The sequence below is a fragment of the Borostomias antarcticus genome, assembly GCF_949987555.1.
Source record: "Borostomias antarcticus genome assembly, chromosome: 22".
Lineage (NCBI taxonomy): Eukaryota > Metazoa > Chordata > Actinopteri > Stomiiformes > Stomiidae > Borostomias > Borostomias antarcticus.
In genome coordinates this window covers 2,167,948-2,301,640 of record NC_140255.1, presented here as the reverse complement: position 1 = coordinate 2,301,640, position 133,693 = coordinate 2,167,948, and the positions used below count along the sequence as shown (strand labels likewise).

Sequence of the window (133,693 nt, the reverse complement as noted above, 5' to 3'; positions counted from 1 at the left end):
CGCCATGGCGTTACATTACATTACAGTCATTTAGCAGACGCTTTTATCCAGTGACTAACATTAATTGCATTTAACGTAGGAAAAGCCAATATACTACTACTTCACAGAACTCACAAGTGCATCTTCTTTCTCAAACAAGTGACTAAGAGCATAATCTAGTGCTGAAGGCAAAGTGCAAGAATAGCAATCTAAAATACAATAAGTGCTTAGGAGGGAGGATTGTTGTAGTACTTGAAGAGATGAGTTTTGAGCGTGCGACGAAAGATGGGCAGCGACTCTGCTGTCCTGACATCAGTGGGCAGTTCGTTCTACCACTGCGGGGCCAGGACAGAGAAGAGCCGTGACCGTGTCGATTGACCGCAGGGGCCTCGGAGTGATGGGGCAACCAGTCGCCCCGAGGTAGCAGAGCGTAAGGGTCGGGAGGGGGTGTAGGGTTTGACCATGGCCTGGAGGTAGGAGGGGGCTGTTCTTGGAATGTAGGCTATCAAACAGCAGTGACTAATGAGGTCCAGCCGATGGGGATGACATTTCAGCAGTGCTGGCTGTCCACTCTGTTGGAGGACCCTGCAGGGTCCTTACGGAGCACTTTAGGCACAGGCACATCCTCGGGCAGCCCACCCACACTGCTGGCGCCTTTTCTTGCTCCACAGCTCGTGGCAGTACTGCCAGTGAGGAAGACTAGGGAGACTGAGACACCACAGCATTAAGAGGGGCAGAGGGAGAAGAGGCAGAGAATTAGGGAAGTGTGTGTGTGTATTCTCATCTAGAGGCTACGTGGACTGTATTCTGTACAAGCTTGTGGGAAGGGCGTTGGGGGGGCTCACTCACTTGGACAGGGCCATCTTGCTGGGCTCGACATCACTCAGTCGCTATTGAGGGCCTGCTCTGAGGTGCAGTGCTGCAAGGGTCAAGGGTCAGCATTCGGTCCAGCAGGTCCAGAACCTGAGCAGTTAGACCAGAGAGAGAGAGAGAGAGACGAGACAGAGAGAGAAGAAAAGAGAGACAGAGATACAGAGGGATAAAGAGAGAGGAGAGAGAAGAGTGTCATACACTCAAGTGTCAAGTCTAACAAGACTGTTCTTCGCTTTCCTCTTAGCTACCCAGCTGGCATTTCAATGTTGATTCACGGGTGATTCAACGTCATGTGACTATGTGAATCAACGTTGGATTAGGTTTTGATTTTGAAAGGTGAATTAACGTTGATATTGCGACGTTGTTCCACAATCTTACTCTTCAACATGGGTGAATTAAGGTCTTACAATCACTGTTGAATATGTGTTGAATTTGAAAGGTGAATCAACTTTGAAATCCCAACTTGTTTCAACGGCTTACTTTTCAACATGGGTAAATTAAGGTATTTGAGTCAACTTTGCATCACTGTTGAAACTGCAACTTTGTTTCAACTTCTTTTCAATCATGTAGCCACGTAGAACAAAGGCGTGAACTTTTTACAATTTTATTTTACATTAGAATCAAGATGCACATACCTACAACAGCAGTGTTGCAACACTGAACTCTGCAAATAGCAACATCAGTCCAACAATAATGTGAACAATAAGTGTTTGTGGCACTGGCATGCACACACAAACCCATTTTGTGACATACTTCTATACAGCAATGCTACAGAAAAAGGCATTCAGTCAATCTGCCGGCTGGTAAGAGCTTTTAGCTTTCTAAACATACAACCTCTTCAGCACAATACGACCCAGGATGTAGCCTATGTTAAAACGCAAAAGCAAAACCAACTTAGTTAGAAAGCTTAACAATATATTAACCTTAAAATCTACAAGTAGCGGCAAAAGTAACAACGAGGGAATGACTGGCACATTGCTCAGCTTGTATATAAGTAGATACTAGCTACGTCCAGCTAGTGCGAGACAAACATTAAACACGATCCCAACATTTCCAAAGAAACTACGGTGTCCATAATAGGACATCCTCGGATGTCCACGAAAGGAAATTCGAATCTCATTCTTTGTGCGCAAAATAAGGGTTTGTGACCAAGAACATTAATTTATTGCAACGATATATAAAGCAAAACCTTTGTTGGGCCACTTTTTACCCATATTGTGCATTAAAGGGCGATAAGGCAGGTTGAAGACATCATGTTGACGTTGTTGTACATCAACGTACAGATCTTCAACAGAATTTCAATGTTGATTTATAAGTATTTTATCAACCTTTTTCAACCACTGAGCATTCAATATTGTTTCAAGGTTGAAACGACGACTAACATTAATCCAACTATATTTCAAAGTTGAAGGTCGGTCGTGTGCCAGCTGGGTATAGACATCAAGATAATTTATTTACAAAAACAACATAAATCTCCTTCAAACATTACAATATATTACACACATCAACATACATGGATGAAAGACAAACAAAAGTGGCATCTGCAATTGAAAACGCTGTACAGAAAGTCACTGCATACTAAATCAGATGATATAGCCTACATGAATGCATCAAACACGTCAACTTAGATTATGTTTTGTTACATAATGTTATGTTACAATAACTCGGTCGCTGGCCTAGAATGTCGCTAGCAAAACAACTAACTTAGCTCATGTTAGCTAGCACTAGCAAAATAGGTCAAACTGTGTCAGGAAAATAGCTAAACGCCAATGAGGTAGACAGTTTATGGATACAACAAGTAATATTTACACCAAAGTGAAGATTTCCTACATTTGGGATGCGAAGAACAGGGAGTTAGAAGACAACCATCTGTTGCTCTGCGGTTGCTTGCGTTCCTGTTGGGATCTTTTGCGTCTTCGAAGTCCATTCAAAGCTTTACTCGCTGCATCCAAGTTCACATGTCTCTCTCTCCACACACATGTCTCTCTCATGGTCTCTCTCCCTATGTCTCTCTCCCTATGTCTCTCTCCCTATGTCTCTCTCCCCATGTCTCTCTCTCCATGTCTCTCTCCATGTCTCTCTCTCTCCAGACTCTATTACATGTCTCTCTCCCCATGTCTCTCCCCATGTCTCTCTCCATACTCTATTACGTTCAATCACTGCGCTCCGCATCTGCAGCAGTAACGTAGTTAGCGTAGCTTACGTGGCTGGTGTTGAGACTGAAGTTACACACGTCAATATTCTACTTGTGCAAAAATAAAACATTACCTTGTAGCCTATGGACTTCTCCGGTGCCTCCTTTTTCATATTTTCTGATGCTTATGCATTGTAAAATGCATTCAATAATAAATAATATTTTGTGCTTTAAAGCAGGCCTAAAGAGCATAGACGCAACATTGAAATCACTTGATAACCTCAGATACGGCAATGATCTACGATAGCCTACATGACTTATTTGGTGCATATTTTGTATATTTATAGTTGCAGATGTTAATGCATTCTAATATGAGGGCTGCTATATGCATAAACGCAACAGGAAATCTTCTGCTCTGATAATTATCTCGTATGCTAGTCTACAGGACGTCTGGTGCATATTTTTGGTATCTACAGATGTTAATTAATTGTAATGATCCTTTTATGATTGGTCTGTAATAGCCGTTAAATAGTTGGGCATGACTGTGATTTCCAAAGTGGCGGCTGGCCTGACAGTAACCACAGGGATGTGCTCTTGTGCTGCATTTTTCTCAGCGTTGACTAATCTGAACCCAGCATAAAATAAATCCAAGCTTTATTCAGAATATATCAAATAATCAACTTCGGTAGGCAAAATGGATAGAGTAGGCCCTTAATGCACGTTTATCTGAATTTGTCAGCATGATAGTTTAACATATCATTAAAGGATAGAAGGAGGGAAATAACAAAGTATATTTTGATACAAACTCAAACTGGTGTCACTCTCCTGTCTGTCGCAACTGTATAAATGGGCTGATTCATGCTGTATCGGGTGGGCTAGTTTGGACCAAAAACCCCTTTGATTGATTGATTGATTGATTTTATTTATTTTTAAGACAGGGACAAGGTACAGTAGACATTTACCCTATAGAATAGGGAGAGATGCACTGTACAAGGTTATAGCTAGACAACTAATTTCCACCCGCAGTCCCTGGGCAAATAAATATACAGTCTTAAAACAGTGGGGCAAATAGTACACAGTGGGAACGTTACATACATGCTGTAGAAGGAATACAAAAAAAGTTATACAAAAAAAAAAGTCCTTTAGATAGTGAACTCTCTTTACCACCCGGAAGGTGAGTCAGATCAGATGAAGGGAGAGCAGAGGCGAGGTCTGCTACAGAAACATGTTGCAGCAACTCCTCTCACTAGTATCCAGGACTCATTTCCAGGAAAGGATTACTTTCATTTACTTTTGAAATTTCACCTCGCGTTATGTTAGGCCGTTTATGTTCGACGTCGACCAAGCTTTGACCAGTCGGATGTGAAACTAACCCGTAGGGTTGATATATAACGTGACCGTTAACAGAGAGCCTTGCTGGAACTTGTCCGACTGACTGCCAACGAAGAGAAGCTGAACAATTTGTTCAAGTAACGTTACTAGCTACCAGCCATAGGGAAAACGTTCAGCAAACGGACTAAATTATGTTTTTAATCTTATTTTTTACACCTTTTCTAGCTACAGTTAGATGAATAACTACCTTTTCGCTTTATTATCCGATTGATTACTTGAACTTAGCTAGTTAACGTTAGCTATCAAACAAATTAACGTTAGAAACCCTGAAACAAATCTTAAGATGTACCCGAACAAACACTACGAGCTGCGTTAGCGAGCATCAATCACCCAGCAGTCAATCAGTTTGACATTCGCACAAGTTGTTTATTGTTACGGTGCTAGCTTACTGTAAGCTAACGGTACCTATACGTGCTTCATAGTGAGTTAGCCTGGCTTGATAGATAAACATGATGGGGGACTCAACTGTGAACTTCAGTGTCCTTAACAGGACCTGTAAGTTGGTTGTCCTTCTGTGTTTTCTCCATATTTCTGTTGCTTTATTTTTTTATTTGAAGTCGTTCGACATTCGATTCGCGTTTGTGCAAAATCAGCAATCACACCCATCCAACCACAACCTCACCTTAACCACACTCGAGAAATTAAAAGTTGTACCGCTGACAGGAGGAGACGTGATTGAACTCAAGCTTGCTCCTGGTGGGAATGACAGTATCATTAAAGACACCAAAGAAGTTGGAAAATGCCCTGAAACCTCACCGCTTCTGGGTAAGTCATGATCTATCCATCCATCCATGCTGCTGACAATCACATGACTAGTAATGGAGCAAGTCAAGCCAAGACCGTGAAGAATAGTGTAACGTTATATGGTTGTAAAGTCTACAACATGCAATTGGTCATTGAATAGTCTTCAGAATAGACTATTTTTTAGTTCTTTAGTTGTGCCCGTCATTTAGTGTAGGATTTTTGTTTTACAAGCAAACATGTATGTGGCACAGATACAACTTAAGGGAGGGGTGGGTACAGTACTGATCCATCCTGACACTCATTTTCCGGAGGGAAGCGTATACATATTCACATCCTACCTAGAGTTCCACTCCTATCTAGGCATGTTAAGTTTAATGTTTATTGTTAGTAGTGTCCTGAGCTAAGATTTCAAAAAAGGAGATGTTTATGCAGCTGTAGCTATGGCCCCTCAGCTAGTGGCAGCACTGAGGGGCGTAATGACCTGGAGATGTATGCAAAAGCATGCACTCTTTTGGCCGTTTGCCCCAGGTCACATTACAATACAGAAACAATACAATGAGTTCAGTAGGTTGTATATTGAATGACCCATATGACCTGTTTTTTTTGTCGTCCCCTCCCTAGATTATATATTTTTGTGATTTCACCTATTCTAACTCCTTGTTTAGGTTTTGTTATAGGAGCCACAGTAGTGCCTCAAATAACAAAACATTTGACAGGCTATTGTTAGTGAAAAAACTAAGAATTCAGGTGGACACGGATGATTGGCAGGTTTGGCATGACTCAAATCTGTTAATGTCCCACTTTATTCAGGCACGATTTCACATTGCTATCGCTCTCTTGTCTCTTTCTCTCTCTCGCACTCCTTCCCCTTTACCCCCCCCCCCCCCCTCCCCCCCGTGGTCTATATACAACCTCCAGTGGGTCCACTGCGGATTGAGTTCACCTCCCCAGTAGGCCTGGATGTAGTGAGGAATGAGAACCCCAACCTGCACACCGGCGGTCGCTTCAAGCCCAGCGATTGCATCGCCGTCCAGAAGGTTGCCATCATCATCCCCTTCCGCAACCGTGACGAGCATCTGAAATACTGGCTCTACTTCCTCCATCCCATCCTCCAGCGTCAGCAGCTGGACTACGGCGTCTACGTCATCAATCAGGCATGTGGTGTCATTGGTGTTATAGTCAGCAGTATGAGAGAATACACGCACATTCGAGATTTCTATGTCTTTGATGTTGCTGTGATGGTTTTAAAATTCATCACTTTATTCACTTTATTTTGCAATCTGTTGCTCACAAGGTCTTCCCATACACCAGACTAGCTATTCAGACTGCAGTTTGTGTCATAGACTGCAGAATAGATGAGGAGTAGTAAAGGGAAAATGCATGTTTAGCCCTGTTTTAAGGTTACTTATGATCATATACAATGGTTCAGATCAAAACGTTGACAAAACTAGCACTTTTGAGAAAGTTAGTTAAGATAATTGCTCTACAACCGTTTTGGTCATACAATGGATGTGGGTGGGCACCGTGAAAAATCATTAAAAAAACATGTTAAACTCTCAATTTCAAAGACAAGAAACTCACCGAGGTGTTAGTTGGCGTTCTGACATATAATTCGCCATAAAGTAAGATTCTAGTTCATCTGGAAAGGCTTTTTTAAATATTAAGCATAGAACTATTTAGTCGCAGCACATACTTGTGTAAATTTCCGCAAACTAACAATAACAATAGCTACCGTAAGTAGTTCCGCTTCCTGAATCCCCTCTGTGGATTGATCTACACATCTACAACGGTCGCTTCAATAGTCAATGGATTTCATAAAATGATCAATAAAACCCTACAGGATTCATACTTTAGGGCGAATTTGATGTCAGAACACCAACGGACACCAATTACCCCCTCGGTGAGCTTCTTGTCTTTGAAATCGAGAGTTTAACATGTTTTTGAAAGATTTTTCAAGGTGCCCAACCACATCCATTGTATGACCTAAACGGTGGTAGAGCAATTATCAGACTTTCTCAAAAGTGCTAGTTTTGTCAACGTTTTGATCTGAACCATTGTATATGATCATAAGTAACCTTAAAACGGGGCTAAACATGCATTTTTCCTTTACTACTCCTTTAATATTTTGTTTTGTTTGACTAACTGACTAACCAACTATAAACTATTTTTTGTCATATTGGACTCCTATGGTTATCATAATTTTTACCACCACTAATGAAGTCATCAACCTACTACTACAACAGTGAGTGATATCACCCAACCAGCGTTACTCATAAAGAATATAATTTAGACCTCAAAAACATGAGATGTCACACAGGGGCAACCAGTCTTTATTCTATTTAGAATAATATAAGGTGTGTGTGTGGGGGGGAGTCATTTGAATATGAAAATAAAATGTTAGGAAAACAATTTCTCTATTAAATGTTGTGTAGGCCTACGCACACTGAATATACCTCTTGATTACATTCAAAACGCATTATAATACTCTCATCTCTTTGATGTAGGATGCTTTCTTTTAGTCACAACTAAAGGCATGTCTTACTATTCCATACCACAACTCATAATGCCAATATGGGCGGTAAACTCCCATAGGTAAACAATGATTTAATTGTGTATGGCATTAAGTCACTGAAACTCTTGGTCTTTCAAATCTCCTGTTAGGACACGCCTGTTGTCTCCATCCCCCACAGATACAGTAGAGACTAGCATGGTGTCGTTGAGAATGCGCCATATGTGTAAATCAAATAAAGGATTGTTTTTGTATGCCAATTGATCACTTTTAGATCCATGTAGCGCTTAAAAATATCTGGTTTTGAAGTCCACTGTGAAGAGAAGCAATGACTGCTCTCTTTTGAGAACATAAGCATATGCTTGCTACTTTATTACACTTGGCTATTTGCCCATCAAGGCACTGTAAGACAATTCTTGGGTCTTTGTTCAAAATCTATTCAATCTCTGTTTCTCTCTTCTCTCCAATTTCTCCTTGCCATTCCTTTCTTCCTTCCTTGCTATTTGATTTCTCCTTACCCTATCCCTGGTCAAACCACCCCCCTTATGCATGTCAAGCCTGTCTAGCCAATGGCTATGGTCGCTGGAGGAGGTGAGATCGGCCCTCTTCTTGCCCTGGCCAATTGCGTGCCCCCTGTGAGCTGAGGGGTCCTACTGGTAATATGGGCTTCTTTTTCTCTCCATCTCTGGATTTCTCTCTTGTTGGCTGAGAAATCTCATCCTGTCAAGCAATCTACTTAACCGCTTCTTTTCATCTTTGCAAGTGATTTACATAATGTGCAAAATAAGCTGCAGGTATATTTGCTTTTCGGAAGCACTTAACCTGTTACAATTCAATACAGTAGTTTTTGGAGGCTTCACCCACCCTTTCTTAATTGAAAAATCCACGCTCGCAGGTAAGTTAAACTGCTTATTTGAATGCATAGTACAGCAGCAGACAATGAACACGCTCCAGCCCTCTGGTCTTCATCAGTGTTTACCTTTGGGAAAGCAAATATGCTGACGAAGGCTGGAGGGGTGGAATAAATTGTCTGCTGCTGTTCTGTGCATTAAAATATGTTGTTTATCTTATTCATGAGATATTGTGATTATGCATGTTTTAGAATCCGTGTTCGTTAGGAAGTCAAGACCCATGGGATGGCGTGCCATATATCTTTTGTAGTACCACTGGTGTTCTCATTGAAAGGCACACCATAAAGATCAATGCAGATACTGTTGCTCCAGTTTGCCTTTCTTTTTTTCTATGGCAAGAGCCACCATACAGTGACTAATTCTGGGACACTCACAGTAAGTCCAGTATAAAGGAATGACCACGTGATGACCTCTACAGTACATGTTGAGCAATCCCGTTGGGCCTCCTTCCTGGTTTCCTCTGGTGTTTCCATGGGCATAAAGCATTTGCAAGAACGTGTAAGCACAAAGAAAACAAGATGGTATGTATCTTTGTTGGAAACTTACTCAAAAAAACTAAAAATCTATTACTTCTCCAATGATTCTTCCTGTTAACTGGTGTAGGATGGAGATGAAGTCTTCAACCGTGCCAAGCTACTCAACGTTGGCTACATGGAGGCCCTGAAGGAGTACGACTACGGCTGTTTCATCTTCAGCGACGTGGACCTCATCCCTATGGATGACAGAAACATTTACAAGTGCTTCAGCCAGCCCAGACACCTGTCCGTGTCCATGGACAAGTTTGGCTTCAGGTAAGCAGACACTCCCTCAAGACAGCTGACTCACGCATATTTCTTGGCTGTCCATTGGAGTTGATGACAACATCAGCTCCACACACACACGTACAGATTCTAACCCCATATCTATTTGAATACAGTCAGGTATCTATTAAAAAGATAAGGACAGATATTGACGTATTGCCTGGCCAAACCTGCAAAGTATCAAAGAAAATAAGAGTCCACACACTGTAGCTCCCATTAAGATTATTTTTATTCAACCTGCAAAGTAGACATTTTGTTTTCTCCTCCTCAGACCATTTCAATCCAATAAGCATATTAATAATAATAATCCTCTTCCAGGGGCAGCCAGGAGCATTAAAAAAGTAAATCAGGAATAGTTGTTTCATCAGTTCATTATAATCACTTAAACATGTCCATTTAGTTAACCAGTTTACTCAATATGTTGGAACTCCTGAATGTGAACTACTCTAGCACCAATGGTCGGCTGTCAGCCTAGCTAATCACTTTAGCCTTAAGTGACAGCCAGGGCAATTACTCTGTTTACTGACAATGGAGGGGGAGGGTGGACTGTGTGTCGAGTGGACTTTGAGAAGAAACATAGTTACACGTGTAACATGAGTCAGACTGGGGAGGGGCTCTGTAGGTTTGTTTGATTTGTCTTTGTTTCATAGTCTGATTAAGGAACTTCTTTGCTGGAAATACCCACATTTGTTCTTTATTCTAGTGAAACGTGTGGCCTGTTTTAAATCTGATTCCAGACTGTATGGGTACAATTAATACAGGTCACTGTGCCTGTAAGAATGTTTTTATGGACATCCTTCCTGTCCATAAACTCTTCCCTGTCTGCACACAGCGTATGTGTGTCATGTCCTTCTCTGGGTCAAGCTCACATCTGGAGGCAATAGCCAGGATTTTGGCCCGGAAATCTGTTTTAAGGAGCATTGACAAAATCGTGTTGTTGGGCAATTTGTCCAGTAACGAAGTCCCACACTGGACCGACGTAAGATTTGTGTTTATTTTATTAACACGTCATGCTTGATTTTGTCCCGCTTTGACCTTTGCAATGCTAGCTGGGGGATTTTAGGACTGATGGTGTCCAAAACAAAATCGGAAAACGAAGCAACTCTTAACCAACTTTATTTATTTATTTTTCCCAAAAGAATAAATCGGCTGTGTCTTAATTCTTTATTACCTCCGCCCGAGTGACCACGCCAGACCCTGACCATGAGAGTTCTTTCGCTGATACACTATGTAAGCTATGCTAATTAGGTTACTGCATGCTGCAGATCTCTCTATGGGTTTGGGACACTTCATGAAAAAATCTGGCGCTCAAATCATGGCAATTCGTTGGTTTCTCCGGAATCCAAGCGACACCAATCAGTAACGACTTTAGTGATCAGGCGCTCCCACCCATAGATATGCCCCGCCCATCTAACCTGGGCTAGCATCTCTCATTTGCTGCTACAACCTGTCACTCTTTCAATTTTGACCCGTCGATACGCCCTCAGAACACCAGCTTGGGCGGTGAAGCAGCACAGACTCTATTATGTAGTATGAGAGCGCAGCGATTCAACGTAATATTGGAGTGTGGAGAGAGATTACCTCTGCCCCAGTGACGGCGCAGGGCGAGAGGTAATGTGTTTGGTGGCGTGCAGAAGCGTCATGCCTGTAGAACTTGAGGCACGTGCCCCCTCAGATCGTTTTTTTTTTTTTTTTTTTTTTTTTACATTTCTGTTATTGTTTGTTTACCATTACATTTTACAATGCGGAGCTATGATTATTTTCTCTACTGAGCTGAATGTATTATTTTAATTATGTCATAGACCACCTCGGAAAGCCACCATAACCTCAAAAAGCCAAACACCCTCTTTCCCGGTGGATTTGGTTTCTTCCAAATTAACACTGGACCTGGAAGCCCCCCCCCCTCCCTTCGCCTCGTCTCAGATAAACACGTTTTCATGGTCTGCTTGCATACATTTAGATTAAGATTAGCCTTAACTGATGAACAGGTCCTCCAAATATAAGGCTATTCAGTATATCAGATTCAATATAATTCATACTTCATACGTCTATCATTCGGACCAATGCCAAGTGAGTAAAAAAAAATAGATTTCGTTATTTGGAAAGTCCTTGAAAGAACGCTACCGGTAAGTTTAATTTCACACCGCTTGAGTGGCAACTGGTAGTGTGCTGTGTCCTGATTTTAAACTGCAAAAATGCACCAAAAAACAAAATTTCTTTCAAACTTAGAACCCATTAAATTTTGGAGTAGATACGAATCACGGGGTAGGTCCACGAGTCGCTCAAACATTATTATTTATTTATTTGAATAAAAGGGACAACGTACAGTTAAAACATATCCATTACGCATAGACTACTATGACAACATATAATGCACTGTACCAGATTCTAGCTTCAAGCTAATTTGCATCTGCAGTCCCCTTGGCAGGTCAGAGTACATTAAACACAACAAGCGATACAGAATAAAAACAACATGAGAACACAGAAAATACAACATGTGATGGACCAAGCAGTCAAAAAGATGAGGACATAAAGCCAATGTAAATATAAGGGTTTTATTCACCCCAAACAAAAAAGAGTTAAAGGACAATGCTCGTTTTTGACAACCTGGACCTTATTTACGACATATTATAAGACGTTTGACTCACCGAGATCACTTTGGTGTAGTTCGGAGGCATGTAGAATAAATTTAAAATCCAGCGCGAGCCAGTATATCCATGTAATGGCGGTGGTCGGGGCACTTAGAATGCAGTTTCTGCGAAACGGTTATTTTCATCAATCTGTCTTGATGAATCGCTAGTTGTGCTTACATAGAGCATAGGCCTGTTGTGGTTTTCACATGCCATGATCTTTAGAAACGTCTTTCGAAACGAAATAGCTTCCTCACTTGCTCCAGCACTAATGCGCACAGCGCGCAATCGTTGATCCAGCACGCTGTGCGCATGCGTGCTGGAGCAAGTGAGGAAGCTATTTCGTGTCTAAAGATGTTTCTTAAGATCATATTACAGAGGCATGTGAAAAACCACAACAGGCTAACTATGCTCTATGTAAGCACAACTAGCGATTCATTAAACAACCGTTTCGCGGCAGAAAATAGATTTTTAGAAACTGCATTCTAAGTGCCCCGACCACCGCCCTTACATGGATATACTGGCTCGCGCTGGATTTTAAATTTATTCTACATGCCTCCGAACTACACCAAAGTGATCTCGGTGAGTCAAACGTCTTATAATATGTCGTAAATAAGGTCCAGGTTGTCAAAAACGAGCATTGTCCTTAAACAAAACATCCTCCAAAAGAATGGGCCCAAACCATAGAATGCCAAACAAAACAGAACTGAACAGAAGAGAAGCCAACCAACAAATGAACAACTCAAGGTATATATAGGTCCTGGCCAGGTACATAAACTTAAGAAGGGTATTGGCTAAAAGTAATTTTACCCCAAATTATATCTTAATTCAAATTAATCAAATAAACAATAGACACACACACATTTTGGGGCATTATTATTACACGCTTTTAATCGAGAATTGATCGATGTCACCATGGGCCACATACAGTAGGCCTACACTGTTTAAAAAAAAAAAGAAAAAAAAAAAGGGCACTTGCCTTGTCCAGAGGGCAAAGGGCAGGTGCTCTAGCACCACCTCATGTCCATCTGTGCACGTCTGGCCCTGGTGAACGCGTACAGAGCCACGAAATGCATTCATGGCCAGAGGTCTGTGCTCTCTGAGCACCATTTTTAGTTAGATACTAGGACTGAGAAAGGGAGGTGTACAAAGTGGGATTGTATTTATTGGGCAAACGGATGCGTTTCGTCCTTAAAGGGATGGCCAGGAATGTTTAAACTAGGGCCTCATTTTCGACTTAACCATAATCCCGTTTGGGGATTGATGTTGATTGGTGGAGAACATTTTCAGCTGAATCCATGCTGTCTGCACACACAACTGTTGCCGTACAGTGCGATACAGGGACTCGCCGTTGACATAACCACAAAGGAAGAGAGCTTCTGAAAAGTCCCCCATCTGTTAGGCAGTCACTTCCTGTTTCCTGGCAACACGGCAGTTTTGCTCTGCGCCTTGAACCCTCTGTATAATCGGGTGACACATGAAACGTTTATAAACAAGTTCCCATTTCCCACGTCTGTTGTATCCTCTCCCTCGTTTTAGTTCTAGGTTTTAAGCGTCAAGGATTTTTAGCATGATATCATGGCCAAACTACACGATACAAGATGTCTGTCTTTTTTTCTCGTTTCTCTTGTTTTCTCTTGTTGTCCATTTCTCACTCATCTACTACTACTACAACAATCCTCCCGCCTAAGCACTTATTGTATTTTATTGTATTATATTATATTGCAGTGTACTTTAGATTGCTATTCTTGCACTTTGCCTTCAGCACTAGATTATGCTCTTAGTCACTTGTTTTAGAGAGAAGATGCACTTGTGAGTTCTGGCAAGTAGTAGTACATTGGCTCTTCCTATGTTAAATGCAATTATTGTTAGTCGCTTTGGATAAAAGCGTCTGCTAAATGACTAATGTAATCTAATGTAATCTATCTCTTTCAGGTTGCCATATAATCAGTACTTTGGGGGGGTGTCGTCCATGAGCAAGGAGCAGTTCCTCAGAATCAACGGCTTCCCCAATAACTACTGGGGGTGGGGAGGGGAGGACGACGACATTTACAACAGGTCAGGGTTTAGACAGCCTCTTATCAGCAGTCAGTGACCCTCCAGACATCCCTGAACACGCCTGTGGGTGCCACATCTCTCACACATTCAGGCCCCTCTCTCTCACCCCTCCCCCATCTGGCCCTCTCTCTCCCACCCTCTCTCTTCCCTCCCCTCTTTCTCTTATTTTCTCTCCCTTCCTCTGTCTCACTCTTTCTTCCCCTCCTCCTCTTATCCGTGTCTCCCTCCCCATATCACTCCCCGTCTCTTCCTCCCATCTGTCCTCTCTGTCTCTCTCCCCTTTTCTCTCCCTCCTGGCATCTCCAGTGTTTCTGCCTCTGAGGCTGTTTATATGTTCTGGGTGAATTCCAGCTGTCTGGCAGCTTGTCTCTGTCTCAGAGTGCTGCTTTAGTGTTTTAAAATGAAAATGTGGCTTTTAAGAAGAGAAACTTCTCAGACATGGTCTAATGTATTTATTTCTTCTTCATTCTTTTCTTTCTTCTTCTTTCTAACCTAATACATCCTTTCTTGTCCAGCCATGCAGGTTGATGTGCTAGCTAAACTTGACACTTCTCCATGACAGAAATGTTTTCTTCATAATGTATAGGCCTCCATTCCAATTTCAAGTAATTTGATAGTCGTGGACACACTCGATCTAGTTCTACTGTCTTCAGCCCCTGAATAATTGACAGACTCAACACATTCACCAGCTACTCTAGAGCACTAGGTGTTAAAATTATTTTGGCTCTTGTTGCATGCTGTAGCTGTTGGCTGGGTGTTTTGGAGATGCCACTGAGTGACACCTTATCTATTCTGATAGCGATTATATAAACAATGGCCGACAGGAAGAGAGAGAAGGCTAATGTTGGCTGATGGAAAGTCTTCTTTCTCAGCTGGATTTTTGAGCCACTTTTGGAAATAAGCTGAATGTGAACATAAGTATCACTAATGTTACTTCTTTTATCTCCCAGATAATTACCCCCAGCGGGATTAGAACAAACACAAATACGTTGAACATCACAGCATTAGCTAATTTAGCTAGCTAGAATAAGATAGCCAACACTTGTTAATGTTAGTTGTAGTTAAAGCTGCATTCATTGACTTTATTTTATGAAGATGGCATACACAAACAGTGTCTTTCTTGGTAGGTGGGGGGCAGTCTGACAAACAGGCTTTGTTTATTTCAGGCTCAACTTCAAGGGCATGTCCATATCACGGCCTGACGGAGTCATCGGGAAGTGCAGGATGATTCGCCATGAGCGGGACAAGCAAAACGAACCCAACCCTCAGAGGTGAACCTCCACCTTCTCTCTCCTCACCTCTAACCTGCTCAGGTCTCGAGCCTCTGCCTTCGTCTCAGTAGTCTACAGTAGGTACAGTACATAAAGGGAGCTCCTCTTTGGTATAATCACATCCATTATTGGGAAACACTGAAATAAATCTTGTTAATATTGCTTGCTAATGGATTATTACTGGTCTAAAGCCCAGTTCACATACAATATTCGCAATGAGACTGGTTGCAACTTGCAACCACCTGTAACAGTAACCCAAAGCTGTGCTTTGCAACATTCTAAAACTGAACTATTCACAACAGAGCATTTACCGTTTCCATAACAACGGGTCTTGTCACTCAACCTATTTCCGCATCCAGAAACCAGTTATTATTATATTTTGTCTGCATTTGTTTAGTCTATTCCGCGATTGTCTGCCTTTTCTGTTCTAAAATCAATGTAGAGTAGCCTCTCATTAACGTGAACTAGCCGTTACTGGTTCCTAACTAACCGGTAGCCTACTAGCCATCGCGTGAACCCAGAGAGCCTGACACATTGGTGTGTACACGCTCGTGCCAGCACACGGACACAAATTGTTCAGTCGCTGATTGGTTAGAAAATTGTAACAGTGGCCCTGACACTATGGTACGTTCTAAAACTTGTTGCTTGCAATTGGACAAGTCGGATCTCTTGAGACTCAATCAGCCGGCTTCAGCCGACCTGCGACGGGGTAATTCACACCACTGCAATTTTCCTCTGCAACATTCTAAAACGGTTTCGTCGCGTTGTGAATCTTGTATGTGAACTGGGCTTAAGACACAAGTTGCTTTCATAAGTTGCTTTCATTTGGAGATGAGAGTGAAGGCCAGCGTCCCAAAGCGTCAGAGCAATCAATAAAGTGGGCTAAGTAGCACTAGAAAGCTAGTGTGGAAATTCACCTCAGGAAGCTGCTTTAGACCACTGTCTTGAAGTCAAGTTGTATCCAGCTGAGACCTTCTCAGACTCTCGCCCTGTGTGCATTAGTCACACTAGGATTAAAATCTATTTCCCTTTATGTCATTTCACTGGCTACTAGGCTATATTCCCAGTTCCTCCATGCTTCCCTGGTCTCCATGTGGCAGTAAGTGCCAGAGCAAACACAGTTAAATATTATCCAGCATCTGTCACGTATAGGATTATAAACCGCCAAACCACCCTGCCACTCCCATCACTGTGTACATTTGCATAGTTTTCACAGCTAAATGTCGTCTTGTCTATTGACCGGTTTCTCCTTCTAGGTTTGACCGCATTGCACACACCAGGGAGACCATCCACACTGACGGCATCAATTCCCTGTCATACAAAGTGGTCAAAGTGGAGAAAGATCAGTTGTACACCAAAATCACAGTGGACGTGGGGACACCCTAACCTAACGGGCAGGAAACCAATGAAATCAATAAACAAAGTGACCTTGAAGAAAGGCCTATTGATGCAGCCACCAAATGTGCCTTGACACAATGAAACCACCTTTGGTCTCACTGGACAACAGAGACTGACTGATCAGACCAGCAAAGACTTTACTGGGAGTCCCTTTCTTTCGGCCTTTGCACAACCGACGGTGGAGGTGGATTGAGCTGAGATATGCAGTTGAAAAAATTAGAGAATTTAAATCATTTTCCAGGATCTTTAACCTCAGATATGACAGAATGGGAGTCATGGATTTTGACTAAAACACTGTCAGTGTCCGGATGCTCTATATTCAACTTCCTATCTAAAGATGGCGGCTGAGAATGAGTCCTGTGTGAGGCATTTTGTCTTAAGCGGGCGTTAAGTGAAATGTCAAATATATCGTCCCATGCATCGGGGTAGTCATGCAATCTGCTCCATGGTGTCGGTATAGGTTGTTGCAATAATGTTAATGTTGTCTTTTGGGTGATGTGGGGGTCATTGAATGATGTGATTTTTGGTGGAAGATTAGCGTTGGCTGGAGTCGTTCTAGTGCTGTGACCAATAAAGCAGGGTTTTAACTCAGATATACAAAACTGAAAGGCCAAAAATGGATAACAAACCAAATCACTTATCTCATAAGGCCCAGCTACCTGTCTTTCATAAAGAATATTAGTCTTTTCACTACCAGCCCAAAGGGTCTAGAATCACAAATACAAAGTTTTGTGTATATATATAAGAAAATGAATTGGCAATAAGATCATTCATTTCAAAATTCTCACTATTAAGTGTCCTTAAGTCTGAAAAAGCTTGAGCTTGAACGTGTGGTTCCCAGTCCTCTGATGCTCCCTGCCATGTGAAGAGCACAACCAGGCAGCCTGTGAGGATGCCTCTCCCTGGTGGAACATGGAGGCACCTGAATGTAATTGCCTGAGGTTGCGGGGGTGTGTGTGTGTGTGTGTGTGTGTGTGTGTGGCTGGCTCTTGATGTAATGCTGTTTCGCATGTTGTCTGTCATGAGTGACTTGGGTTGATATCCACTGTGCATTTGTAGATTGCGCTGGCCTGGAATGGAGGGTTCCATGCTGTAAAAGAATCCTCTAGTTATTGTTCAGAGGTTTTATCCTAAATATGCCTTAAATCTCTTTAACGTAGTGCTAGAAAGGATATTTCCAAAGATGGAGTGTATGGCTGAATATTATTTTAATCAAAAGAATGAATGTTTGGGCTTAATCAAGGTGAACCCACCAAACAAACTATGCCTCCATCTATACGGTATGGTCACTATAATTATTCATCCTTCTTTCCCCACTGTTTGTCTTGTGTTGTATTCAGCCTACTTCTTCATTTTAAATAAACATGACAGAATGAGTGTGGGTTAACTGTAGGAATGAGATGTGGCATTGCACAAATAACTATTGCTGAGGAAAAAAGCCATTGAGATTCATGATTTAGTTCCAGCTGAATAACTTTATCCATTGGCCTTTTTCTATCTTGCTACCCTCTTGGCTACCAGTACCACCATAGAGGGTCTATAACACCCTGGAATGTGATGGCCGTCTTAATACAGCTTAGCAGGCTTCTTCCCTGAGCTCTCCTCACTGAGTAGTGTCCAATATGCTGGAAGAGTTGGCTGCTTACTCTAGGTACATTGTGTACTGAATGTTCAAGCCATATATACATTATTCCACTGTAGCATAGAACGGACCACAGAGTTCCCCTTCCAGCTTTAAGCCCTATGGGCCCATTCAGGAAGCCAATTATCAGGGGTCTGTTCAATAGCATGGGATTATACTATGTGAATGTGCTGCGTGGCATAGAAGGCACATCACTTACATCACATGAGGATGGGTGGATTGTGTCGGCTTTACATCACTCTTATATCAAGAAAGGTTTCCCTCTGAATGAATCCCAGGAAAAAGCCTTATCTCCACCTACCTCTTCACTAATCCATGTCTGTTAGCGTCATTTTCCAAGAGCTGGGAGGAGTCTCTTTATGTGCGATGTTTACCATTGTTACAGTTTATATCTTCCCACATTAAATGTCAAGGTTCAAATGTATTATGGTGATGGCTTAAGTAATGTATTGAGGTGAGGACAATGGATTTTTTTTAAGAAAGCCAGCATATGTTGTGTGAAAGTTTGTTGAAAGAAAAAATAGGCTGGCTAATCAGTAAGGCTTTCTTTGTTCTATTTTGTCTACCTTTTCCCATGTTGTACTTGATCTATTGTGTGATAGTGTGTCTGCATGTAATTTGGTGGTAAATTTCCTAAAATACTTTCTTCATATTTGAATTCAGAGGCCTTTCTTTTAGGGGTAATGTTTTGGTCAAGATGAAACAAATCATGTTTAGTCAATTAAATTCCTTGATCTAAATTGTGATTTTGTGTGTCTCATAAACATTTGTCTCATGCCAACTCTTGCCTTACTATTTACTACATGATGATTGTAATTAACACTTCACAAATCTGTATTTGTTCACATTTGATTATTTCTGTCAATCATTTTTGTTAAAGAGGTCAACAAGCTGCCACTTACTACCCGTAGCTGTGGAAAATCCCCTGTAACCCACTGCCTCGAGTGGTCAATTGCTTTTCTACAACGGTTACTACATATATATATATTCACAAAACACTCAGTAGTAACATTCAATCATTTATTTACTGATCATTCTTATCATTTTAGTATTTACAAAATCTTCGGCGATAGGCTATAGTTCTGAATTAAATGGTTGCCAGGCAACATAGGCTATCTCGCCTATTTGGTTTGGCCTTGTTCGCATAAACCATAAGGCATAATTCGGGTGGTTCACGTTTATTTGAATATTTCCAGCCATGGTGCAGTTATTAAAACAGCTCTCCAGAGCACTCGTTTTTGCTGGTAGGGGTGTGGAAGTGTTGGAGTCGAACTGATGAGTGTGTTTTTGTAATAGGTTACGAAAAAGGCGAGGTTGCTGCGAGTGGTTGCTACGCAAAGCATAGCCTACCGCTTGATTTTATCAATGGCCTCGTCAATGAGATTGATGGCGCATTAATACTAATTGTTATGTGGTCGCAGCAGTGGGTTACAGAGTATTTTACCACTGCTGCTAGCCAATCAGAATCAAGTATCCAAACCCTCCGTTGTAGAATGTGGAATTAACCATTCCTTATAAGGGACAGATTAGGCAGTGAAATCAATATAAATTTAACGTATCACAAATAATTGCCTTCGCTAGAGGCGACAAAGTCGCTGGGTGGCATCACTTTGTGTTTGTTCGTTAGTTAGAAGGATTACACCAAAATTTGGTGGAGGGGTGTAGCATGGCCCAACTTAGAAGCCATTCAATTTTGGAGCAGATCTGAATCACTGGACAGATATACGAATTAAAACAAAACTTAGCTGCCCATTTCTCTTCACTTCATCTTTAGGTATCCTGCTAGGTCTATGATACTGCCTAGTGTCCAAGGGGTTAGGATGCCAGATTTATTAGTGGTGCTCCTGCAGGGTTCAAATCCTGGCCAAGATGGTTTTTTTTTTTTTTTTTTACATTTTTTAAGAACGTTTGCTCTTTAGAAAGTAATCAATACAACTTTAGAAGGATAGATATCAACTTTATTTATTTGCTGTTTTCATAAACACTATCTTTCTATGCATGTAAAACAAAATGATATATAGATCTAATTGAAGCACCACTACCAGTTGCCCCACCGAAAAGCTTACTCTTCGATGGTGCAAGTGGGCGATATTTATACTGAGAAGCGAGTTTAACAGTTCGGTTACACCAATAGAAATTAAAATGACAGCAATTTGGATGATAAAAGCCCTATTCAATCCAGAGTTTTCTGGGGCCCCCTACTAATCCAGTCTGCACGTTGAAAACACGCACTAAAGGACTGACAAAACGTGTTTGGGCTGACTTCCCACACTTCTGGTGTCTCCAGGAGTGAGACAACCTTGACTGTCTGCTCCAGGAGACCAGAGCCCAGCAGAGTTGGGAGACGTCCAAGGCCAGGACACCTGTACCAGACAAGCAGCTGCCAACAGAACAGCACACAGAGACACTGGTCAACCAAGCCTAACTAGCCAATAGGTCGGAAGCTCCAGTTTATAGAGAATGTACCTATCTGTAACGGACAGACAATTTGGACATGTTGGAGAATATTGAACATCTCCTTGAAGCTCACATAGGGGTGTGCGTTGGAAGCAAAGATGGGCTTTGACAGAGACACAGCCGGCGGGAGACACCACCTCTCACCCCTGTAGCCAAGGTGAAATACTAGCACTAGGAGGCAAGATGGTTGGTTGCTTTGTCTTTTTTGTCTTCAGCTTCAATGTTGCTGCTCTGGTATCAAAACACTCACTTTTTCTTTTTTGACCTGGCAGCCCTGGATTTGGGAGCCCAGAACACAGAGCAACAGCTAGCCTTATGAAAACTAATGAGAAGCAGCGGGACAGTCCAATTTGCTAAAACACATCTGTTTGTATTTTACTAGTGCTTGGAAACGGATGTGGAACACTGAAATTAAGGTGGAGGAGGGGGGTAAGGGAAAAGAAGGCTGCGCATGAGCTGGGGGAGGTGGAGGAGAAAGGGTGAGGAGGAGGAGGAACAAGAGGAAAGGGGGAAGCGGCGCAGAGGAGAACAGCGTGTCTGTTAACCATTTTCTGTCCGGGGAGAGGTTAGTCTTTGAGGTCACCAACTGTTCAAAAAATGTATTTTCTTCTCCAAGCCTTACTGAAGCAGTTTCCAAATAATTTCCCTGGGCATAGTCTGCAGAACTCACAATGCCAGCTTATTACAAGTGCTGAATCATTAACTGGCAGCAGTTTTAAGCTGCAGGGTATGCATTTCTCTCAGTATAGGCCTATAGGCTATATTTTGTTAATGCCAGGGACTCCCAACACACAGAACAAGAGTGAGCTGAGGAGCTAGCTTGTTTGAAAGGTATTAATAACCTCCCTCCCCTTTCTCTTTCCCTCAGTCTCTCTTCCCCTCTCTCACCCACATTAGCCTTCTTTTTGTGCGTGGCTGTAAGCCAGCACACCATAGATAACATTTGTCTGGTTGTCACTCCCTCCCTCCTTCTGTCCCGTTGTTGACCTGCAGTTCTATGTTGCCACCACAAGAGGCAGTGGTCCCAGCACACCAAAATAAATACATTATGACACCGCACCGTTTCCAGTTCCTCGGTAGTATAGTGAATAGAGGCCCAATCTCATTCCACTCACTCCTCCCTCGCCCTATGCACTCCGCCTCCGTTTGTGCGTTCGTGTGGAGGGTTCTCCAAGCTGAAGGGCATCTCAAACTGATTAGTGGAGAGGGAGAGTGGACCAATTAAGTCTCCCAACAGCGAGTGTGCATCGATGCCGACTCCAGCTACACCACTAACCCTAAACGGAAGCAGCTGTGCCGGGGAATGGAGGAAACATCATACAAATGTAAGTTCCGTCTTGCTAAATATGTGTTCTCACTTTGTTAAATTTTAGTTTTGGTCATGCACATTAACATAATTTGTATTTATCTCATAGCTTAGGCTACTGCAGAATGTGTGGTGAAGGTAAAACTAAATATCACTTTGTCCCTAAATGCACTTCGCTGACTGACTTGGCCTGACATGCACACCATGGAGCATCAATAACAAAACAGCCTTTATTTCATAGCATATGCTCACTGTTTTGTGGATGTTATACATATACAGGGACTGTTGAAAAGACAAAGGCCCTCATAAAGCTCGGAACCGAACATGAGGGTCTTTTTACAAAAAAAGAGAAATGCAGCCAAACAAGCTTTGGAGTGAGTAGTTCCCCTGGCCTGATTCATTCATTCATTCATGCAGTTTGTGGTTTTGGGGCCAAGGCAGCCTAGGCTCACTTAAAGGACAATGCTCGTTTTTGACAACCTGGACCTTATTTACGACATATTATAAGACGTTTGACTCACCGAGATCACTTTGGTGTAGTTCGGAGGCGTGTAGAAGAAATGTAAAATCCAGCGCGAGCCAGTATATCCATGTAATGGCGGTGGTGGGGGCACCGAGAATGCAGTTTCTAAAAATCTATTTTCTGCCGCGAAATGGTTGAAACCACAAGAGGCCTACGCTCTATGTAAGCACAACTAGCGATTCATAAAGACAGATTGATGAAAACAACCGTTTCGCGGCAGAAAATAGATTTTTATCTTTTTTTTTTTTTTTCTCGGTGCCCCCACCACCGCCATTACATGGATATACTGGCTCGCGCTGGATTTTACATTTCTTCTACACGCCTCGGAACTACACCAAAGTGATCTCGGTGAGTCAAACGTCTTATAATATGTTGTAAATAAGGTCCAGGTTGTCAAAAACGAGCATTGTCCTTTAAGGCAATCTACTTAGACCACACACCATAATCTTCCTTGTTTTATATTATAGGTCCTTGATCAAAGAGATGGAACTTGAGGGGGTGGTGAATCACAAGCAGGTCTCCAAAAAGTGGGAAAATTTCTAAAAGAAATATAAGGTAAATTATTTTGTCTGCTATTGAAAGGTTGGTATTTAATGCTGCTGAGAGCTAACTAACATGTATCATGTATCCACTAGGAATTGAAAAAGCCCCTAACTGGTTCAGGTACAGACCAGGGAGAAGAGACCTTTTACGCTTTTATCCAAACTAACAATATTTGCATTCAACGTAGGAAGAGCCAATGTACTACTACTTGCCAGAACTCACAAGTGCTTCTCCTTTCTAAAACAAGTGACTAAGAGCATAATCTAGTGCTGAAGGCAAAGTGCAAGAATAGCAATCTCAAATACAATAGGTGCTTAAGAGGGAGGATCATTGTAGTATTTCTTGAAGAGGTGAGTTTTGAGCCTGCGGTGAAAGATGGACAGTGACTGTCCTGACATCAGTGGGCAGTTCGTTCCACCACTGCGGGGCCAGGACAGAGAAGAGCTGTGACTGTGTCGATCGACCGCAGGGGCCTCGGAGTGACGGGGAAACCAGTCGCCCCGAGGTAGCAGAGCGTAGCGGTTGGGAGGGGGTGTAGGGTTTGACCATGAGTACAGTGAGGAACAACCACAGATCTACTACATAGGGACTCATATGAGTTCTACCGACATGCATGAGGCATTGGGGTCAAAACCATCTATAAGCCCCCCTGTCCTCATTGCCTCATACATGTCCAACCCCACCATTCTCCCACCCTCGCCCCCAGATTACCCCTGCCCCCTCATGCTCCACTAGCCCTGCCAGCCCCTCTGATTCCTCTTCATTCACCAGCCCCCCCAAGCCCAACTTGCCCATCCACAGCAAGTCCTTCTTCTTCTCCTGACACCCCCCAGCCAACAGCTGGCAAGAAAAGAAAATCTTCACCTGGGAGGGTGTTAGAAGTCCTAGAGATGGAGGCCAGAAAAGATGAGCCCCACAAAGACCCAGCAGACCGAGAGATTTCTAGATTTATTCGAGAAGATGGTTGAGAAGATGTAAGATTTAAGAGTCTTCAGTTCAGGTGAATGTTTTTGTTCCTAAACTGGCTTTTTACAATTGTATTTCCCTTGCATTTCTGTTTTGTCCTTATTTCCCTGGGAAATTAAATGTATTAAATGAATACATTAAGAGAAAATAAAATCTAACAGAAAAATAAAAGCTAATTTGTCATTATTTGTGAGATGTGTGTAGATAAAACTCCATACGGGACCTCAGTGGTCACTAGCTTACTTGTAGATGACCTTAGAGTTAAGACTGCTCATGTTTGACAAGTTCTACTAAAGTGAAATATCCCTTGAAAGTTACATACAAACATGACTATGGGTCACTGGACAGCAGGGTAAATAAATGGGTGTGAGGCCATTTGATACAATTCTGTTTTAATTGATCTTATGTTTTAATTGATCTCTTCATGATGCATTTAGCATAAGATCAGCTCTGCACTGGAATATCCAGGTGAATGCAAATAAAATGAAATGATACTTGACATTTCTTCAAGCTCCACAATAGGAGAACATTAAAATGAAAATGAATACCTTTACAATACTCAGAAAATACTAAGAAAATGGAAAAACAAATGTAATGTTTACAGGTGGTCATGCTCCTGCAGATGCTGGAACAAGATGAGAGCACAAGAAACGGTTGCCATGGTGTTGGCTGCTTCCGGTAGAAACTAGGCGAGGGCGTCCCAATGTATTTATACCTATACCCTCCCCCTTAATTTGGAGTTTCCCTCCACAGCTGTAAGGGTGACTTCATACGGAGTGACACTCCGTAGTGAAGTGCTAGGGATAGGTTTGGGAAAGGGCCAGGGTGTCTGCCTCCCATGCGGAAGGTCAGGGGTTCAAGCCCCGGTGATGAAGATTTATTGTGCGTGGCTGTAAGCATAGCATTTGTCGGGTTGTCACTCCCTCCAGTGGCAATTGCTCCAATAAGACAGGGTAAGCCTGGCTTACCCATACAAATCCAAATAAAACTTGATTTTTGCGTTTTCTTTCAGTGAAAGAAGGCACGAAAATCGACTTTCAGACTGTTTTTGACTTAAATGCGATTCTACCATATCGCTTCATTTTCATCCGTGTTTAGCGTTTTGGTAGTGCTCCGTCGCCCCCTACAGTCCTCATGAAAATACAGTCCACGTTACAGTCTGTTGAGACCGGTCTTACTAGCTCATCATTCACTTAACATTGTAGGCCAGGTAAAAGGATTCTGGCTTACAAGAAATCAAGGCCAAATGAAAAATCTATAATTTGGCGGAATGCTTAAAAGTGGGCGTAGGGTAAGCCAGTTCTCAAAGTGCTTACATTGGAATTCCCATTGACATTTTAACATTGGGACGGTTTATCCAATCAAAAATTGTCATGACTGTCCCGTCATTCACATCACCTGTCAATCACTTTACCCACTTTAGCTATCTAGCTACTGGCAGCATCAATTAACATGGAAAAGAGATCTTGAGTATTTGTTGAAAGTTGATTCCAAAATGAAGTGGATTAAACAAGTTTGAGTTACGATATAAGGTTGGTCTTTTGTGATTAATTACCAGTTGTTATGGCTGTGCGTTTTGCTTTGCCTAGATTTAATCAGCACTCGAGAGCGTGAACTTTGCTTCCTGGAGCCGTGGGCTAGTAGGCTAGTAGTAGCCTAAACGCTGATTAGTGAAGTAGGGGCGTAGGCTATTGAGTGCTGTGTCCTAAGGGGGTGTATTTTATCATCCTGTCATTCCTCTTCGTGGTGCTTGGCAATTGTCATATAATGGCTCTGTAGTTTATTTAGTGTGTCCCTAAAAGCTTGGTGGTTTCGGCCTAAATATTGCCCTTTGTTGATGTGTTAAAAAAAACATCAGTAGCCTAGGCTACTGTAGTTTTCCTGTATGTTTTTACATAAAAATGCCAATGCTCTGGTGCTGTGAAAACCTCCCATCAGGGCATGCTTTGAAAGCGCACCCCCAAAAAAATCTTGCGTGCTGCGCGTGCATACTTCGTTGGTCCTGACTTACCCGGTTCTACGACCCACCAGACGCCACTGACTCCCTCCCTCCCTCCTTCCCTCCCTCCCTCCCTCCCTCCCTCCTCCTTACCTCCTTCCCTCCATCCCGTCTGTAACCCCATTTCTATGTTGCCACCACAAGAGGCAGTGGTCCCAGCACACCAAAATAAATACACTATGACATTTTGCACCTTCAAGTTCCTCGGTGTCAGACTCCCATGTGGGGATGATTTTGGGAAACCATACCCACACCCTCTGCTAGCCTGTGGGTCTATTCCTACGTTTACTTCCGGCCTTTCCATCCCTCTCCCTCCCTCCTTTCCCTTTTTTTTGGAAGTACGGGAGAGATTCCATAGGAACAAAAACACTATGACATTGCATTCTTTCAAGTTCCTGGGTAGTGTAGTGGATTAAGCGTCCGACTCCCATGTGGGAGATCAAGGGTTCAAGACCCTGATGGGGGAGATTTTATCTTCAAGGAAATGTACAGTCTGTTTTGCAGATGAATTAACTGTATCAAACTGATTGCAGAAACTGGGTGACCAATTAAGTGACCAATTACAAGTCCCATTGATATACTAGACTTGTGCTTATTGTTATGTTTCTCTGTGTATGCAACTCTGTGTTTTGTTTTCTGCTCCTCCTGTTCTCGGTCCCACTCCCAGATTCCTGCATGGATCCAGTTATAATTAATATCATTCAAAGCATTTTAATAAATATGAGCATTGTGATTTGTCATTTGTGTTTTTCACTGGATGTTATAGAAGTTATGTAAAATGTTACGTAGTGGTGCTGTCAGTTATTGAATTTATGTGCAGTAATTGAACAAATACTCCTGTTTTGAAATTATACCTACAGTATAGGTGTCTCAGTAATTACCCATTATATATTAGTCTATATTTTGCATGTATTTACCAGGTAAATGTGTAGTCATTGGGGGACTATGAAAGGAAGGGTTACCAAAACAATGTTCAGAGTAAGTTAATTTAGCAATAGAAATCCATAAGCCTAGGGCCAATGGGTCTAGGATATAGACAATTAACTACCGGTGGAATGGTGGTGGAGCAATAGCGGGAGCATTTCGGATTACTAGCGGACCACTGTCCCTGACGCTAATGGGTTATTATATGAAAACGTGCCATTTTATGTCACTTGAACAAAACTGCTCTGTAAATCTTCTTTGAAATCGAGAGTTTAACATGTTTTTTGAATGATTTTTCAAGGTGCCCACCCACATCCATTGTATGACCAAAACGTTGGTAGAGCAATTATCAGACTTTCTCAAAAGTGCTAGTTTTATCAACGTTTTGATCTGAACCATTGTATATGATCATAAGTAACCTTAAAACAGGGCTAAACAATTTTTTCAACATTTTACACATATTAAAGGTGTAGTAAAGGGAACTTTACTACTCCTTTAATATGTGTAAAATGTTGAAAAAAACACAATTTAGTTGTGTCGCCATGTTGTCGTCAAGCCCTGCAGATCAGCTTGTGAGTCAAGGCCGTGATATCCCCGATGCCCCCACACTCTACCGAGCACTACTAACAACTGGCACCAATGTGAAGCTCTTTTATGTGGAAACTGAGAACATTGTGGATGCATACCGTAACATGCCAGCAAACATCCCATCGGTCCCAGGGGCAATGCGGATACACCAGCTGGTCACCAACAGAAAAGGCCACTTGATCTCCAGGGATGTCAGCTGTCTGTGTGCCACATTGAAGAACCTGTCCTGCGCATGTTTCACCACTTCCTCTTTCCTCAACTGTCAGAGGGCCCTCAAATGATCCAGGCTGAGGAACTTCAAGTAACCCAGACAGGCCTCAGGCACCCATAAGCATCATAGTCTGGCTTCCACCAACCCAGTCAGATGAGCACCTGACAGAACAACTTCAGGGACCCCAAGAGATCGACTGGAGTAATGATGAGATCATCAGAAAATGGTGTGTCTTGATATATAACCAGGAGCTCTATCCAGGAATCATTGTGGCAAAAGATGAAGGACATACCCATGTTAAGTGCATGCAACGTGTTGGCCTGAATAGATATTTCTGGCCACAACACGATGACAGTATCTGGTACATGTTCGATGACATTTTAGGACTGATTCCTGCTCCTGTTAGAGTGACAGCACGGCACGTAGAAATACGGAAAGACATCTGGTCAAAACTGTCTGGGTAGGCAGACAGGAACGTTTTTGTGCTTTATAAATCTCATACTGTATCCATCTCTAGGATTCTCTCTGTTTTTTTTCCAGTTACATAACACAGCGATTAGGGAGGGCTTTCCGAGTTTTTGGGTGGGAAAACTACTGTCAAACTATTTTTTTCCGCTCCACAATATTGGCTTTTCTTTATTCTGTTAAGGCAAAGCATGTTCAATAGATCTAATGTTTAATAGATTCTATTGTAATTTGAATATTCTTAATGTTTTTAATAAAACCATTGGTTCCATCTGTGGTATCATCATTCTTCATCACCGTCTATTAATAAATCTGTGTCCAGAATATTCTGATTAGTGGTTTTAAGTTAAAGGTTTATGAATGTACCATTAAGCTCCATTAGACCTATAATTGTAACTTAAACAAGCAGTAACCAGTTGACAACCAACTGGTGTCAACCCTGTTACTTGTATAATATTCTAATATAATTTAAACAATGAAAAGACTAATGTAAAATCAACTCATTTTATATGTAAAGTAAAATAGAGAGTAATACACACAAAGAAATCGGGTATTATTATGTTATTTCCATAACTTTTTCTTAAAATAGAAGATGCTGTTTAAGTGTCAATTGTAAATGAGCATATTAATCCATGGGAAAAGAGTAAACTCCTCATTATTCTCACTTTACAAACACACTTATTGTAACAAGGGGGACTTTATCTTTCATAGAATATCAGATTTTGTTCAAAATATGGGATTTAAAACATTTTCAAACAATTAATCTGTCGGTAACAGGGTTGACGAAACAGACTTACACATGTTGATTATAGGCTATGTAAAAAAATAAAAAATAAAGAAAAAGACTGAGATGGCACGGCATATTTTTCTAAGAGGTAAGGACCTACTTCATCCAAAAAGGGGCTTAAAGACTTTTAAAACAATACTTTGAAAATCAAACATAAACTAGGGCTGCAAGCAGCAGTGAGCGGGCCCTCGCACCCCACGCATGTCGGGGTGTGGTGCCGTTAAAGGATGTGCTATTTCGGTGTCCAGTACTGAGAGAAACTTCCTGTCATCAGTAGGTGGCGCTCTAAGCGTGATTCAATACCGACACATAGATGTGTTCAGGAAGGTACTTTGATGAAGCGTCAGAAATGTTGTGTAAATCGGACAATGTATGTAGGATTTATGAGGACTTCCTGTAAGCAGTAGGTGGTGCTATAAGTATGATTCACTGCTGATGCACAGATATGTTCAGGATGCGACCTTCATCAACCCTGAGACATTTGGAGTAAATCGGATAACGTATGTAGGAGTTATGAGTACTTCCTGTTTCATCAGTAGGTGGCGCTGTAAGTGTGACTCAATACCGACGCATAGATGTGTTCAGAATGCGACCTTCATGAAGCGTCAGCAATTTGGTGCAAATCGGATAATGTATGTAGGAGTTTTGAGGACTTCCTGTTTCACCAATAGGTGGCGCTGTACGTATGATGCAATACTGACACATAGATGTGTTCAGGACAGAGCCTTCATGAAGCGTGAGAAATATCGGACAAATTGGAAAATGTATGGAGGACTTATGAGGACTTCCTGTTTTATGGCAAAAGGTCAAAATTCGCCACGGCCGCCCCGATGGGTCTGCAAGCCGATCGGGAGGTATAAGATTGGATCTGTAAACCCGTCACATTACAAGATCATCTAGGCCGATCATCGGCCCCGACCAACGTTCCAGACCAGATTTCTCCTCTGATTGTCGGGAGGGGTGAATCGGGGATAAATCGGCCTAAAAATCCTGTAGTCTGAGCCTGGCATTAGGGTATGGCTCCAAGAGACTTTTTTGTGTGTGTGGATAAATTAACTGTCTATCAACTTCCGTTTGCCTACGAAAAACTGGAAGGTGGGGCTTGCCATTTTAAACATTCCAGGGGGCGCTCTGGAGCCGTTTTGCCACACCCATTTCCGGCACCCATGAAATATCTTCTTTTTTTTTTTTTTACCGGGACTGATGTATCTGCCAAGTTTCAAGCATTTTCATGGATGTTTAGGCCGCCAAAAAGGCATTTGTGGTTTCACCAGTAGGTGGCGCTATATGTTTGACTCAATACCGATGCATAGATGTGTTCAGCATGCGACCTTCATGAAGCGTGAGCAATTAGGTGCAAATCGGATAATGTATGTAGGAGTTATGAGGACTTCCTGTTTTATGGCGAAATGTCCAAATTTGGCGGGGCGCCACAGCAAGGGTGTTTGGTGAAAACTAATTTTTTGGGGGGGATAACTTTTGATCACAAAGGTCTTAAGATGAAGATGACCGAATATGAAGTTGATCGGATGAAATCTGTAGGAGGAGTTTGTTAAATTACGAGACATGGAAATGGTAAAAACAAGGACAAATGGCACATTAAGAGCAAAATGGCTGACTTCCTGTTTGCCTACATCAAACTGAAAGGTGGGGCTCGCCATTTTAAATTTTCCAGGGGGCGCTCTTGAGCCGTTTTGCCACGCCCATTTCTGTCACCCATGAAATATAAATTTTTTCACTGGGACTGACGTATCTGCAAAGTTTCATGCATTTTCATCGATGTTTAGGCTGCCAAAAAGGCATTTGTTTGGGCAGAAGAAGGTAGAAGGGAGAATTATCAATTTCAATAGGGCCTCAGTGCTCGGGCCCTAAAAATGACCCTAATAATCTAATGAGCAAATGGCCAGGAACCCGCCAGCGGATTCGGCTGGAGGTCCGCCAGCTCGTCCATCGGGGACCCGCTGTAGGTCCGATAGCCTTGTGTTATATTCTGCCAGAGGTCTGCCAACTTGTCCATCGGGGACCCGCTGTAGGTCCGCTAGCCTTGTGTTATCTGGGTTTATCCCTTACCTTTGTCCAGAAACAGAAGTTGAACCAATTGCAGAGTAGCTAACGTTACAGGAATCATCAGTGTAACTGCTTTAGCCACTGACCACTACCATTAATGTTATGGAAGCTGCTGCTAGTTGTTGTGAGCTCATGAGCTAACTGGCTATCTCGCTCTTATTGTGCTGGATGAGCAATGGAAGCATTGGAACTGATGTGTCCAGGGCAGGCGACAAGACCTATCTTAATTTATCAGACATTATTTCATGTCATTTCAATGACTAGCTTCCGTCCTGTTATGTCTGATATTCTATTAATCAAACGAGGCGTTATTACCAACTGTTGTCTCTTTATTCACAGGTGATGCGTGCGGACACATCCATGGAACACCAACCGGTTAACACCACCAGGTAACTGCGCATGTCTAACTCAGCGGGGCATGCTGGGAACTGTAGTTCTAATGTTAGCTTGGTAACTTGAAGTGTTCTCTCTTGATTGCCTTATTGAGGTCCTTTGGATCCAGGCACATTCTCAAAGCACCATTCTTCTTTTGCACTATTACCAGCGAACTGACCCATTCAGTAGGCTCATCGATTTTCTTGATGACCTCCATCTTCTCCATGCGTGCCAGTTCTTCTTTCAGCTTTTCTCTCAGCGCGAACAGAACCTTCCTGCAGGGATGAGGACATGCTTTCATCCACATGTATTGTGTGTTTTCCAGGCAGACATCCAAGTCCTTCGAAACAGTCCTTGTACTGGTGAGGTCACTACAAACACTCTCTTGACCAGATTGAGCTTTTCACATGCACTGAGTCCTAGGATTGGCTGTACACTCTTATCCACTATCAGTAGCTGTGTCTTGAACTGCAGTCCTTTGCTTTCGAAGGTTGCTATACAGCTCCCTTTGACTGGTATGTTTTTTCCAGTATATCCTGTGACTTTCATTTTTACAGGATGGATTTTGCTCTTCACTGTAAGTGTTTTGTACTGTAGTCCTCCATAGATAGCAGGTTTACCTGGGCTCCTGTATCAAGCTTGAATGGTATTATTGTCTCATTCACCTCTAATGGCACTATCCATTCAGCTTTGTCAGCGCTGCAAGTCTGCACGCTATCCACAAAGAATTCCTCCTCCTCTTCTTCAACTGTGTGGACTTTCTTCTTTGAAGCCGCTGTACAGCATTTTGAGAAGTGATTGTTCTTTCCACAGTTGCTACAGGACATGTGCTGGACATGATTTGGGTTTGTGTGCCACCACATTTACCACATTTGAACTCCGTAGTCTTCTCTTTTGGGTCCTTTTGTTTGGTAAATGGTTCCCTTTTATGATGTTCTTTCATCACAGCATGCACTGTTGCCTCACCTCTGTGTAGCTCTTTCGCCTGCGCACGGTGGTTTCTGCTGCTCTACACATGCTGACACACTTTTCCAGGGAAGGTCCAGTCTCACGTAGCTCAGTCTCTCTACTGTTCCACAGACTATCCTGTCTCTGACTAGTGAGTCCCTTAGATTTACAAACTCACACGTTTTGCTCAGTGTGTGTAGCTCTGCTAGGTACTGATCAAAAGGTACTTCTTGTTTCTGGTCATGGGTGAGAAACGTATACCTCTCAAACGTTATGTTCTGACTTGGCACAAAATACTCTTCAAACTTAGCCATTCGTGCCGTCAATGTTAGGGTATTCTCGTCAAGCTGAAAGCTATTATATATATATCCAGAGCATCTTCTCCAATAACATGTAGAAAGATGGACGCTTTCAGTTTTTCATTATCACCTGCTCCACTTGCCGCTAAGTATATATTGAATCTTTGCTTGAAGCGTTTCCAATTGTCGGCAAGATTACCAGTCAATTGCCTGCATGAGGGTGGAGTAAGCTTATCCATAGTCTGACTCAACAGATGTAAGTTTTGGCAATAAACCTTGTCGGTGTCACACTGCCCAATCAGTGGTGAGACTGGCGACGCAAATTAATCAGATTCGGGCCGAGAGATTCTCTCGGCACCAATCAGATTCGATCCAGACTGTTTTGCAGAGCACCGTCGCTGCGTCCGGGGCTGGCTCCGCCCAAGACGACTGTGATTGGTTTAAAGAAATACTGCCAGCCAGACCGGTCTCCGGCGCTGGCACAGCGTAAACGAAGTGTGGAGATAGGTCTGGCTATGCGAGACTAGCTTATCCATGGCAACGCGAGGTACAGGGATTTCCACAGGTTGATTTATTTGCTGGTTGTCTTCAGGAACTATATCAGCATTTGACTGTGCAAACTGTTCCTTTGTCTCTTCATTATCACTGGCGCTGGCAGCCATCGGTTGACCTAGCTAGCATTGTGCTTCACTGGTAGGCTACTCACGCGACCAACGTCCCTTTTCTCTCTCACGTGCAGCAAACTTTTACTTTTCTTTCACACTCTCTGTGTTTTGCAGAGTATTTTCTTCACTTTCCCCTGTCTTTACTTGCCTACGGCCACTTCTGACACCATGTTATGTCTGATATTCTATTAATCAAACGAGGCGTTATTATTAACCGTTTTCTCATGTCTAACTCAGCGGGGCATGCTGGGAACTGTAGTTCTAATGTTATTAACTCATAACATCACACGTCCTACAAGTCCTGAACAGAAACGCACATAAGCCAGGCTGGACCTGGCCTGGTTTTCTTCCAAATGGAAGATCGGGATGACTGGAAGAGCCGATGGAGCGCTCGTCCGAGGACGACCTAGAGAGGCAAAGGCTACGTTAGATTTCCTTGAAATGATCAGCTTACTAACGTCTGCACGCCACAGAGGCAGCTTCTTCCCCACGGCCATCAGCCTCTTCAACAAGGCTTGTGTCCCCCTCTAACTACCCCACCCCCCCAACCCCTGCCCACCCAGACCCCGTCAACAGACAACTTGCACATAAACTGAATGTAGCCTACTGTATAGGATGCACCACACTCACATCACGCCCCACACACACATACACACTTACACTCTGCACACTGTATACACTGACTGCACTACTTTTTCTATATTGTTCTTTTTCTTAGCTTATCCTTTTTTGCACTAACATTTGTACTCGCTCTTTGCTCTGTCCAGTCTTTGCACTGTCCTGTCTCGCCGCTGCACCCTGTCCAAATTTGTCTCTATGTTATTCACCATGATCGAAGGCAAATTCCTAGTACGTTATTAGTACATATTTCTACACACTAAGATTTCACTTCTTCCTGTCTCACTCTATGGATTCTCTGTCACATACTACAGTATGTGTCATTTTGTTTCTTAGAAGACTAGGACAATGTTCTTGTTTATTGTTGAAGCTGGTGAAGTTTTTGTTTTCATTTTTGAACTAATACCAAAGTCCTACCAAAGTCCATGTTTTCTTTGGCCCGGGGCACATGGCCAAGAGTGCAATGGGTTTTACTGCCCAGGACCCTGGTGACACAAACACAGATGAATGAGCTATACAGACTGGGAAGACGTCTGAACAGTGTTCCCGACCAGAGACAACACATAGTCCCTTCACTCTAGAAGTCTATGGATCAAGTTACTTCATGGCAGAATAGCTGGCATCTTTCTCATCTAGTCATATCTCCACAAGTAAAATTGGGTGTAGGTTGTAAGGGGAAGGACCCTAGGCGGCATATTCAGAAATCACATACACACACAGATGCTTATTTTCAGTATGGATGAACCCAAAGTCTTCTCCATTTTGTCAGTGCCCTCTAGTTTTTAGCTGCAGTGTATGTCTAATCCCAGCTTGCATTTATCTCAGTATATAGGCTAATGCCAGGGACTCCCAACACACAGACCAAGAGTGAGCTGAGGAGCTAGCTTGTTTGAAAGGTATTAATAACCTCCCTCCCCTTTCTCTTTCCCTCTCAGTCTCTCTTCCTCTTTGTCACCCACATTAGCCTTTTTTTCTTCTTCCTGAAGACATACACATATACACACACGCACAAACACCTACACACACTTCACATTCACACACAAATGAAAAACCTTGAAACACAGACACCCCCCCCTCTGTGGAAGCATGGTGTAATGATCGTTTCCGTTGTCGTCATCCTCATCATTTCCCATTGTTCTCCATGTCTGAGACTGCAGCACAGACACCTAACACCCACGATTGGGACGTAAAACAATTGAGAAGTGTTGCAGATACCAGCCTTTTAAATACCATAGTGTATTTTTCTTGGTAGTTCTAGATATGTCTCTTGGAGCCAACATCCAACAAGCCAATGCTGCTTGTTTATCTAATAGGCCTACAGCAACAATGCTCTGCTCTTAACCTATCCTGACGTCCTTACCCCAAGGGCAGCCGGGAACAGACAGTAGGCAGCGTGCATGGGATGCGCCCAGGGGCCAACCAAGTGCTCCTGTCCTTCTTCGCCAGGGACGGACAGCGTTAGTTCATGGACGTCGCTATTGGCGGGCCTTAGGTTGCCTGGCCCACCCCAAAAGTTCTAGTGCCCCTCCACTGGCGCCTACAGTTTAATTCATTAATTAATTATGATGATTAATTATACATGATTATATTTTTATCATAGTATTTTCCTGTTAAATTAAAAATGCTAACTTAAGATTTCCTTATGAATGAAGACATTAAGAAACAATGGTGTGTTTTTGTTTGACGGCCACCATACTGAAAGAGGAAGTTACACCAATGTAGAGGGTTACCGCAAGTGTGATTTTATTTGGGCAAGCTGAGCTGTGCCCTCCAGGCCATCCACAGCTTATAGGCCTACCTGGCCCGAACTTTGAGGACATTTACTGCAACCCTTAGAAATGTTTTCTTCGGCATGTTGCACACTGAAAAAATATTGTGCTTGACCTAAGTTACTTTTTCTAAATTAAGGCAACTTTTTGCATCAGATTATTATGTAGATCTAGCAAGACTAGTCTTTGTATATACTACTTAACTTTTTTATGTAAGAAATACATTTTGAAATCAACTTCACTGCAAGTAGAGGCAACTTAATTTTTCAAGTAAAGTCAACTTAACTTAAGCATTTCTCTAGTCATTGTTTTGTGTGTAGCTACATTCCTTTCATCTTGTTCTGTTTGCTAGCTCTTATGATTGAAATATGAATATTTTATACAGTATATGCACAGATCATCTTCAATTGCAGATGCCATGTTTGTTTGTCTTTCATCCAGGTATGTTGATGTATGTAAATTAATATATTGTAATGTTTGAAGAAGAATTTGTTTTGTTTATGTAAATATATTCTCCTGATGTCTCTAGCTTAGAGCAAAGGGAAGAGCAGTCATATTAGACAATACAGTCGATGACTGCACGAGGAGTTTGCCTTGTATGTGTACCAGGGAATGTTGGGAGTAGTGTCTTATTGACTGTGTGGTTGTAGTGTATGACACTCCTCTCTCTCTCTCTGGTCTAACTGCTCAGGTTCTGGACCTGCTGGACCGAATGCTGACCCTTGACCCTTGCAGCACTGCACCTCAGAGCAGGCCCTCAATAGCGACTGAGTGATGTCGAGCCCAGCAAGTTGGCCCTGTCCAAGTGAGTGAGCCCCCCCAACCCCCTTCCCACAAGCTTGTACAGAATACAGTCCACGTAGCCTCTAGATGAGAATACACACACACACTTTCCTAATTCTCTGCCTCTTCTCCCTCTGCCCCTCTTAATGCTGTGGTGTCTCAGTCTCCCTAGTCTTCCTCACTGGCAGTACTGCCACGAGCTGTGGAGCAAGAAAAGGCGCTAGCAGTGTGGGTGGGCTGCCCGAGGATGTGCCTGTGCCCAAAGTGGCCCGTTCTATTAATACATCCATGCCCGTAAGGAGCCCGCAGGGTCCTCCAGCGGAGAAAAAAGCCAGGCCCAAGCGAGCCCTGCTGGAGTGCTGCCCCCATCGGCTGGACCTCATCAGTCACTGCTGTTTGATAGCCTACATTCCAGGAGTTATGTTGTGATAGTGTTGCAATTTCATTTGAAAGATTTCTTCTGTAAAAACTTGTTCTACAACAACAATGTAACACTACCAAACAACCAAATTGACTCAAATTGACGCCCCTGCGGTAGATCAAAGCAGTCGCAGCTTTTCTCTATGCTGGCCCCATAGTGGTGGAATGAACTACCCATCGACGTCAGGACAGCAGAGTTGCTGCCCATATTTCACGGCAGGCTCAAAACTAATCTCTTCAAGAAGAAGCCTACTACCAGGATCCTTCCTCTTAAGCACACATTGGGTTTTTAGTTTGCTCCTCTTGCACTTTGCCCTCAGAAGTAGAAGTGCTCCTGGTCACTTGTATAGAAAGGAGATACACTTGTGAGTTCTGACGAGTAGTAATATACCTACTTACTATGTCAAATGCAATTAATTTAAGTCACTTTGGATAAAGGCGTCAGCTAAATGACTGGAATGTAATGTGTTTGTGTTTTTTTGGCATTTCTGCTTTATTACATATATGGCAGTATATAGATGGGCAGGAAAGGTGGGCGAGAGAGAGAGAGGATACAGCACATGGCCCGGGCCGTATGCAAACCAGGGCCGCTGTGTAAGGATTAGCCTTGTGGTATGCGCCTTAGCACAATGAGTCATCGGGTGCCCCTGTCCAGCTGTGTTCATGTTTTTGGTTGTTTTTCCTTTAAATGTTGACAACATGCACTTTGTGTTTTTAAATTTGTATTTATTGTTTATCTGCTTTAGTATTATTGTATGAGGGGTGGAAGTAACAAAAAATAATAAATAAATATGTGGTTGATTAAAATGCAATCGAATTAAATGTGTGAATGATAAAAAATGCAATCAAATTCAATTATTAATTAAATGAATAATTAAATTATTCATTAAATTAATCGTTAGACTGCACTTTTATCATTAGAGTGCGCTTTTATCATTAAGAGTGTGCTTTTATCATTAGAGTGTGCTTTTATCATTAGAGTGTGTGTTTATCATTACAGTGTGCTTTCACTTTTATCATTAGACTGTGCTTTTGCCCTTTCCCAACACACACCACTCTAACGATAAAGCCTTTATCATTAGACTGGCGTGTGTTGTATGTGTCAATCAACTGACCACGCCCACAGGTGTACATCCAGGCTATCCCTGTCGATTGGACATGTCTGGTCTTGCGACTGCGACCAGACAGGCGATTCTAGGGGGTGGCCCAGGTGCCACCCCTGTGATTTTGTCTGTATTTGTGTCATTTCTAATGAATGAGTCAGTGTCATAACTAAATTAAAATTGATTGAAAATATAGTCTGAGAGACTGATCTTTAATCCCCTAAATAGTTGAGCCTCCTACACACCCCTTAACAGAATGTACAAAATGGTTTAGTCCACCACAGAAGCTCGACCCTGCTTTCTGCAGGAGCAAGCAGTTAGCTAACTTTACTAGAAGGTATCTGAACTTGGCTGTCTCACATATTCTTTTACTCCCCCTCAGAAAGGTAACACGATTTAATGAAAGCTAGCTAGTGTCATCATCGTCTCTCCACTTGCTTGTAAATCTAAAGTCAGCTAGCTAGCGTTATGATAGCTAGCTAGCTGAAATGCACATTAGCCTTGATAAACATGTTACAAAAAATGAAAGTTTTTCTGATTGCTAGGCTAAATGTAAGGTAATCTGCTGTCCTGTCATGGGAGTGGGACTAGAATTGAACTCGGAGTATGATACTCCATTTTGTCATCAGATTGATAGTAGTAGGGATGCAGCTGCTACTCACACTCAAAGGTGGGTGGAGGGGATGAATTGGCTGTTTTTTAATCCAAAATTGGTAATATGTTTGATTTGTGTATGGGTTTGCTCTTTGGCACCTTTTTCATCCCAGATGAGTTATCATCCCTGAAATGTGTTATAAAGTGATGTTTCATGCAACTATTTACAGTATTAAAATAAATCAGAGCATTCAAATGTCAGACAGCAGCCAGAGCAGCCAGCACTGTTTGTAGTGATCATAAGGATGACAGCCAGAGCCAGCTTGGGTGTGTAGCTGGAGTCTCCAGCCTTACACATGGGGAGGCAAAATCCTGCTAGTTCCAGACCTCCCATTGGTAAACATATTTAATTACCTTGATCATGTCAATGAGATTGTGGTTAGTTTAATTTCAGAAAATGAACAGTTTCATTTTAACATTAGCTTTTGGATGGAGATTGGTTTATGGGGTCATTCGGGCTTGTTCTGCAGCTGCGCCAGGTTCTGCAAAATATGGTTCCCTTGGTCCCGAAGACAAGGGGAGGTTACCGACAACAGTGCTGGCAATGGGGACTCTACATGCAGGCTGTGCACATCACTGTATGAGCCTAGAACCTACAGGAAGTGGCAGGGAGCAATGCAAGTTTTGTAAATAAAACTGCATTTCGGCACTCTTTGACCTTTTTCAATTAACTGCTGTCTAGTGTGAGACGTATTCAGCTGCTGCAGTATTGTTGTTCATAAACGGGCTGAATGACATGTGATCTGATGAGTTTTTTTTTCTGAATGTAGCCTAAATATGGAGGTGCCATGTTAAAATAATACATTATGGACAGTGGACACTTGATTACATTTGTTTGGTGTCATGATTTTGACATTTCAATCACAAAACATGACAAATGTGGACCATTCCTGTGATGTGTGTGCTGAGGAGCCTGGGGAACCAGTGAGTACAAATTATGGTAGGCGCTTATAGTGAAGTTTATTAAAACCGTTTTAATTAATGTGATTCCTGTAGTGGGTGGAAATATAGTTTGTAAAAAAAAAAAATTGGCCACTATAGCTTGTAGGTATGACTTGTGCTTTGGGAACGTGTGTTTTGCTTCTTCACATGCACGCATGCAGAAAAAAACAACTGAATTGCCACTCTGGCACATCTCTGTGCCCCCCCCCCCCCCCCCCCAGTCAAAAAGGTCTAGAATCATCAGTCTGATGGTATTGGGGTTTATATTATACCTCCATGTCTGATGGTATTGGGGTTTATATTATACCTCCATGACTCCAAGGCACTCAGCTATTCCAAAGGCGGAATAGCCGCAATTGACAAACCACTCCAACGTTTCCTGAGAAATGTTTAAACGTGGTCTCCCTCCTAAACCACGTCTGTCTGCATGTACGTCCATGGGAAAAACTGGCTTCAGTTAGCTGTAACGTTAGAGGTTCGCTTGTAGCATCAGCTACTAGCTCGACCACCCTTGGGTTTATTTGAACTCCGCTAGCTTGTGCATTAACAAGAAAACATTTGAGCCATTCCAAGTTGAAAAGGAGGACGTCGTCGCTTGGGCCGCTGATAGCAAGATCTCGACAGACTCGAAGTTTATTTACAATAAAACCCTGCACATCAGAGGCTGCCTGCGCCATGTTTTGAAAACTGCGGTCATGCGCATGACATCTTTCATCAAAAGACATGTCCAATCAACAAGGATAGCCTGGATGTACGCCTGTGGGCGTGGTCAGGTGATTGACACACACCAGTCTAATGGTGCGTTCCAGGCATCCCGTAACTCGAGTTTTTCCGACCTCCTACTCGTGAAAATGCTCTGGAATGGCAGTGAAACCCGTAACTTCCCACCCGTGAACCCGTAACTTCCCACCCGTGAACTCGTACAGATCGATGTACTCCCAGTTGCGCTCTCTGACGTCACACAGCCCTCTGAGCAAGATGGCAGCCCCCATGGGTATGGCGACAAAGATAACTTTAGGGCAACGTAAAATAAATGTGTACGTTGTAATCAAAATAATACAAACGATTATGCACTACAACCTGCTATGTGTATGTAATGATGCACAAATATGTTGACAAGAGCTAGTGCTAGCTAGCTAACATTAAGGTAAACCTGAACGTGACCATGCAAACGGCGAAAAGTCGATGATGTCAATAAATAAAATGTAACGTACGATTTCTTAGCATAGCGAAATTAGGCATACAATGTTAAGCTTGCCAGCTCTGACAGTGTGCCAAATCTCAAGCTTTTACCATATCGGCTTGTTTACATGTATCCAGAACCACGCATTCAGACAGTTTGCCTGCAACGCGATGAAGTCGCGAGTCGTGACTTGAAGTCGGAACTTACGAGCTCACAATCCTATCTGGGACGCGGCATTAAAGACTGAGCTGGAGAGCCTATATACCCATGCGTATAGCGCCATATCTCAATAAGGCCTTTTTAACTTTTTGGCAGTTAGGACACTTTTCTTTGAACGAGAGAGTATTAGGCTAATATAATATTAACGCCAAATTCAGGATTCTCATGACGGCACCTGCGTTGTTATGAACGGAACGCTGCTGCTAGAATAGGCTGCTAGAATGAGCCAGCCAGCTCGTTTATAGCACCGGTCTCTCATCGTGGATAGAAAGAAGCAAGATCATCCCGAGCTCACTCGTCTAGCCTACTACCCTGTCAGACCTGGAGCTAAAAGTGCCAATCAAGTGATTTACAGTGATTCTGGAACTCACCTGTGACTCACAAACCTGGTGGTTTTGTCAAACGAGCCTTGTAAATCGTGACGTCACAGAACGCCTTGTGACGTGACAAAGGAGGTGTATAATCGTGACGTCACAGAACGCCCTTGTGACGTGGCAAAGGAGGTGTATAAAAGCCCGAAAGCAGCAGAGAGAGAGCCACAGCGGAGGAGCCAGACAGAGGGAGCGTGCCAGAGAGGAGGACTTCTCCCTCTTCCTCCCTGGCTCTCTCTCAGAGAGCTAGAGAGAGAGAGAGAGGAGGGGGAGACCTTCTCCCCACCTCTCTCCCTCACTCTCTCTGGCTTATTGAGGGCGAGACAGAGAGACACACTCTCTTGCTCTCTGTCTCTCTCTCAGTGAGCCAGAGAGAGTGAGGGAGAGAGGTGGGGAGAAGATCTCCCCCTCCTCTCTCTCTCTCTCTAGCTCTCTGAGAGGGAGTCCTCCTTTCTCCCACTGGCTCAGAGAGGGAGGCGGAGGAGGAGCCAGAGAGAGAGGAGGAGGAGGAGGTGCCAGAGAGAGAGGAGGAGGAGGAGGTGCCAGAGAGAGAGGAGGAGGCGGAGGTGCCAGAGAGAGAGGAGGAGGTGCCAGAGAGAGAGGAGGAGGAGGAGGTGCCAGAGAGAGAGGAGGAGGTGGAGGTGGGATGGATGGAGGGAAAATATATTTTAAAAAAAAAAATCAAATTTGAATATTGTGTGTAGTGTGAGTTTGTAGTAAGTAAGTAAGTTGTATTTATGTAGCGCCTTTCACAGCACGAATGCACAAAGCGCTTCACAATACAGATAACACATAAAAAGGAAGAAAGAGCGACATACAAAATGCAATACATACAAAATACAAGGCAACAATACCAGGGGAGGGGAGAGGGAGGGAAATTAGCATACAGGCAGCCAGCCTCGACAAGCAGCCAATCAGGCGCGGCCAATATCCTGACAGCACTGTCACTCACTGCTCTGCACCTTTCATGCACTCTTAAGGAATTTGCTGTATGCAGCGTCTGGATGAGTCAGATAACAGCATTATAGTGGCTCTGTTTGTCTAAGGAATCTCACCCAACATTTCTATCAGTGTCCCTGCAACAACAAATGCAAAGTGCCCCTTGAGGTCTTGCATTAACCTGTTAAAACTAATATGCCTGGATAAAAAAATAATGTCTCCAATGGATATATTTGACAAAAACAGGTTAATATGCATGATTGATATGAACACTGCCCCAACACCACTGACCAGCAAACACCAACTTTCCAAACATTCTCTTGTTGGCTGCTGGGTTTAGTATGTTTGGGAAAATAACTTAATTTTCCAATTTGTTATGGAAACAGGGGACAGCTGAGCAAGTTGAATTAGGGACACAACTGATTTTCCACACCAACAGACATAGCACACCAACCCAACAGAACCCAACAACTGTTGGCTGTTTGTGTTTCTTGGCCATTGTTGGGGAAGTGTGAATTGGCCTTAAATGTTTTGAGGTGCATGAAAAAATGGTCATGATTCAATAGGTGCGTTTACATGGACAGTTTGAATCGGTTTCAAATAGGTTTGGAAGGTCAACCCGATTGAAAAGATGTCATATAAACACCTCAATCCGACTGAAATGCCCCAACCCGATTGAAATTCCAATCGCTTTCAAGGAGGTAGTTTAAACCTTTTCGAAACCGTTTGGTCCGTCATACTACCTTGAAACGGATTGATGCTGCGTTCTGCGTTCATTCTGCGCATGCTCAAGACTTGACTAATCAAGGCACGCTCCATAGTTCCGTAATCAGCTGTTTGTAACCATCGTAACGCAATCACGGCTGCGTGCGCATGTAAACATCCAACCAGTTTACTCTGTATCCCATGTATGCGCTCAAGATGAACTCTTCAACCAGATTGAAATCAGATTGAAAAATATCATGTAAACGCACCTATTGTTGCCCCAACCAATGTTTCACTAGTGAAGTTCTATTGTTTGAGCAGGTTCATGAATGTTGGAGAGATACAGAGGCAAAGAAAAGACTGGGGTTGAACAGTAACAGACTGTCCTAACAATATTTGTTGTTATGAATGATATACATCACTTGCAAGTACACATCTTCCACGTAGTGATATGCATTTAGCCCTCTTTTGATGTAAAAGTCAAGAGGACACAGATTACAAAACAGTAACACAACTGTAAATGGCACCTATGGTTATTCGTCTGTAGGCTTCGCAGTTGGCCAATCTTATCCAAACAGCCAAGCTAATCATTAACAGACAATAAAAGTGGTGTGAAGATTGTGTCACGGTTCCTTGAATGGCTATTGACAAATGCTCCAAATGACCCCATAGTACGCCATTGAATGTAACCATAGGCAATCCTGTAATGTAGTCAATGGAGTCTGCCAGAGAAGGCATTTATTAATGAGCCACTGGTGCGCCCCCTTATGGCCCTAACGAGAAGTACATATTAAATTTGAGTTGGCAGGCTGCACAGCCACATAAGAGATCATGAAATCAATCAACTAAGGTTTTCTGATCAAGTAAACAGACTTTAATACCCCAATTTTCTTTGAGAAAATTATCAGAAATGATCCACTGATTCCAAAACAGTCACTCGCCTAATTGGTTAAGAAGAGTATGCTGTCCTTAAATATGAATTATTCACACAAACAACACACAGCTGTCACCACAAGTGAAACACTCAATACCCAGGTCAAATGAACCCACAAATACAAAAAGGCACAAAAATAAAGTCTGTCCATTTCCAAGCAGTTCACTACAAGGCGCCGTCTGCCAGCCTCCTGAAGAGCGCCTGGCGCTGTTGGGCTGTCATGTTCTCGCAGCTTTCCAGCAGGTTGGCAACTATGAGTGTGTGCTGCACACTCCTAGCCTTGACCCACACACGCCCATTCATGCCCACAACAAGCTCAAAGGGAAACAGCTTCTCCAGGTCCTTCACTATCTCACTCTGCGGAGCCAGGAGCCTGGGAGTAGGAGATGAGAATTATAACTGAGTAACAGAACTGAAATGGTGCATTCTAACTAACATAATGTATACATGTGTGAAGTATATTTAATGGGTTGATGTAATGGGACATTTATAGACTATATCAATTCACTAAATAAAAATGATTAAAACATGTTGTGACCGATATATCTTTTGTGTTTAGTACCTGCGCACAAGTCCTAGTGACACCTTGAAGAGAAGACCTCCGGCTCCGAACACCCCCATTCCATTGGCCCGTCCACAGCTGTCCATACACACCAGCTCTGGCTCCATATCTTTGTTAGCAATGATGAACTGGCCGTACACCAGGTCTCCCACCTGCACAACATGCAAACCACAGATTCCTTGACACAAAACACGATGGTACAACAATGACACTACACTAAGTTGAAAGTAGTGTTGTAAACAGCTGGTGTGACACAGACCTTCACATTGGGTCTGTTCCTCTTGGTGGACCCCTCAAATGCCAGGTAGGACAGGGATGCTTGCTCACTCCCACCCACATCCACTTTGAAGACGTCCCCTGACTTTGCTGTGACAATCCCAATCACACTCTCTGCCTTCGCAGGGACATACTGCGAGAAACGAAACGACCAAGTTCACAACACGCTCCCCCATAATGCATACTTACAGAACTAATACTAATACTAATAACTAGACAAATTAGCTAAAGGACACCCGATTCATTGGTGACACTGCTACGAAATAGCCTACATGTGGTTTCATGATCATGGAATTACGATGAATTCCCTGAAAGGCAAATCTAAATTTTTAATGGTTGTACAATATTTATCATAGACATTGGATCAGAAATCTTACTCGTCTTTGCTGTGAGTCAATCCAGTAGAAATGTGGTTGTTTGTGTCGGAGAATGCCGCTTTTGCACACATGAACATCATCTCCATCTCTCCGTAGTCCTGGTCCACAGATCACCTTCTCGGGCTTACTGTCCGTTCCAGGGAGTTTAAAAGAAAATATATCTCCTGGTAATAATACCTCACCAACTTTATTTTTGAAACAACTATGCATAGCTGACTCGTCCGTGTCCATGGTTGGTGTACATGTGAGGGGGAAGCAGGGGGAGGTTAAATAATGTAACACAAGAAACTGAAGAAACTTCACCAAAACGGAAGTCTGAGTCCCTATAGCGCCCCCTATGGAGTTAGGAGTCGTTTTTTGTTTTTAAAATAAATGCACACGAAAGTTAGCCTCTAGATTTTTATTGCCAAAAGATTACACAGGAGCAAGAACTATATATTCTTCACAGAAACAGTTTGAAATATAAAACAAATCAATGTGATTATAAAATGATTACATGTGTGGTTATGGCTATGTTTGCATGATGTCAGTGAATTGCTGTGCAGGTGTGTGTGTGTGTGTGTGTGTGTGTGTGTGTGTGTGTGTGTGTGTGTGTGTGTGTGTGTGTGTGTGTGCGTGTGTCTGTCTGTTTGTTTGTCTGTCTGTGTGTATGTGTTTCACAAACAGCTAGGCCTAATGTTGTAACATCACAAGGAAATTGATGATACATGTAATAATAGTGTCACTTCAACAGTGGATAATCATCATCCTCTTCAGCAACTCCCGTCTTTCACTATCAAAATGTCAGCATTGGTCTCCCTAGAGATAAAGAAAGAAAAAAGAGATAAAGAAAGAGATAAAGAAAGAAAGAGATAAAGAAAGAAAGAAAGAAAGAAAGAAAGAAAGAAAGAAAGAAAGAAAGAAAGAAAGAAAGAAAGAAAGAAAGAAAGAAAGAAAGAAAGAGACATATACCATTTTTTGGAAGCTTGTATTTTCTTCATGCAATTAGTTTTTATTATTGGCAGACTGATTTTCCATTCCATCAAAATGTTATTTATGAATTGAATGTTGTTCATATCTCATTTGTTCTGGGTGGGGCAGCACAAATACTGTGATACTGTGTTACAGCAAGGTGGAGATGGGAGGATAGAACAGCACTGATAGGCAATCAGCCTCAACAATGAATCATAATGGAAATAACATTATGGTACAATCATTGACAAATGACAGTTAGGCTTGTGGGAATACTCACAGGCTGTGGACACACAGCGCACACTCGTTGGGGTAGGTGTTCCCATCGCTGCCGCACACTGGGGAGTAGTTGAGCGGACATGCCTGCGTTGAGCTCATATCACTACAGGAGGGCTGATCAAAGATCAAGTATATTTATAAGACAAAGTTATTTCATATACATTTATATAAACGTATGCTCTTATATACCACTTCCAAGATAATTATTATAACTTATGCAACAAGTTGGCAGATTTCCTGTAAGTACGCTTATGCTGTTTCACTCTGTCAACATACCCTCCTGTAGAGTCTGGACTTGTCCTCTGCGTCTGAAATGATGACAATGAAGTGACAAAGTCACAATAATGAAAACACCACACAATCATTTACTGACTTTGTTGTAGAAATAGTACAATATGTGTACAAGGTGCCAATATTATTCTTTTCCAATAAGGATCATATTTTAATAGCCTCCTACCTGCACAGAAGAAGACAGCCAGACACACCATCAACAGAGTTTTCACAATCATATTGGCTCTGCCTGATCAAAGTGCAAATAGCTGGTCTATGTCACGTTAGGTTACTCCCAAATTAAGCCCTCCTACTGTGTGCTCTGCCTTGTCTCTGATGTGTCTTGCTCAAGGCCTTGTGTCCATTGACAGTGACAGTGAGCGATGTGGTGTTGTCATATAGAGCAGGGTGCCTCTTTGGGGAGGTGAAATAATGTGACCCTGTGATGAGTAAAGCTGATGTTTTGACGGCTGTGCACCTGACCAGGCTGTCCGCGACAGTTACGAGAGCGCCCCTCTATTGTCCAGGCTTTTACAGAGGGATAAACATTCCTACTGCTCAAATATTGCTGAGCGTGATCAAAAACAAGGTGGGCCATGTGGCATTGTGACATGGGCAGGGGGCACTGTGTGTGTGTGTGTGTGTGTGTGTGTGTGTGTCTGTCTGTCTGCTGATGAATCAATGGATACATCATGTGTAAGAGGAACTATCTAAAGCCGTTTGTTTTGACAGAACATATTTAGAGGACATGGTCTGAGGGATATTTCACTATAAAGAAACCATGTGTTATCTGATGGGTGTAAAATGATCTACATAATGTCTAATGCATTTTCTTCCTATGCCATATTCAACTGAGAATCTCTAGTGAGGATGTTCCTTTCAGTGCTTATTTGACTTATTTTCAAAGGTTTGGCAAACATGTTCAACATGCCTAAATCTGAATAGCAAAAGAAGCACCATAACTTGCTGTTTAGGCATGTGACTTCATGGATCAGTCTGAGTCTAGCAGAGGAAAACGCCTCTGTCAACATTATACTGGTCTGATCATTCCTGACACAAACATTTGATTTTGGCCTGAAATGTTCTCAGTGCCTTCGTCTTGGAGGAGGACATCTTGAGAGAAACCAGGGAAGGTCCCTGTTCTGACAATAAACTTTCAGGAGTGTTTCCATAATTATGAGTTGCCGCTGCAAAACAAAACTTGGAGAATAGGGTTATATTGTGTAATATATATATTTTTAATGACAACAAATTCAATCTCCTCCAGACAGAGGTCGAGCCAGGGATTTCAGACATTTCCACTGTCTTTGGTCAAGCATTGGTTGCCACTGTCCAAAAACGTAGTTGATGAAAGTTCTATAAAAATAAATGATCATGGTTAAGAAGTGCTAGCTCTATAAAAAACATTAAAAACTTTGTGCCACCATACCTATCCTGTGATTTGCCTCTCATGTGTTTTCACTACATTAAAGGACATTTTATTTAATTGGAGGAATCACATGCATGCTGCATGCATAAAATGGTGGTATGGAAACATTGTTCCACTTCAGTCCTTCTAAACTTTGATTAACATCAATGTGGGGGAGATGACAATGCTTGCTGGAACTACCAGTCTCTTCTTGGCAAACCAGAACAGAGACATATCTTGTTACCACAGGGAGGTGCTCTTGTGCTGCAAATTCGTCAGCACTGAGTAGCTTAATTCAATCACAGAGGGAGCAGGGACAATCTTTGCTTGCGTGATCATATCAGGATGTTGAATCCAGGCTTTATTCAGAATATGGAGCGCCTAAGTGGAAGCAGGAAGAGCCGTCCCATGGGACCTTAATTCTGAAAAAATATAGTCGCGATAAACAAATTATTTCTCGATCCCACTTGAATTGTGCCATGACCATCACATATGATGTTTGTCAATTTAAAACATAATTTTGCAAGTCAAGAAAGTCACAGTTTGTCATAATACTGTAAAGCAGTCATTCCAGAACAAGTTTAAAATTATTAAGAGGTGAACATCACTATTAGTCTGTGTTATGGTTCGGGCCGGGTCTTCCCTGGCTCGCCCCCTGCTCCCAGTCTGGACCCTCGCCCCTGCCCCAGACCCCTGGTTCACTCTGCTCGCTCCCAGTCCGGACCCCTGGTTCGCCCTGCTCACCCCTGCCCCGGACTCCTGGTCCACTCTGCTCGCTCCCAGTCCGGACCCCTGGTTCGCCCTGCTCACCCCTGCCCCAGACCCCTGGTTCGCCCTGCTCACCCCTGCCCCAGACCCCTGGTTCGCCCTGCTCACCCCTGCCCCAGACCCCTGGTTCGCCCTGCTCACCCCTGCCCCAGACCCCTGGTTCGCCCTGCTCACCCCTGCCCCAGACCCCTGGTTCGCCCTGCTCACCCCTGCCCCAGTCCCTGGTCCACTCTGCTCGCTTCCGGTCCAGACCTTGTGTTCTTTGTCTGGTCTTGTTGGTTTGTGTCCTCCCAGCCCCAGCTCTAGACACCGGTCCCTCACTAGTCTCACATCACTCCAGTCTCTCCACTCCTGGGCTGAGTTTCCCAGAGGCATCGTAGCGCTACGTTCATCGTAGCACTATGATGAACGCCATAGCTTACGATGAACGTAGCGCTACGATGCCTCTGGGAAACTCAGCCCTGACCCTTTAGCTCCCCCCTCTAGTTTTCTGCCAAGTCCCATTCCCAGTCCCAGCCTCGTTCCCTGTTCTCTTCCCTTGTGTCCTAGTTCCTCTGTCCTTGTGTTGGTGTGTTGGTGGAATCCCTCTATGTCCTTGTCTGGGTGATTGTCTGCACCTGTCTCATTATGTCTCGTTGCACACCTGTACCTGACCCTTTCCCAGTTCCAGGCCCTCCTCAGGGAATAGGGGCTGCGTTCCGAATCGCATACTTCTACTTCTTACTACCAGTACCTACTACAGCTGCCCTTAGAAAGTATGTACTTTGCAAGCAGTAGGCATCCAATTGGGACATACTACCTTGTCATAACATTGCGCCTTGTAATTTGCCCACATCCGTCGCTGTCCATAACGCGACATTTGTCTACAGCTGTTGCGACTCGCACATGTGATGCACATTTCCGCTGCGCACAGGATTGTGGGTCAGAATAGCCAGAAAAGCCTGCTGGCTTGCATACTGCGAAATCCGACCGGATGAAGTAGGACATCCTGTTGTTTTTTTTGCCATACTGCATGTGGCATACTATGTATTGGGACATACTACATCCTGTTTTGGCATACTATATAGTAGGGTAGTATGCGATTCGGAACGCAGCCCCTATTCCAGGAAGCCACCAAGAGGGGTGGTGACAAGCCCTGGGAAGAGGTGAACACGGAGGACTATGTCGAGCAAAAATTAGACTACACCGCGTACTCCTCCGGTGCCTCAGCCCCCCAGAATATTAGATGGTGCCCTGCTGACCAGCGGCCCAGTGACTCCGCTGTCCAGTGTCCTCGAGCTTCAGCAACCCAGAGCCTCTTTTGTCCAGCGCTCTGGCACCTCCTCGTCTTTGCACCGTCTCCATGCCACAGATTCTCCCTGTGTTCCATGCCGCAGCGCTTCCACGGAGCCCCAGACACAGCTGTCACCCATCAGTGAGCTGCAGTGTTTCCCGAACACCGAGCTGCAAGCAGCTCCTGTTCCTCGTGAGGCCCAGCAGCCTTCCATGGCTGTGCTCCAGCAGGCCCCCTTAGCTGAGCTGTTCCCTGAGCTACAACAGACTCCTGTTCCTCGTGAGCCTCAGCAGTCCTCCATGGCTGAGCCCCCACAGGGCCCTGACCCAGTAGGTCTTCCTGTCCCCGTTTCGGTTCCTGGCTCCAACTCCATACCTGACCCAGTCCCTGTCCCCTTAGTGGTGGCTGTCCCTTGCCCCCGGCAGCTCTGTTAGTAGCTCCAGCCCTGTTGGCTCCAGCCCTGTTAGTAGCTCTGGTCCTGTTGGCTCCATCCCTGTCTGTTGCTCCAGCCCTGTTGGCTCCAGCCCTGTTAGTAGCTCTGGTCCTGTTGGCTCTAGCCTTGTTAGTAGCTCTGGTCCTGTTGGCTCCATCCCTGTCTGTTGCTCCAGCCCTGTTGGCTCCAGCCCTGTTAGTAGCTCTGGTCCTGTTGGCTCTAGCCTTGTTAGTGGCTCCAGTCCTGTTAGCCCCAGTTCCTCAAGCCCCAATCCTGTGAGCCCTGTTAGCCCCAGTCTCGTTGTCCCTGTAGTCCCTGTCGATGACTCGACCCCTGACCCCGTAGCCATAGTTGTAGCTGTAGTTGTAGGGGTAACTGTAGCAGTAGCGGGTCCTGACCCTGTCAGCCCTGCTAGCCCAGCTAGACTCTGTCCCGTTAGCCCAGCTAGCCGCAGTCCCATTAGCCCTATTAGGCCCAGGCTAGCTAACCCTGTTCAGGTAGGGGATCTGGACTCTGACCTCCTAGCTACCCCTGGCGCAGCTGCCACGCCAGGCCCTGTGGCCACCCCAGACCCAGGGACCATCTCCCTAGCCGTGGTTGTGTCTGGTCCAGTCTTTGACTCCAACCCTGCGCCTGTCCATGCACCTGAACCAGATTCCATAGGTGGGCTGTCCACTGCTTTGAGGCCACTCCTGTGACTGACCCGGCCTCTGACCCTGTGGCCATCCAGCTTCTGAGCGGTCTCTCCTGCGCCGTCGGCCCCCTGAGCGGTCTCTCTTGCGCCTTCGGCCCCCTGAGCGGTCTCTCCTGCGCCGTCGGCCCCCTGAGCGGTCTCTCCTGCGCCGTCGGCCCCCTGAGCGGTCTCTCCTGCGCCGTCGGCCCTCTGAGCGGTCTCTCCTGCGCCGTCGTACCCCTGAGCGGTCTCTCCTGCGCCGTCGGCCCTCTGAGCGGTCTCTCCTGCGCCGTTGGCCCCTCAGAGGTCATTTTGAAATACCACACAGAATGTCCTTTCACTTCCTTAATCAAACCAGTTAGTTGACTTCACTCATACACACAAACACGGATATTCCTAAAATCGCATCCCCCCCTCCGGTAAAAAATGAAAATTGTCCACACCAACAGATTTTAGGAAAATATCACCAACACACGTCAAGGACGGAGATAAAAAAAAAAAAAAGGCTTTAAGGCTTGCATGTGCCGGGCCTGGTCCAGATCTATGTTTGCTACAGTAGGCTACGTAGTCCTACTTTGGACCACACAACATTACGGAGAGGTGGAATAAACTATTTGCCGCAGTATATTTATTCGCCTCCTCTCGAAAGGGGTAGTGGTGAAGTAAAGCTAGGTTGATTTCTAATGCATTAATCAAGCCTAGCAACATGGCCAAATATAAAGAGTCCTGTATATAGCCGACTACGTTTACATGCACACCATATTCCGATTAAGGTCAGTATTCTGGTTAATGTAATATTTTGAATAAGGTGTTTATATGCGCTGTAGAAACTGGAATATTCCGTTTACATGTTAGTTGGCATATTCCCGTGGTTCAGCGGGAAAATCAGATGAATCCGCCCGGAAATAGTTGTTACTATAGTAACGGGGCTCAAGAATGGACTCTTCCGTAACACGCTGCCTGGTTGCCATGGAAACGGCGTTTATTAGGCTTGAACACAGTGAACACAATAGATAGGCATACCCCCCCCCCTAGCGCTGAGCTAGACCATACCCAGCGAAATACCCCTCTCGGGGACGGTTCTTGCTAAGAACCAGTCTAGAATTAACCATAAACAATGACAAACAGATCTACTAACAGTTAACATCACAAATCAGTGCAGTTATACAAGAAAAGGGCGAACAAAGGGCTATTTTGTGAACAAATAACTCCCGCCGAACTGCATGCTGGGATACCGGTGCGCTTAGCTATCTCCGCCCTCTAGCCAGTCTCGTAGCTAGAGTCCATCCACTGCGGGGGCCGTCCCCTCCTACCCTGTGCCTCCTCGTCCTGGGCCAGTTCAGGTTCAGGGGTAGAGGGGCCCCAGTTGAACCAGGCAGCCCCCCCCCCCCCCCGCGTTGTCAGGCGGCACCGTCTCTGCAGTGTCCTCTGCCTGCTGGCTGGTGACGGCTCCCCCCCGGCGCCCCCAGGGGGTGGCGTTGACCCAGCAGTGTCCCTGACCCCTCCCAGGGGGTCGTGGTCCAGCTCGGTGAAGGGAGCCAGGCGATCCTGGTGAAGGACCACAACCCGCGAGCATGTCTGCAACCGCACGCGGTAGGTCACCTCCGTGATTTTCTTCAAGACCAGGCAGGGCCCTTCCTAGTCACTGCCCAACTTTGGTGACCGCCCTTTCCTCTGCCTGGGGTTGTATACCCACACCTTCTCCCCCTGCTGATACTCCCTCTGGCAGGACCGTGTGTCGTACGCTCTCTTCTGCCTGACCCCTGAAGAGGCCATGTTCTCCCGAGCCAGTTGATGAGTCGCCTCCAACCATTCCTGTAGCGTGTCAGTGTAGTCTTTCCCAGGGGGTTCCTGCCTCCGTAAGATCGGGGGTCTGCCGAAAGCGAGGTCCACTGGCGTCCGCAGCTCTCTGCCGAGCATCAAAGCAGCAGGGGTGCAGCCGGTGGACTCCTGGGTGGCGGACTGGTAGGCCAGGGGTCCACCGGTCCCAGTCCCTCTGATGCTTTGAGGTCAGCATGGCCAGTTGGGTGACCATCGTCCTGTTGAAGCGTTCAACTAGGCTGTCGCTTTGCGGGTGCAGCGGAGTAGTACGAGTCTTACGTGCCCCCAGACGGCCACACACTTTCTCCAACACCTGGGACTCGAAGTTTCGCCCCTGGTCGCTGTGGATCTCAACCGGGACCCCGAACCTTGTGAACATCCCCTCAACGAGGCAATCTGCTACCGTCATGGCGGTCTGATCAGGGATGGCGTAGGCCTCCGGCCACTTTGTGAAGTAGTCCATCACCGTGAGGATGTACCGGTTCCCATCCTGGGTTTCGGGGAACGGCCCCACCACGTCGACCCCCACTCTCTCCATGGGTGCCCCCACCCGATACTGTGGCATGGATCTGTCCAGCCGGCCCCTTCTTTGCATTGCAGGTTGTTACGGGTGGTGGGGGGGTCTTTTTCTGCAAGACCTGTTCAGTTGTGTTTGTTTGTGTTTGTCTGCCCCTTCTGGTTTCATTTTGTAATTCACCTTTGTCCTCTCTCAGTGCCATGGTTCTATCAGATTGAATGCCTGCAGCTGGGATCAACCAATCAGCTGCCACAGGTCGGTGTACAACCGCAATAGGTTTACATGTTAAAATTAAAATTGCTCGGATTGGCTCGAAACCTATGCACAGTAACAGTACACCATGGAGACATGAACATACTGCCATATCAGCCTCCTAGACCAAGAATCTTGGAGATATTGACCCGTGTACACTGACATGTGGGGGCTGTACGCGGCTGTTTCTCATGATTGGTTGGGAGTAGGAGGCTGATCTCAGAGTATGTTCATCCCACCCTTTGGTACTTGAGGACCCCCGCTTTATAGCCTCCTAGCCCCCACCACTTTGGAGAAATGTGGCGTGTACCGCCGCCATAGGTCGGTGTACAACAGCAATAGGTTTACATGGCAATACGCTGTGTCCACAACCTGAGCTTAATGTAAAGGCATTTCCAGTAGTGTCTACTGAGAAAGCCTCTGCAATAAGCACAGGTTGTGGCTCATAGTAGGCCACATATAGCTCTGTGGTGTGTGTCCACAACCTGAGCTTAATGTAAAGGCATTTCCAGTAGTGTCTACTGAGAAAGCCTCTGCAATAAGCACAGGTTGTGGCTCATATTGGGCTACATTGTGTGCAAAAGGTATGCAAAGGCAACTTGCTTTTTCAATGAGATAAGGAAATGAAATAAATAGTAGACAGCAAATTTAGGTCAAAACAAATTTATTAACAACTATTATAACACAACTATACTATCTAACTACTACTACCTAACTATGAACTACTACAACTACAAATGAACACTAAAATTATTAACAAAATATAATAAATAGAAACATTAACAAAAATATAAATATAAATAGAAATTAACTTAAAAGATATAAATAGAACAGATTCACACTCCTTCTCCTCCTCCTCCTTCTCCTCCTCCTTCTCCTCCTCCTCCTTCTCAGACTCCTGCTGATGACAAGACGGTTGTCAGTCTTTTTCTGATGGTGACATTTAACACAGAAACTACCATGCAATAACTAATTGGCTGACAGAAGAGGTGTTTATATGTGAGCCACTTACATGTGCCTTCCCGAAGAGCAGGGCCTTTCTCTTCACCGTCCTGGTCGTCATGACCTTCAGGACCTTCTGTGTCTTCCTGGCCTGGATCCTCTTCATGGGCGACACATACTGTACCCTCTGAGGCGCGGGAGCAGGACTTTGGTCTGGCTCCTGAGCTGCCACCTCTGATGTGGGGATACTTCAACCTGTGTGAGCAAAACAGCATTTTGTTTTTAGTCTTGACATTAAATACAGACTGACCTTACAGCTGTTCATATATCACCACTTTAAGATATACCTACCAGTTCCTCCTCTTCTCCTTCCTCTTCGGAGGACACCGGAGGGGAGGAATCGCCTGACTCCTGGTACGGCACCTGGAGAGGATAGTGTAAAGGACATTCACAAGGTTAGCCTCATTCTTTAGTGATCCTTGACAGTTGGGTGTATTGTCTCTATTTGTGTGTGCTTGATTGTCACAAATGAATGGATTTTCAAGATTGTCAAATAATAAACAACACAACTTTTAACTAACCTTTGACTCATCCCCGCTGCCCTCGTCCTCCGTCTCTTCCTCCCTCCTGCCCTTCTTCGCTGCCGATGGCTGGGACGCGGCGGGACCTGCTGCCTCTGCCCTCCTCTTGCCTCCTCTGCCTCCCCTCTCTTCCTCCTCAGGCGCCTCGAGGGCAGAAGCGATGATCCCCCTCACCTCCATGGCCTTGTCCTCGTCAGGGTTGAGGGCATAAAACTTGTCAGCCATGGACGTGCTGTGGCACTGCATGTCCGTGACCAGTTTCCTTTGTCCTGCCGTCGCACTGTCCTTTGTCTGAAACACATTTGAAACACATAGCAGACAGAGAGACAAAAAAAGAGACAGAATAGCATCCCAAATCAACTTGTAGGAAAACACACCAGTCTATTCAAGTGCCATGTGTAACAAGATTTGTATTATGAGTGTTGTTCACACTGTTATGTGTATGTGTGTACGTGTATGTGTGCACACCTACGTATTTGGCCACCGCCGTCCTGATCAACGTGAACGACGGTTTTCCTTTGAGGAAAATCTATATATCTATTAGATAGATATATAGATAGACAGATAGAGAGAAAGGATACAGAGAAATAATTCTTACCTTTGGCCCTTGCACAAGAGCCGGTCTTAATGCCACCCGCTGATGGCAGCTCAGCTGGCGGATCTTGTGGTCCTTTTGTAGAAGGCGGGACCGCAGACCGTTCACCTCCGACTGCGCCCGGGCACGGTAGCGGACGCAGCTGGGGTCTCCGCAGGGACCCGACACCTTTGGCTTCTTCGTGGAGGGGCCAGCGGTGATGTCCTCTTCCTCCTCATCCAGTCGCAGAGGCGCCAGCTCATCCTCCTCAACATCCCAACTGGTCATTAGAGGGACGGTTGGGTTGGTGGCCCGCAGAGCAGCCAACCGCCTGATGGCCTCGTCTCTCCTGGCGTGGTCCTCCCACAGAGACCTCTCCTCCATTGTGAAGTCCTTGTGGCCGATTAGGAGGTGCCTCTGAAGATGTGACTTCCTGTGGCCACACCCCGGGACCGGACACGGGCTGGTGCGGATGCCGATGAGCCCTCGCGCCAGCTGGAGGACAATCATCCTCTCCTCATTATTTTTAATGTGGTGGACTGTGAGGAGGTGTCCGCTGAGAGCAGACAGCTCCTTGTCGCACATCGGACATGAAGGCATGATTCAAATAATTCTGAAAGAGAAAACACACACACCACATTTTAGCATTTAATATTTTATCACAACAGTGTATCTATATCATTGAATACAGCCATAGAAGCATGTCAAGAAAGTTGTTTAATTTTGCTTCAAAGTGAGAGCCATCTGCAGAGAGGAAAAATGTCACTTTGCAACAATAAGAAACAATTTTCCTCACAATATAGCATGACATGCTTGATATCATTCCATTCCTCATCTTGTTGTCTTTCATTTCATATAAGGTACATTACTTTTGCATTAAAACCTAGCCAGCAAGCGTTGAGTGAAAGAGTGAGCGCACATGGTTAAAGTACAGTATGGAGTAGGCCTAATTTGCATTGAGACATGCGGTCTTTCACTCGACGTTTGCGGGCTGGGTTTAATGTAAAAGTGAGGTACCTTATATGAAAAGAAAGACAACAAGATGGATGGGGAATCGAATGATATCAAGCATTTCATGCAATATTGTGAGGAAAGTTGAGAAATATTGTTTTCAATGTTAATGCCATATCCTGAGAGAAAAACTAGAGAACATTTTTCTCCGCCATTTGTGGCAACACTTTGCAACGATATTTCTCAAGTTTCCTCACAATATAGCATGGAATGCTTTATATCATTCATTTCCCCATCCCTTTTTCTTTATTTTCATATAAGGTACATGAGTTTTACATTAAAGCAAACGTCGAGTGAAAGAACGCATGTCCAAGCGCATTTCATTAGGGCTACGGGCATTTAAAAGTCATACAAAAACTTTTCTCACAGGATATTCCTCACAGACTTGGCAGAAATCGATTCATTAGCCTTTTATCTTTATTTTCACATCCAGATACATCACTTTTTTCGATTAAAAATCAATGTTAAACTCACCCGTTAGTTTGTGTGTCTTCTTTCTTCTCTCTTCTACTCTGCACTGAACTTGCGTGTTGTGTAAGGAAATGTACTTTTTTAAGGTGGACTGTTTAAGGTGGACCAGAACCCCGTTTTAAGGGTTAGATAACCCCGTTTTAAGGGTTAGATAACCCTTGTTTTGTAATCAGCTAATAACTAGTTATATAACAACTAATTAATATAATCTTTTTTCTTTTCATTTGCACTTTCACACACACTAACAATTAAATCTATTACACAGAAACCCTCACAAAACCAAAAGGTTAATTGATTATAACTATAATAATTAGTATTAGTATTATTACTGTTATTATAATTATGATAATTAGAATAATATAATTATTATATTCTTATAATAATCCCCTTCCAAAGTGGTGGGGGCTAGGAGGCTGATACTGTAGTATGTTCATGGCACCCATGGGTACTCTAAGACCACCGAGTGTCAGCCTTCTAGCCCCATCCATTTTGGAGAAACAGCCGTGTACAGCCGCCACAGGTCGGTGTACAACCGCAATAGGTTTACATGATAAAATTAATGGAACGTCGTAGAGCTTCACGGATGGTTTCATTTGAAAGCTAGCCTAGGAATTAGTGGGGGTAGGTGGTGGTTGGGAGAGGCTATGACCTTGCACTTTGGAGATATTGACCCGTACACTCACCATGCAAACCTATTGCTGTTGTACACCGACCTATGGCGGCGGTACACGCCACATTTCTCCAAAGTGGTGGGGGCTAGGAGGCTATAAAGCGGGGGTCCTCAAGTACCAAAGGGTGGGATGAACATACTCTGAGATCAGCCTCCTACTCCCAACCAATCATGAGAAACAGCCGCGTACAGCCCCCACATGTCAGTGTACACGGGTCAATATCTCCAAAGATTCTTGGTCTAGGAGGCTGATATGGCAGTATGTTCATGTCTCCATGGTGTACTGTTACTGTGCATAGGTTTCGAGCCAATCCGAGCAATTTTAATTTTAACATGTAAACCTATTGCGGTTGTACACCGACCTGTGGCGGCTGTACACGCCCGTTTCTCCAAAGCAATTGGTGGTAGAAGGCTATAGCTCGGTGGTGTTAAAGTACCAAGTGTTGACATAAACATACTGGAATATCAGCCTCCTAGCTCTCCGTTAAGTGTGGAAATAAAGGAATGTACAGCCGCCATATAAACCTATTGGCACTGTACGCCTTTCCCGTACGGCCTACAAACATCCCACAGATATGAATCAAATCTTAGATTGCTCTAGAGTGTCCAAGGATCAACATATTTCAGCGTCAGCCTCCAAGATTAAGCGGTTTTCATTTTGGATCAAAATGATCAATTCTTGCACAGAAGGGTGTTGTACTCTTAGAGCCTGACAGTGTCCTGGGTCAAATTTGGAGATGTGAGGATTTTTTTTTTCTAGAGGGGTTAGCTGAAATTCCTCTGCACAGTCTCGAAGGGCACTCACTCATGACCCACTGACCCACTTTTGAGGCCTCTAGTGCTTTGACAACACCTTTAAAAATTAAAAAGATGATGTGTACAACAGCCATAGGAATGTATAGCGGCTGTACACGCCAAATTTCTCCAAAGCGGTGGGGGCTAGGAGGCTGATACTGTAGTATGTTCATGCCACCAAAGGGTAGTCTAAGACCACCAAGTGGCATCCTTCTAGGCCAAACCACTTTGGAGAAACAAGCGCCTGAGTCTAAGCCTAATCCTACCCTAATGGTCAATATCTCCAAAGATTATTGTGCTAGGAGGCTGATATGGCAGTATGTTCATGTCTCCATGGTGTACTGTTACCGTTCAGAGTTTCGAGCCAATCCGAGCAATTTTAATTTTATCATGCAAACCTATTGCGTTTGTACACCGACCTGTGGCGGCGGTACACGCCACATTTCTCCAAAGTGGTGGGGGCTAGGAGGCTATAAAGCGGGGATCCTCAAGTACCAAAGGGTGGGATGAACATACTCTGAGATCAGCCTCCTACTCCCAACCAATCATGAGAAACAGCCGCGTACAGCCCCCACATGTCAGTGTACACGGGTCAATATCTCTAAAGATTCTTGGTCTAGGAGGCTGATATGGCAGTATGTTCATGTCTCCATGGTGTACTGTTACTGTGCATAGGTTTCGAGCCAATCCGAGCAATTTTAATTTTAACATGTAAACCTATTGCGGTTGTACACCGACCTGTGGCGGCTGTACACGCCTGTGTACTGTAGGGTATTAAAACAAATTGAGCGGTCCGATCGGTCCGAAACCCGTACGGCCCTTTGTCCTCGAGGTGCCGGTCACGCACGCCGGATATGTGCCGAACGGACCGCTCTGAATATCCCGTTCTCTGATTGGCCCATATGGGATGCTCCGATTGGTCCGACGTACAGAGGGCCCTTAGGCCCCGAGGGCTTGATCACGCTCACCGAACGTCGTGCCGATCGGACAACTTTGAAAATCGAGCTCTCTGATTGGTCCGAAACTCTGCACGCCGTTAGGCCACGTCAGCCCGATCGGTGGGGGTCAAACTCAAAACCGGCCGGAGACACTTTTGGGCACCGCAGGCCTCATCGGCGCCCTCCGGAGGGCGCCAGGTTCAGATTTGGCGAGGCCACGCACAAAAACGGCGTCCCGAGAGGTCGCGTGGTCGGGGACGCCGTTTTTGACTGAAAAGTGCCTGGGCTGTACACTCGTGTACAGCCGTCCAAGGAACCTGCCCGGGTTGTACGCCGCGTACGGCCCAGGCGCGTACCGCCTGAGCTGTACGCGGCGTACGGCCTCCAGCCGGGTTGCATGGGCGTTGTACGCCGTGTACGGGGCCCATAGGCCCCCATAGTGCGGTTGGCGGCGGCTCGGAGTCGCCCCCAGGTGGTGTAATCGGGCCTGTACACTCGGGTGTACAGCCCCCATTGGGACTGTATTGGGGCTGTACACATTTTGGTGAGTATGTGTACAATGGTCCCACTTTGTGTACAGCTCAGGCAGTTTCAATGCAAGAAAACGTACAGCCCCCATTGACTTTTGGCGGACTTCCCTACTCAGAGCCTCCGGGACGACCAGCTGCCACTTCCCTTCCTCGGCTCCTCCCACCTGCGGTACAGGCAACCCTGCAGTCTGAGGGAGCCCCACTGTCCCAGGAGAGCCTTAGTGGTGTTGGAATGGGGACCGGCCTCTTCCCGGCTGGGGGGTCTGTTTGTGTCAGCCAGCGGACCACGGGGTCGAGATGAGTGTCCTGGTGCTGGAGCTCGCTGATCTCAGGGGTGGTCATCTCCTCCAGCAGGGTTTGCTGTCCGTCGGGCTGGCGTGGGGTAACCAGACAGACCCACTGTTCCCCTCAAGCCTCCAGTCGACTGCAGTGGCAGCAAGCTTGCTCAGCTCAGGGGCTCCTGGACAGGGCGTCGGTGTGTCTGCTGCCCCACCGATGCTCGATGGTGAACTCTTATAGGGCCTCGATCCAACGGGCCCTTTGACCCTCCGGGTCCTTTAAGTTCAACAGCCACCGCAGTGAAGCATGATCAGTTCTTAGGAGGAAGTCCTTTCATCACAAACAAGATTCACAGTAATGTAGTTCGCTTATCACCACGAAATGATTTGAACAGCAATGTTTTGAGGGTAACACAGATGGTTGTGCTATAATGTAAAGGAAATTTGACTCCGCACCAAATTAATTTACATGTAGGCCTACAAGAAAAGCATCACGTAAAATAAAATGTCCTACACCCACTAGAGTGAGAAATATGTTTTGACGTCAGCAAATTATATGTCGCAAGTGCTGTCGAATTCCTTTTTCTACAACGGAGAGTTTGGATACTTGATTCTGATTGTCAGCCGTGGTAAATACTCACGGCTGCGACCGCATAACAATTAGTATCAATGCGCCGTCAATCTCATTAGCTGAATCCCAATCTGAGTGCGCAAACCGCACTTGCGGCCTGAGGCCTGAGCACTTAATTGACGTCAGCTGGAAGGGCCAGAGGGTGCAGGGCCGTGATTGGACAGCACTTCCAGCGGCGTGCCAACGATTCCCAAGCCAGTTTAGCTCAATGCCCCTCCCACTTCGTTTTCATTGGCTGGCGCGTCCCTCCGACGCAGAGGCTGCTCTGACGCGCTCCTCAGCTCTCTGCTCGCCTCTGCAAATTGACCGACTGACGTGTTTTAATTTAATAATAATTAAAAAATTATGTTGGGTGGGATATGTTTGCAGCATGTGGATTTCAAGATAAATGTTGTGTTAACGGCAAATGTCATCATTTATGTGTGATGCACTCGGATCATGACCATGAAGGTATAATATAAACTGGAGACCGATCATGACTCGGATGCACTCCTCTTAACTAAGCAAATTAACGTTTTAGACAAGTGTCATAATAGCCTGGCCCTCGCTATTCAATAGCCTACGAATAGGCTGGTACAAGACGCTAGCCTTTTATAGGCAATATGCCTAATAATTAGTCATCTCGCCCTATTTGCAATCTCGATTAGTCAGTAAACTAAACTGGACGGTTCGTGTGTTCCTCTACTAGGAGGTCCACTTGCTAGATGCAAAACTAATAAATATGTTCCAGATGTAGCTTGTTTAGTTGTATTCCTATAATTCTCAGTGAATCATATTCATTCAAAAATATGGGGGATGGACATGTGTAATTTGTAATGAATAACTCTGAACTCAAGACATTCAAGAAATTGAGTGTTCAGTGCAACACACGTTTAGTTCCACACAATAAAATGTAGTGCAATGTAGAACAAACCTGTGCAATACATAGGTTGTGTAGTTGACACAAGAATACTTAATTTGTCTAGAAGAACATGCATCGCCAGACATAAAATAACCTTATAAACCCACCAGAAAAGGTAAGCATTTCAGAAATACATAACACATTTCATTATTGTTTATTAAACACATAAGTCTGATGCTCTGTACTGAATGTTGTATGTTTACTTGTTGTCAATGTCTTATTGTTGTCGGCTTGTTGCAACTGTGACACTATGCCCAAGACAAATTTCCCTCTGGGACAATAAAGTATATCTCATCTCATCATCAACAGCATGGACAAAATAATTAAAGTAAATAAAACACAGGATTCCCCCCCAGCAACTAAAAACACAGTATGAGACATGACAACACCAAGGAGAGGGTCCGGGCCAGGAGCAGGGGCGAGGGATGAGGGTCCGGGCCAGGAGCAGGGGCGAGGGATGAGGGTCCGGGCCAGGAGCAGGGGCGAGGGATGAGGGTCCGGGCCAGGAGCAGGGGCGAGCAGAGCGGACCAGGGGCGAGGGATGAGGGTCCAGGCCAGGAGCAGGGGCGAGCAGAGCGGACCAGGGGCGAGGGATGAGGGTCCGGGCCAGGAGCAGGGGCGAGCAGAGCGGACCAGGGGCGAGGGATGAGGGTCCGGGCCAGGAGCAGGGGTGAGGGATGAGGGTCCGGGCCAGGAGCAGGGATGAGGGTCCGGGCCAGGAGCAGGGGCGAGGGATGAGGGTCCGGGCCAGGAGCAGGGGCGAGGGATGAGGGTCCGGGCCAGGAGCAGGGGCGAGGGATGAGGGTCCGGGCCAGGAGCAGGGGCGAGGGATGAGGGTCCGGGCCAGGAGCAGGGGCAAGGGATGAGGGTCCGAGCCAGGAGCAGGGGCAAGCAGAGCGGACCAGGGGCGAGGGATGAGGGTCCGGGCCAGGAGCAGGGGCGAGGGATGAGGGTCCGGGCCAGGAGCAGGGGTGAGGGATGAGGGTGAGGGATGAGGGCGAGGGATGAGGGTCCGGGCCAGGAACAGGGACGAGGGATGAGGGTCCGGGCCAGGAGCAGGGGCGAGGGATGAGGGTGAGGGATGAGGGCGAGGGATGAGGGTCCGGGCCAGGAACAGGGACGAACGGCCAGAACCATAACATGATCAGCCTGAAGAACACAAATATGCTGAATAAATGGAATGCTACTTTTCCCTTAGATACTGGGCCCTTTAAAATTAGCTATAGTGTGTGGACCTTCTGGTTTTTCTTATTAAGAGTAGAGAGAGAACAGAGAAAGAGTGGGAAAGGAGGACACATGACTGGATGTCTCATACAATATGTAGAATAAAAATGTAAACAATTGAGTTACTATTACCTTCATTTTGGGTGTCTTCTGCCCTCTGACACCGAGTGTGCCAGATAATGGGGAGCTGGTGTTCGGACCCTGTTGGCTGACTGGCCGTAAACATGGTCAGGACCTGTCGTGACCTTGGCAGGGTGTCCAGCAGCGAGTCGACGTCTTCCACCCAAGCGTAGCCTGCGTCTGGCTACTGCTGTTGGCTGTGCATGGATTGCAGGGCCGGCATGCCTGGCTGCCCTACGGACGGCTCTAGACCTTACAGATGCCAGGCCGGTGTCAAGCGGCCAAACATGTGTAAGGCTGTGATGATCTTGGAGGGATTTGCTGCGGCCTCTGCTGCGGCTGTGAAAGACGAGTCACTGTTGACCACGGCTAACAGCTTCTGGCACATTTCAGCAAATCCTGCTGCTGGGGCTTGATCTGATACTGCAAAACAAGATCCAATAATAAGTTAAGAACAAGAAGAACCAGAGTCCTAGTTGAGTGGTAGGGGTTGTTGTACCTCTTTCCACCACTAGAGTACAGTATTACATGAGAAAGTCTTCATTAGCTGGTTAATAGGCACTATACTATATGGGGCTATGCACTGGTATACTTCCCTAAATAATACCACACACTGAACTAGGGCTATGTCTTCATCAGGTCTCCTGAAAGAATACTGATTGAATACTGTACCTTCCTCTGAACCAGCCTGTTGAATCTCTTCAGCTACCATTTCCACATCTGTGTCTTCTCGGCAGGTGTCATTGGTGATGTCGAGGTCTGTCCCCGTCGGTAGCACCTCTTCTCTTAACGGCTTCAAAAACTGGACATCAACATTATCCTCTGAAAATGAAAGAATATGATAAAACCACCAAATGTTACACCCTCCATCAAGAACACTATTGTGTTTATACTACACTGTATGACACCTTTTCGTAAGCAACTTTATCAAGAAGAGAGCACAATTTACCCCATATTGTATATACTTACTACCAGTTGCGATGTAGAGTAGCTTTGCCCTCATCGCTGCTGTTTGTGGCAGGAAAGTGGTGCTTGGCACTCTGGTGGAGGATGACAGCAGCCTGGTGTTTCCAGGGCCCACCACTGCTCCCCATGGGACAGGTGTTTCCAGGGCCCCCCACTGCTACCCATGGGACAGGTGTTTACAGGGCCCCCCACTGCTACCCATGGGACAGGTGTTTACAGGGCCCCCCACTGCTACCCATGGGACAGGTGTTTACAGGGCCCACCACTGCTACCCATGGGACAGGTGTTTACAGGGCCCACCACTGCTACCCATGGGACAGGTGTTTACAGGGCCCACCACTGCTACCCATGGGACAGGTGCACATCTCTACCTGTATGTCTACGGCAGGCAGGGGTGGCCAACCCGCCGCGTGAGAACCACTTCAAACCAATCATATAGGTAGCAAATCACCTTGGTAACAAAATTATTAGGTGCTTTTACATGGACAGTTTGAATCGGTTTCAAATAGGTTTGGAAGGTCAACCCGATTGAAAATATGTCATATAAACACCTCAATCCGACTGAAATGCCCCAACCCGATTGAAATTCCAATCGCTTTCAAACCTTTTCGAAACCGTTTGGTCCGTCATGTATAGACCTTGAAACGGATTGATGCTGCGTTCTGCGTTCCTTTTGCGCATGCTCAAGACTTGCTCGACAGTTCCGTAATCAGCTGTTTGTACGGCTGCGTGCGCGTTCCCGCTGCGTTTGATGCGTGTCCGTCAACGTATGGCGGAAGGCGTGTCTGCCGCACGCAACAACAACCAATCACATTGTCCGAAACTGCGCTAATCTGGTCGAACGTGTGGCGATCGTCTATGCATTGTGGTTGAGGCAACGTGAACGTGGTGCCCGCAGGTATTGGGTACATCCTATCCTGAAAACAAACAGCGATTGTCCTCCATGTTGGTATCGAAAAATGTGAAAATCCCGCCTTGCGATGACGTCTTTCTCCGTCAAGACATCTGATTGGTCGGCAGCTCCGGCAACGCATCTGAAAGTTGAATATTTTTTTACTTCAGGCAACGCAACGCACCGGGACAACAACGGAACCAGAATGCCATTCGGCTGCAGCCATTGAAAGTGAATGGCATCCGTCAATATTGACGCATCAAACGCAAGCGTGTGAGCCCGGGGTTCTGCTGTCATTCTGTCAACACCAACCTTTTCAAAACAGACCTCTCTAAAGCCTGATGGTAACAGCTGTGCAATGAACTTTCCTCCCTGGCATATAACAAGTCTTTGATGACTGCAAACAGTGTAGCTCTGTCTGACATACTGATGCCATTCTCCTTGCACCACAGCCATCTCCATACAGCTTGCAGTAGGTGAAAGGAACAGAGGAGAAGTTTGGCTTGTGGGAAGGCCCTGCTGAGTGCTCCTCTCTCTGCCCTGCTGTCATCTGTAAGGAATACCATGGGCCCTGACTCTCCCCTGCCTGAAAAGGACTCTTCACCAAGGAGGCTCTTCAAACGTTCTAGGCCCTCAAATATGACCTGCTCTTCCTCAGACTGGGTGATGATTATTCCAAGCGGCAGGCCACCAGCACAACTGTGGGTCAACAGCAGGAATACCCGACAATGATGCCGATCCATATTGCCCGAAGCATCCATAAAGCACATCTCCCCACTGTGCTTTAGATTGGCATGCACTCTTTTCATTAAAGGGGAGCAGATGGCCACCAAAAGCTGCTTGCCACTGGATGTTGTTGTTGCTTTAGCACATTGGTCCCTGACCTCAATGTTATAGTGCTCAACCTGCCTTTCTAGAGCCACTGTCATCTGGACTCCCTTTGAGCTTCCATATTCCTGACAGAATATCTGATGGTAAAATCTGTCCAAAGACAATAAATTACTAAGTAATTTGTACACACAGTAACTTTCAAAATATTGCAACTTTTTCATGCATTATTTTAATTATACATTATGCATCATTACCTGTAGCAGTACTCGAGAGTAGGACAGAGTGCTCGGTCTGCTGTGGCAAACACATAGTCATCCCCAGGTTCCACCTGAAGATCGTACTTCAGCACATCTAAGGCTGAACTTGGAGAGTGTCCTGCTTCAAAAAGCTTGGCCAGATTATCTCGTGTCTTGTCCGCCACATCACGGTACCTGAGTGCATCAGCCACATTGATGTTGTGGTTGTGATCACTGCAGATGGTCACCGTTGTAGGAAACGTAGGCACATGAGGATCTGTGCTTCTGATGAGACATGTTAGACAAAAATGTTCTTTACTGCTCTTTAACAAAAAAAAAAATTATGCAAGACAAAACAGTGGCAAATGTAATTGTAATATGTGTACAAGTGCACAATTTTTACATGTCATTTTTCAAAGATGTTGTAATAATTACAGTAAGTCCTACTTACAGACTCAGTCTGCCTCTGCTCACTTGAGTGCGAACCAAGGTTATTATAGTTAACGAAAACTAACTAAAAAACGAAAACTAGGTGTGAAAAAACATTTTAGTTAACTGAAATAAAAATAAAAACTAGGGTCTACAAATAAACGATAACTAACTAAAACTGTATTGTGTGTTTACAAAACTAACTAAAATAAACTTAAATTGTAGAGAAAATGTCCTTAGTTTTAGTCTTTTTCATTTCATACATAAGCCTAGTATTTTGGGTGGATATTAAATCTATCCTCCATTATTTCTTTAGCTGTGCCCCTGCGCAGAAGTAATCTGATGTTCGCCAGATGGTTTGTTTTGCACAGAGTGAAACAACATGAGCTTGTGAGATCAGGATGGTCTCACGAGGCTAGCGCAGAAAAAAAAAACTAAAACTGATACTGAAACTAATAAAAACTAAACTAAAACTAAGCATTATCAAAAAATAAAAAATAAACTAAACTAGCAAATCTGCTTTAAAAACTAATTAAAACTAAACTGAAATTGAACACAAAAAGTTAAAACGATATAAAAATAAAAACTAATGAAAAAAGCAAAACTATTATAACCCTGGTGCGAACGAGTGTGACAGTCATCTTAGCAGGGCAGTCTGTGTTCTTGCTGCTGCTTGGTATTGTTTCCATGCCCCGAGGTCTAGTTTTATGCTGGCATCTGTAGTCAACCTTACAGGACAATACAATGTTATTTTATAAATAGGTATGTGGCAATAATCTACGTTAATACCCTTTCACATCATTAATAGTAACGTCTGCAATGGGCATCGTAGCTGGAAATTCAAATGTCTTCTAACTTCAAAAGCAAGTTGTGAAATTGACCTATACTGTATTTACTCCTCCGAAAACCTGTGTGTTACCTTGAAAATAACTTTTTTGCCCTTTCCTGGATATGTTCGGTCCACCCTCCAGGTGACTGTGTGAGATTTTAACCACAGCTTTATTTCATCCTCTGATGAGAGGCCCATCCGAAGAGTTCCCTTGAAGTTAACGTGATCACTCGTCTCACTAATTGCCTGGTAATCGCAGACATGGTAATCATAGCTGTCTGGCAAATTATCCTATGAAACACAACAGAGTCAAATGAAACAAGATAGGCACGAATGCATGTGACAAGGGCATTTCGTTAATGAATGTATGTATGTGTGTGTGTGTGTGTGTGTGTGTGTGTGTAATACTACAAATAGAACCCTTTCCACAGCAGTCATCTTGACTGAAAGCCAGGTAAACCTACATCCTGTGAGCCAGACTGGCACATTGATTGACCAACACATGGACACAGACTGATTAACATTATTAATGACACCGGTGTCAGTCTGTTTCACAGGATGTAGGTTTACCTGGCTTTGTGTCAAGATGGATACTGTGAAAAGGGTCTTTTCTAGAGTAGGCTGTATTTTATGAGAAAATAAACAGTTTTCTAGAGAGAGAAACCTTCAGAGTAGGGAATTCCAAGATATTACTCTTGGGACTGGTGCAGATAAACTTCTTTTGACAGGGCCTCTCACCGAGTCTTGCTCTCAATTGTCTGAGGAGAAAAATCATAATTTTGGACATAACGTTAGTAACGTTTTTCATTTGCATAACGTTACACATGGGATAACATCAGATTTAGAAAGGGAAAAAAGACAATGGCGAAAACTAAAGACAGGTTCACTTAGCTAACGTTAACGCTAGCTATAACATTAACTAAACTTCAACCAAGTTTAGCAGGACTAATAAAGCGACACTGGCGAATGACAACTCTGGGCTAATATAATTGGCTTTAATGTTACTGATTAAACACATAGTGGAAGAACATAGTTTGATGATTCATTGTTAATTTTACGTTACCGTTTTTCTTCTTCACTCAAAGGCATAACTTTGTGCGTTCTTTCGTTGTCTGCAGTACAGTGCGGCGAAAGTCGCTGGCCTCTTCGCGTAGCCTACGTGAAAAATGTGAAAAACCACAACAGGCCTATGCTCTATGTAAGCACAACTAGCGATTCATAAAGACAGATTGATGAAAACAACTGTTTCGCGGCAGAAAATAGATTTTTAGAAACTGCATTCTAAGTGCCCCGAGCACCGCCATTACATGGATATACTGGCTTGCGCTGGATTTTAAATTTCTTCTACAAGCCTCCGAACTACACCAAAGTGATCTCGGTGAGTCAAACGTCTTATATGTCGTAAATAAGGTCCAGGTTGTCAAAAACGAGCATTGTCCTTTAAGGCTGCTTTGACCGCAGTGCGAGACCGCTGGAAATGGAGAATCAGGGACACAAGAGGGCGTGCGGAGTCAAGGAATGCAACGCAATATCAAGGCAGACGGTGGTAACCGACATGCAGCTGTCCTTTATGAAAAGAACTGCAAATTTAAAGGGAGAAAAATAATTTTGCTTGGGAGGTCAAACTGAAGGCAAAAAGACAGGCCTACAGGCTGTAGAGACTGAAGAGACAGAATCATGAAACATTGTTTATTGGAATGGTGTAAAGTGTGTCAAACCGGGTCAAAGATATTGTAGGCCCTAGTTGAAGTGCATTCTGAAGGATTAAAAAGACAGTAGGTCCTTGGGGATCCATGCAGACAAACAATTTATAGTTTTTCATTGAGTTGGTGATACACACCCAGGAGAGTGCCAGAGTCAAGCAAATTTTTTATTTATTTGTATTTTATTTCAAAAGGTATCCTTCAAGAAGAACAGTTACAGCTTTGCACCATCAGGCAGTCCTGGCTCCCAAGCTGCCATTTTCAAAATAAGAGTCCTAACCTGCAATCATAGCTGTCAATCCTACCGAGAACCTGCCTCGAGTCCCCACCCCCCTAGAGTTTATAGTCTTACATTATTTTGCGCCAGAACTTATTGACGCATCAAATCCCTGCTAGTGCAGACTTTGTGAACATGTTTTTGTTTACTTGGAGCAAATATAGTCAAGGTAACCACCATCAACTATAGTTTTTCATGGGGGTCACATGTTGTTGTACCAAAAAAATGTATCGTTTAAGAGAGATCCTGTCAGAGGATTATCTCAGTAGATATTATCTCAATACCAAGAAGTCACACTGAATGTTTCACCTTAACCCTAACCACACTTATAGTCTTATCTGAGGTAAATCTGTGGAGATGAAGACAAGACGGACAACAAGTGAAAAACAGCATTTCATCATGAGCCATACACACACACATACACACACACAACCTCATGCAATTACATTCAGGTGCCTCCATGTTATGCCAGGTAGAGATGGGATTTATGACTCTTTGAAGGGAGCCAGATCTTGAGGAGTGGCTCATTTTTATATTTATTTATTTTTAAGAAGCCAGCCTTGGGGTGACCCATTTTATCTGGGAAATAATCACTGGGAGGAATGATAAGGTAATATTTGGATCAGAATCATTCAAACTTAGACCTCCAATATATATTCTATTGGTGGGATATTCTGAAATAATGATTAGGCTATAATTTCATTTGGTAATGGCTTGTGTGGACATTTGTGGTAAACATTCCACAGGGTGGCGCCACATGCCTCTGCTTTGACAGCAAGATCATTTTTTGGATTTACCCTTTGTATAAAATGTGTTTGTGTGTAAATAAACCTGACTTATGTTATTCACACAACACCTGTACTCTGCTATGCTGCTCTCCTCCTGCCTGTTCGGCAGTAAAGTAGTAGGGAGGAGCTTGAGTGAAAAAAGAACGGCTCCCACAACTGTGAATCGGTTCCCATCGTTCGTTTTAAAGAGCCGTTCAAAAGAATCGGATCGTTCGCGAACGTCACATCACTAATGCCAGGGAGTGGCATCCACACAGGCTGCTTGAGATTGTGCTCTTCACATGGCAGGGAGCTTCAAAGGACTGGGAATGACATGTTCAAGATCGAAGTGATTTGTTGTGTTAGGAGTTTCTGACCTTTAAATGTGATATTTGAGTTAGAACTAGGGATGCATCGATGCATCGGCCGAACATCGGCATCGGCCGATGTTGGCCTTGTTGACTGCCATCAGCAAATAAAATGACATTCACCGATGGTAGTGGCCGATGTTATGTCGCAACAATTACGTTTTTTTTGTTGCAAAACATAGCCTACCAAGCTGCAGATTCGGAGAAGATCTGTGACGTAACGCCGCAAACGCGTAGTTTGCTTTCAAATTAAAGTGAAATAAAAATCGGCGTTTTGGAACCAAACACTTCATTTCTTTGTTTCCCTGGCACAAAAGGGGGAATAAAAATTAAATAAAATAAACATCGGCATCGGCCCAGAATTTTGCAATCGGTGCATCCCTAGTTAGAACCCTGCTTTATTGGTCACTAGAACACCTCTAGCCAAGACGACTCTTCCCCCAAGAATGGCCCATTATTCAATGACCCCAACACCACCAAAAAGACTACAATATAATTATAAACATTATTGCAACAATATATACTATACAGACACCAATTGCATGATTGTCCCAATATATACATTTGACATTTCACTTAACATCCACTGCATTATTAACTGCATATCCCAGTTCAATCCACCGTCGGTTGTGCAAAGGCCGAAAGAAAGGGACTCCCAGAAGTCTTTACTGGTCTGATCAGTCAGTCTCTGTTGTCCAGTGAGACCAAAGGTGGTTTCATTGTGTCAAGGCACATTTGGTGGCAGCATCAATAGGCCTTTCTTCAAGGTCACTTTGTTTATTGATTTCATTGGTTTCCTGCTCGTTAGGTTAGGGTGTCCCCACGTCCACTGTGATTTTGGTGTACAACTGATCTTTCTCCACTTTGACCACTTTGTATGACAGGGAATTGATGCCGTCAATGTGCATGGTCTCCCTGGTGTGTGCAATGCGGTCAAACCTAGAAGGAGAAACCGGTCAATAGACAAGACGACATTTAGCTGTGAAAACTATGCAAATTAATTTCCCTGTTAAAGTTATAACCTCAAACTTTTTCATATAAATAAATGTCTTGTTACTATCTATCATTGACTGAGGTAACACAATAAAGATTCAGCCTGTCCCCCATTCATGAATGCCTTTCCTTTTGTAGTTCTGAGATCCTGGTATCTGTCACAACATTCCCGGCAAAAATCCCAAGCTGCGCACAGTTAGTGATGTGTTTAACAGCTGTGTTTGGTCAGCCAGATAGGATAGGCAAAGCTTCTTAAAAAAAAAAAAAAAAGTATAGGCAGAACGGACACTCTGTTGGAGGATCAGCCTCTTATTGGCCCAGGTGCTGTTCGTCCTCTGACATCACACAAGCGGCAGTTTGGTTTGAAAGTGATCACTGAGAAATTAAATTTAAAAAAAACTAAAAAAACACCTGCCATTAATTTAGGTGTTGTCAAAACAAACAAAACTGGGAAGTTTGATATTATCCCTTTAACTAGTATCCATGTGTAATTTAAACAACTGTCCCTCCTATCCTGAATGTGTATTCTCCAGTGTCCTTTGTTGAAGAACACCAAAAAGTAAGCCTGAACATACCGATCGAGAACATTATCTTATTTTATCAGGATTTTTATAGATATTTAAAGTATCCTTTGTGGCGATTTTTTTTGCCAGAACATCAACGGATACCAGTGACCACTCTGTGATTTTCCTGTCTTCGAAAATGAGAGTTGATGGTGTTTTTGTCTATGCACCTATGGATATTTTGCGTGTGTAACCGGTAATCTTGAGAGTGCACCGTTTAACAAAACTTTGATATCGGCCGTTGTATTTGATCGTAGATAACCTTATAACATGGCTTATAATGCTAAATTCTGAACATCTCCTTTAAGGTTATTCATAATGACCCACAAATGGTGAGCATGCCATTATCACATTCCTTATAAATGATCTTAAGAACCATTAAAAAAACATTTGAAATGTGTAACCCGTTTAATAAACTCACTCCACTATTATAATGTCTAAGTCACCAATGAGTTCGTTTTTTGGTGGCATAGCTGGTTAGAACGAGGTCGGTCATGTGGGCTCAAATCCACCCCTTGGCAATAACAATACACAATGCAGACGAAACCAACTTAAGATCAAGCACTGCAAAAAACATTATTCATGATTAGTAAATGGTTTCTTTAGTATGCTATTTAGTATTTAAAATGAGTAGTGGCTCAATTATAATTTGTAAATGTTGAACAGACTATGAACAGATGCTTTATAAAGGGTTTATTAACAAGGTTTATTGAAACACTTTACATAAGATCATCTTATTAAGCGTTAGTTAATAGGTACTTATAAACTGCTGATTAACATTAATATGTGTTATTATAAACATGTTTATTGTTACATTATAAGACAGATTTTAGCGTAAAAGGGCGGATTTGAACCCGGGTGTCCTGTGGGAAAAGGATCGTTCTAAGCAGCCACGCCACTAAAAAGCTAGCTATAGTAGGGATGTTAACAGTTAATCGACTATCGATTAATTGCCAATAATAATATAATTGAGTAAGATTTGGTTACTCGATTAATTGCTTGTTAATAGAAGATAACTTTTTTTTTGAATGAACATTATCAATGGGAGTTGCGTGAAATGTAATCATGATTTAGGGTCTGACTGCACATGATGGCGCCATGCCATGTAGTGAAGGCTAATTGGGACGCCAGGAAATATCAACGACACAGCGGAAGAAGACACAAAAATGAAGAGAGCAAAGCGCAGTCCAGCATGGGACGTTCTTATTAACTAATCGACTATGGTTTGTTAAAGGAATAGTAAAGGGAAAATGCATGTTTAGCCCTGTTTTAGGGTTACTTGTGATCATATACAATGATTCAGATCAAAACGTTGACAAAGCTAGCATTTTCGAGAAAGTTGATAATTGCTCTACCACCGTTTTGGTCATACAATGGATGTGGATGGGCATCTTGAAAAACCATTCAAAAACATGTTAAACACTTGATTTCAAAGATAAGAAACTCACCTAGGTGTAAGTTGGCGTTCTGGCATATAATTCGCCATAAAGTAAGATTCTAGTTCACCTGGAAAGGCTTTTTAAAAAATATTTAGCATCAAGCTATTTAGCCGCAGCACATACAACTTCTACTTTAACTGATTCGGATATTGCGCAATGCCTTGATCTTGCGGTAGGCAACGTCCGTGGTTTCCGGCTCAGCTTCCTTATTTGAAAAGCTAGCCACAACAACAAGACAGGCTCGTGCGAAGCATTTGTTTGGGATCGCTACAATGACACGCTATTGTGCCGTTGCCAATTGTGGCAAACTCCGTTCATCTGTAACTTGTCAAAGACTTCCCTACAACGATCCCGCAAGATTGAAGTTGTGGCTAGAATCTCTTTACTTGGATGTAAACACACCCGTGGATATTCTTCGGGTCTTAGATCACCGTGTGTGCGGTTTGCATTTTGAGGACAAATGTTAGAAAAGCCTAGGCTATTCTCGAAGAAATCTCCCAAAAGGGTCTTCCTCAAACGTGATGCTGTTCAGACTTTACATAGAGTCCTGTAGGGTTTTATTGATCATTTTATGAAATCCATTGACTTGTATTGACAAGAAACTCACCGAGGTGTTAGTTGGCGTTCTGACATATAATTCGCCATAAAGTAAGATTCTAGTTCATCTGGAAAGGCTTAAAAAAAAAAATTTAGCATAGAACTATTTAGTCGTAACCATGGATGTATTAATAGAACTGGATGCGGTGACTACGTTGACGCCTCGTTCTTGAGAGTGAAGCTTTTTGAAGGGTCCACCGACCCCTTTTGACATGCGCAGTTGTGTTTTTTTGCGTCACAGTCATGCGCAGTTGTGCTTTTTAACCATGTGATTTGTTGACCCGGCCTCGTCCACGAAGTGTGGATGTTTAATGCGCGTTCACCGCTCTGCTGTATTGCGTGTCCCTGAATTAGCATTGTTAAGTACCTGCCATCAAATCACGATTCTGTCAAATATATCGTTTCTAAATATTATTTCTTTATCCAGGCATCTTAGTTTTAACAGCTTCATTATAGCAGAGCAGGTTATATTTGCTTGTGTGTGGTATTTATTCTGTTCACAACTTCGCAATCGTACAGCCAGGCTACAGAGCTCCAGAAACCGTAGCCATAGCAGAGGAGCGGCCGGAACAGAATGCTCCTGTTGCGGTACAGAAACGCGGCTAATAGGGGAGTTTGTGGTGCTATTTTCCATTCGCCCTTGATGAATCCTAACACAAACCCATATCTATAACATATTCATTCTTCTTCTTCTTCTTCTTCTTCTTAATATTATTATTATTATCATAACCGTACTCAGCGAATGGAAAATAGCACCACAAACTGAGCTATTAGCCCTGTGCTTGTACCCGCAACAGGAGCTCTCTGGGCCGGCCACAATGTGATGCAGCTCGGCTTGGCATAGGGGTTCCTGGAGCTCTGTAGCCTGGCTGTACGATCGCAAAGTTGTGAACACAAAAAATACCACATACGAGAAAATAGCACCTGTTCCGCTATAATGAAACTGGTAAAACTAAGATGCCTGGATAAATAAATAATTTTTCTAAATGATATATTTGACAGAATCAGTATTTTACGCAAGCTAGTTCTTAATGCTAATTCAGACACACTAACAGAGCGGGGGAGAGCTGTGAATGCGCATTGGAAATCCACAGGAACGTGCAAACTGTTCGTGATCGGGCGGGGTCTGAGAAAAGCACAACTGCGCGTGTCAAAAGGGGTCGATTCGGCAAGATGGCGCTGATCAAAATGTTTCAGGAAGTAAATCGCTTCCTGGCCCCTTGGTCGCAACACATATGTGTGAAAACTTCCGCAAACTAGGTAGCCTGGCAACATAAACAATAACAATAGCTACCGTAAGTAGTTCCGCTTCCTGAATCCCCTCTGCAGATTGATCTACACATTTACAACGGTCGCTTCAATACAAGTCAATGGATTTCATACAATGATCAATAAAACCCTACATGATTCATACTTTGCGGCGAATTTGATGTCAGAACACCAACGGACACCAATTACCCCCTCGGTGAGCTTCTTGTCTTTGAAATCGAGTTTAACATGTTTTTGAATGATTTTTCAAGGTGCCCACCCACATCCATTGTATGACCTAGAGCAATTATCAACTTTCTCAAAAGTGGTAGTTTTGTCAACGTTTTGATCTGAACCATTGTATATGATCATAAGTAACCCTAAAACAGGGCTAAACATGATTTTTCACTTTACTACTCCTTTAACCTTAATAAGGCACTGTTCTCACTTTAGATCCGGTAGCTGCAAAATGCATTATAACGTGCATAATAAGTTCATAATTAATGGCAAATAAGTATGTATAAGAAACTAATAAGGCTTTTATTAACATTTGTAAGCAGTTTATAAACTGTTAACAAGTTTCTTAAAAATACCAATAAGCACATAATAGCTAATATATGTAAGGCTTTTATTCATGTTTATAAACTGTCTTATACATATGTATAATGCTATTTACACTTATAAATGTCTTATTAACACAATATCATCAATAAGCATCTTGTAACACCCTTATTACCTATTAAAGCAACTACGAGGATTGTTTGACTGGCTATAAAACAGTCTCATTCCTCTATATTACCTTCATGTGCGGCCATCTGCAAGATTGGGAGTTTCTAGATGTCTGGTTGGTCGGGTTGACGAGAAAGGACAAAACGATTTATTTACCTTGTCGCTATTTATCCTGATGTAGCATCTTTTTGCTGGCTTTCAAAATGAATGCTGGGCTAGGAAAGATATTTACTACCGCTTTTGTGCACAGGTGCTCCTAAAATCAACACAAATGGAAAAACTCCTCATAGCTGCATTAACTAATGCTTAATAATAGGACCTTAATGTAAAGTGTTACCAATGAAAAAAAAGGCTGTCGCTAAATTTAGCACCACTTATACTGGCCGTTGCTGAACTAGATCCTCAGGCTTACTGGGTGTGAACCACCATTTCGTTTCTTTGTGAGAAAGAAGCTCTTCCCTCTGCCTCTCCCACTAATTATAATTGAAAACGGGTGCATAAAGGTGTGTGGGAGGAGTGGCATTGTGAGTGAGAGAAGCAAGGGAGACCAGAGTTAAACATTGTGAGTGAGAGAAGCAAGGGAGACCAGAGTTAAACTCGCCTGATTGTCTCATTGAGTTTTATTTCCATATTGGCTCAAATGGGTGAACTGTTTTTTTTGCTTCCCTTTGGAAAATTAGGGTTAGGCGCTATATAAATACAAGTTTGATTTGATTTTGATTTGACCAATGTTTTATTCTCTGCCTTAGCTCTTTTATCTTTCTTTTACCATTGAACTCTTTACCTGTTTTTTAGCATATGTTAGTATTAATTCCATTGCACAACTCTATTTATTGAAAATAAACTTTTAAGTAATTATTTGAGGAAACTGCTATTGTTTTAACCTTTTATGTGTGGGGCATCAGCCAGCCTCATCATATAACCCAGAGCAAAGAAACATGCTTAATACCAATGAGCTGCTTACTGTTTGTAACCACTGTAGACTACTGAGAAATCCCATACAGCAGGAAGAAGGCAGAGGCTTGAGACCTGAGCAGGTTAGAGGTGAGGAGAGAGAAGGTGGAGGTTCACCTCTGAGGGTTGGGTTCGTTTTGCTTGTCCGGACCATGGTGAATCATCCTGCACCTCCCGATGACTCCGTCAGGCCGTGATATGGACATGCCCTTGGAAGTGAGCCTGCAGAAACAAAACCGGTGCATCAGGTTCCAATAAAAACACTGTGCACGTATGCTTCATTGTATTTAGGCAAACGCTTTTCTGATCCCGCTGGGGGAAATTATGTAGGAAATATGAAACTGATGCTGTAATGGAATCTTCAATTACAGCATCAGTTGCATAGTTCTGCTTCAAAAGAGAAACATCCGGAAATGTTTTACTGGTGAGGATTTAGCCCAGAGCTTAGCCCGGAGGACATCAGTATGCCAACTTCATTGTATTTGTGCAATTGTTCTTCTAATCCCGCTGGGAAGACTTCTTCCTGCTGGGATCACTTCTTGGAGTCCCATCTGTCCTTTGTATCACCATAACCAACACCTGATTATGTGAAACAATTTTAGCTAGATGTTGCTTATCATGTTTTTGATTTATATATTATATGTATATCATTAGTATCAAATGAATGAATATGAGATTGTGTTCTGTAACTATTGTGTAGTTATTATTGATTGATGACATGACCCATGGGCATCTATTTATATGGGTGTGTCACACACTGTTTGTAAGATGACCTGATGAAGAACAGAGGCTCAAATCATTGTCAAGTAAATTTCAACATTGGAGCATAAGAGTGCAGGTTCTATTGGTTTCATTCTCATCCTGCTGGGGGAAAGGAAATGATCTAGGAGGTAACAGAAGAAGTGAAACTGAGGTAATAGAATAAGTGAAACTGAGGTAATAGAATAAGTGCAAAACTAGAGTTCTGCCTGACCGGAGGCAACCGGTGTTTTGCAGAAAAACGACTGCCTGCTGAAAAACAACTGCCCTGCCCGAAATGAACGCTGAATATCGCTGAATCTGCCTTAAATGTGGGCTATATTAATACTTCAAACATTAATAGGCTACAGTCATATGATATTATTATCTCAAGTGTTAGCTGGTAATGATAACTTGCTAGCCTAGTCTGATCGTGTGCCTGTGACTCAAAAGTGATATAGCCTACTGTACATTAAACATGCTGCCCTGATGATAGGCCTATGGCATCTTACAAATAATAATTTCTTATGTGTATAGTCAGACAGAACACATCATGAGTTGGGGGGGGGGGTCATATTTCGGCAAGCCCCTGCCGAAATAAGATTGACCCCCTTAATTCAGGAGTGCAAGGGCGACAAACTTTTCAGGGCTTAAAGTAGAAGTCATCAGGTGCAAGTATAGCAAATTGGATCAATGTCACTGACTTTGTAATCCTGAGAAAGGGTCATTTTTCTGGCAAGGCTAGCTACCCTGGCCCAGACTCGTGGTTAGAGATATAAAAATATATACTGTAGATATAGCCTAGGACTGCTCTGACACCAACAACCGTGGACAATGAGGCCCATTCACCAATATCTTCCTGAGTTCTGTTCTTAAATTTCTTCCTAAGAACATTTCTAAAGAAAGCTCCCGTCTGATTCACGACTTGTTGGTAAACCGCTGGATGAGTTCGCACCTGCCTTCTCTTGATGGTGAATCCCATGGTTTCTCAAGTTGAAAACGCGTGGCCGCCATGGATGTATTAATAGAACTGGATACAGCCACTCCATTCACTGACCGCTATCACCAATGAAGCCCTATTGAACCGCGCCATCTTGGCAAATTTGTAGTCATTTGACCATTTCCGGTGACTTTTGTACTTGCGCAGTTGTGCTTTTCTGGCCTTCCGGTGACTTTTGTACTTGCGCAGTTGTGCTTTTCTGGCCTACGCGCGTCCACGTCCACGGTCAACGTTGGCGTTGACCGCTTCTAGCTATCGAATGGCCGACTGGTGTAAGATGGATAGCCTAACGTTAGAGAGATAAATGTAGGCTATGGTTATGTTAATAAAGCTAACAATGATGTTGTAACATGCATGCAGCACTGCCGATCTGAACGATTGATTCATTATTACCATGGATCGGTATTGGGATTGATCAAGGGCGAATGTGAAATAGCAGCCACGAACTCAGCGGGTTATCCGAGATGCGGTAGCAGCGGCCAAAGCTCCTGCTGGTGGGGAGTGAAGCTCTTCAACTCGCCGGTCACTGGCTCCCTGGAGGAATTTAGCCTGGCTGCAATAACGTTATCGCGAACGGAATGAATACCATCTACTAGCAAACAAAACATGTTCAGTTATATTTAACCTGTTAAAACTAAGATGCCTGGATGAAAAAATAATTTCTCCAATGGATATATTTTACAAAAACAGGTTAATATGCAAGCCGGTTTTCATTGCTAAATCAAAGCGGGGAGAGCCGGGAACGGGCGTGGACGCGCGTCGGACAGAAAAGCACAACTGCGCAAGTACAAAAGTCACCGGAAATAGCAGAATGACTACAAATCTAGCCAAGATGGCGTGGTTCAATAGGCCTTCACTTTAGATTTCGAATCCTGGGGGCTTGGTGGCCGCTCACCCGAATTAGCATAGGTAGTCTCCTTGCTATCCCCATATAAGAACATGCAACTACAGAGTCGTGTGCGGATGTCACTTCTCTGAATGAATACTGGTCATCCGTGCCCTTGACTCGGCAGCTTTTCGATAGCATAATGATTTAGGTGGGGTTGTCAGGTGCGTTGAAAAGACAGAGGACTGCATCTAGTGTGGGGAATCAAAATCAGATTTTAATTTAGTCAAGTAGGCCTCCTACTACAAGGAATTTACCTTGGTGCATAAAGACAGCGAGGCAGAACAGTGCAAAATGTCAAAGTGATAGAATGCAATATACAATAGGCTACAGTCTACAAAAATGTAGGCTTTTAGCTGTCAACGCGGCATGCCCAAACGAAAATCTTAAGAACGGACTCAACCTGTCATATGTAGTGTCAGTAAAATGCATGGGATGATAGCCTACTTGTTTAGTGAACGCTGTATCCGGAGAAGGGCACACAGTTGGACCCGGCGCATCAGGGATATTATTTGACAGACAGCACTCTCACTTTGTAAAATAGTGAAAACCATTATTATAAGATAAATGATACAAGTATTGCAATCCTATAATGTTATACAACTGTACTGTAGATGTGAAGTAAACGCAATCACAAATCATTTTAAATGAACATGTCTTACTTAAAGGAGTAGTAAAGGGAAAATGCATGTTTAGCCCTGTTTTAAGGTTACTTATGATCATATACAATGGTTCAGATCAAAACGTTGACAAAACTAGCACTTTTGAGAAAGTGTGATAATTGCTCTACCACGGTCATACAATGGATGTGGATGGGCACCGTGAAAAATCATTCAAAAAACATGTTGAACTCTCAATTTCAAAGAGTTCGATGAGCCATGAGCAAACTGTTGGATACTGCATTTGCCGTGCAACGTATTCCATTGTCCAGTTGTCAAATCTATTTGCCAACAAACTGTTTGAGAGCCAGCACACCTCAGTGTCCCCTAATCAAAAACATTTTTCACCTAACCTCTCCAGCATATTGGTCAGTCTGACATAATTGGGGGTGCGGATGCGGAAGTGCCCGTTGACTTCAGTGTTAAAAGTTCACTGTAAAAACACCACTTCAAGAACCAAAATAACAGGCTGAATACACTATCGGGCTTACAAACTCATCATTACCAGACTGATTGTTTTTCACTGCGGTTGTTTTCGCGTTTGGAAATACATGGGAGTGAATGCAGCTGACGGCTAACTATGGCTCCTCCATGTATTTCTAAACGCGAAAACAACGGCAGTAAAAAACAATCAGAGTCTGGTAATGATGAGTTTGTAACCCCAACAGTGTATTCAGCCTGTTATTTTGACTATTTTGGTTCTTGAAGTGGTGTTTTTACAGTGAACTTTTAACATTGAAGTCAACAGGCACTTCCACATCCGCACCCCCAATTACGTCAGACTGACCTGAAGTGAATAAGGCGAATCATAGTCAACTGACAGACTGCTTTCCCTCCTTGTGAGATAGGTAGCCTAAGGGGAAAAAAGTGAAGCAGAACTACGGTCCATGTCTGGTGGGGAGGAGGTTCGGTGCTTGGATTGCTCAACACTATGGGTGCGTTCGTAAATATGTTCTGAGAATCTGCTCTGAATTCAGAGTGCTCCGGTTTCAACGTCATAGAGCGTGCTGAAATCAGTTAATTTACGAATGGTCGGCTCTGAGTGCTCCCAGAGTGCAGTGCTCTGAATTTTCGAATGGGTACGCTATGAGTGCTCTGAAATTCTGAATGACCACAAAGCACTCCGGTTGCGCTCCCAGCGCATTTACGAATGCACCCTATATGTGACGTGTTTCCGTTCATAGCATGAGACCAATCAGTAGTACCCAATAACGTTGCACACTAGCAGGGAGCAGTAGATTGCTCATAAACCTGCACTACTTAAGCTACTTCACCAACTGGGTGTGATTTTTTCTTCGATAATCGTCGGCTGGCCATACATTATCCCTTACATACTGTAGATCCTGTGCGTAATTCAGATTTCTGCCATTCAAATTTCTCTGAGAAACACTGCTTAGGTGAAACCTTTTCTCTTCCAATGCAAAATGCTGCTGCATGTGTCCTCACTAAGACCAGAAGGAGGCCACATACCACACCAGTCTGATTACCTGTCAGTTTTAGAATAGATTTTAAGATTATTTTATTAGTTTATAAAGCACTCAGCGGTCATGCATCTGAATACATGTCAAGCATGCTTTTATGATATACACCAAGCACAGTAGGTCCCTGAGGTCCTCTGGCACTGAACTTTTAACGGTTCCTGGAGCTAGGACCATGAGACATGGGGAGGCAGCCTACAATTATGCCCCCAGCCTTTGGAATACCCTGCCAGAAAACTTAAGAATGGCGGAAACTGTGGGAACTTTTACGGCTACATGAGATAACTCGACACTTTGGCGGTCCCTCTAGTCGTGATAACAGATTAATGAGTTCCTAACAAGGAACCTACAAGTTGTACTCTTGACCTTTTCCAGTCCGGCTTCCGCGCCCATCATAGCACAGAGACGACTTAGTCAAAGTTGTAAATGATCTCAGAATTAATGCTGACTCCAAAGAGCTCTCTGTTCATTTCCTCCTCGACCTGTGCAGCCTTTGATACTATAGATCATGCAATCCTCATCAAACGACTGGAGAAGTGGGTTGGCCTCTCCGGTCCAGTCCTTAATTGGCTTAGGACCTATCTAACCGGTCGTGATTTCTTTGTTGCCCTCGGTGACCATAGTTCAGGAAAGATCCCTATGACCTGTGGGGTGCCCCAAGGATCGATCCTAGGACCCCTACTCTTCAGCCTGTGCATGCTTCCCCTTGGCAGTGTCATTAGGAGGCACAACATTAGCTACCATAGCTATGCAGATGATACCCAACTCTATATCTCTGTAACACCTAGTAACTAAAGCTTGGTTGACTGCCTTGTCAAGTGTATTACGGATATAAATGTATGGATGTCACATTATTTCCTCCAACTAAACCAAGGCAAAACAGAAGTACTGATCATTGGAGAAAAAGCTGAAAGAGAGAAACTATCTGCACATTTAAAAACTCCTTTAAGACACCAAATGCCAGGCTAAAAACCTAGGTGTCATACTTGACTCAGATCTTAATTTCGAAAACCACATCAAGAATATTACAAAGACATCTTTTTACCACCTAAGGAACATTGCCAAGGTGCAACCCTTTCTCTCTCAGGCTGACACCGAAAGATTAATGCATGCTTTCATCACAAGCAGGCTGGACTACTGCAATGCTCTACTATCAGGCCTACCAAAGAAAGCAATCTCTAAGCTACAAATGATACAGAATGCTGCAGCACGAGTCCTCACTAAGACTAGACGGAGGGCACACATCACACCAGCCTTAAAATCACTACACTGGTTACCTGTCAACTCTAGAATAGACTTTAAAATACTATTAGTAGTCTATAAATCTCTCCACAGTCACTCACCACAATACATTTCAGACATGCTTGTTAGGTACATGCACAACAGACCAGTCAGATCCTCAGGTACTGAACTTTTAACAGTTCCAAAAGCCAGGACCAAGAAACACGGAGAGGCAGCCTCTGGAACACCCTGCCGGAGTGCCTAAGAAGGGCCGAAACAACGGAGGTCTTCAAGCGAGATCTCAAGACGTACCTTTTCGACCTAGCCTACAATCACTAGTCAGGACCTTGAGACACAGAAAGGCAGCCTCAAACCTACCTGTGAATCCTCTGTATACATAGGTGTATTTTCTGCTATGCACTGTATGTATATCAAGTAGTGTACAGAAGCTGGTTACCCTGAAACAGGCTTGTTCTGTTCTGACATCTGTGTTGCTTCAATGGCTCATCGTGCTACTAACCGTTTTCTGCCTCCCCTAGTACCTCTCTCTCTCTCTCCCTCCTATCTTCTAACCAGGTCCAGTGGATGCCCCACTGTTGCTCGCAAACCACCCTGAGTTCGATTGATACTCCCGTGTCAGCTGTGGATGTTGTAGTATTTAGTTAACACACACACACACACACACACACGTACACACAGACACACATCAGTCCACATCCGTCTTAGGCCTGGACCTGATGCTCTTAGCCTTTCTTGCCCTGAAAATGTAATTTAATTTAATTTATTGCTCTATAAATGTTCTTAGCTGTTAGACAAATATATTCCAGGAGCTTGCTCCAGGTTGCCTGTTTCAATATCCGTGTTGCTTTTATGGCTCTGTGTGCTACTAACCCTGTTCTGCCTTCCCTCTCCTAGTGTCTCTCTCTCTCCCTCCTATCTTCTAACCAGGTCCAGTGGATGCCCCACTGTCACCAGCAGACCTCCCTGAGTCCGATAGATACCCCTGTGTCTGCTGTGGATGTCGTAGCACTTAGTTAACACACACACACATACACACAGACATACACCAGCCCTCTTCCGGCTTTAGGCCTGGGCCATAGCAAACACACACCAGTATTTGCCATGTCTCTCCTATGTTGTTTTTTAGCTTCTCTTACTCTGAAAATGTAATTTAATGTAATTGATTGCTTTATAAATGTTCTTATCTCAAACATACTCCAGGAGCTTGCTCGATCGCCTTGTTGAGAGGGGTCAGGGAAGAATTTTTACAGCTCACTTATCTGGCCCCTGGGTGATAACTGTTTTTTTTTACTTCCCTCTGGAATATGTAGGGGTGGGTCGTATGCCCACCTCCCTTGTTCTCTGTAAAGCGCATTGTGTTGCCTCTGGGTATGAAATGCGCTATACAAATAAAGCTTTGATTGATTGATTGATTGATTGATTGATAAAATTGGCACTGTGTTTTAAGAACCACACTTCCCACAATCCCACACTCACTTGCTGTAATGATGGGAAAAAAATATGATAAACGCGCGTGGAGCAGACTGGATTGGAAGATTGTAGCTGCTTCAATGCAGGTAAATACCAGTCTTCTTTCTTTCATGTGCATGTAGATACATTTGCAGATTTCGTTTTGTGTTTGTTGTCTTCCTGATATTGTGACTCGCAAAACGTGTCACTTCCGTTTCTACCACAAGATTTCCTGCCAGTGTACTAGTCAGTACACCGAAATACTAAAATAATAAATTCACAGGGTCTCATGCAGTCTCATGTCACAAACATTATTTTTGGGGTCTTGCTAAGGCCAATTCATGAACTAATAGCAAGTAAAGGTGAAATTTGAACTATAAAAAAGTTCTCAAAGAGCTTTACGCGAGATCTTAAGATATACCTTTTTAATATTGCTTTCATCATGTAGTTTTTTTATACAGCGTTATAATTTATAATCTGTTTTATTTTTCTATTTTATCTTAAATTTTTTACTGTTTCTTATTTTCTATTCTCTTATCATATATGATCCGTCCTGTTTTATTTTCTTATTTTTTATATATACATCTACTAATAAACTATGTTTTTATTTATTATATAAAGCACTGTGTGATACATTTGCTTGTATGAACATGTGCTATATGAATAAAATTTACTTTGACAAATTCTGATTGTTAATTCCTTGTGTCAATTATGTTTTTATCGTCAGCCAATCAAAGACAGGTTTTTGCTGGTTTCGCTTTTCGAGTCCTTCGTGAGAGGAAGTAGGCTATTCAAACTGTTAAACTCAAACAACTTGGAAGTTGTTCAAACTTTAAATAGCCAATTTACAAAGAAAATGTTGGGATTAAACCGGGCTTGGGCCAATAAATTCAGCCAATGGGACAGGCCCGGGCCGGGCTCAGACAGAACATGCATGGGCTTGCTCAGTTGGGTTGGGTTTGCTTTTTTGGGCCCGATCTAAGCTCTAGTGCAAACGCTGACCTGTTGTACATGTCGTCGTCCTCCCCTCCCCAGCCCCAGTAGTTGTTGGGGAAGCCGTTGATCTTCAGGAACTGCTCCTTGCTCAGGGCCGACAAACCCCCAAAGATCTGGGGGTATGGCAACCTGAGAGAGAGAGAGAGAGAGACAGAGAGATACATAGAGAAATCAAGAGAGGAAGAGATAGAGAGAGAAAGACAGACACTTTATTATCATTATGTTTAGTTTGGCCATAATATCTTGTCATGCTGATGGCGGAAAGTCTCATGTCACCCGTCCATACAGGGGGTAGTCTAGCCAAGAAGCGTGTATTTGAAAACAGAGCCAGCTGTCTTGAGGGAATGTCTGCTTACCTGAAGCCAAACTTGTCCAAGGACACGGACAGGTGTCTGGGCTGGCTGAAGCACTTGTAAATGTTTCTGTCATCCATGGGGACGAGGTCCACGTCACTGAAGACGAAACATTCATAGTCGTACAACTTCAGGGCCTCCGAGTAGCCAACGTTGAATAGCTTGGCACGGTTGAAGACACCATCTCCATCCTACACCAGTTAACAGGAAAGATCACTAGGTCAGAAATACAGCTTGTGTTTGGTCTTCCTGGATTCTGTGGGCCAAGATGAATCGAACGATATCCCTCTCTTGATGTTTGCTCAATATCCCTGATCTTTAGAACGCCGAATAGAGTAGGTTACGCTCCCAACTGAATGGAAGTATAGTCGTTATATTTCACAACTTACTAGAGATCCGATGTCAACAACTCTACATGATGCTGACATGCATCATGGCATGGGTATGGGACACAGGTTTACTGTGCGCTTGTAATTAACAGACACTCAACATACACTGGAAGTGTTGTGGCGCAGCATTATAAAACTATTGTCAGCTGTGCCTTGTAATCACTGATGTATAGCTCGCTAGGCAATATCCTTTTTGCCATTATCTTTATATTAGCAAGACCCTGGGTGAAATATCTTTGATGATCAATCGCTCGTCATCCATTTCCATTTTCCACTAGGTAATGATGTAGGCTGTTTCGTCGTGTTTGTATCTTGAAGTAACAATGTTTGTATGTAGGCCTAGTGATTTGCTGTTAGACTTAGTAAAGTTGTGAAAGATTTTGAAAAATGCAACGACAAAATCCCTGCCCCTCCCTTCAGGCCTCCCTCAAATGCCACTCTTCCAAACTGGGGGAAAACAAATGACACTCGCTAGGCAGGTAGGTAGGTTGACAGGCAGGTAGGCCATCCAATCATTTTAAGTTGGCAACTCGAAATGCCACAATTATTACAGTCCTGCTACTTCCACAGATTACAGATTTGTTTCATTTTAGTGTCAGAGCATTTTATTGATTGATGTTGGGATGTAATGAGAATTGCAAAAAATATAACAAAAGTGCTTTTGAGCCAAACCACATACAGCACCTTTGTACATTTTCTTTACTTGTTTGCAACATATGCTATGTCTTTTTTAGATAGTCAAGCTGGAAAGTCGGCACACCCCTTTCACCTTCTCCACGTTTTATTATGTTACAGACTTATTTTACAATAGATTTGAGTTCATTTTTTGCCTCTGTTACGTCCACACATCTTCCTGCCAGTGTCCTTGTTTTGTGTTTCATTTTGTGTCTTCCCTCTTCCCGTTATTCTACATTCAGGTTCCCATCCCGCCGTCTGCTTGGCCATTTATCTTTCCGTCTATCAGGACTAGTCACTCCATTCCCGCTGCTGACAAACATCCCCACATCATGATGCTGCCACCGCCATGCTTCACTGTAGGGATGGTATTAGCCCAGTGATGAGGTGATGCTTAGTATTCAGGCCAAAAAGTTAAATTTTGGTTTCATCAAACCAGGCTGTCATATGCCTTTTACTAGGGAGTGGCTTCCATCTGGCCACTCTGCCATAAAGGCCTGATTGGTGGAGTGCTGCCTGGATGGTTGATCTTCCGAAAGGTTCTCCCATCTCCACAAGGATACACTGGAGCTCTGTCAGAGTGACCCTCGGGTTCCTGCTCACCTCCCTGGCCAAGGCCCGTCTTCCCCGATTGCTCAGTTTGGCTGGGCGGCCAGGTCTAGCAAGACTCTTGGTGGTTCCAAACTTCTTCCATTTACGAATGATGGTGGCCACTGTACTCTTTGGGACCTGTAAAGCTGCAGATCTTTTCCCCTACCCTTGTCCAGATCTATACCTTGACACAATTGTGTTTCTGAGGTCTTCAGATAATTCCTTTGACCCCATGGCTTGGAGTCTTCTCTGACATGTCAGCTGTGGGACCTTATATAGGCAGGTGTTGGCAATCCCCACTCATGTCCAGTCAATTGAATTTACTACAGGTGGACTCCAATTAAGCTGTAGAAACATCTCAAGCAGTATCAGTGTAAATAAAATGCACACATCAGCTCACTTCTGGGTGTCATATCAAAGGGTGTGCACCCTTGTATACATACATTTTACATTTAGATTTTTAATAAATTACAACTGTAATTTCCCCAAAAAAATGAATGAAAGTGAATGGCCGGCCATGTTCGGGCAGCTCCTGGACCCGCCCCATGATTCGGATCCGCACCAAAATTGAATGGCTCATGCTACACCTCTCTGCAGTTTCATGAAAATCAGTCTGGTAGTTTTTGTATAAACATAAAAAACCAACGGACGGACGGACAGAAACACGCCACTGATAACATTACCTTTCGCCCTGCGCTGTCGCTGTGATAACATTACCTTTCGCCCTGCGCTGTCGCTGTGATAACATTACCTCTTGCCCTGCGCTGCGAAAACATTACCTTTCGCCCTGTGCTGTGAAAACATTACCTCTTGCCCTGCGCTGTCGCTGCGAAAACATTACCTTTCGCCCTGCGCTGTCGCTGCGAAAACATTACCTTTCGCCCTGCGCTGTCGCTGCGAAAACATTACCTTTCGCCCTGCGTTGTGAAAACATTACCTCTTGCCCTGCGCTGTGAAAACATTACCTTTCGCCCTGCGCTGTGAAACATTACCTTTCGCCCTGCGCTGTGAAAACATTACCTTTCGCCCTGCGCTGTGAAAACATTACCTCTTGCCCTGCGCTGTTGCTGTGAAAACATTACCTTTCGCCCTGCGCTGTGAAAACATTACCTTTCGCCCTGCGCTGTGAAAACATTACCTTTCGCCCTGCGCTGTGAAAACATTACCTTTCGCCCTGCGCTGTGAAAACATTACCTTTCGCCCTGCACTGTGAAAACATTACCTTTCGCCCTGCGCTGTGAAAACATTACCTTTTGCCCTGCACTGTGAAAACATTACCTTTCGCCCTGCGCTGTGAAAACATTACGTTTCGCCCTGCACTGTCGCTAACCTGTGCAGGTTAATCTTGTCTTGTGTGTAGTAGTAGTAGTAGTTGTGGTAATTCTTGAATTCCACAGGTAGGTTGGACTTCCGGGGACATCCAGATGCTAATGGATCCAAAGAGAGTAGAGAGGAAGTTGATCAAGGTGACTATTATCCTACTCACTGTGCTGGGGTGGATGTTGAATCGATAGCAGAAGTCGTTTTCCTTTAACCCCACAGACAGGTACATCATGAGAGCTTGTTAAAAGTCCATATACCGTCTTGTTTTCTATTGTTATTTTGTATTATTTTTTCCCCCCTTGCTTAAGCTTAGTGTGCACGTTGTAAGAGCCAGCCGGGAAACATCTCACTGCTCATTTTACTGGTAGGCTATGTTGCATGTGACAAATAAAACATCGAATTTGCATGTGAACTTGAACATCAATCATGTCAATTGGGAACCTCTCGACTTTTTCCGCGTCTGGGGATTCTGTGTGCACACGACGCTGTAGTAAGGAGCTGGCGGGGCGTTTATGTAGGCCTATACAAACTCAGGTGTACGAGAACGCACATTCAATTTAAGAAGCAGTGGCATTCCTCATTTGGGGGAGCACAGCTGAGAACACTTTGGCGGTTTAAGAACACATTTCCACGCGTTCATGAATCTGGTGGGGATCTTTCTTAGGGTTGGTCTTACGAATTTCGTAAGAAGACATTTAAGAAAATGTTGAGGAATGAGGTCCATTGTGCTGATCTAGAACCAGTCCTTAAAAACAGATAGAATAAAACTGTGAGTACTACCCATGGATGTATTAATAGAACTAGTACTAATAATAATAATTATAATAATTAATAGTACTACCCATGAACAACAAATAAGTAGTTACTTCCTTCCTTTTTGCTGCTGCTGCTTGTGTCACACACATCTTAGACATAGCTGGTTTGATGAGTTTCCAAAAGGCCATGAGGGGATATTTGAAGGATGAAACCACATCATTAGGATAACATAACATAAGATAACATAACAACCTACAGTACTGAGGCACTATGGCTGCAGGTGCAACTGCCACACTTATTAGCCATACTGGTTGGGTGTTGTTACAGAGCCCCTGGCTCCAACATACTGTACTTAAAATGGTTTGTGTGAAATGGTGGACAAGGTGACAGAGGAGAATAGAGAATTGTATTTGCTAGTTGACCTAAATATTGACTGGTTCTCTGATAACTGTTCTCTGAAGAATATGTTAACATCAACAACTAATACATGTGGACTATCTCAATTGATGTTTCAACCAACAAGGATTTTGGTTACTTGAACTGGGGTCATGATCACATTTGATCACATTTATACTAACTATAAAATTGCATTTCCTGCAGAAAATGTGTGTGAATGCTGAGCAGCTGAATGAAACAGCAAAAGCATTGCTGAAAAATGCATGAATGTGAAAAATCTGAATTGTCAAATGCATCAATCAATCAATCAATCATCACACCTGAACATCTTAAAAACATGGAAGTTGAAATATGAAACTGGCAGAATTGGAAGCTGAACTGCATTACCTACAGGAGCTAAGAACTTAAATACATTTCTACAAAAGCTTGAAGATAAACTATAATAATGTCAAAGCTCCAATATGGAATTAATGATAGAATTTATAGCGAAAAACCTTGAAGCTCAGCTGAAATGTGAAACTGGCAGAATTGGAAGCTGAAGTGCATTACATAAAGAAGCTAAGAACTTGAATACATTGCTACAAAAGCTGGAAGATAAACCGTAACACTGTAATGATGGAATGTATAGCTAAAGAGCTTGTAAGCTGAAATCCCTGGAAGCTTAGCTGAAATATGAAACTGGGAGAATTGGAATCTAAACTGCATTACCTACAGAAGCAAAGAACTTATATACGCTTAAACTTTACAGCCTCAGTAGTTTAAGCTTTGAACTGAGCCTGTAGCTTGAAAGATGAGCAAGTTGTAAAAATTCAGCTTATTGACAATAAGAGAGCATGCATATTAAGTAGAATGGCAAATGGATGATGCATTAAGCAATTAGACCTCTCCAGGACACCGACCTGCACCCACCGGTGAAGACCGTGTGTCTCTAGCCCACTCAGGAGCCGAATTGTGGGGTCCGTGGCATAGAGAGTGGCGTGGTGGTGAGTCTACATCCGCTTGCGTCAGAGCTGGTCGGGGACAATACTGTGACCTCCGAGCAATCTCCATGCACCCACCTGCGGTGTGGGGTCCGTGGCGTGCTTAGTGGCGAGACTCCGCCCCCTCGAGTCAGAGCCGGTCAGGGACAGTACAGTGACCTCTAGGCAATCTCCATGCACCTAACGGTGAAGACCATGTGTCTCTAGCCTATTCAAGGGCTGAGTTGTGGGGTCCGCGGCATATTTAGTGGCGCGTAACTCTTCCCCTGTAACTCCTCCTCCTACCCACATGGTTACCGCCCGTAGCCATCTCCGCTCGCTCTCCCCTACTGACCTTTCCTCTACTGTCACCTCCACCCTCCCCGCTCCTGAATCCTTCTCTCTCCTACCCTCTGATACTGACACTGATCTTCTCCTCTCTACTCTTTCCTCTTCTCTGGACAATCTCTGTCCCCTAACCTCCAGGCCTGCACGCCCACCTCTACCTGCCCCATGGCTGTCGGACTCAGTGCGTACTGATAGACGGAGCCTGAGAATAGCTGAGCGCAAATGGAGGAAAGGCAAGCTCCCAGAGGACCTTCTTAATTTCCAATCTCTTCTTTCCACATTCTCCTCCTCTCTGTCTGCTGCTAAAGCTGCTTTCTTCCGCTCTAAAATCCTAACCTCTGCTTCCAATCCTAAAAAACTCTTTGAAACCTTCTCTTCACTACTCCAGCCCCCACCTCCTACTCCCAACTCCTCCCTTCTCTCTGATGATTTCGCCAACTTCTTTGACAAGAAAGTTAACAATATCAGATCCTCTTTCCCCCCTCCCCCGGTCAACGCTCCGTGCACGAAACTCACCCCCCCACCCTCTCTCCCCTCCCTGCTCCCCCCCTCCTCTCCACGCCCCACCTTATCCCACTTTTCTCCCCTCTTCCCCAACGAGGCCCTCAACCTTGTAACATCTAACCGCCCCACCACGTGCTCCCTAGACCCTATTCCCTCGACTCTCCTTCAGTCTGTTGCACCTGAACTCCTTCCCTTCCTAACCCACCTCATCAATGTATCTCTTGTATCAGGATGTTTTCCCTCTGCTTTCAAGACTGCCAGAGTCACCCCCCTCCTAAAGAAACCATCTCTCGACCCCTCTGATGTCAAAAACTACAGACCGGTTTCCCTTCTATCCTTTCTATTGAAAACCCTTGAACGTGCTATCTTTAACCAACTGTCTTCGTACCTCCACCAGAACGACCTCCTAGATCCCCACCAATCCGGGTTCAAGGCTGGCCACTCGACAGAGACCGCCCTCCTTGCAGTAACAGAGTCACTCCATGCCGCAAGAGCGAACTCTCTCTCCTCTGTCCTGATACTCCTAGACCTGTCAGCAGCATTTGATATGGTAGACCACCAGATCCTCCTCTCCACCCTCGAGGAGAAAGGCATCAGTGGCTCTGCACACTCCCTGTTTGCATCCTACCTGACGGGCCGCTCCTACCAGGTGACATGGAGAGGGTCGACGTCGGAACCGCGTAGTCTGACTACGGGGGTTCCACAAGGGTCTGTCCTGGGTCCTCTCCTGTTTTCCCTCTACACTACATCTCTGGGCTCTGTCATTCGCTCGCATGGCTTCTCCCATCACTGCTATGCCGATGACACCCAACTGGTTCTGTCATTTCCCCCTTCTGATACAAAAGTGGAGACACGCATAGCTGGGTGCTTGGCTGACATCTCGGAGTGGATGACGACACATCACCTCAAGCTCAATCTGGACAAGACTGAGCTGCTGTTCCTCCCGGGGAAGGGCTGCCCGCACCGGGACCTGGCCATCACCATTGAAGACACAGTGGTGACCCCGACTCGGACTGCGAGGAATCTGGGTGTGACCCTGGATGACCAACTGTCCTTTTCCTTACATGTCACATCCGTCACACGTTCCTGCAGATTCATGCTCTACAACATCAGGAGGATTCGCCCTTTCCTCACTAATGAAACGGCGCAGGTACTCATCCAGGCCCTGGTCATCTCCCGCCTGGACTACTGCAACTCCCTCCTCGCGGGGGCACCGGCGTCAGCCATTAAACCTCTTGAACTTGTCCAGAAAGCTGCTGCTCGCCTGGTGTTCAACCACCCCAAATTCTCCCACACAACTTCCCTCCTCCGTTCCCTACACTGGCTCCCTGTAGCGGCTCGCATCCAGTTTAAAACTCTGGCGCTAACCTACAGGGCAATGAAAGGAACAGCCCCCTCCTACCTCCAGGCCATGGTCAAACCCTACACCCCCTCCCGACCCTTACGCTCTGCTACCTCGGGGCGACTGGTTGCCCCGTCACTCCGAGGCTCCTGCGGTCGATCGACACGGTCACGGCTCTTCTCTGTCCTGGCCCCGCAGTGGTGGAATGAACTGCCCACTGATGTCAGGACAGCAGAGTCGCTGCCCATCTTTCGTCGCAGGCTCAAAACTCATCTCTTCAAGAAGTACTACAACAATCCTCCCACCTAAGCACTTATTGTATTATATTATATTGCACTGTACTTTAGATTGTGATTCTTGCACTTTGCCTTCAGCACTAGATTATGCTCTTAGTCACTTGTTTTAGAAAGAAGATGCACTTGTGTATTCTGGCAAGTAGTAGTACATTGGCTCTTCCTACGTTAAATGCAATTATTGTTAGTCGCTTTGGATAAAAGCGTCTGCTAAATGACTGTAATGTAATGTAAAAAATGTAATGTGGTGGCGAGACTCCGCCCCCTCGGGTAAAAGCCGGTAGGGGACAGTGTATCCCTCTCCGGGCCACTGACCTGCACCCGCCAGTGAATACCATGTGTCTCTAGCCCACTCAAGGGCTGAGTTGTGGGGTCCATGGCGTGCATAGTGGCGTGATGGCGAGACTCCGCCCCCTTGGGTAAGAGCCAGTCTTGGACAGTGTACACCGCTCTGGGCCACCCGACTGCCCCCACCGGCGAAGACCCTGTGTCTCTAGCTCACTCAGGGTCTGAGTTGTGGGGTGTGTGGCGTGGTGGCGAGACTCAGAGCTGGTCGGGGGCAGATCAGTGACCCCCGCGCCATCCCCATGCACCCCCTGGCTCTAGCCCACTCAGGGGCCAAGCTGTAGCTGTGGAGGTGTTAGTATGGAAGCTCAGATGAGAAGCAGTAGCTGTGGAGGTGTTTGTGTTGACACAAGGACAGATGCTCACATTACAACTACTGCTAGTACTACACACAAAAATAGATTAGACCAGTCATCATGACTCATGCAGTTTTAATAAATTCAATAGCAAAAAAATAAATACAAAAGCTATTAATATGAGTTTACAACCTGAATAATATTGTAATTCTGAATATTTCTTTGAATAGGAGGAGGGTAGGAAGGAAGTTAGGAAGGAAGGAAGGAAGGAAGGAAGGAAGGAAGGAAGGAAGGAAGGAAGGAAGGAAGGAAGGAAGGAAGGAAGGAAGGAAGGAAGGAAGGAAGGAATATGAATCAGTAGTCATATGTGTCCCCAAATTCAAATCCCAACTGACACTGAGCATCACTTCATTCACTTTAATGTAAAGGCATGCCGGCTTCAGACGGCTCTCTCTCAAAAAGTATAAATGCTACAGCTTAGATATTGACACCGTAGGAATCCTGGGAACTTGCTGAACATTTTCATATATGACATGTCTGTGTAGCTTAACCAGGCCAGGTCCAGCCTGGCTTATGTGCGTGGCTGGCTTGTTTCTGTTCAGGACTGGTAGGACGGAAGCTAGTCATGCCACTGAAATAACTGTGAATTGAAATGACATGAAATAATGTCTGATAAATTAAGATAGGTCTTGTTGACTGGACACATCAGTTCCAATGCTTCCAATGCTAATCCAGCACAATAAGAGCAGGATAGCCAGTTAGCTCATGAGCTCACAACAACTAGTAGCAGCTTCCATAACATTAATGGTAGCGGTCAGTGCACTGTTAGATGTCTCTGTAATTTAGCTGCACAGTACTGTAAAAACTTACAGTACAATACCACATTTCTTCATTACAGTAAAATACTTTAGTTTATATTGCATTATGGGTAATCTTGATTAGGCGGGAATCGTTTACAGTATATTTTAGTCTTGCTGTAACCTGCCTGTAATAAGCCATGGCAATAATACAGGATTGCTGTAAAATAGCAGATGTCGTCACGTCAGATCACCCGCTCGCGCTCACACACAACAGTGGCCACCGTGGAGAGCCAGACTGCGCGGAGGATTTCTAGAGCGGTAAGTTAGATAACGTTATAGGTATATTATTATATGTTTTTCCTGCAAACTTTAACCATAACATTTTAGGATTTATGCTCTAATCTAGCTATTGCAATATCGTTTGTGTGTAGGGGATGAGACTGCAACGTTAGCCAGCTTGCAGTCTCAAACCAAGTCTTAGAATGATTCTAACGTTAGCCAGCTAGCTAACTTAGTACTCGGTACTCGGTGCGTTAGGTGTGTAATCTTAAATTAGCTAGCTGACGTTAATATATGTCACGAAATGTGTACCTAGCTTGCTAGCTATGGTAGAGTTGTTGCTTTTGTCAAGTTTCCACCGCTGACAACGTTAGTGAGTGATTTGGGGTTAGAGAGATCGGCTGTTGGGTTTGATTCTTAGCACGCTAGCGTTGTCATGTAGTGTTTCGACATACTAGAGCATGGTGCATATTCCTTGTAGGCTAAGTTGAAAACTGCATGGCAATAAACACATTGTAATTATAAAGAAGCGTGTAAAACGGCATTTTCAATCCGTGTGCTCCAGCGCCTTATTACTTTATATTCCTGAACGCATTACGTCCAGCGTGTCGGGACGCCTGACCAGTTGAAGCGCGACGAGGCTCTCTCTCATCTTACCAAAGTGTTATGTCTTGCCCGAGTAACCTATTATCTCAACTGATACTCTACTAAAGTACTCTTATACGAAGTCAGACGGAGACGGATTCCAACGTGATGGTGGCTGTTCATTTATTTGACTACTGGAAATCAGAATACACGTCACCCTGAACTTGGTAGTACCAGTATAGGCCCACTAGGTGGCAGTAACAGCTGTAGCGAATACATGACACAAAGGTCTACCGTTTAAGATTAAAGTAAGCACTCTATTATTGTTGGCTAGACGGTATTATCGGTAATACCACCGTGTAAATTATTTTAAACACTTACCAATTATGTATTTGGAATGAAAAATGCATGGAAACGGCAAAAGTAGGTTTAATATCATCTCATATCAGCACGGTCAGCAAGCATAACCTAATTTTAACTCACAGAACCCCCCCCCCCCCCCCCCCCCCACACACACACACCCTCTCCCTCCAGTGTTCAATAAACTGTGGTGATGTGTTATGTACTGGATTAGAATAACTGAATCACATTTTATTTCCTTACAGCTCTACAAGTGCACCTGTCCAGTCTTTAACTCTCCAAGTATTAGCCATAATAATACAGTTTTTATATTTTGTTTTACTACTGAATTATCTCTCACCATTTCTCTCTTGTGCTCTCTGTCCATCTCTCTCAGTACTATGCCTAACATACTGTGTCCTACTTGTCTGTGTATTTGTTTTTGTTACAGCGTGTGATGTGAGCACTGCAGCTGTCCTATCAGTGTCGAATACCGGAATCCAATTCAGCCGGAGTCATCAGTTTTTCACCACACATGTAAAAGTACATAGGAATGTGGCCAATTATTCCTTTGTGTGGTGTACCTGAGTGCCCTTGCACTTTAAGAACAAAATTTCAGTCTTGACTTCCATTGTAGACCAGTGAGAGCCTGCTGAAAAACTGCAGCTAGCTCAATGCTGGAAAGATCAGTGAAACAATGGTCTCTATGTCCAAAATGCAAATCCAGTCTAAGGTCCAAAATGTTTTAAGTGAATCCCATAAAAAAATTATGTATTGTTTTTTACTGTTCATTTTAAAAGAAAATTCAATCTAAATTATTATATATACACACTAAGAAAACGAATGAAATGTTAATTGTTTCTAAACTATTTTAGTAAATATTTTTTATTAAGAATATTGTTTGGATTGCCTTTTGATTAATGTTATTCTGATATTATTAGTAATTGTTTTATTTGTAATATTTTGTAGCAGTACCAATAGTAATATGACTGGGAATTACAGTACAATACAATATTATAAAATACAGTAGGAATAGAGAAAATACAGTAAAAATAGACAAAATACAGTACTATACTGTTTTGAAGTCATACAGTATTGTTCAATGTACTGTAAATTACATTACAGTAGTATTACAGTAGTGTATTGTAAATTGAAATACAGCAACTTGCTGGCAACCGTGCTACCAGTAATTTACTGTAAATTTACAAGGAAATCATTAACAGTGTGGCTAAAGCAGTTACACTGTAACGTTAGCTACTATGCTGCAATTGGTTCAACTTCTGTTTCTGGACAAAGGTAAGGGATAAACCCAGATAACACAAGGCTAGCGGACCTACAGCGGGTCCCCAATGGATGCTCCACCACCATTCCACCGGTAGTTAATTGTCTATATCCTAGGCCCATTGGCCGTGGGGTCCGTGGCGTGGTGGCGAGACTCTGCCTCCTCGCGTCATAGCGGTTCGGGTGTAGTGCAGTTACTTCTGGGCAATCTCCATATACCCACTGGTTAAAACCAACTCAGGGGCTGAGTTGTGGAGTTCATGGCATGGATAGTGGCGTGATGGCGACCCACCTGCCCCCACCAGTGAAGACCCTGTGTCTCTAGCCCACTCAAGGGCTGAGTTGTGGGGTCTGTGGTGTGGTGGCGAGACTCCGCCCCCTCGCGTCATATTGGGTCGGGGGCAGTGGAGCCCCCTCCGGGCTACCCCTTCCGGCTTTCGTTCAGAGCAGACGCTTTTGTTGCTTGCTCTTGTATTTTTCTATCTCCCCTTACACTTTGTAGTTCTTCTTTTTTCTGTGTATTTTCAAATCTAAACATGGAATTGATAAGCTGGTCTCTCAATGCAACCGACAAAATCTTTTCAACACGAAACTCAGGACCGGGGGAACCTATGTGCCCGGACGGGACCTCGCCGCGGACTACACCAAGGACGCGTGGGACAAGTGGCAGGATATTTACCTATTTGCCTTAATGATAACAGGACATCTGCTCCTCGGACTGAGCATTGCCCTGGTCTATCGAAGAATTGGGAAGACGGCAGCCACTCTAGCCCAAAGGGTGCACGTCATGCTAACGGAGCTGGGCAGAGCAGTGAGTAATCTACCTGTGGTGATTTCGGAACTGAACCGAAAGATTGATACCGTGTTGGAGAAACTCACGGCTATGCAAGGCGACGTGGCAGAGCTGAGGACCAGGCTCGATAAAGAGAAGCGTTACAGAGAGGAATGACCATTGAATCTGTTGTTCTTCTCCCTAACCCAAACATCTAATCAACTTTCTGGCTTCCACCCGGCCGTCAAGGCCGTTTCGCCCAAACTCCCCTGAAGATTCAGAGGCTAAAGAGGCGCTGCACCCCCCCCTCCTCCCTTCCCTCCCCATGGACTCCTGTTGACTTTTGGTCTTGAGGCTGATCGAGGACGTCTCCATAGCAACCTGCTGTTATCGCTAAGACATTCCGTCTGAGTCCTCAGCCAGAGGCCTTCAGGCATACACACACACACACACATGGACTGAACTCACAGACTCAGAAACACACACACACAAACACGCACATCCCCCCCCCCCCTTTCCCTCTCATTGTAATTGCCTTGTACTGTATTTTGTATGTCGTAATTGTCGTATTGCATTTTGTATCGCTCTTTCTTCCTTTTTATCTGTTATTTGTATTGTGAAGCGCTTTGTTAGGAAGCATGATGGCGGCGCTACGCCCGACAGCAGCCAGCCACTCTCCAATTCCTGGCGTTTCTTGTTAATCTGTTCGTTTGCAGTCCTTTGTTTTTGTTTGTCTCCCTTTGTACCTGGGCTGCGCCCCGGGCTGATGTAACAGTTGGTTGGGGGGCGCATTATAAATAAAAATAACATAACATAACCCACCTGCCCCCACCGGTGAAGACCGTGTTTTTCTCTAGTCCTCTCAGGGGCTGATTTGTGGGGTCCGTGGCGTGGACAGTGGCGTGGTGGAAAGACTTGCGTCATATTGGGTCGGGGGCTGTGGACCCCTCTCTGGTCATGGACAGTGTACCTCTCTCCGGGCCACCCACCTGCCCCCACCAGTGAAGACCCTGTGTCTCTAGCCCACTCGAGTGCTGAGTTGTGGGGTACGTGGTGTGGTGGCGAGACTCCGCCCCCTCGTGTCATATAGAGTCGGGGGCAGTGGAGCCCAGTTTCTTAAGTGAGAGGAGCACGCACGCTTTCCTCAGTATTGTGACAGTATTACTACTTTTTTAACCCTTTATACACATTATTTGTGTAAATTCTCTTCACTTACATAAACAGACAGTGAGTGTGTGGTCTCTGAAATTATAAAGAAATATAATGTATAACTAACAGAAATACAAATAAACTAAATAGCCTAACTCAAATACTCATTGAATTGCTGAAACTGAACAAGGAACAGTCTATCTAAGCCTGTTGCTGCCCACTGAACAAGGAACACAGTCTATCTAAGCCTGTTGCTGCCCACTGAACCAGGAACACAGTCTATCTAAGCCTGTTGCTGCCCTCCTGTGGCCGAAAATGGTAAATGCTCTTGTGGTAGCAACATAGAACTGCAGGTTCTGGGACCTCTGCCTCCTGTGGTAGCAACATAGAACTGCAGGTCTACAACGGGGCAGCGGCACACAGGGAGGGACCCAGGGAGGAAGCCAGGAAGGGACGACTACCGGACATTTGCTATTCTAGGTGCGCTGGCTTACAGCCATGCACAAAAACTGTAGGCATGGCGACAAGTTAGAAAAGGGGTATGAATTCAAAACTAGAAAGTACATTTCCTGGAGAAAATGTGAGGTGGGCTAGCTGCTGCAGCTGTATGTAACAGCAACTGCTAGTACTACTACGGACCAGGCAATCTCCATGCATCCACCGGCGAAGACCGTGTGTCTCTAGCCCAATCAGGAACTGAGTTGTGCGGCCCGTGGCGTGGATAGTGGTGTGGTGGTAAGACTCTGCCCTCTCAGTCAGAGCTGGTCGGGGGCAGTGCAATGACCTCTGGGCAATCTCTATGCACCCACCGGCGAAGACCGTGTCTCTAGCCCACTCAGGGGCTTAGTTGTGGGTTCCATGGCGTGGATAGTGGCGTGGTGGTGAGACTCCGCCCCCTCGGATCACAGCGGGTCGAGGGCAGTGCAGTGACCTCCGGAAAATCTCCATGAGCCCACCGGCAAAGACCGTGTGTCTCTAACTCACTCAAAGGCTGAGTTGACGGGTCCGTGGCATGGTTAGTAGCATGATGGCGAGACTCCACCCCCTCATGTCATAGCAGGTCGTGGACAGTGTAGCCCTCTCTGGGCCACCCACCTGCCATCATCAGTGAAGACCGTGTGTCTCTACCACACTCAGGGGAGGTGTGTGGGCTGTGGTGTGATGCTACCACTGTAGTCATAAAAGTGTGCCTGTACCTATAAGAGATCCTGCTCGTGTCCCCAAATTCAAATCCCAACTGACACTCTGAGCTATGGAAGTTTTTTGGTGTCTTTATTCAAATGGCAATGCATTTTTTATTGGCAATTCAATGTTCTATTTTGTCCTGCAATTTGAAAATGCAAATTGGGATTGCATTTTCATTTTCAACTTCTGCATTTCACTCAATATTAAAATTAAGATGCAATCGTGTGATTTGCTATTCCATTTTCATGTACCAGTTATGTATGGAAGTTTGAAAAGCAAAAAGGGATTGCATTTTCATTCTCATAAAAGGTTTTTGGCCTCTTTATTAAAAGTGGCAATGCAAATGGGATTGCATTTTCATTTTCAACTTTTACATGCATTATTTAAGTCAATATTAAAATTAAAATGCAATTGTGTGATTTGCATTTACATTTTCATGTACCTGCATGTATTGAAGTTTGAAATCCAATAAGGAACATACAAACCCGCAAACACCAGTGGCGATTGCTCCTATAAGCCAGGGTAAGCCTGGCTTACCCATACAAATCCAAATAAAACTTGTTTTTTGCGCCTTCTATCAGTGAAAGAGGGCACGAAAACCTACTTTCAGACTGTTTTTGACTTAAATGCGTCTTGTATTCTGCCATATATCGCTTCATTTTCATCCGTGTTTAGCGTTTTGGTAGTGCTCCATCGCCCCCTACAGTCCTCATGAAAATACAGTCGACGTTAAGGTCCGTTGACAGCTGTCTTACTAGCTCGTCATTCACTTAACATTGTAGGCCAGGTAAAATTATTCTGGATAACGGAAATCAAGACCGAATGAAAAATCAACCAATCATCATTAGTCGAAATCTAACCTAATCTGTCATTTGTCAAAATGCTTAAAAGTGGGCGTAGGGTAAGCCAGTTCTCAAAGTGCTAACATTGGAATTCCCATTGAGATTTTATCATTGGGACGGTTTATCCAATCAAAAATTGTCATGACTGTCCCGTCATTCACATCACCTGTCAATCACATTACCCACTTTAGCGATCTAGCTAGCAACAATGAACATGGAAAACGGAGATCTTGAGTATTTGTTGAAAGTTGATTCCAAAATGAAGTGGTTTAAACGAGTTTGGGTTACGATATAAGGTAGGTCTTTTGTGATTAATTACCAGTTGTTATGGCTGTGCGTTTTGCTTTGCCTAGATTTAATCAATCAATCAATCAATCAAAGCTTTATTTATATAGCGCATTTCATACCCAGAGGCAACACAATGCGCTTTACAGAGAACAAGGGAGGTGGGCAGACATCCCACCCCTACATATTCCAGAGGGAAGCAAAAAAACAGTAATCACCCGAGGGCCAGATAAGTGAGCTGTAAAAATTCTTCCCTGACCCCTCTCAACGAGGCGATCGAGCAAGCTCCTGGAGTATGTTTGTCTACCGGCTAAGAACATTTATAGAGCAATAAATAACATTAAATTACATTTTCAGAGTAAGAGAGGCTAATAACATCATAGGAGAGACATGGCAAACATTGGTGTATGTCTGTGTGTGCATAAATGTGCCTGGGCCCAGATAGAGGCAGGGGTTTGGGTGGGGGGTAGGAAAAGGATACGGACCCGGGTTAGGGTGAGGGGGAGGGGATCTGAGCCCAGGACTGGTGTATGTCAGTGTGTGTGTGAGTCAGCACTCGAGAGCGTGAACTTTGCTTCCTGGAGCGGTGGGCTAATAGGGCTAGTAGCCTAGTAGTAGCCTAAACGCTGATTAGTGAAGTAGGGGCGTAGGCTATTGGTGCTGTGCCCTAAGGGGGTGTATTTTATCGTCCTGTCATTCCTCTTTGTGGTGCTTGGCTACTGTTGTCATATAATGTCTCTGTAGTTTATTTAGTGTGTCCATAAAAGCTTGGTTGTTTCGGCCTAAATATTGTCCTCTTATTCGCTCGCTCTCAAATGATCGGCCTTTGTTGACGTGTTAAAAAACATCAGTAGCCTAGGCTACTGTAGTTTTCCTGTATGTTTTTTTACATATAAAAATGCCACTGCTCAGCGCCCTGGTGCTGTGAAACCTCCCATCAGGGCATGCCAAAAAATCGTGCCAGCTTCTTTGGTTCGTTTGTTAGGGTGTGTGTGGTCAAAAACTGTTTGCCCTCCGTGCAGCAACACCTAGCCTAGCCCTTTTCAGTCCTGTAGTCGCATGCTCGCTCATGCCAGACAACAGTCCTTTCACCCTCCATTCACTTCGCCGTCAAAATAAATCGGTGTCGGCCTATTTAGGAGAGGTGCTCATATTTACAAGTGTCAGATAAACATGAAACTTCACTTACCTAAGCAAAAGGGTCTATTTAAACAAATGCTGGGTTTTGAAGCCTCGGCGCTACCAATAAATAACTTATTTAGACGCGTTCTGTCCGAGTGAAATAATTTTTCCGAGGAAGTCTTCTTCTGTGGTGGTGGTGGTGTTTTGAAGCTTCAAAGAGACCACCACCACAGAAGAAGACTACCTCGGAAAACTAATTGAGACCTCGGGAAACATCGTGAGACCACTACACACTAAGCAAGACAGAAAACGTGGAGTGGATTCTAGCCTACTCCGGCCCCTACAGAGACTCACCACCTCACCAAAATTGAACTTTTGAATGCACAATCCCTCAATAACAAATCATCCCTCATTTAAGAAAGGCATTGACTTCATGTGCCTTCTAGAAACCTGGCATCAACCAGAGTCTTACTCTGCCTTGAATGAAGCCTGTCCTCCTGGCTACGGCTAACTCGAGAAAGCCCGTAGCACTGGTCGTGGTGGTGGCCTAGCTGTTGTCCACCGAAGAAAATTTGATTTGTCCCCCCTGCCCCTGCTTGTACAGTTCTCATTTGAATACCTTGCATTTAAATGCAAACCCCCTTTCTCCATGACAATTCTCCTGATCTACCGGCCACCCAAACCAAGCTCAGCTTTCATCCATGAGTTACATGACCTTCTCTCTACACTCTGCACAACCTCAGCCAATATCATAATACTTGGAGATATTAACATCCATGTCAACACCCCCTCCTGCCTCAATCTGACACAACATGTTGATGTTCCAACACACACCAGGGGCCACACTCTGGACCTGGTCATCACCAACTCCGCCCCTATCAGTAATGTTCAGGTGTATGATCTGGGCGTGTCCGACCACAAGGCCATTTCAAGTCCTGTCCCCCCTCGACAAACCCAAACGACAAATCAGTTTCAGGAACCTAAAAAACATCAACCCGGACCTCCAGCATCTCTGCTCGGTCATTTTCCCATCAGGCGAGTCAGTGGACTGAGCGGCCTCCTGGACCTCCATGCCCCTGCCAAAACCAGAACAGTCACCTTCCCGCGCTCTGCCCCCTGGTACACCACCGAGCTACGGTCCCCTTCACGCGCTCTGCCCCCTGGTACACCACCGAGCTACGGTCCCCTTCACGCGCTCTGCCCCCTGGTACACCACCGAGCTACGGTTACCTTCCCGCGCTCTGCCCCCTGGTACACCACCGAGCCACGGTCACCTTCACGCGCTCTGCCCCCTGGTACACCACCGAGCTATGGGAAATGAAGAGAGCGGGGCGTGTCCTTGAACGACGAGACCGAAGTCCCGGTTCTACTCCAATATCATCAACAATAGCCCTGGAAACTCAAAGGAGTAGTTTAGCATGTTTAGCCCCCCTGTTTTAAGGTTACTTATGATCATATACAATGGTTCAGATCAAAACGTTGACAAAACTAGCACTTTTGAGAAGGTCTGATAATTGCTCTCCCACTGTTTTGGTCATACAATGGATGTGGGTGGGCACCGTGAAAAATCATTCAAAAACATGTTAAACTCGCGATTTCAAAGACAAGAAATTCAACGAGGTGTTAGTTGGTGTTCTGACATATAATTCGCCATAAAGTAAGATTCTAGTTTATCTGGAAAGACTTTTTAAGCTATACAGACATATTATACATACAGTAAATGTTCAGCACGGTGTCAATAGCTAAGCTGTAACGTTTATACGTTTTGAGAGAGAGCTGTCTGAATCCGGCATGCATTTACATTGAAGTGAATGAAGGGATGCTCACGCTGTCAGTTGGGATTTGAATTTGGGGACACAAGCAGGCTCTCTTAAAAGACACATAAAATGCAAAACGCCTTTTTTCAGTGTTTTAGCATATACATTTGAGTCTCTGAGTCTCTACTAATACACAAACGATCAGGTAAGACAACCCATTCATTTTGTTGTGGGTGGCGAAATGCAGAAAACCCAGCTCCCAGCGGGCGACTCAATTCGATCTATGCTTCTGACGTCAGAATCTTAGACTCATTATAATAATCCCACCCTCGTTTGAATATCTCCGCCTACCTGCCTCACTGGCTATAAAGGTTTGCAGTGTTGCTGGCCTCGCATGCTAGCACAATGTATGCATACCTTAAATGCTCTGTTCTTGGGTGTAATAACCAGCATAAATTGCTACATCATCTCCCAACCTCAGTGGACAGAAGAGCTGAGTGGATTAAGTTTATTTTTGATGGCGACGTACCCACTCAAGTTCCTAAAAGGCTGTTGGTCTGTGCTTACCATTTTTTGCCAGATTGCTTTGTCAACCTGGGTCAGTACAACACAGCATTTTCAAGTCATCTCAACCTGGATGATAAAGCTATAACTACTGTCTGCATTTGCATAGCAAAAAAAAAAACTCAATCGGTTTGGAGCGCAGCTCAAAATAGGCATATTGGGCTTGGTATAACACTCAATCTGAGTGGTATTTTCTGGTAAAATACTCAAAGACATGTATTGGGGACCTCAAAGATTGTAAATTGTTGAAAATTTGCATTTTATGTGTCCTTTAAAGATACAGGCACCCATTTATGACTACTGTGGTAGCATTTATATTCCTTCCTTCCTGGAAATGCTATAAATTTCTCATTTCTCATGTCACAACTAGAGATCTAGAGATCCAATGTGTACTTAGCTGTAACATGAGCAATGACCACTAATATGGAGCCAATCATATATTGATCCAACTAATGAGCAATGAGTGAATGAGCACAACCACATATAGAGATAGAGATCCATTGTGTACTTAGCTGTGACATGAGCATTGAGCACTAATATCAGTCTGTCAAAAAGGCTTCTCTCTCCTCTCCCAAAGTTCGGGCCATGGAGCTTGAATGAGTTAGTTAATCCATTGGAAAAGCACTGGGATCGACCTTAACTTATCATCTACGTTACTGCTAGTCTACCAGAGCTCAGTGAGTGAGCCCGAAGCTCTGGTCCAAGTTAAAACAGAAGTACGCCAACAGTGTTGTGCAGAGAGCGAGACAATTTTCACATGCCGCACATCCATTTTCTCATATAGACAAAGACAAATTCAGAACTGAGTGTTGTCACACAATACGCCGTTATCAGCGGTCGGACAGACAGCAGCACCCACGGACATGTGACGTTGAGTGTCAAGTTACAACAAAGTACTCCAGAGATAGAGCGAAGCCTCTCCTGTAGGAGGAGCCTCTATACTCCCACTTCCAAGTATGTATCTGATTTTATATTGATTTGGAGCTTTTCGCTGTCCAAAAACCTAACAATCCATTAGCTTGTTTTATTGTCAACATCGAGCAGAAATAAGTTACCAGTGATGATGTATCATCTGAGATGCTTGCCCTTCCACACAGACAGACTCATCCCATCCAGGAGAGTCCAGATGCTCTCAGATCATCTGTGGCGCTACCTTAACACTCAAGAACGCTACTCATGTGCCACTCCCTTTGACTACAATAGGTAACTCTGTGACACACCAACTATTCCACATACCTGATCGATGACGTAGACGCCGTAGTCCAGCTGCTGACGCTGGAGGATGGGATGGAGGTAGTAGAGCCAGTATTTCAGATGCTCGTCACGGTTGCGGAAGGGGATGATGATGGCAACCTTCTGGACGGCGATACAATCCTTGGGCTTGAAGCGACCGCCGGTGTGCACGTCAGGGTTCATCTTCCTGACTTGATCCAGGCTTACCGGGGAAGTAAACTCAATATGCATTGGACCCACTGGAGGTTGGATATAGAGCAGAGGGGGGGTAAAGGGGAAGGAGTGTGAGAGAAAGAGACAGAGAGAGGAACGTGAAATTGTGCCTGAATAAAGTGAAACATGAACAGACTTGATACGAGTCATGACAGACTGGGCGAAAGCTGGGCGAGAGGCACGATTACACAAAAACTTCCACGCCAATTTTCATAAAACTCTATAGAGGGATGCAGCGTGGGCCAACTTAGAACCACTTACATTTTGGAGTGGATCCGAATCACAGGACGGGTCCACGAGCCGCCCAAACACAGCTGGCCATTCACCTCCCTTCATTTTTTAGACCAGCTTTACGCTAAAACTACCTCACCGATTTTCCAAAAACTCAGTGGAGGGGTGTAGCATTAGCCAACCAACAACACATTAAATTGTGGAGTGGATCCGAATCACGGGGCGGGTCCACGAGCCGCCCAAACACAGGCGGGCTGGTCAATCACCAATTTATTTATTTTTTACTAGGATTACGCAAAACCTACCAGCCCCTAGCATGGGCCAATTTAGAACCCATTCAATTTTGATGCACACAGATCCACGAAATGCACTCAGGGGCGGAGGTGGCTCTGAGCACCATTTGTAGTTTAGCTAAAAGTTTGGCAAAGCCAGGCTACAGATAATTCAGTTTAAATAGACAGTTGTAGGTTATCACTGATGATAGATAAACATTGCCATCCCAGCTCTCGGAAACTGGTCCTCACCTACTAATGTGAGGGGGTATCGCCAACTCCTAAAGTATGGTATCGTTTCAGCTCTTGGATGAGCCAGTGAAACTCTTCCATGTTCCGCTCTCCTCTCCAAGGATGCACCCAAAACTTTATTTCTGCCAGTAAAAGATGGCCTTTCGTCACTGCTTGTCTCTAGAATTACATTTTTGTGTGTGGCGACATGCACCAAAGATAGCTAATGTCCGGTTGTCACTCCCTGCCTCCCTCCTTCCCTCTGTCGTGTTGTTGACTTACAGTTCTATGTTGTCACCACAAGAGGCAGTGGTCCCAGAACATCAAAACAAAGACACTATGACACCGCACATTTTCCAGATCCTCAGTGGTGTAGTGGATAGGGCATCAGCCTCCCATGCCGAAGGTCATGGGTTCATGGTATGGATGATTTTTTGTCACTGGATGTTATAGAAGCTATGTAAAAATGTGGTTACCTGGTGGTGCTATGTCAGTTATTTAATTTATGTGCAGTAATTGAACATTTGAAATACTCCTGTTTTGAAATTATACCTACAATATAGTATATAGTATAGAGTAATTACCCATTATATATTAGGCTATACTTTGCATGTATTTACCAGGTAAATGTTTAGTAATTGTGGGACTATGAAAGGAAGGGTTACCCAAAAATGTTCAGAGTAAGTTAATTTAGCAATAGAAATCCATAAGCCTAGGGCCAATGGGCCTAGGATATAGACATAAACTACCGGTAGAATGGTGGTGGAGCAATAGCATTTCGGATTACTAGCGGGCCGCTGTCCCTGACGCTAATAATCTGCCAGAGGTCCGCTTGCCATTCGATGTACAAATGGCCAGGAACCCGCCAGTGGATTCGGCCGGAGGTCCAACAGCAGATTTGGACGGAGGTCCGCCAGCTCGTCCATCGGGGACCCGCTGTAGGTCCGATAGCCTTGTGTTATATTCTGCCAGAGGTCCGCCAACTCGTCCATCGGGGACCCGCTGTAGGTCCGCTAGCCTTGTGTTATTTGGGTTTATCCCTTACCTTTGTCCAGAAACAGAAGTTGAACCAATTACAGCAAAATGCCTAACGTTACAGGAATCATCAGTGTAACTGCTTTAGCCACTGACCGTTACCATTAATGTTATGGAAGCTGTTGCTAGTTGTTGTGAGCTCATGAGCTAACTGGCTATCTCGCTCTTATTGTGCAGGATTAGCATTGGAACTGATGTGTCCAGGTGACAAGACCTATCTTAATTGATCAGACATTATTTCATGTCATTTCAATTCACAGCTATTCCAGTGGCATGACTAGCTTCCGTGCTACCAGTCCTGAACAGAAACAAGCCAGCCACACACATAAGCCAGGCTGGACCTGGCCTGATTTTCCAGAGCCGGGCACTCGGTGTGCGCACAATTTCTCCCTTTTGGTTAGGCTACTCAGCTGAGAGCTACAGAGCGCTACATTCTCCTATGGGAATCAGGCAGGTAAGGTTAGCTTACTATTGTTTTTGTTCTAGGGGCATGATCTTGCTAAATTTGAAAGTGTCATGTCTAAAAGAAAGGAAAGCAAGCGAACTCCGTAGGCTAACTGGTTAGTCAGCCAGGCGTAGAATTTTTCAAAACTTATGTAGTATATTTTTATACTGTACCATACTGTATTATATCAATACATTTGTATTACTCTCATGTAGTAATCATTTTAGTAGAATAATGAATAAACTTCACTTTAGGTAGAACTGTGTTAACTTAAGTAGTTTAACATGTGGGTTACAACCGATGTCCTTTGTCCCTGATTCAATAAAGATAACACCTCTGAAGTCAGTTAGCCTACAGTTGTAACATGATACCAGGAAGCCCCGTGTCCGAGGAAGGGGGGCAAGAGCTCAGTCAGAACATCAGTTGACCGTTTGTGACCATGTTTATATCCCTTCTATGCAAATGTTTGTCATGTGAGACCTGGCCTGAAGCCAGGACATATAAACTCGGCCCCACCTTGTGAACCTTAGTATTGCCGAAGCTTTGACCCTGTGTAAAGGCTTGCTCAATAAATTGATGATTGGACGATTTTGGCCTCCTTGAAGTTCTGTTCCACAAGAAGATGATGCATTAGAAATATACGACACTTGTCGCTGCGTGCATTTTTTTAATAAGATATTGCTAAACATTTCGCTACCAATGTGCAAGGACTGAATCACAAGCATGAGAAACGGGACATACTTTTTTTTCATTTAGAGAGGAAGAGGGGAGTTCCTGCAGGGCAGGTATGTAAATTGAGTGCATGTTAGGCTACAGGACATAGCACACGGATGTGAGACAGTCAAATGTTACTTTTATGAAAGGTTCACATAGCCTAATTTATGATAGGCTAATCACTTATGTAAAAGGTCGCTCAATCCCCCAATTAGCTAGACTAATAGTCATATTGAAATATCAGGAAATGGCAGCAAATGTGTTATAGATTATGACTTTTTGTGTCCCATCCTCTAAGATTTCAGTTAGGCTATAGGCCTACCTGTGCACTGGTTGAAAGCAGCCTAATAAAGATTATTGTGTTATTATTGATTATTGATTAACATTTTCAGTTTAGCTTGTCTATATGACAATTACCATACAGAGAAAATTATGCCAGATGGTCCCAGATCTCAGTCTGCGTGGTACTCTTTCAAAAGACTTGTTATGACTTACCCAGAAGTGGTGAGGTTTCATCGCATTTTCCAAGTCCCAAGCTGGTGACATTAGTTGTATTGTCATTCACAACAGCAGCAGACTTGTCATGCACCGCCTGTACGTCTATTGTCAGCGGGATATCTGTCTGTAAGGTGTGGTTCCAGGTGGCCGATTGCTGATATCTCAGAAACGCAAAGTAAATGTTGTCTGATGACCACAAATAAAAAAATAAAGTAACAGCAATGTAGAAAAAACAAACTAAACAAGCTATCAATTTACACTTTCGGTTCACAACACTGAAGTCCACAATTGAATCCCACGTCATATTTAGATATCAAGCTAGGTAACTAGGCTAATTTCAGCAGAAAACTGTGACCAACACTTCCTTTCCTGTAAACAGTAGCCTAATTATTCTGATTAGTCTTGAATAGCCTACCACAGACAAAATATGCAACGTTCTTATGTTTCTAGCTGGCCTTACTCCCTAGCTTCCTCTGATTTGACTGGCACAGCTCCCTGGCGTTGAGAGGAAGTTATCCGAGCCTGACAGCTTGGGGTGACATAGTTGTCTAACCAGTGTAACTGGTTGATACAACCAGTTGGAAACAGATCACATAGTCTAACGCCCCTTTCAGACATGAAGTATATGCCTTCAAATTGCAGGGAACGTCCTAGGGTCATGTGTGAATGGGAGCAGGGATCTATATCCCGGGAAATTTGCACCGTCTTGCGTCCAGACCAAGGGACACTTCATGGAAAATACCAGTATGCAGTGAACAGCAGTAATATTGCAACAATGTAATGATCTGCACCAATGATGCTTAGACTCACCCCTTTCTAAAAATCCAACCTGCCAGATGCTAAATGGCTTCAGTTGTACCCCTATGGGCATGGACTCCACATGGCAAATTACCTGTATACATGTACAATATACAAAACACCCATGAACAACAGGAGCAGACGCAGTGTCCTGTTGCCCCAAAACCCAGGCACGAGACACTACCAGACACACAGGCTCGACCCAGCAAGACGTCTTTGATTATTGGTCATAGAATTGGTGGGTAAAAAGACAACCAATTTGTGCAGTTTCTACAGTACTGGTAGCCCACATCATGGAGCACTGTCAGGTTATTTTCTATGTGCCAAATATACATGCCTGTGAAGGGATATTTTGAGTGCACAGAGATGTTTTGCACAGCATGCAAATCATTTGGGTTTGAGCAAAGGCCATATTGTAGTCAATAAAACTTTATTTGCATGTCTGCCCAGATAATTATTCATTTTGAGCAAAGGAAAGTCGAGGCTATACAGTCAAGCCGGAAAGTCCGCACACCCCTTTCACCTTCTTGACATTTTATTACATTACAGACTTATTCGTATGCCACTTGCTTCCTCGGTCTGTGTGCGCTCAAACCTCTGTGCTTGCTCAACTGTACTCTCTCTATGTGCTCAACACAGATTTTATTCACAAAAATAACACCACAACATTAGAAATGTGCCAACATTTTAGGAGACCTCTGACTGTCTTCAACCAAAGAAAATCTTGGTTGACTGGCAGGCATCTTTTTGTGCGTGGCTGAAAGCCAGCGCACCAAAGATGGCACATGTCCGGTTGTCACTCCCTCCCTCCCTTCCTCTGTCGTGTTGTTGACCTGCAGTTCTATGTTGTCACCACAAGAGGCAGTGGTCCCAGAACATCAAAACAAAGACACTATGACACCGCACATTTTCCAGATCCTCGTGGTGTAGTGGATAGGGTGTCTGCCTCTCATGCTGAAGGTCGCAGGTTCAAGCCATTCAAAGCCATAGACGTTATAGAAGCTATGTAAAAATGTGGTTACCTGGTGGTGCTATGTCAGTTATTGAATTTATGTGCAGTAATTGAACATTTGAAATTATACCTACAGTATAGGTGTCTCAGTAATTACCCATTATATATTAGGCTATACTTTGCATGTAAATTTACCAGGTAAATGTTTAGTTTTTGTGTGTGGCTGTAAGCCAGCGCACCAAAGACAGCAGACCCTCTGGCCCCTCGGTGTAGTGGGTTAAGCATTTGACTCCCACGCTGAAGATTAGGGTTCGATTCCCGGTTAGGTATGTTGAGAACAATGGCATTCTCGGTTCTAGCCTGGACTAGGGAAAACTCCTAATTCTTTCCTTTCTTTTCTTTTCCTTCCCTTATGCCCTGACCCAGTTTGTTTTCTTAGTGCCTTTTCCACTGATAGATCTTGGGACCCTAGAACAGCTTTTATGGCACAAAAACCATTACCCCCCCATTCAGAATGTACCCTTGGTGTAAGTCCCACCACCAGTTCTTCCAGACTCCACCCCTGGGCAGAACAACCACCTCCAATCCAGGGACCCAAGCAGTGTGCATGACCCCGCCCCCGCTCTCTGAAACCTAAACCGTCTCAGATTGTGCCTGTTCTGTAGACTCAGTGGAACGGGAGGGACAGAATCCACATAGCCTCTCGGGTTTTGGTAATAGTTCACTCTTAGACTGAAAGGGCATGGTGCATGTTATTGTTTTGTTCTGTCCTGTCCTGTCTTATGAGTGTCTCCCATTGTCTGGTTTTTAATTCCCTTTGATCATAGAAAAATCAAAACTATGGAATTATTTAAAGACATGGACCTGTGCCGATTCAGCCGGAGCTCCGCTAGCTTGTCCATTGGGGACCCGCTGTAGGTTCGCTAGCCTTGTGTTATCTGGGTTTATCCCTTACCTTTGTCCAGAAACAGAAGTTGAACCAATTGCAGCAAAATACCTAACGTTACAGGAATCATCAGTGTAACTGCTTTAGCCACTGACCACTACCATTAATGTTATAGAAGCTGCTGCTAGTTGTTGTGAGCACATGAGCTAACTGGCTATCCCGCTCTTATTGTGCAGGATTAGCATTGGAAGCATTGGAACTGATGTGTCCAGGCAACAAGACCTATCTTAATTTATCAGACATTATTTCATGTCATTTCAATTCACAGTTATTTCAGTGGCATGACTAGCTTCCGTCCTACCAGTCCTGAACAGAAACAAGCCAGCCACGCACATAAGACAGGCACATAAAACAAACATTAACCTGTCCAGCAATCAAAGTCAGGCCCACATCTTACGTTTGTTCCCAGCCAGACGTTTGTTCCCAGCCATTTTCACGGAATACAAGCTAGTTGCTTGCACAAAGATGGGTGCACTGGAAAATAAATACCTTTCTTTATAATTTAACAATTTGAGAGCGAGTGAATAAGAGGACAATATTTAAGCCGAAACAACCAAGCTTTAAGGGAAACAATAAATAAACTACAGAGCCATTATATGACAACAATGGCCAAGCACCACAAAGCGGAATGACGGGACGATAAAATACACCCCCTTAGGACACAGCCCTCAATAGCCTACTCCCCTACTTCACTAATCAGTGTTTAGGCTACTAGGCCTATTAGCCCACGGCTCCAAAGCAAAGTTCACGCTCTCGAGTGCTGATTAAAACTAGGCAAAGCAAAATGCACAGCCATAACTGGTAATTAATCAGTAAAGACCAACCTTATATCGTTACCCAAACTAGTTTAATCCACTTAATTTCGGAATCAACTTTCAACAAATACTCGATCTCCATTTTCCATGTTCATTGATGCTGCCAGTAGCTAGATAGCTAAAGTGGGTAACGTGATTGACAGGCGATGTGAATGACGGGACAGTCATGACAAGTTTTGATTGGATAAACCGTCCCAATGTTAAAATGTCAATGGGAATTCCAATGTAAGCACTTCAAGAACTGGCTTACCCTACGCCCACTTTTAAGCATTTCGACGAATTACAGATTAGGTTTTGACTGATGACGACATTGTTCGCAGTTTTGTATGTTGGGCTTATTTGATTGCTTGATTTTTCATTTGGTCTTGATTTCCGTAAACCAGAATTATTTTACCTGGCCTACAATGTTATGTGAATGACGAGCAAGTAAGACAGCTGTCAACAGACCGTAACGTGGACTGTATTTTCATGAGGACTGTAGGGGACGACGGAGCATTACCAAAACGCTAAACACGGATGAAAATGAAGCGATGGCAGAATACAAGACGCATTTAAGTCAAAAACAGTCCGACCGTCCATTTTCGTGTCTTCTTTCACCGAAAGAAGGCGCAAAAATCAAGTTTTATTTGGATTTGTATCATGGGTAAGCAAGGCTTACCCTGGCTTATAGGAGCAATCGCCACTGCCTGAAAGTCTTACCGCTTCAGTTTATCCTGCCTCACTGAGACCCCGTTTACACCTTGCATTAAAATACATTTTTGGTGATCAGATTGCAATGTGCTAAACCACATGAAAGTACAGGTGTAAATGCGCCCAAAACGTTTTGAGGACGGATTGCGATCCGATCGGCCAAACCACCTCCGGAGGTGGTCAGGGACGCATGTCAACCACATTTAATAAAAGTGTAAATGGGAATGCGTTTTTAATCCACATATCAACAACGTGGGTGGAAATACGTAGCCGTTGGCACGCGCCGTTCCAGACCAGCAAGAAGCAGCAACTAACCATTGTTTATGAATGAATCCTATCTTACCTGAAGCTAAGCTTTCGGAGTGGGAAAGTGATGTGTCCTGATCTCAGGCTATTATAAGCCCAAAACGGCGGGGTCATCTGAGAATTTCACGAAGTAATTATGCATCACCTGTTTAAGCAGCTGAGTTTGACACAGCCGGCTATTGCTAGTTTTGCATCCGATGTCCCATTCATATCTCAGCCAAACACAACTATGCTTTTCCACTTGCCAGCTTGTGCTTCTCATTATTATATTTGGGGGAGTTGCTTGTGCACTGGATGGATTCTTTATTGGGAATTAGCCATTGGATTGTATTCAGACATAGGCTACTGTTAAGGATCCCAGCCCACTGATGCACTTTCCCTTCCCGCGACGGAGGGTTATCAGCCGTCTCATCGCTGACCATCATGATGCAGTTAGATGCTTTAATAATTATAAGTTAATAATTTGGAAGCTGATGTTGTGATAGCAAGAAAGTATTAAAATGGATCCTGGTCAAGGTTGGAGTCCAGACTACTGAGTACTATTGAGTCTACTCTCAATTTGGTCGGACGAAAATATTCAAGCACAAACAGGATGTGACGTTCGATTGTCAGCTGGACAGAGTCGATCGGATCTCAAACGGATCGGGTTGAAGATACTCGAAACGCATATTAATGCCAGGTGCAAATGTAATCAGGCTAAATCATTAGATACAATCTCGATACAAGACGCATTTTAGGTGTAAACGGGGTCTGAGAGTGAGAAATGCAACACTAGATAGTCAGGATACTTCTTGGCTCATTTGCATACTAAACAGTGATTGGGTGTTTCCTGGGGAAGCGTCTCTGCTAACTGCAGAGAGTAGATCGCATACAGCCGGCACACATCACGGAGCGGAGGGGAGAGAGTGATGAGAAGGCTTGTGCCTTTTTTGGCGGATTTGATTTGAGGAGGCAAGGCATTTGTTTGAGGGGGCATTGCCCCCTCTTGCCCCTGCCTAGAACCGGCCCTGATAGACACCAAAGGAAGATCAAGTTCTTGTTGAGCCAAGTGAGAAGCTGGCAGTTTCACCTAAAAAAAAAGTATAAATGTCACAGCTAGATATATACCATAGGAATCCTGCATGAACATTAGTAGGCCTACATATTGTGATGGGAATGAGTCGTGACTCTGGACTGAGCACGGATTCACTGATTGACTGAATTGATTGGATTGAACACAGGTGGGACTGATTGAGATGTAAGCAGACAAAGGACTGGTCAGATAAAGAGATGCAAACAAGATGAAGAAACAGTAACAGCTACAAATTAAAAACTCATGTGACAGCATAATGCTTGAGTATGCATTAGGGGCCGTGTCCACATAGCGCCTTTTCTGAGCGACTACGCCTTTTTTTCAATATTGCTTCCAATGAGGAGAGAGCGTTGGCGGCTGCCTAGAGAAAAGCGCAGCACGCAGCGTCTTTTTTCCGAGTGCTCCGGCTTTTTTGAGTGGCCGCTCCGAGCGCTCACTCAAAAAGTTGAAAATATCTCAACTTTTCAGAAAAGCGGCGGTGTCGTCACTGCCACTCCTTTCAGGCAACCAATCAGATATTGGATAGGGCTTGACTCGTCAGCTGTCTGGAGTCATCTCTCAAGTCCCTCACCCGGCTAGTGAAAGGATATCTCAAAGGCCACTATCATATCATAATAAGTACATCCAGCCAAGTTGTCAGATGCAAGAGACGTGTGATCATTAGTCGACTATCTACTGTGTCTAGTAGGGATGGGTTAAAAAAAATTGATTAATCGATTCTGAATCAAATGATTCAGAATCGATTCATGAATCCCAAAATCGATCTTTTATTTAATGAATGAATATTGCATTAATTCATTCAATGATTCATTCATTTTTGGAAACACCTAATTCACACTGCTAATGGGGGATGAGCTGCATTGTTGTTACTGTAACCAATGTCTGAGCTTCCTGACGTTGGCTACTCTAACTAGCATGAGGCACAGTTCAGTAGTTAGCTAGGCTAGCAAGTTAAAATGTTGGTCAATGCCATTGCCAGCTGCGCTAATTAGCTGGCTGGCTAATATAACGTGCTTGCTAACTTAACTCTACGAGATTGACAGTGTTGTGTTAACATACTAACTTATCAGAGTTAACTAACTGCATCAGTTTTGGACAAATGTGTGCAGAGGTGTTCGTGATATCACTAACCATTCGTGTAGGGCTACTCCGGATTGATTCTACTCAGCTGTCTTCACATGTGAGCGCACTGAGAGGAGCGGAGGAGGGACCAGCGTGAGTGTGAGGGAGAGAGGAACAGAGGGGCTGTTACAGACGGGCCAGCGTGAGTGTGAGGGAGAGAGGGACAGAGGGAGAGAGGGAGAGAGGGACAGAGGGGCTGTTACAGACGGGCCAGCGTGAGTGTGAGGGAGAGAGGGACAGAGGGGCTGTTACAGACGGGCCAGCGTGAGTGTGAGGGAGAGAGGGACAGAGGGAGAGAGGGAGAGAGGGACAGAGGGGCTGTTACAGACGGGCCAGCGTGAGTGTGAGGGAGAGAGGGACAGAGGGAGAGAGGGAGAGAGGGACAGAGGGGCTGTTACAGACGGGCCAGCGTGAGTGTGAGGGAGAGAGGGACAGAGGGAGAGAGGGAGAGAGGGACAGAGGGGCTGTTACAGACGGGCCAGCGTGAGTGTGAGGGAGAGAGGGACAGAGGGAGAGAGGGACAGAGGGGCTGTTACAGACGGGCCAGCGTGAGTGTGAGGGAGAGAGGGACAGAGGGGCTGTTACAGACGGGCCAGCGTGAGTGTGAGGGAGAGAGGGACAGAGGGAGAGAGGGAGAGAGGGACAGAGGGGCTGTTACAGACGGGCCAGCGTGAGTGTGAGGGAGAGAGGGACAGAGGGAGAGAGGGACAGAGGGGCTGTTACAGACGGGCCAGCGTGAGTGTGAGGGAGAGAGGGACAGAGGGGCTGTTACAGACGGGCCAGCGTGAGTGTGAGGGAGAGAGGGACAGAGGGAGAGAGGGAGAGAGGGACAGAGGGGCTGTTACAGACGGGCCAGCGTGTGTGTGAGGGAGAGAGGGACAGAGGGGCTGTTACAGACGGGCCAGCGTGAGTGTGAGGGAGAGAGGAACAGAGGGGCTGTTACAGACGGGGCCAGCGTGAGGGAGAGAGGGACAGAGGGGCTGTTACAGACGGGACCAGCGTGAGGGAGAGAGGGAGAGAGGGACAGAGGGGCTGTTTACAGACGGGACCAGCGTGTGTGTGAGGGAGAGAGGGACAGAGGGGCTGTTTACAGACGGGACCAGCGTGTGTGTGAGGGACAGAGGGGCTGTTTACAGACGGGGCCAGCGTGTGTGTGTGAGGGAGAGAGGGGCTGTTTACAGACGGGACCAGCGTGTGTGTGAGGGAGAGAGGGACAGAGGGGCTGTGCGCAGTGCTACAATGAAATACGAACAACATTTGACTGTACACTAGTCTGGGGCCTGTCTCATTTGACTGTACACTAGTCTGGGGCCTGTCTCATTTGACTGTACACTAGTCTGGGGCCTGTCTCATTTTACTGTACACTAGTCTGGGGCCTGTCTCGTTCGCAGTCGTTTCGCAGGTCTAGAGCGGAAGCGCGATGACGCATCGCATAATCTTCCGGTCTGGACCGGAAAAAGAACAGTTGTAATGTTTTTACTGTAGGGCTGCACATGGTGAAGTTTCGAGTAGATAACATTCGCGATGGCATCACCAGGCATAACACCGACGAAAATTGTATAAGAAGATGCGAGGAAAACTATCGGTTAAGGAAAAATAAAGCAAGCGAAAGTAGGAGGCTCGAGCCGGAAGAAGGGGCGGGCTTAAGGCAATGAAGTAAATAGACCCCAGGCTCTTCTCCCCGAGGAGAGACTGGTGACGCGAGGCTACTGTACACTACATGTGATGAATAAAGAATCTGATCTGATTTTACCCATTATGAATAGTAGAAAAAGCTTGAGGCGGAGACTAAACAAATGTGCGGTCAACTAGGCGCATATCCTCTCGAGGGCTTACGCAAGAGACACATTTGAACTACAATAAGTACCGAACGTGCAACACTAACGGGGGAAATACATAAATAAATAAAAGATCAATCTCTGGACGTACGAATCGATCTCTAGGGAATAAAATGAGAATCGATTCAAAATCGGAAAATCTTTTTTTTTTTAACCCAGGCTTAATGCTAAGAAATCGTACGTTACATAATTTTATTTATTGACATCATCGACTTTTCGCCGTTTGCATGGTCAAGTTCAGGTTTACCTTAACGTTAGCTAGCTAGCGCTAGATACGGGTTGCCTGGAACGCGCCATGAGACGCAATGTTTAGGGCTGCACAATATCGTTTATGCATCGCCATGGCAATGTGCACATGCGCAATAGTCACATCACAAGGGCCTACAATGTTTTTCTCTTTTTCCCCTGCTATGTTAACTCAAAACATGTCATGATACAAACTTTTTGCTCAACTTTTTAATTTTGATGACTGTCAAAAACTAAGAGACGCATTTCAGTCGAGATCACTTTAGTAAAAATTCAGAAAGCGGAAATCTAGATGTGGAAAGCGGCAATCTAGATGTTCCCCCCCTCCGGGCCGGAAGAGGGAACGGCATCTAGCCCCCTGCCTCTATGACGATCAGAGTGGGCCGCGATCTGGAAGATGCTCGGAGGTAACTCAGCCCACTAAGACCGTCAAAGAGCGCCACAGGGGGACTGCTGTACATTATAGTCCCTGACCTCCACGGGCCAGCGCTTTGTGGAGTCCGAAGGAGATACAGCCTAGTGTCTCTGCCTCCATGGTGACCGGAGGGACCGCTGGACGGCCCTTCGGAGATGTTTCGGCCCACGATCACCACAGAGCGCCACAGAGACTAAGTTAGTGTAATTTCCCGGCTTCCACCAGCCGATGCATAGTGGAATACCAGAAGAATGCAGCAATACCCCCGGAACAGAGAGCAACGATGACAACAGAGACGACATCGACAGAACACAGGCGGAGCAGGGGAGGAGGTGGGGCGAGCGCGCAGATACGAGCGATCAGCAGTAATGGCAAGAGCGGATGCAAGAGCAGAGAACGCGGAAGCAGCGATCAGCGGTAATGGCAAGAGCGAACAATGACATGTTTTGACAGCTTAAATACATGCGCTCTAGCGAGCTGAACCAATGCTATGGCAGCTGACAGTCAGCTGGTGGGTTGCGTCATACGGGGTGTGACTGATTCACTTCATTATTAGTAGGCGTTTTGGAACGCAGTCAAGACACTTGGCTACCGGTGTAATCAGACGCGAGGATCACTGTTTAGTTCTAACCTCATATAGGACATAGGCCTGTATGTTTACAAGTTTGCTTATTTCTGTTTTAAACAAACAAAATATATTGCAATATATATCGCAAAAAAATGCATCGCTGCAATGTATGTTTTTGTCAATATCGCCCAGCCCTAGCAACGTTGTCACAAAACTAGTATTTGTTAGCCGGTCGGCTAGCTAACGTAACGTTATGCCAGCTGTGTCAAACTCGGCTGCTCATAAACGGCTGCTCATATGCACCGTGAGCTGTTACTGTATGCTTGATTTAACTTTCTAAATGGTTTTGGGTCAGTGAGTGACATTAAGGTACTGATAATTAGAGACGACAAATGTCAATATTCTCTCGCATCAGAGATATTTTTATCCACCACTGTTTTGAAAAATGTTGCGTGGTTTTGGACACCATTATGTCATGTTTGATAGAAGCGCTGCAGGACGAAGCTCTCCCCAGCGCCCTGCAGAGGTTTTCTGCCAGAAAAAGGCGCTATGTGGACACAGCCCCTTAGCAATTATATTCTGCATCCCCTTGGGCTTGAACTGTTGATCTACCTGCCATGTGAGAAACCATACATGGTTTCACACCATGAATTAAACATCACAATCACAAGGGTTGCATGTAAATGTCACAGGTGCAGGTAACATGGAGATTTTAGAGGTTTCCACAAAATATTTATTAAAGGCACCATGAGGGACAAAAACCAAAACTAAACAATAAATCCAAGGTACAAACTCACCAAGTGGAGAACAAAAGACAAAGCTAACAAACTTAGAAGATGGCACAGGAAACACCACGCCCAGGTTCAGCAAATAACGAACAGAGTCATGACATGTGAAGTCATGACATGTAAGCTATATATACACAGACTAACAAGACAAGTGGAAACCAATCAAACAATTGGTGGCACAGGTCTCCTCTCAATCAGTCAATTTAGCCAGTTGTAGTCCTAGGGTCCGCTATTGGGGCGGTGTCTGATTGAGACATTGCTATTGCACTATAGGATTGTGGGTAGTGTATTTTTTTTCCGTATGAACAGCAGTAGTTTGAGGGGACAAAATGAGGACATACTTCAAAATACTGTAAAAAATACAGTTTTTGAGATAGCATTCTGAAAAAATGTCATACCATGTCATGAAAACTTGGTCATTTTTTTCATGAACATGATTTATCGAGCGAGTATTTGCAGTAGCTGCTTACAGTACTGTTAACAGTAAAACATTTTGATGCGCTATAGATAGACTATATATTACTATAGTATAATATACTGTGAATCAAGCCTGCTAAATCTGCTCAAAGACAACACCTGGCAGAGGTCCATAATTGAAATGAAATAAGACGGGATGAAATCTCACGGGATTTACCCAGTGAAATACCGCAATGGTGAAACACTGCTGCAGGGATAAGTGCTCGAGGTTACCGACTGTATCTGTTATTGAGGTTTTATTGTACCCTAGGCCTATAAATGGGTTCTTATAGCCTAGGGAGAAAGAGAGGGAGATACCTTGCCATTTTCTTTCCTCTCAATCACTGTCAGTTGATTTTGCACACACATACTAACGAAATGCATTCATCATGGGCAGGTCTGTGCTCTCCGAGTACCCTTTCTAGTTATGGAATGGTTTCAATGTGAAGGAGTTTGAGCTTAGATGTCATTGTGGACTAGGCTACTATACAGCCAAAAACGTATATAAAGTCGCACTGAAATGAAAAAAGCATTCTGTCCCATTTTGGTTCACATAATTGGTCATAGTGTTCACCTATTCAACGATGTATGCCAAAATATTAACAAAATTGTACTTTTGTTGTAATCTTATATCAAAGTATATAATTTCTTACTTCCTGGAAAACGGTAGGTCACGTGCAATGACGACAACAGGTACCTTAGATTTTAGGCCAATAATCTCAGGCACATCCACCCGTCAATCAACGCTATCCTTCTATCGAATCTGTCTAAAGTTCTTAAAACCCGCCCACTTGTCAATGTTCCAATCAAATTCCTCTAAACATGTCCCACATGTCCCACCCTCATAGCTTGTTTGTGTCGGAAATACGTCAAACTACGGAAGTTAGATGATCTCAAACGTCCGTTTCAGTGTGACTTTAAGCTATTTGGTGTTTTTGATTAATTTTGGTAGGTTATCAGCCGCCGTGGTGCAAATTGATTTTATTAAACCCAATTGGAAGTATTTAATTTTCAAGGGTATATGGAAGCCTATTTGAAAGTGAAAGATGAATGAAACTTTGTTACAGTCCTATACAAGCCGGCACACAATGATTAAATCATGAACAAAATACACAGCAACTACAAAACTGACACTTGCAAGTAGCAGGGTGCAAAAGTTGCTAATTTGAACAGAAAGAGAGGGGACTCATTATATTACAGTCATTTAGAAAACACTTTTATCCAAATTGAGCGTGTAATAATTGCATTTCACAATTCAGTGGCGTGCATCTGGTGGGTATAAGTAGGCCTACTGCCACAAACATTGAGCGAGAGAAATTGTTTTTGTGGGCTCACAAAGTGTGCATTGATGGGTAGAACTCACACCAGAAGGGCACCAGGTTTCAGGAAGGGATCTTGAGCAGTAGCATTTTGTTTAAAAAAAACAAAAAAAACACAGTCACACTGCAGCGCACAGCGAGAGGTTATGTTTTCGGTGGCGGTGCCTTGGAAATTCCATATTACGGTACCAATGTTACTGTACATAGGAGTTGGTGGAATGGGAGTTAACGCAGCCCCCCTCCAGGATTCCAAATTGCAGCACTATTGTCAAAATTAGCAACCCAGTTTAAAACCGACAACACCGCTAGATTTGAAAACCGGAATTGTTTAGAGGACACTTTAAGGTAAATTGTTATCACAAAACGTTGTCTGGTTTTATACATTTACAGTTTTTGTGACGTTGTCGCCTCAGAGTGGGTGTTAACGTAGCCCCTTCCACTACGAAACAAAGCGAAGGAGATCTACGCTTCAGTAGTTATGGAGTGTGTGAATGTGAATGAATGTGCTGTGAATGTGATGATGTTATATTGTTAATAGGTCAACTGGCTGTTTACAGGCCTCTTTGATTTGTTTTGTTGGATGACACAGGGCATATCTTTTGGTTTGTGCAATGTTTTTGCAATAAAAGTCCTGGAATTAAGGGATTATGTCCATGAGAGTTTAATTTGAATAAATGAAGGCCTGCCTCTAATATAGGCCTACCTCCAATAAAGGCCTGGGGCTTGATGTGGGAAACCTTTTTTTAAACATTACTGATCAATGAATATTGAGAAGAGAAATCTTTCTGTAGTTTATTTAACAAAGAATGAGCATATCAAAACACAATACAGTAACCAAGCTTTAGGTATGGTCCAATACAGTTTTGACACGTATATTATTACAAAACAGTTACGTAACAAGAATAGACGATTACAATACCGTGACAGCAGAGTAGAGTAGCATGACGTTGAAGTTAGAGTAGCGTAGCGTGGACAACAGGTGTGAGCTAGCATGCTATCATGCTAGCTTGCTAAGCTAAGCTAAAGCTAACAGCTTAAAGCTACAAAGCTACCAAGTTAATAAAGCTAATAAAGCTGCCCTTCACATCAGTTGTCTCCACTTTATATATCGTTTACAGTAAGTTTGGCCAGCATGCCTGCATGTCCCATTGGACAGTAATCAGTTCCAACTTGTGATTGGTCATTCTAGGTTGCCCCTATCTTGAGAGACAGTCTTGTGCCATAAATCATATTGCCGCAGTGTCCTGCCGCAGTGGCCTGGCCACCGAATTATGCCGCATCAACCTGATCCCACCTCCAGATTAGACTAGGGGACTGACCTATATCTAATGTCTGATTAAGCAACTTTACAGCTGTTTGTTGACGGCTCTTTGCTGACCAAGTAAATCGAGACCCCTCTGACCTTTCATCCACTGCTATCACCTTTGGCCGTATCTAAATATACACTGTATTAGAGACACCTAAGCAAGAATCAACTTTATATGGACAGCAATGAGACTGGTGAAGTTCTGCCCTAAAAACCCACTACAGGCTCTCTGCAGCTCAGTAAATAAAGGCCCTGGCCACTATTAGAGGATTTACGGTATGCAAAATTTACCAGACTGATTTTCATGAAACTCGGTGGAGGGGTGCAGCATGGGCTACCTTAGAAGCCATTACATGTTGAAGTGGATCTGAATCTCGGGGCGGGTGTAGCAGGGGCCAACTTATAAGACAAGTCATTTTTTTGGAGGGGATCTGAATCACGGGACAGCCCAAACATGGCTAGCCATTCACCTCCATTCATTTTTTGGACTTGACCCAACAGAGTATAATATTTATATTTATAGCATGTACATAATCCACCCATGCCGGTACCTTTATTTGTATATATTTGTGTAATTTGCAAATTGCGTAATTTGCACATAATTTCTGTGAAGGGCGGCTATGACAACTAATCAAGACTATGGGGTTCACCCGATCTGACGGAGATCTGGGCTGATCATTCTCAGCTGGACCTGCTGGTCAGGTTTAGAGTACAGGTTTAGATAGGTAGCCTATTTGATTTATCCCCAAGGGGAAACTGCTGAAAGAGTTTGCTGGTGTCATGACCTCTAGCTAGGTTTGTGTTGTAATCCCTGTTGAAAAAATTACATCTGGTAATCCCTGTTTATCTTGTTTTTTGTTGCCATTTTTCTTTTCAGCAGGGATGCTGCTTGACTCACTTGACCACATTCCAATAGCTCTTAGCCGGTGCAACATGATAAGAAGCAAGCCATATTATAGTTTCGTTTTGGGGAAATGTGAAACCCTGTCTAATAACCTCCTTGTTGTGGAAAGGTAGCTAATCAATGCTGTCTCCTAGTTAAAGATAATGCTCTGCCACCTGCTCTACCAGCTCACATCCCCCTTATCACTTTCCACATTAGTGTGGAAAAAATAACTTAGTATGCCAGCATTCTTGTTCCTCATGCTCTTTGTTTCTGTTAGTTTCTAGCAACCAACCAGGAGCTGTACAATATATACATATATATACATCCTAAATCTGGTTCACTTGTTTAGGAGCACTAAATTACAAAATGAAGAGTAAACCTTAAAAAAAAGTTTGCATTTCACTCCAGATTTTAGACTAAAGGTTGGTGGTGGAGACGACCCAAGGCTAAAACAATTCCTAAAGCAAGGGGAATGGCTGCTGTTGTGTGTACCACAATTTGCAAGATGTTTTTAGTGAAACGTGTGTATAAAAACTTGATTTGGCTTTTCTTTACCCCATTACAACATTGATCCCAGACTCTGCCATTTGCCAGGGCCATAAAGGTGTTTGTTCTGTTATCTGTGTGTGAACGGTTACAGGACTGACAGGAGCAGAGGAACAGGAATGACTGGATGCTGGACAAAAAAGTGTGGTTGTTGAAAGACAGATGGTTTTTACACTCACAGGAGAACTCTACTAAGCACAATGGGCCTCATTCACCAACGAAGTAAAGAAGTTCTTAAGAAGCATTTCTTCTTAAACTGGCTGTTTCTAAGAAAATTCTGGCATTCACCAATGGTTTCTCATCTGGGATTTGTTCTCGGCTAAGAACAGAATATACAAACACTGAATAGCAGTCGAGGCCATTTGAGTGCGGAAATGTAGACTATGCAAAATTGGTGATTGCGGTCACCTCAATTCTACAATTGGATTATATATGATTGAAATACAATTATATTTGCATAATTCCCAATAACGTGTCCTAATCATAACCATAATTTCCATTGTAAACATGTGCGTCAGAATATCTGACATGTCATCATTTAAATCATTTCGCTCCGAATTGCTTGTTATTCGTGTTGAATCAGTCTTGAAGATGTAGATAAAATATTTAGATTGTGTGTTAATAATTTGTGATTTGGGTGTAAATTAATGAGTGTTGTGTTTTATTTTAATTCTTTGACCGTTCTGCAAAAGCATCGTGAGATTTCGCTGTATAGGCTACATATAATAGCCTACCAACAAATCCATGACCATTTCATCATTTGGTGATTGCGGTCACCTCAATTCTACAGTTGGATGTGTGTTAGTGCGCTAGACGGAGAGTCTGCTGTGGAGAGGGTGGTAGTCCGTGTCCCTGGTGTCTGTATCCATATTGCCAGCGGCGCGCACACCCAACAGTGCTGTTGTCCCTATTATGGCACCAACGCGCTGGTCGAACTCGGGCACGCCGGCCCCCCTCCAGTATCCTGCATATTTCTCCTCAAGATAAACATTCACGATTCCTTTATTTGTCACATGCAGCCCAATGTCCAGTCACAGTGAAATGTTGCCGCCGGCTCCAAGGTTATGGTCATTACAGACAAACTCCAATAGGGCCTACTCAATTTACAAATGACACAATAAGGACCATTTTTACAGTATGTAGCCTAGATAAGATCAGATAAGTGCCGGTGCAACATGATAAGAAGCAAGCCATATTATAGTTTCATTTTGGGGAAATGTGAAACCCTGTCTAATAACCTCCTTGTTGTGGAAAGGTAGCTAATCAATGCTGTCTCCTAGTTAAAGATAATGCTCTGCCACCTGCTCTACCAGCTCACATCCCCCTTATCACTTTCCACATTAGTGTGGAAAAAATAACTTAGTATGCCAGCATTCTTGTTCCTCATGCTCTTTGTTTCTGTTAGTTTATAGCTGTGTAGGCTATATAGCCTATGTTTTTGTAGACTGTAGGCTATTGTATGTTGTATTCTATCATGTTGATATTTTGCACTGTTCGGCTTTGCTATGATAAGGCAAATTCGTCATAGTAGGAGGCCTACTTGGCTGAATTAATATCAGATTTTGATTCCCCAGACATCCCTTTCCCTAGCAGCATCAACCAGCTCTGCCTGGGGAATCTATAGCCGCTCATAGGCCAGTGCGGAGATGTAGTCTTTTAATACCATTGACTGTTTAATCAAATGTGTTAATGAAAATGACCACAAAAAAGGAGAGTAGTCAAAGCACACCGCTCAAAAAGGGCTTAATACATAGAACAAACTGATCAGGCTAATCATTTTTTTATGAAAATGACTACAAGACAACATCCTGTGCATAGTTGAAATGGTAGTGGGATACGGTGATAAACTGGAGTGATCATTTGACAGCAATTATTAGCCTTTTCCAGGAATGGACAGAAATGGGATATTTTAGAATAACAAAAATGTATTCACATACAATGGAAAGGAGTTGATGTGTAGGCATAAAGATGAAATGATACACTGAGTTTGGGTGTTTTCAGTCAACGTTGGCGTTGACCGCTTCTAGCTATCGAATGGCCGACTGGTGTAAGATGCATAGCCTAAGGTTAGAGAGATAAATGTAGGCTATGGTTATGTTAATAAAGCTAACAATGATGTTGTAACATGCATGCAGCATTGCCGATCTGAACGATTGATTCATTATTACCATGGATCGGTATTGGGATTGATCAAGGGCGAATGTGAAATAGCAGCCACGAACTCAGCGGGTTATCCGAGATGCGGTAGCAGCGGCCGATGCTCCTGCTGGCGGGGAGTGAAGCTTTTCAACTCGCCTGTCACTGGCTCCCTGGAGGAATTTAGCCTGGCTGCAATAACGTTATCGCGAACGGAATGAATACCATCTACTAGCAAACAAAACATGTTCAGCTATAATTAACTTGTTAAAACTAAGATGCCTGGATGAAAAAATAATTTCTCCAATGGATATATTTGACAAAAACAGGTTAATATGCAAGCCGGTTTTCATTGCTAAATCAAAGTGGGGAGAGCCATGAACGTGCGTCTACATTTCACATAAACGTGAACTTTTTCGTGGACGCGCGTAGGACAGAAAAGCACAACTGCGCAAGTACAAAAGTCACCGGAAATAGCCAAATGACTAATAATCTAGCCAAGATGGCGCGGTTCAATAGGCCTTCACTTTAGATTTCGAATCCTGGGGGCTTGGTAGCCTAGCAACATAAACAATAGCTACCGTAAGTAGTTCCGCTTCCTGAATCCCCTCTGCGGATTGATCTACACATCTACAACGGTTGCGTCAATACAAGTCAATGGATTTCATAAAATGATCAATAAAACCCTATAGGATTCATACTTTGCGGCGAATTTGATGTCAGAACACCAACGGACACCAATTACCCCCTCGGTGAGCTTCTTGTCTTTGAAATCGAGAGTTTAACATGTTTTTGAAAGATTTTTCAAGGTGCCCACCCACATCCATTGTATGACCAAAACGGTGGTAGAGCAATTATCACTTTCTCAAAAGTGCTAGTTTTGTCAACGTTTAGATCTGAACTATTGTATATGATCATAAGTAACCTTAAAACAGGGCTAAACATGCATTTTCCCTTTACTACTCCTTTAATGTCGTTGTCCTCTGCCATTGCTCCTTGTTGTCGTCTGAATTGCCAGGTGATGCGGTGGTCCACTTGATCTGTAGGCTAGCTTCTATCTTTATTTCGTTACCGTGATTTCGTTACTGAGTCAAGTTTGACATCCTGAATATATCCTACAAATGCATATGGTAGACCCTTCTGTCAGCTTCTGTCTGAAATCGCTTTTTTGTTTTTCCCAAAACTAGACACTACAGTATTTCTCCAGGGAGTGCAGAGCGACAGTGGGAATGCCATGCTGGCTCCGAAAGCTTGTTGGACTTAGCAACAGTAGCTAAGGGGGGCGGGCCTTAGCGAAGAGGGAATTCATGTTGCTGTATGTATATTTTTGACCCAGCAGATTTGATTTTCAGTAGACACATAATGAATTCAGAAAAGAACCAAACTTAATTAATGTTATTTGTGACAAAGTAGTATGTGCTCCAATCACTCCATCACAGAAAAATAAGAGTTGTAGACATTATTGAAAACTCAAGACTGCGATGACATACATGTTCTTTACAAGTGTATGTTCACTTTTGACCACAACTGTAGGTAGAAAGGAAGGTAGAGTATATATATACACAGTAGTCATAAAAGGGGGTCTTGAAGACATTTACCTATTTGCCTTAATGATAACAGGACATCTGCTCTTCGGACTGAGCTTTGCCCTGGTCTATCGAAGAATTGGGAAGACGGCAGTCACTCTAGCCCAAAGGGTGCACGTCATGCTAACGGAGCTGGGCAGAGCAGTGAGTAATCTACCTGTGGTGATTTCTGAACTGAACCGTAAGATTGATACCGTGTTGGAGAAACTCACGGCTATGCAAGGCGACGTGGCAGAGTTGAAGATCAGGCTCGATAAAGAGAAGCGTTACAGAGAGGAATGACCATTGGAATCTGTTGTTCTTCTCCCTAACCCAAACATCTAATCTACTTTGGCTCCCACCCGGCAGGGTTGCCAGATTGGTGTGATGTTTTCCAGCCCAATGAGTGCTCAAAATCCGCCCGATGTGATAAAAAACCGCCCAAATATTATAGTATATAATATATAGCAGTCCATGCTAAGAAAAATGCCTTTCAGTTGAAATACCGAAAATAATAACTCGTGGTAAACTGCAACACACGCCTACACATATGTCACACACACAGCCTACGACTGAGAGAAAGATGCGTAATCCCATCAAATAGTCAAAGAAATTATAATGCAGGCAACACATTATAATAACACATGAGAAGCATGGCTATATCATGAATAGAGGAACAGCGGTGCTGCGGTCATAGACGAGAGCAACTCAAGATGACAAGCTAGATAACAAGCTTTAGTGGTGACAAGAAACCGCAGAATGTGACAAGTGGACTAGGCTACACAACTTCCAATGGTAGGCCTATATAACCACCTGTATAACCACCCATGAATAGCCTGCCTGCTCGCCTACAATAACCGAGTCAGGAGTGTGACTCAGGCAGGCAAGCAGGCAGAGACACAAGTAATGCATCACTCAATGATGCGACATCCAGAAACACCTGCTATAGTATTAAATAAAAAATGTCTTATTGTCACGCCGAACAGGCCAAGAGTCCATTCCAACTTCTAACGTAACTTGTCAATGTAAAACTATGTACATGTGGTGAACTTGCTTATTAGCAAGTATTTATAGATGGTTGAGTCAAAGCTCCCCAACAACTGTCGGGGAGGGTGGAACAGATACCAGTATTTGCCATGTCTCTCCTATGATGCTTTTTTAGCCTCTCTTACTCTGAAATGTGATTTAATGTAATGTATTGCTTTATAAATGTTCTTAGCCAGAAGGCGATATGTTTGTCTTGTTGAGAGGGGTCAGGGAAGAATTTTTACAGCTCACTCATCTGGCCCCCGGGTGAATAGTGTTTTTTTGCTTCCCTCTGGAATATGTAGAGGTGGGTCGTCTGCCCACCTCCCTTGTTCTCTGTAAAGCGCATTGTGTTGCCTCTGGGTATGAAATGCGCTATACAAATAAAGCTTTGATTGATTGATTGAAGACACCGCAATAACAATCACTTTGTAATCAACACGAATACAATATTCATAGCTTCCCAGGCATAGCCTACTGAAGAATAATAATAGCTATATACACTATGATTATAATGAATTCAAATAACATTTCAGTATTTTAAGGAAGTGTAGAGCATGTCAACAACATAGCCTATGCCTATATGCGACTTGTACAATTATTAGGCTACATTATTACAACTAGTTAAGTTACATGATCAAGAGTGTACACTATGTTGCCTACAATATACAATACAATATTCAATATACCTATTGATGAATTGAAAAGTGAAGTGAAAATCGATGAGCTGATGTCAGCAGCCGACAGTAGCATGGACAGTAGGCTACGCAACATGGATGTATTAATAGAACGATTGCTGGTGTAGCTCGGCCGCAAGCCAGCAAGTCCTCGTACACCGCTGTGTCCGAAATGCCTGCTACCTGCTACTTGCTATATAGCAGGCGAGAAGTAGCATGCTATATAATACCTACTACTCCACAAAAACGATATAGCAGGCGAGAAAAATGTAGCATGCTACTTGAGTCAGGTGACGGGAATGCGTGGGTTACGTCTTTACGCAGAGGCGAACAGGCGTTCAGTTACCCAGACCTCGAACCTGTGGTTAGTTTATATTCTGTCAACTATATCGTTTAGAAAAATTATTTCTTTATCCAGGCATCTTAGTTGTAACAGTTTAATTATAGCGGAGCAGGTCATATTTGCTCGTATGTGGTATTTATTTTGTTCACAAGTTCGCGATTGTACAGCCAGGCTCCAGAGCTCCAGAAGCCGTAGCAGAGCTCTCTGGGCCGGCCACACTGTGATGCAGCTCGGCTTGGCATAGGGGCTCCTGGAGCTCTGGAGCTGATCGCGAAGTTGTGAACAGAATAAATACAACATACGAGCAAATATAACCTGCTCCGCTATAATGAAACTGTTAAAACTAAGATGCCTGGATAAAGAAATAATTTTTCGAAACGATATATTTGACAGAATGGTGATTTGATGGCAGGTACTCAGCCATGATAAACTCCGCTATTAGCCGCGTTCCTGTACCGCAACAGGAGCATTCTGTTCCCCCGCTCCGCTGCTATGGACACGGTTTCTGGAGCTCTGTAGCCTGGCTGTACGATCGCGAACTTGTGAACAAAATAAATACCACACACAAGCAAATATAACCTGCTCTGCTATAATGAAACTGGTAAAACTAAGATGTCTGGATAAAGAAATAATTTTTCGAAACGATATATTTCACAGAATCGTAATTTGATGGCAGGTACTTATCAATGCTAATGCACTGCCGTCGGCCATGACAGCTGTCCTGAAAATTTCGCTGAACAGTGACGTAACATCCGGAATAGCATGCTCTGGATTTGCTACGTTTTTCCAAGTGTGTAACCGTTTCAGGCGAAATGAGTTTTTGATTGACAAGACGATTGTCAGCCTCTGATTGGCCAAAGTAGAAATTGATTGACAGTTGACCCGCCCCCTCGAAGTCTCCGGGCCTGCAGAGATACCCTTCTCAGAATAGCAGGCACATTTTTGAAGTAGCATGCTACTTCTCGCCTGCTATATAGCAAGTAGCAGGCATTTCGGACACGGCGGACCCAAGCCCCCAGGATCAGCTTGGCGCATTGAAGCCACCATGGGCTTTCAGGCCAAGCCCGGTATTGCAAGTAAAATCAAGGCATGCGGCCCAAGAACCCTTATTTCCCATGTTAGTGGATGATGATAGATAGGGCTAGAAAAGGAAAACAAAATTTTTCTGGGTATCATTCAGCATCAGAGACCAATCTTATCAATATAAACTTTTAGTTTTAGGGGTTTGGGGGTTTTTGAAGCCACCAATACCTGTATTGAGCCATTTAAACATGTGCTGTGCACGAGCCTCGGGGACGCGCTGGTCGCGCGTTCGTGAGTCCTGCGAGCTCGGGAAAGCACGTGACCATAGGAAGACCCGCCCTACTCTGCCTCTGATTGGATAGGAAGTCATGTAATGACGTCGGTTAACATTTGCTATGCTTATGAAGCTTATGATCATGCTAATCATAGATATGAACGTATGTCTATGATGCAAATGATCATGACATGTGGTTACTTTAGGACATCGTTGGAAAAGATCTAGAGGGTAAGTGGGTCAATGTTGAATAACTTAGCTAACATTACCTAATGTTACATTTCTTTATATTAACATCAACTATATTGATAGGCTAGGGAGCTATGCTAACGGTAGCTAATGCTAACGGCTTAGGGTTAACGTTAGTTAGTTAATGCTAACGTTACGTTCGGAGGTCTCAGATGTATTTCAATTTTAACAATGTTGAGCATGATCAATGTGACATTGTTCATACATTGATTACAGTCTGTAATCTTGTCTGGCATTATTTAGCTATAGTGGGCTGATGCTTGCTGCTGCTACTATAGCATTTGCCACATTATACATCAAATTAATCAAGCATAGTGTTATTACCTGAAGGCATTATTACCATTGCAAGTAAGCATGCCATGTATATGCCATGCCTGGAAATCAAATTAATAGTGTAATTATTCCCCATCATAGCTCATTGTACACTGATATAATCATTCTCCTTGCCTTTGCTAATACTCATCTCTTTTATCAAACTTTGTGCTAGGAAAGAAATCTGGCTGTGATTCGTCGCTAGTGCTCATCCAGGCTGTTGTCATCTCCCGCCTGGACTCCTGCAACTCCCTACTTGCTGCCATCCTGCAGCGTTGGCCATCAGACTCCTGGAGAAAGCTGCTGCTGACCTGGTGTTCAACAGCCCCATGCTCTTCCACAAAACTTCCCTACTCTGTTCTCTGCACTGGCTCCCTGCGCTGTCCCATCCAGTTTAGGACTGTGGTTTCGAGCCTACAGGGCAAATGAACAGCTCCCTCCGACCTCCAGGCTGTGGTCAAGCTCTGCTGCCTTGAGGTGATTGGTTCCCCAGTTGCTCCAAGCCCCCCTACGGCAGATTGGCATGGCCATGGCTTTTTTCTGTCCTGGCCTCACAATGGTGGGAACTGTCCACTGATGTCTGTACAGCAGAGTCGCTGCCCATCTTTCGCCGCATGCTGAAAATTCACCTGTTCAAGATGTGCCCTGGACCCTTCCTTTTAACACCTATTTTATTTGTTCTTGTACTTTGTCTTTAGCAACAGGTTAAGCTCTTAGA

At 44.1% G+C, this 133,693-nt stretch overlaps 4 protein-coding genes across 6 annotated transcripts; 1 reads left to right on the top strand and 3 right to left on the bottom strand.

The window, feature by feature from the left end:
• Positions 1-4,193: 4,193 nt before the first annotated feature.
• Positions 4,194-19,094, top strand: b4galt1l (DP-Gal:betaGlcNAc beta 1,4- galactosyltransferase, polypeptide 1, like). Of its 3 annotated transcripts, none has more exons than XR_014630968.1 (6): positions 4,194-5,143; positions 6,041-6,276; positions 9,146-9,333; positions 13,908-14,030; positions 15,197-15,378; positions 16,558-16,678. XR_014630968.1 is itself a non-coding variant. In XM_084455988.1 (6 exons), exons 1-6 carry the CDS (start codon positions 4,828-4,830, stop codon positions 16,685-16,687), a joined length of 1,098 nt encoding a protein of 365 aa, XP_084312114.1. In that variant the 5' UTR covers positions 4,194-4,827; the 3' UTR covers positions 16,688-19,094. The 3 variants fall into 3 exon arrangements, 2 of the variants coding, with proteins under 2 accessions (XP_084312114.1, XP_084312115.1); XM_084455988.1 differs by having other exon boundaries at positions 15,197-15,301; positions 16,558-19,094; XM_084455989.1 differs by having other exon boundaries at positions 6,041-6,283; positions 9,153-9,333; positions 15,197-15,301; positions 16,558-19,094.
• A 24,370-nt stretch (positions 19,095-43,464) lies between these two features.
• Positions 43,465-45,548, bottom strand: exosc3 (exosome component 3). The gene is made up of 4 exons (XM_084456394.1): positions 45,320-45,548; positions 44,926-45,075; positions 44,667-44,818; positions 43,465-44,477 (listed from the first exon to the last, which is right to left on the bottom strand). Exons 1-4 carry the CDS (start codon positions 45,527-45,529, stop codon positions 44,270-44,272), a joined length of 720 nt encoding a protein of 239 aa, XP_084312520.1. The 5' UTR covers positions 45,530-45,548; the 3' UTR covers positions 43,465-44,269.
• Positions 45,549-45,712: 164 nt separating this feature from the next.
• Positions 45,713-47,171, bottom strand: LOC311324092 (putative pancreatic secretory proteinase inhibitor). The gene is made up of 4 exons (XM_084456476.1): positions 47,007-47,171; positions 46,826-46,857; positions 46,551-46,663; positions 45,713-46,117 (listed from the first exon to the last, which is right to left on the bottom strand). The coding sequence occupies exons 1-4, from the start codon at positions 47,056-47,058 to the stop codon at positions 46,072-46,074; spliced, it is 243 nt and encodes an 80-aa protein (XP_084312602.1). The 5' UTR covers positions 47,059-47,171; the 3' UTR covers positions 45,713-46,071.
• Positions 47,172-71,525: 24,354 nt separating this feature from the next.
• On the bottom strand, positions 71,526-113,428 carry LOC311324157 (beta-1,4-galactosyltransferase 1-like; the record flags this gene model as incomplete). The annotated part of the gene is made up of 7 exons (XM_084456560.1): positions 71,526-71,867; positions 77,569-77,673; positions 85,906-86,028; positions 86,256-86,443; positions 106,666-106,901; positions 110,299-110,487; positions 113,395-113,428. 7 exons carry the CDS (start codon positions 113,426-113,428, stop codon positions 71,738-71,740), a joined length of 1,005 nt encoding a protein of 334 aa, XP_084312686.1. The 3' UTR covers positions 71,526-71,737.
• Between the last annotated feature and the right edge of the window lie 20,265 nt (positions 113,429-133,693).

Excerpts from the sequence above, each read along its gene's own strand:
- LOC311324092 (XM_084456476.1), bottom strand. The coding sequence starts at position 47,058 with ATGATTGTGAAAACTCTGTTGATGGTGTGTCTGGCTGTCTTCTTCTGT. Across the intron at positions 46,858-47,006 it reads GGCTGTCTTCTTCTGTGCAG|ACGCAGAGGACAAGTCCAGA; the intron begins GTAGGAGGCTAT and ends TCATCATTTCAG. Across the intron at positions 46,664-46,825 it reads AGTCCAGACTCTACAGGAGG|CCCTCCTGTAGTGATATGAG; the intron begins GTATGTTGACAG and ends ATCTTTGATCAG.
- exosc3 (XM_084456394.1), bottom strand. The coding sequence starts at position 45,529 with ATGCATAGTTGTTTCAAAAATAAAGTTGGTGAGGTATTATTACCAGGA. Across the intron at positions 45,076-45,319 it reads TTGACTCACAGCAAAGACGA|TATGTCCCTGCGAAGGCAGA; the intron begins GTAAGATTTCTG and ends CGTTTCTCGCAG. Across the intron at positions 44,478-44,666 it reads TCACTAGGACTTGTGCGCAG|GCTCCTGGCTCCGCAGAGTG; the intron begins GTACTAAACACA and ends TCCTACTCCCAG.
- b4galt1l (XM_084455988.1), top strand. The coding sequence starts at position 4,828 with ATGATGGGGGACTCAACTGTGAACTTCAGTGTCCTTAACAGGACCTGT. Across the intron at positions 6,277-9,145 it reads GCGTCTACGTCATCAATCAG|GATGGAGATGAAGTCTTCAA; the intron begins GCATGTGGTGTC and ends TAACTGGTGTAG. Across the intron at positions 9,334-13,907 it reads ATGGACAAGTTTGGCTTCAG|GTTGCCATATAATCAGTACT; the intron begins GTAAGCAGACAC and ends TATCTCTTTCAG.